Source organism: Pelophylax lessonae (assembly GCF_965119305.1).
Source record: "Pelophylax lessonae genome assembly, chromosome: 8".
Classification (NCBI taxonomy): Eukaryota; Metazoa; Chordata; class Amphibia; order Anura; family Ranidae; genus Pelophylax; species Pelophylax lessonae.
In genome coordinates, this window is record NC_138775.1 from 181938309 (window position 1) to 182082487 (window position 144179).

General features: G+C 41.5%; 1 protein-coding gene across 1 annotated transcript; it reads right to left on the reverse strand.

Annotated features, from left to right (window-relative positions):
• Positions 1-1358: 1358 nt before the first annotated feature.
• Positions 1359-118996, reverse strand: PALMD (palmdelphin). The gene is made up of 8 exons (XM_082265862.1): positions 118714-118996; positions 69779-69859; positions 55767-55897; positions 19652-19766; positions 14616-14640; positions 12689-12802; positions 8446-9441; positions 1359-1800 (listed from the first exon to the last, which is right to left on the reverse strand). Exons 1-8 carry the CDS (start codon positions 118756-118758, stop codon positions 1757-1759), a joined length of 1551 nt encoding a protein of 516 aa, XP_082121988.1. The 5' UTR covers positions 118759-118996; the 3' UTR covers positions 1359-1756.
• Between the last annotated feature and the right edge of the window lie 25183 nt (positions 118997-144179).

Below are 144179 nucleotides of genomic sequence, written 5' to 3' on the forward strand. Positions count from 1 at the left end.
TTAGGAGTGTGTCTATGGGAATGTTTGACCATTCTTCCCGAAGCGCATTTGTGAGGCCAGGCACTGATGTTTGACAAGAAGGCCTGCTTGCAGTTTCCTCTCGAATACATCCAAAAGGTGTTCTATTGGGTTGAGGTCAGGACTCTGTGTGCAGGCCAGTCAAGTTCCTCCACCTCAAACTGTGTGCACTAGTGTGCAGTCATGTTTGAACAGGAAGGGGCCATCCCCAAACTGTTCCCACAAAGTTGGAAGAATGAACGTGTCCAAAATGTCTTGGTATGCTGATGCCTTAGGAGTTCCCTTCACTGGAACTAAGGGGCCAAACCCAACCTCTGAAAAACCACCCCCGCCATAATGCCCCCTCCAACAAATGATTTAGACCAGTGCACAAAGCAAGGATCATAAAGACCTAGATGAGCGAGTATGGGGTGGAGGACCTTGACCTGCCTGCAGAGAGTCCTGACCTCAACCCGATAGAACATCTTTGGGATGAATTAGAGCGAAGACCCAACATCAGTGCCTGACCTCACAAATGCTCTTCTGGAAGAATGGTCAAACATTCCCATAGACACACTCCTAAACCTTGTGGACAGCCTTCCCAGATGAGTTAAAGCTGTTAAAAATAAAGTTGGCCCAAAGGGTGGGCCAACTCAGTATTGAACCCTACAGACTAATGCCTCGTACACATGCAACGATTATCGGCCGACTTTTGTCCAGTGTTGTTTGAAATGTGCTCTAGACTGACTAAAACAAATTCTACTTCAGAAGTGATGTCATGTGATGGTTTACTTTCTGTGTGTTTTTTCATCTCTGAGCATGCCCAGTCTTGCTCATCGGATTTTTGTCTGCCGAAATCTGTACTGACTGACGGAAAATCGGCCGTTGTGGTGATGGCCAACAAAAAATGTATAGCCTGCACACCAGATTTTTTTCGCCCGAAAAGTCGGAGTCGGTTGTCGGCAGCATCATACTAACAAGCCGAAAAACGGCCGATCAGACGTTGGCCGAAAATTCACGGCCGATAATCGTTGCGTGTGTACGAGGCATAAGACTGGGATGGCATTTAAGTTCATGTGCGTGTAAAGGCAGGCATCCCAATACTTTTGACAATATAGTGTACATGTATGGATAAAACCTTTAAGAGCCCTTCCAACCTTTACATGGGTCAAGTGGCTGGAACATCAGATGCCTAAGCACCTTTTATGTCTCAATATATAATCTGATGCAATACAACAGACAGCATTCAGGAGTCAGCATTGTTCATGAACCCATCACCACTGGCAGTGCAGTACTCGTCTGCTTCACCAACACCAAAAATAATAATTCACCAGCAATTATGTAACACTCAATTAGTGTGATTATGATGCAACTTTGATATTTAATTTGCCAGCATTCTTTCATGATGTAAGATCAAGCTTGTAAATAGGTGGAAAATCAAGACAAATCTTGCCTGGATCTGCTTCTGTTTACATGACTAAGTAAATGCAATAACAAATGACACTGACGGCATGTATCTTCCTAGTTACATAAATTGCCTTCCATTAACAAAACAAAATAATATATTCCTATATAAAAACACATGAACTTGCATAGCCATAGACAGAAAGCTGAAGTATAGGAGATGAACACCAGTGACTCTCCAGCCATCGTTGAACCACTGGAGCACCAGGAACAAGAAGAAAGTCCATGTAAAACTAGTATACACAAAAATTCTGGGGATCTTCTTCATCCAGATCTCTTTATGAAGTTATGAGTCTTATATCACTTTTTTCCCCAGCTTGGCCATTCTAATCCTCAATGCTGTAGATAAAAAGAACAGAATCAGAGCCATATTTTTTTCTTTATGTCATTTATAGAAAAAAGTAAAAAGCTGGCTTGCCAACCGTTGAGATTTTTTTTTAAAATGGAAAGTTAAAAGCACTTCCAAAGTGTGATCACATAAGGTTACAAATTGTTCCTGCAAACTTTTGTTTTTTTTTTCTTGAAAGGAAATCTGTCAGGGTAATTGTTAGCAAGGGGTTTCCTATCTTAAACAGGACAATGGCATTGACTGTATGCCAGAAATGGTGTTCGGTTCACAGCAGATGGCTAGTATTTTATTTCCCCCCCAATAGACGTCAATGCCTTCCCTCTTTTCACGCCTTAACCACTTAAGCCCCGGAAGATTTTACCCCCTTCCTGACCAGGGCCTATTTTGCGATTCGGCACTGCGTGACTTTAACGGACAATTGCGCAGTCGTGCCAGGCTGTACCTAAACGAATTTGACGTCCTTTTTTTTCCCACAAACGGAGCTTTTCTTTTGTGCGTTTTTTTTGATCATGCGCTATAAACAAAAAAAGAGCGACAATTTTGCAAAAATAACAATATTTTTCACATTTTTTTATATGAAATTCCCCAAAAAAAAAAATGTAAAAATCTAAATTTTTTAACATTTTAGGCCAATTTGTTTTATGCTACATATTTTTGGTAAAAAAAATTAGCAAAAAGCGTATTTTGATTGGTTTGCACAAAAGTTATTGCGTTTACTAACTAAGGGAAAGATTTTTGTAATTTTTGTTTTTTTTTTTAACGCGTAATGGCGGCGATCTGCGATTTTTTTTTGCGGGACTGCGACATTGCGGCGGACAGATCGGACCCTTGACTGACATTTTTGGGGTTACCAGTGACATTACTACAGTAATCAGTGCTATACATATGCACTGTTAATGTAAAAATGACACTGGCAGTGAAGGGGTTAACTTTTTTTGAGAGGGAGGGGTTAAGTGTGTCCCTAGGGGCGTGCTTCTAATTGGGATTGGTTGTGGCTTGAGGTGTAAGAACAGTGATCAATGGTCCTACATAGTAGAACCGTATGATCACTATTCTTACACAAGGGAGAATGACAGGCGGCTTTGTTTACATTAGCCGCCTGCCTTTCTCCCGGTGTAACGGACGATCGCAAGTGCCGGGCACACGTGCGGGGGGGGGGGGGGGTTCGTGACGGAGCGGGAGCACGCATCCGGTGGCGCGCGCTCGCTCCCCAGAGCCTCACAGGCTAGTGACGTACCGGTACGTCACTTTGCCTGTGAGGGGCTGACTGCCGCCGTATATAGTCGGGCGGCGGTCGGCAAGTGGTTAATTGTGGATTATCGGATATCTACAGACAATACCGATACCTCTCTGCCAATACCTCTATACGGGCAGACAGTTACTGAGCTGCAGAAAGTGTCAATGGACTATAAGAGGGCGCTGATCGGCACCCTCTTAGTTCATTGAAAACTATAAGTCCATCTGCCACAGGGGCAGAAATTGCTTGTAGTTTAACCTCTTGCCGACCGCCCACCTTAGTATTACTGCGGCATGGCAGCTCAGCTGCGCAAAATCATGTAGTACTACGTGATTTCATGCACAAGATTTCGGGGGCGTGCGCGCGCCGCCAGAGCCACGCTCCCACTGTGTTTAGACACAGCGCGAGGCGGGCCGCAGGAGGAGCGGCGGCGATTGCTGCTGCCCTCCTGCGATCGTCAGGGAAACTGACCGAAGACCCGCCTGCTTTGTTTCTGTCAGACAGGCAGGGAGAGATCAGCTAAGCTAAGCTGAAACCCCAATCTCTCTGTGCCTGTCACAGAACCATCCCCCCACACAGTGAGTAAGCACTTTAGGCATACATTAAACCCCTTTGATCACCCAAGTATTAACCCCTTCCCTGCCAGTGTCGTTTATACAGTAACAGTGCATAATATTTAGCACTGATTACTGTATTAATGTCACTGGTCCTCAAAAAGTGTCAGAAATGTCAGTTTGGGGGACCGATATGTCAGCCACAATGTCTCAGTCCCGCTAAAACACGCTGATTGCCGCCATTACTAATAAAAAAATAAATAAATAAATAAATAAAGTCCAAAAATCTATCCTGTAGTTTGTAAACCTTATAAATTTTGCGCAAACCAATTAAAAGATGCTTTTTTGGATTTTTTTTTTTTACCAAAAATATGTAGCAGAATACAAATTGGCCTAAACTGATAAAAAAAAATGTAATTTTTTAAATTTTCTTATTGTGAATGTTTTATAGCAGAAATTAAAAAATATGGCGTTTTTTTTCAAAATTGTCGCTCATTTTTTGTTTATAGCGCAAAATCTAAAAACCACAGAGGTTATCAAATACCACCAAAAGGTATTTTGTGGGAAAAAAGGACATCAATTTTATTTGGGTACAGCGTCACACGACCGCGTAATTTTCCGTTAAAGTAACGCAGTGCTGAATAGCAAAAAGTGGCCTGGTCATTAAGGGGGTAAAACCTTCTGGGGCTGAAGTGGTTAATCATTCACAGTCACACCAATTTTAAATGTGACAGCGGCTGTGGAGAGAAGAGCCCCCCCCCCCTCTTCTGTTAAAGAGGAAGGGGCTCTAGGGGTGAGGTGGCTGGTGACATGGTATACCCTGAATATGGGTGTAACATGCTGGTAAAGGTGAATCTATCCTATAAAATTGAACTATACCCTCCTATCCTTTACAGACAAGGAAGCTGCCATCATAGCCTCTGTTTGATCTGCAGTTCAGTTGCCATGGTGCTGCACATGTAATTTATTATGACACTAGAGACATTTGATTACTTGACAGTTTGGTTGAATGCATAAGCAAATGTGAGAGTTGCCATTCGCAGCATAATCTTGAATTAAACTGTTTTGGGAAACAGTTAAATCAAAGGGTTTAGTTCCGGTTTGAGTGTCAGTGGCTGTGTGCTGCCTGCTGATCTGGGCTAAGGCTTTGCAGAAATCTGGCTCGGCTTGCTCGTGATCACTCTGTCAAAGCTGACACAATGAACCACATAATCGAAAAACATTTGCCACTGGTCAGTGACAGCGTGGGGCTATCTGCTGCCAGCCACACAAAGCTTTTAGGAGGAATGGGGTTACAAACGTTATCCCAGTATGAAGAAAGCTAATATACAAACTGTTGGTGGAAAGGGGTTACTGGCTAAAGCAGGTGTGCAGACTGCAGACCTAAAAAAAATAAAACACTGCAGTTTACCGTTCAGGCTAGTGTGAACCTATCCTTAAAGATGGCGATCTTCTCATCTGAGTAGAATAGCAAACCCAAAGGTGTTTCTTTTTAAGTTTGCCAAAAACTGAATACCATACTTGGGTAGACGTTATTCATTCTGTTGTAACAGGTTTGGTATCCCTAAATTGAAGATACCTAAGAACAATTGTCTATATAAATTAAATTACAATAATTGTAATAATTGTATATTGTGAATTTAAACTACAAAAAATTATAATATTGTCATGAAAGAAGGCTGTTTCACAGTGATTTGAATAGTCATTCTTATGATTGGTAATATTTATGATTGTTAAGATTTAAACATAAGGCTAATCAAATGATTGTGCTAATGTAATTTATCCTACAAAAAAATCAGGACATGTGTTGAATGTGTAAATATTCATATATATATATATATATATATATACAGTACCTGCCAATGGAAACAAGTATAAGCAATCATTACCATCACTTGTTGTCATACATTTCAATGGCATATTGATTATCACAGTACTAATGGTCACAGAATTTGTAGTCCTACAAATGTAGTTTCTGTGTCACTTATAAATATGTCTTGCAATAAAAAGAGCACGTTAAAAAAAAAAAAAAAAAAAAAAAAATATATATATATATATATATATATATATATATATATATATATACACACACACACACAAACCGTATCTCAAAGTGAGTACACCCCTCACATTTTTGTAAATATTTTATTCTATCTTTTCATGTGACAACACTGAATAAATGACACTTTGCTACAATGTAAAGTAGTGAGTGTACCGCTTGAATAACAGTGTAAACTTGCTGTCCCCTCAAAATAACTCAACACACAGCCAGTAATGTCTAAGCCGCTGGCAACAAAAGTGAGTACACCCCTAGGTGAATATGTCCAAATTGGGCCCAATTAGCCATTTTTCCTCTCCGGTGTTATGTGACTGGTTAGTGTTACAAGGTCTCAGGTGTGAATGGGGAGCAGGTGTGTTAAATTTGGTGTTATCGTTCTCACTCTCTCATTCTCGTTACTGGAAGTTCAATGAGGATGGCACCTCATGGCAAAGAACTCTCTGAGGATCTGGAAAAAAGAACTGTTGCTCTACATAAAGATGGCCTAGGCTATAAGAAGATTGCCAAGACCCTGAAACTGAGCTGCAGCACGGTGGCCAAGACCATACAGCAGTTTAACAGAACAGGTACCACTCAAAACAGGCCTCACCATGGTCAACCAAAGAGTGCACATGCTCATATCCAGAGGTTGTCTTTGGGAAGTAGACATATGAGTGCTGCCAGTATTGCTGCAGAGGTTGGAGGGGTGAAGGGTCAGCCTGTCAGTGCTCAGACCATACACCGCACACTGCATCAAATTGGTCTGCATGGCTGTTGTCCCAGAAGGAAGCCTCTTTTAAAGATGATGCGCAGGAAAGCCCGCAAATAGTTTGCTGAAGACAAGCAGACTAAGGACATGGATTACTGGAACCATGTTGTGTGGTCTGATGAGACCAAGATAAACCTATTTGGTTCAGATGGTGTCAAGCGTGTGTGGTGGGAACCAGGTGATGAGTACAAAGACAAGTGTGTCTTGCCTACAGTCAAGCATGGTGGTGGGAGTGTCATGGTCTGGGGCTGCATGAATGCTGCCGGCACTGGGGAGCTACTGTTCATTGAGGGAACCATGAATGCTAACATGTCTCCAGACCTAAACCCTATTGAGCATCTGTGGGGCATCCTCAAACTGAAGGTGGAGGGGTGCAAAGTCTCTAACATCCACGAGCTCTGTGATGTCATGGAGGAGTGGAAGAGGACTCAAGTGGCAACCTGTGAAGCTCTGGTGAACTCCATGTCCAAGAGGGATAGGGCAGTGCTGGAAAATAATGGTGGCCACACAAAGTATTGAAACTTTTTGCCAAATTTGGACATTTTCACTTAGGGGTGTACTCACTTTTGTTGTGCGGTTTAGACATTAATGGCTGTGTGTTAAGTTATTTTGAGGGGACAGTAAATTTACACTGTTATACAAGCTGTACACTCACTACTTTACATTGTAGCAAAGTGTAATTTCGTCGGTGTTGTCACATGAAAAGATATACATATATATATATACACATACAGTATCTCACAAAGGTGAGTACACCCCTCACATTTTTCTAAATATTTTATTATAACAGTTCCCTGAGTGTGTTTGATATTTTAATATTTTGGACGTTAAAATGTGAAAAGTAGTGTGCCCACAAAGCCTACATCCATATGTGTGCTGTTTTCCTGCTGTGATCATGTCTGTACAGCAAAAGTCACTGTAAGCGACTTCAAAGTTGAACACATCTCCTCCACACTGATAATTGCTTTAATAAGAGAGCAGTCTGCTGACCAAGCCGTGTCATAAAGACATTGCTTTATCAAAAAGATTGCCTTCCCATGCCCCTTGACACAAGGGGCAAACAGAGAAAACAAGGACATTAATAATGAAATAAGTATGTAGACTGCACATGTTGATTTCCTTCTGAAAATGTTGCTTACCTGGTTGTCTCTCGATTCAATACTTTACGCCAGTGGCCTGGAGCAAGCAATTTAGACTAAGGACAGCTGGATCAGCTGACAGTAGCCAGCAAGCATTTTCAGAAGGAAACAATGGCAATGTTAGCCAACTATATTTTTTTCAGAACAAGCTTCCATAAAAGACTTTTGAAAAATACTATTCCATAAAGGCACATAACTAGCTTTTGGTACATAAGGAGTTCATGTAAACCAGGACGTGTATGCACAAGTTTCACGCTTATAAGCAAGTCAGGTACTTTTGAGATGTGTAGCCAAATGTTTGAGTTACTTTAATTTGTCCTCCAGTTGCTTAAGAAGTTGATCCTAAACTGCATGGACCAGTTTCTGAGTTGCCTTGAACTACGTTATGTTGCTTTTGCATTCATATTGAATTGTATGGGGAATAAAAGCAGCTCAGATGCAGTATTAAATAAAATATGTAGGCTGCTATCAGTGTGCTCAAAAGCCCTGTCTGGGTTGTTGCAATGAGTGCAAGTATGAACTGTTGTTCTGTCAATAGGAGCAAAATCAACAAGTCCTACATGTTTGGCCTTGTTTATCTCAGGATCTCATATAAGACTGCCCATACCAACCACTCAGATTGCAATTTTCACTTTCTAACTGTCAGTTCCCATAGCAGATTTTAATCTGATTGGTGGTTTTGACTCCCTGATAAACCAGTCCTGTTTCTACAATATTTTAAATTGCATTTCTAAATTTAGCAACACCTGAGTTACTAAAGCATGCAACTCTATCTATAATGACTCAAAATGAAGCCACATTAAACTGGCATGATAGTTCTGCTAGTACAAATTAGTAAGAACAAAGCAGGAATGTTACATTATAGAACAGCAGTTGCATTTCTTCACTTGTTTCTCACCTGTTAATGATGGATCCTCAGTTCCATCATCTGTGATCTGTTTGGAAACAGGAACATAGTTATGAGGACCCAGGCTAGATTCTTGTTCTTGTAAGGATATTGAGTTCTTGTAGGGTTGAGGACCATGCAGTGTGATATTGTGTTTGGGTAGTTTATGTGCAACACTATTTGGCAAAGGAGGATTAGAAATGGGTTCTGCTTTGGTTTCTGGTTCCTTAATCAGTCCTTCTGCAGTTGCTTCTTCTTCTTCTTTGTCATTGTCATCATCAATGATGACCAGTTCTGCTCGAATCACTCCCTCGTAATCTGTAAGTGATCTGCTTTCATTTTCATCAGCATGCTGGTAGCCCATGAAAATCATAGTAACTGGCTCAGAGCCATCTATGTAACATGGTGTGTCATGGGCAACACTGCGTTGCAAGTCATCTTCTATATTAGCAGCAGTAGAATGCTTGGTAGTATATCCTTCTGAGTTAACAAACACTGCCTGATGGTAATCTTCTTTCAGTTGCGGTTCTTCATAGGTTGATTGTCCATTTTGCATGATAACTTTTGGCTGTGAATAAACTGGGGCTTTTGGCACAGGTTGAATTTTTGGTAATATATCTTCCACTACTGTTGGACTGTGACCATTTTGCTGGTTCACAATGACAGGTGAGCTGTGACCATTTACATTTTGTTGAACCTGCCCTTTATGGAGGGTGGAATTGTTGTAAGGGTTGGAGAACACAGGTTCATGGTATTCTGTGGGAGACTGTGTGCTCTTCTCTGTAGCTTTCCTCAAGAGTTCCTCTACTTCCATAGGAGCAAGACTGTTTACGTCATTTTTAGTTGTCTTCCCTTCAGAGCTTACAGCAAACACAGACTTCCTGCCATCATCATAAACTTTAACTCCTGTATCTTTAAACTCACTGGAGGGGACCGGGATTGAAGATAACACTATGTTCTTTCCAGTCTTTGTATCTTTTTCAACTTTGATTTCCATGGCAAATAATGCTGGAACGAAATAAATGTCCAAAAATATATATTATTGTTGTTGAATATTCAGTTTTTGATTTTTTTTAAAATCACAATTTATGAATAAAGCTGGAAATCACTGTAATATTCATGGCTAATACAGTGATGGCATTGGCTTTTGGGTCTCATCCCAAGTTGTTGCCTGCTGCTAAGTGAACACAGGTCGTCACTTTCTCAGCACAGACGCCATTTAGAGAACCTTCTACATTTTCTCAAACAATCCAAAGTGTTTTCTGATTGAATGATGTGAAGATCATGGCATCAGCACCCTGCCTCTTCCCCTCTTCCAATCACAGAGCACTTTGTATAATGTGCTGTGTAATAACCTGGAATTCAGCTTTAGTTTCAACTAAAGATACTATATGCGTAGAATGTTTATATTCTCTAGGTGAGGCAGGAAAAAAAAATTGTATATAAGTATTGGGACGCCTGCCTTTACACGCACATGAAGTTTAATGGTATCCCAGTCTTAGTCCATAAGGTTCAATATTGAGTTGACCCACCCTTTGCAGCTATGGGTGTCCACAAGGTTTAGGAGTGTGTCTATGGGAATGTTTGACCATTCCTCCAGAAGCGCATTTGTGAGGTCAGGCACTGTAGTTGACAAGAAGTTCTGGCTCGCAGTCTCCGCTCTAATTCATCCAAAAGGTTTTCTGTCGGGTTGAAGTCAGGACTCTGTAAATGCCAGTCAAGTTCCTCCAACCAGTACTCGCTCATCTATGTCTTTATGAACCTTGCTTTGTGCACTGGTCCAAATCATTTGGTTTAACCCAACAGAACAACTTTGGGATGAATTAGAGCAGAGACTGTGAGCCGGTCAAAACATTCCCATAGACACAATCCTAAACCTTGTGGACAGCCTTCCCAGTAGAGTTGAAGCTGTTATAGCTGCAAAGGGTGGGCCCACTCAATATTGAACCCTACAGACTAAGATTGGGATGCCATTAAAGTTCATGTGTGTGTAAAGGCAGGCGTCCCAATACTTTTGGTAATATAGTATGTATGTGTATATTTATGGGGGTTTATGGGAGGTGTTGGTATGGGGCGCTACCACCTTGCACAGCGAATTACTTCGTTGTATATGATCCAAAAAAATGAAAGTGCACAGTGCTTGTTGGTGAAATATTAAATGTGCAATATAGTGCAGATTTAAAATTAAATTAAATTAAAATTATAAAATTATAAACGGTAGTAATCGTGTATCAATTGGATTGTACCGTGTATGTATCACTCATCGGATGTAAACAATCATATAGTGACCAGTGCAAAAAAAGTGCTAAGTGCAATATAAGTGATCAATAGATACTTTATTGTTCTCCTTTGAAAGAGGAAACTGACATCTGTGGTGAATATTACAGAACACTATGCAGTGTAAAGTGAGAGAGTAAAAACGCCTGTAGCGCGTGTTAGGAGTGAGAAGTGCTAATACCGTGGGTAAAGCACTTACCAAAAGTCCTCTCCCTTCTCACTCTAATATACTGTGTCTCCCTTCTCCTGATGCCTGTGAGAGCTGGTTGTTCCGTGCATACAGTTGAGCTTGCATCTAGGGAGTCAGTATACAAAAGACCAAGAGAGCTTCCATTGCGTAGTATAGTACATTATTGAGGGAAAAAATTAGCATCGACTCACTGTTAGGAAGTTCACCGTCAGCTTGTTTGGTGTGTCTCCAGTGTTCGGCCGCGCGGTACTTCCGCGTTCCACCGGCCGGAGCCACCTAACCGGAAGTGACGTTGACGCTGCTTTGCCGCTCTACGCGTTTCGTCACTGCGACGTCATCTCGACCGCCCCAGATGACGTCGCAGTGACGAAACGCGTAGAGCGGCAAAGCAGCGTCAACGTCACTTCCGGTACAATCCAATTGATACACGATTACTACCGTTTATAATTTTATAATTTTAATTTAATTTAATTTTAAATCTGCACTATATTGCACATTTAATATTTCACCAACAAGCACTGTGCACTTTCATTTTTTTGGATCATATACAACGAAGTAATTCGCTGTGCAAGGTGGTAGCGCCCCATACCAACACCTCCCATAAACCCCCACATTTCTTTACCCTTGTGGTAAGTTGGAGGCAGCATAACCATCTGATCCCCACACTCTGCATTTAAAACTGTTGATTCAGTGCTTGTGTTGCTATCCATAGCGCGGGTGCACCCCAAACCTCCTTTTTACTATGTGTATATTTATATTCAGTTCTATCTTAAAGCGCCTTATATATTGTATAGTAGATTTATTCTGAATAGAAGGTTTATATTCTCCAGGTCCAAAGTTTTGTCCAAAAGTTTTTGTATTTTTTCCCTTGTGGCTTTAACCGACTCCAATCTTCTGGGAAGACTTTCCACAAGATTTTGAAGCCTGTCAGTGGGAATTTGGGCCCTTGCAGCAAAAACAGCATCTGTGAGGTCAGATCCTGATGTTGGACAAGTAGACTTGGCTCGCAATTAGCGTTTCGGTTCATCCCAAAAGTGCTGAAATCCTAATTGAGCTATATTTGTACACTTTGGCACACACATATTGAAACTGAAAAGGGTCTTTATCCAACTGTTGCCTTTGAGGCTGGAATCGCACAGTTGTCTAAAATGTCTTGGTTTGCTGTAGTTTCAACAGTACCCTCCACTGAAATGCCTGAACTAAATAATTTGGAAGAGTGTACTTTTGTCCATTTATTGTAAGTAAGATGGCCAGGTGTCCACAAACCCATGGCCATACAGTGTGATTTAGTTTGTCACCAAGCCTACTTTAGTCATATTCACAGTGTACCTAACCACTTTCAACACACGTGCAAAAGGGTAGGCTTTACCACCCAGACATCGCACATATGTGTTGCTGGGCATACGTTGTTTATATGCTGAGACCATTCTCAGTGGGCACTGTTAGCTTTCATGGTCTGCAGAGCAGTAGCCAGAGGGACTAGCTTCCAAAGGTGTAACCACTCTGACAGTGCCAATCCTTCTCACCCTGGAACTATTCCAAATTATTTAAAGGGATATCAGGGCACGCGGGAAGGGGGTTAAGAGAGTCAAGTTATTCATACTAATAATTATTCACTAATAACATAATAATGTGCTTTAATACCATGAATAAACCCTGCATAAGCAGCTCTTTTCAAGCACCTTATGTGGAAAAGTCAGCAGATACTGTTAGTTTTTTAGTACCGTTTATGTCTGTTAACAGAGAAAAATGTAATTAACAGTAAAGTGATACAAAAAAAAAAGATACCCTTTCTTGGTTCTTCCCCATTCTCAACATGGGCACTTTCCATTTTTCTGCCAAATTTTGGCTTATAAGAAGGTGGTAGGTCAGGTATGCCAGCATATATATCCTTTATGGGTTCTGTGAAAGAAATCATTAATGAGAAAATAAAACATATATAACAATAAAAGTTCAGGCGTTATAGGCAGTAAAATCTAGGCATGCAATTTACAACTTGACAATATTTTTTGTTCTTGATAAAAGATTGAAATTCATAGTACATGGCAGCCTTCTATAAAGAACAACTGAGATTACCTACGTCTTTATTTGATTTGTCACAGTTAACCATACAACTTCCATATATAGAACTGTTACAAGTCCTTGGTGACAAAAACATGGGAAAATGAAAGCATGTCCCAAAAAGTCCATGACATCTAGCCCATTCCTAATTCCTAACCTGATCCCACTGACTTTCTTCCTTCTAAAACCATTAAATGGACCTGTGCCCAGATCATGCATGCTAAAGTATTTGCATATTTTGAACAAGAAGTAAAACCACTTTAAGGCTAGGTTCAAACTAGTGCGAATTGTATGCAGGTTTTTCCCACATTCGATTCGCATGTCAGGAGACTGTGACTGGCTCTCAATGAAGCCGGTTCACATGGCTCCGGGGCGGCTGTGGAGCGTTTGCAGAAGAGTCCTGTGCGTCTTCTGGTCCATTTCAGGTCCGAATCCAGCCAAAATATCAGGCCTGCTAAGCCCTCCTTGGATGCACCATGCTTGCACCCTTTTAGTGACTTCAGACCAAGCAATTTAAGTAATATCAAAATTATTTTACTGAAGTAGCTAAACATAACAAGTGAACAGTTCTCAGAGGCATTTTCCATATACATTCCTGTACAAAGTCCTCTAAATGCCCTTTTAGATGTGTCCCTGGTGCTCCCTCTTGCCCATTTAAGTGGTGATACTTTAAACAGGTGAAAAAGTCCATTTAGCAGCATATCTCTTGGAACACTGACTAGGCTCACAATGGGCAATTAGATTCCCAGCAGCACTCTCCATTTCTACCCATGCAGAGAGCAGCCAAAAATCCCTGACCTACTGTAGATACACTTTCCCTTTTTATATATTTTTCCAGCAGAGAGCGGTACTTCTCAGAAAAGCCCAGAAAAACCTGGCCAGCGGTGTTAACCCTTACCCCTCAGGCAGCCCCACTCCTGTTGGGCAACATTAACTAAACAGTGCAGTTGATTCAGCTGAAAATACACTTAAAGCGGAGTTCCACCCTAAAAATGAACTTTGGACCGTCCGCTAGCTTAAAAAAACCTGAAAAAGAATTGGATAATTAAAATTTTTTTTTGTTACACTTACCTTGTTTTTAATGTAAATAAACTTATCTTCCTTCCTCTTCCTCCCTCTGCTGCCGTGGCCCCCGACGTCACTTCCTCCTTGCATTGACTCCTGGGAGCTGAGCGTCATCAATCCCAGGAGTCAATGCGCTTGCACCGGTGTCACTCGTCACTTCCAGGGCAGGCGCGTCATTACCTGCTGAACAGCTTCTGGGCATGCGCAGAAACAGCTGCTGGATGACACGCCTGCCCCGGAAGTGACGAGCAGGGCATTCTGGGACTCCGACATCACCAAAGAGGACACGAAGAGGGACGCTCTGGCTTCAGCTGCTCACACCTGAGATGGCAGCGCTGGACAAGACATTTTCAAGGTAAGTATTTAAGTTAAACAGGGGACAGTTCAGCGGCTATCGTTGCTTAAATGCACTAGCCCTGACTGTCCTAGGGCTATTGTTAGCTAAAAAAAATGTTTTGCCCGGAACTCCGCTTTAACTCCAAAAGATAATTAACACAGGCAGCAACAGTACCTTATTAAGCACCTGTTTGCAAATGTCTTTCATACATTACAAATAATATTATTAAATGAATATCACCCATGTACATACCTTCTCGAGCTTCACTTTTCACAGCCTGCAATAAATAAGATAGCTAGATTAAAATATATATCTAACCACTGTCCACAAACAGTTTCACTCTCTTAAGCATACATTTATTTTACTAAAAAAGATGACCAAAAAAACTTGTATATGGGTTTATTTTTTAATAATAATAAAAACTGTATAATTGTATTAAATCATATTTTTTTGTGTACTTTTTTTTTTATATAAGTTTTCTAATGCAGTATTAAACCCAAAAGCAAAAAAGTAATATATTGCAGCTTACTTGTCCATAGACGTGGTGGCTGCATTTGTTTTCTTCTTTTAGGCCTTCTTTTTTGTCCTTTCTTTTCATCTGGTGATTCTGCCAGTAACACACTTCCTGTCTTATGCCTCGTACACACGATCAGATAATCATACAAAAAAAAAAAATCGATTTCGAATTGATCGCACAGTAATCTGATCGTTAGTACACAGCTTTCGACAGCCGATCATGACATTTCGTCCAACAAAATCCGAAGGGACGAACAAGAAAACTTTTGTCGTACGATAGCCTAGCGAACGACAATTATATAATCAGTACAGTATGCGTCCGCTAAAAATCGCTAGACAAAGACCGCGCATGATCAGAAACACGAAAATACCCTGAAAATGCCTGGCTGCCATTGTTTTTGTTTTGCACTATTCGATACGTAGCTACGCAACCAGGAAGCTTTTCCAGAATCAAACGGAAAAAAATCATACGTTTGGTACGCATTTTTGAATTCGATATTAGTATCATGCAACAAAATGCGAACTATAAGTCGTCCGATTATCTGATTGTGTGTACGAGGCATTAGGGTGTCTCCATTCTGAATGAAGGAGATATGGAAACACCCTTAGATAGCAGCATTGTCAATCTGGGGAAAGGGTAATGTTAGATGCACTGACCATTGTAAGCACCCCTGACAGCGGTAAATGGTTTGTCTCAAACCTACTTTTGCTGGACAGCTTGGTCTGCTAAAGGAAGTTGAAAAACAACAGTTTTACTGGCCGGATTAACGGGAGAAGAAAAAGGAAATTCTAAAAATGAAAACAAATGCAGCTGCCACATCTAATTATTGGTTAGCTGCAATATAACACATTTTGGTTTTTAATACTGCTTTAATATTTATTACAATAATAAAGAAAAATCTCTAACAGCAAACAAATTAAACTCTATCCTGAGGCTCCATGCACACTAGCATTTTTTAAGCTAAAAAAACACTGGATAAAAAACGCTGGTAATAGCTTTTTGTAGTGGCGTTAAAGTAGTAGTTTTGCAGTTTCTTTTAACCACTTCTGGACCGGAAGATTTTCCCCCTTAATGACCAGGCCATATTTTGCGATTCGGCACTGCGTTATTTTAACATTGCACGGTCGCGCGACGCTGTACCCCAAAAAAAAAGATGTCCTTTTTTTCCCACAAATAGAGCTTTCTTTTGGTGGTATTTGATCACCTCTGCAATTTTTATTTTTTGCGCTATAAACAAAAAAAAAGCTACAATTCTGAAAAAAAAAAAAAACAATATTTTTCACATTCTGCTATATAACATTCTCAAAAAAATTTTTAAAATCAAAATGTTTTAACATTTTAGGCCAATTTGTTTTCTTCTACATATTTTTGGTAAAAAAAATTGCAATAAGCGTATTTGCGCAAAAGTTATCGCGTCTACTAACTACGGGAAAGATTTATGTCATTTTTATTGTTTTTTTTTTTTTTTACTAGTAATGGCGGCAATCTGCGATTTTTAGAGGGACTGCGACATTGGGGCGGACAGATCGGACCCCTAACTGACATTTTTGACACTTTGGGGGGACCAGTGACATTACTACAGTAATCAGTGCTAAAATATGCACTGTTACTGTAATAATGACACTGGCAGGGAAGGGGTTAAAAGTATAGGTGATCAAGGGGTTAAATGTGACCCTAGGGGAGTGATTCTAACTGTGGGGGGGCGTGGCTTGTGAAATGATCATAGAGACATGTGATCCTATATAGAAGGATCACAGGCACCCTGTGATCTTTCTAGGGAGAAGAACGGTCAGCTGTGTTTACAACAGTTCTTTTCTCTCTCAGCGGGGAGCGATCGCGGGTGTCAGGCGGCAATCGGAGCACACTGCCCCATGCATTGGCTTCTCCGCTGACAAGTGGGGGCGGGAGCCGACATAGACCTATGTTGTTTCGTTCAGGAGAGCCTCACTGCCGCAGTAAAAAGGCAGCAGGCGGACGGCAACCGGTTAAAAAAAGGGGAAAAAAAAGCTCATAAAAAGCTATTAGTAGCGTTTAGGATCGTTTCTGCTGTAAAAACGCTCCAAGAAATGACAAAAACAATTTTTTTTTCTGCTCCTAGATGCTGAAGCTCAAAAAAATGCTAATAGCCTAAAATAGTGTGCATGGACACATATAATAACACTATTTAGCTTCTGGGTGCAGAAGTAAAAATGCTAATAACAGCTTCTAGGAGCTTAAAAAAAAAAAAAAACGCTAGTGTACATGGAGCCTAATAGTGCATTTCTAGAACAAGACAAAGAATGGCACACATTGGTTTGTTATTAGAAAGACAATTAGTTAAAAGCTAAGTTGACCTTTTTAGAAAAAAAAAAAAGGTTTTGACGGTAAAAAATGTGTATTTATTGCTTTTTTATTCTCAGGAGCCTGCAGAGCATTGCACCCGCAGCTTCACCAACTTTAAATTGTGACAACGGGTGTGGGTTAGAAGAACCCCCACTCGCTGTCACATTGGGGAATCGGGGTGAGGGGGGGGGGTTGCTGCATTGTAGCATGTTACATATTACACCCTAAATAGAGGTCTAACAGGTAACATGTTACTAAATGTGAACTTAGCCTTTAAAATGGTAAACATGGATTATTAAACAAAGTCAGCATTGTCAGCCAGGATTTTAGAACATAAACTCGATCCTTAAATATGATGGTTCAAGGAAATCAATGCAAATAAAAATAACCGCAATAAATTTACTATACGCTATGGGATCGAATAGCTAAAGGCAAATAGGCTGTTGACGGGAATTTTTTGTTACCTTAGTAAAGTATGTGGTGAAGCTCTGTGTTCTTATTTTCCTTGCTCAAGATTGGGTATTCTTTGCAAAGTACATTTTTACTACATTCAGCAAGCTGAGAAAAATTTCAAAGTGAACAGCCCATCTGACTTTATTATATCATCCCTTTTTTTTCATCTTTTTTTTTAATTTTTAACAACACTGAAACAAACGGCTTAAGCGGAAGGAAAAATAAAAAGTAAAAAATGTAAAAAGACTAAATAACTAACAGTGCAGTACATTACTGAAGCTTTGCAATATATAAACACATTCACATAGGTATATGAAAGAATACATTTTTCAAAGGGAAAATGGCTTGTTACTAAATTCTAAGAACAGGTGGAAACATACAATCCATCCAATGTGACCATACAGCATCAAACGTGCACATGGCATTATGCAAATATTAAGGGGATCTGTCAGTAAGTGTGTGCCGAACAAGCCGGATAGAGTGCCAACTACTGAAACCCAGTACCTCTTTAGTCTTGGGCAGCGCCATAAAAGGTGAATTAGGGTCCCATTTGGATGGCAACAGCTGGAGACAGCCCTTACTCAGATTCTTTGAAGGAATTAGGGGGTCATGTTTACTCTATGTAGGAGAAACACCTGGGTCAGTTTGGGGAGGAGGGGATACAGAGACCAGTTGCGTAGACTACACAATTTGATCCCAGACATCATCAGTATTAAGACTTAAATCTGATTCCCATCTGCCTCTGCACAGCTGGGGAAACTTCAATAGGAATCTGTTCAACAGGGTCAGGTACTGTATGACGATGAAATAAGACATTTGGTCATGGGCACTTGTACTAAACTGTCTATTAAAGGTTTTTGGGAAAAAAGAGATGAAGGCCTGCTCCATCTGCAGAAGGTATTGATAAAACCACTTTGGGTCTAGGGGGACTTCGGAGTATAACTATGAGAAGGATTTGGAGGGGTTCTAAAGTCAGAAGGTTTTTTCTTTTTATCGTAATGCATTCTATGCAATAAGATAAAAAAAAAAAAAAAAACCTTCTGTGTGCAGCAGCCCCCTCCCAGCCCCCCTAATACTTACCTGTGCCCCCTCAGCGATGTCCACGAATACCTCGGCCATCCGAGACACTCCCTCCTGATTTGCTGAGACACAGCAGCAGTGCCATTGGCTCCTGCTGCCTTCAATCAAACTCAATTAGCCAATCAGGAGAGAGGGGGCGGGACTGAACTGCAGCTCCGGTGTCTGAATGACTCGGGTGCACCCAGAGCAAGCTGCTTGCTGTGGGGGCACTCAACAGGAGGGAGGGGCCAGGAGCTCTAGCCAGGGACCCGAGAAGAGGACAATCTGGGCTGCTCTGTGCAAAACCACTGCACAGGGTAGGTAAGTATAACATGTTTGTTATTTTAATAGAAAAAAAAACAATATATATATATATATATATATATATATATATATATATATATAATATGTTGTTGGCTTTGATTATGGCACGCATTCGCTGTGGCATGGTTTCAATAAGCTTCTGCAATGTCACAAGATTTATCTCCATCCAGTGTTGCATTCATTTTTCCCCAAGATCTTGTATTGAGAATGGGAGAGTCGGACCACTGCGCAAGGCCTTCTCCAGCACATCCTAAAGATTCTCAATGTTCTGGACTCTGTGGTGGCCAATCCATGCGTGAAAATGATGTCTCATGCTCCCTGTACCACTCTTTCACAATTTGAGCCCGATGAATCCTGGCATTGGCATCTTTGAATATGCCCGTGCCATCAGGGAAGAAAATATCCACTGATGGAATAACCTGGTCATTCAGTATATTCAGGTAGTCAGCTTTGGGCACATTCTTTGGGCACATGCAGTAATTATGCAATAGGATAGTTACTGGATGCTTAATTTAGTTAGTTGCTTAGTTAATTCCAGGTGGCGACTTTTTTTTTTGGCCAGGCAGTGTAGCTTAGGTTGACCATACCACATTACTGGTAAGCCTTTACATACCTTTATGATATCCTCTGTAGTTCTCTCCACAGACTTCAGTCTCTGTAAGACCCGTACTTCCCTAGCAGACAGTTGTGTTTCTTGCATCTCAAGATCGTCAATCTCTTGCTCTAGTCTGTAAATAGATAGTAGTGAATCCCCTTGCAATGTGCTAGACAAATGTATTCAAAAATTCAAATTATGAAATGTAATGCTCTTGCATTCCTGCTATTCCTGGAGATTGGCTTACACAAACCTGCAGTGAACTTGACTCTCAGAGGAAGCTTGCATATCATTATCAATGAATATAGCTCGCTCCTAGCACACACTGTGTTTATCGGAGTCATAAATATGACATTTTGAAGTACATAAGATACATTTCTTCCCTCCATATTTAAAGATTTGTTAGGTACATTCCTGTGAGGTTTAAACATATTATGATGCTACAACTTTGGAAGATATAGAAGTACAAGCAGGGCCAGACCATACACAAAACAGGACCATAAGTACACCTACTGAGCTCCCTACTCTCCTAGAGCAGTGATAGTGACCCTTGGCACCTCAGATGTTTTGGAACTACATTTCCCATGATGCTCATGCATCCTGCAGTGCAGTTTAACATCATGGGAAATGTAGTTCCAAAACCTCTCCTCTGTGCTTGTATTTGTATATCCTTATATTGATATACTTATCTGCATTATTAACCTGTAATATCCATCTCCTGTATTGGTTTGGACAAGCTTTGTTTTGGAATATTGATGTATTTCTGAAAACTCAATTAAATTCTTATAGAAAATAAAAGTAGAGGACATTTGGTAAGTTTATTTTCACACCTTGTCACATGGCATGTGTAATATTCTACAAAAATACAGTACATTACAACACAAAAGTTAATAGCAATTTAAGATTTTCTGTTTCAATATATTTATTGAAAGTTTTTCCAAATTGTAGGCAAAGAATGACTTGAAGGATAAGGTCTACAACGCAGGTGGAACATATCAAAAACCACGAACAAATACAAAAAAGGATCCAAATAGTATACCACCAGTGATTCTCAACACAAAGGGTTGTTATATAAAGTGTAGGTTTAACATAAAGATAAAAGTTCTTATAAAGCATACAATAATCCTATTTAGAAACCCAGCAAGGGGAAAAATTAGCCCCTATACTTTGCCATCACCCATCGGCTAGCCGTCGTGGGTCATGAGCAGGGCCGCTGATAGGGTGGGACCACCGGTCTGCTTGTAGGGGGGCCCGAGCACACAGGAGGGCCCACAAAGGGAGAGGGGGGTTCATGATGAACGACATTTACAGAAATCTTCCTCCAGCAGCTGAAAGCAGATTTCGCCCCCTCTCCCTGCTGCCAGCTTTTATCTGCTGAGAAAGAGACAGTTGTCCTTCACTAATCCCCCTCCCTTCACTAATCCCCCTCCCTGTGTGGGCCCTCTCCCCTCCCAACATTGGCTCTTATGTTAGCTCTGCTTCTGAGTTTGTTATCTTTGTAACTTTGTTTCTCTCCCTGCAGTTCTTCCTATACTCCTTGTCCCAGCTTGTATATATTTTTTCATCTCTCTCCCCATTGCTCTGTATTCCTGACACAATCACAGCTGATCAGCTGCATTCTCATGGTGTGAAGAATTTACTGATACACTGGTTCCATAGCTGCCTGTTATCTTGTCCCAGTGAAGATTAGTGTGCTTTATGTAGCTGGGCTTCCCACTCTTCTCCCCCAGACTGCTTCCTGATCTATGCTTCTTCTCCTCTACACTCTCATGCATGTGCATGAGCCCCAACACCTCATTCACACACAGAGATTTATTTATCAACTCAGGTTTATCTTTTAGATTTAGCAGGAATTCTGTGAGTTATGTTGTATTTGTGTCTGCTAATAATGATTTTATTGTATTTTTATCGAAATATAGCTTCAATATTTTCTTGGGGGGGGGGGGGGGGTCCTGTCAGGTAGTGTGTACGGGGCCCCGCAATTTTTATCAGCAGCTCTGGTCATGAGTATGCAAAGTGCACTACAAAATGTGTGAGCAAAATAACTAAATGAAAACAAAGTGCAAAAAGAAGAAAGGTAAAGAAAGAAAAAAAAAAAAAAATAAAGAAGGAAGGGGAGAAAGGGGGAAAGAAGAGACAAGGAATGGAAAAGAAACATGAGAGTGGAAATGAAGAAACAAAAGAAGAAAGACCGTTCAAACACCCGCCTCCGCTGCCCACACTCCTCAGTCAGCTGGAAGTTGGAGATACCTAATTTAAGGATCCCAAACACGGTTAAACTTAGCAGTCCTATCCTTCAAGATACCGACCAGCTTTTCCTTGAGCATGATCCATGTCAGCTTACTTTTAATAAAAGCCAGATCTACCGTTTTTTCCAAGCGGTCGCTATAGTGATTTTTGCCGCAAGAAACATGAAGTGGATTAAAGTCTGGACATGTTTGGGAGCATTGGCAACAGGCTTGTTAAGAAGAGCCACTTTGGCGTTTTTAACTATATTCACCATTGTCACAGAATAGATTAGAGAATGAACCGGCACACCTCGGTACAGGTCCACCACGTGTGGAACATCGTACCAGGTTGACCACAACCCCGAAAGTACAGAGAGAAGGCCCCTTGGTACATTTTTGAGAGGTTGTCTGGTACCAGGTACCATCTAAAGAGTCCAAACAAACAATTTAGCCAAGCGCTCACTCCAAAGGGGAAGACTGGCGTGCTGCTCTCCTCAGGCAGGGAACTCCAACATGGGTACATAAAAGTAAAGAAAAAGGAGGCGCAAACACCTAGTGAATTACCCGTGGTCACTGTTTATAACATTTTTAATAAAATGCCAAATGCATACTCACAGACATGAAGATATTTAAAATCGTGTACAAGAATCCATCACACATGAACTGGAACATGTCCTTGAAGATAGGACCGCTAATGCGTTTCAGGAGTCAAGCTCCCTTCCGTTAGCGGTCCTATCTTCAAGGACATGTTCCAGTTCATGTGTGATGGATTCTTGTACACGATTTTAAATATCCTCATGTCTGTGAGTATGCATTTGGCATTTTATTAAAAATTTTATGAACAGTGACCACACGGGTAATGCACTAAGTGTTCGAGCCTCCACCATCTAAAGAGTACCTTACATCCTCCCTCCGCCAGGTCTGCATTCATGATACCCTTATACGTTCGAAGAGACTACTTGCACCAGTCATTTAAGTCGATCTCCTCCCCTAAGTCCCTCTCCCATGCCAGCATTTAAGGCAATTTCGCAGACAAGTAAACAAACAACCTGTACAGCATCGATATGCTCCCGCTCTGAGCCTCCCCACGGAAACATCTGGATTTAAAACAATTTCGGACTTTCAATGGCAACTAAATTAGTTGTCAGAAAGGTATTACAATGCCTCTCTGATCTAGCCATTATACTGTAGTTTCCTTATACCAAATTACTAAAAGCTTAAAATTAAATTGGTATGGTTTGGGATCAAAGCAATAGCGAGTGAACTGTTATGGTTTATTGCACGGAGCTCCACCCAAAAGGTACCTGCTCTCACTTTTGGCTCAGATCGTTGCAGCAATCTGTGCCAGAAGCATAGATGTGCACAGCCTTTTGCAATTTTATTTTTATATTATTTTTTTTTACAATATTTTTAGGGTTTAAATAGGGGGAATCTGCTCACCTGGCACACCCTTTGCGCATGCCTATGGCCAGAAGTTCAGTCCCCCTCCTTCCCCCTGCAGTCTTCAGAGACAGGTCACAGGTCCCAGAAGATTATATGACCATTCACAATGTGCAGCGTGGCTCGTGTATGCACAGTAGGAAACCAGCTGCAAAAGCCGCAAGGCTTTACTTCCTGTTTCCTTTACTTTAGAGATGCTGACGCCTGCACCTGAAGCCGATTAAAGAATCCGCTTGGGTGAGAACTTCGCTGGATCCCTGGACAGGTAAGTGTCCTTATATTCAAAGTCAGCAGCTTCAGTATTGGTAGCTGCTGACTTAAGGTTTTGGGGGGAACCTGGAGATCCTCTTTAAGAGCAGAATCCCAAAACCTTTCCTAGGAGAGGCATGGCTCCCAGGAGATGGTACAAAGTAACAGAAGGGAGTAGTCTATTCAAGTTCATACAGTTTGTGACTTCTCTGCAGGAGCTGGGGACAGTGACCAGGAAAGTCACAAAAAAACTATCATCTCAGCAGAATAATTTTATTTTCCCTGCACACACCCCAGTTTGTCTTGTTCATACATCAGCATGTGTACCTCCCCACCAAAGATCACACTTTTAAACAGGACAGCTTTAGAAGGCTACAAAGGTGTTCTTTTGTTCTGTTTGAGGAAACAAGGATCATAAGCTACTAACAAGACCAGACAAACCTTGTATGTTCATGAATATGTTTGTTCTCACAACAAACTAATCATTGCAAAAGAGTCTTTATAATTATATCCTAATGATATAAATAATAACACTGCTTGTTTAAGGTATCTCAGTTCTCAGAGCCTTGTACTGATGCCACAACTAATAAAGCCTTGAAAATATACGATAAAAAACTGTGCTCAACTAGTGTTCTCAAAATGCAACTCGGTGTGAAATCTGCATTATGAAAATACATACTGTAGGCCAATATTGCGAAAAAACTCTGAAAATTAACAAAAGTTTGAGAAATGCAACACAATTAAATGACAACTAGATGGTCTTATATTGAATTCCACATCTCTGGAATAAATACTCTGAGGCCTCTTTCACACGAACGATCCGATCAGATCTGCCTGTCAGTTTTTTAGGCGGATCTGATCGGATCCTCCATGCATCCCTATGGGGAAGTGGGTATCAGCAGTGACATGTCCACTGACACCCGCTGCCATCCGCATCTGATCCTGTCCGTGAAATCCGGACGGATGGAAACCCTATTTTCCATCTGTCCAGGGGATCGGATCGGATGAGAGCGGACAGGCTGTCCGCTCTCATCCGATTCCCCCATAGAGAGCAACGGGGCTCTGACACCTCCCATTCGGCACACAGAGCGGAGACACAGCTGTCACCTGCCTGCTCAGCAGGGATCAGTGTATTGATCCCCCCCTGAGCAGCAAGGAGTCCGCTGATGGAGGCGGACCGTGTGAAAGGAGCCTAAGGACTGAGCTTATTGAGTTTTGTGTATCCTTCATGTTACAGCAGTCCTAAACCCTAATGTAATACTCACCTGTTTTGTCAGATTTTTTAGTTCAAGTTAATAAATAATGCTTTATAATACTTACCTATGAGTAACCACAATACAGTATAAAAGCAATGGTCTGACAAACAAATATTTTTAACCTGTATGAACCCATGCTTAAAGAGGAAGTAAACCCGCTGAAAAATGATGTGAAAAAAAAACCTGTAAAGACAAAGGCATAATGAGCTAGTATGCATCGCATACTAGCTCATTATGAAGTACTTACCTAAAAACGAAGCCCCCGCAGTGCCGACAGGACGGCAGACATGTTCGGCCGTCCTGCTTCCAGGACGCGTCCTCCGGCCATAACTCCCGTGCATGTGCGCGGGAGCCGCTGCTCACGGCACTGGGCTCTAAAGGAAAGGCACGGGTGGCCGTTCCTTCAGAGCGCATGCGCCGATATCGTCATTGGCTGCATGCACTGTATATATTTCCTAAACGGTGCATGTTTAGGAGATATTTATAGCACCTGTAGGTAAGCCTTAATATAGGCTTACCTATAGCTAAAAGTATTTAAAGTGGGTTTACAAACACTTTAAAGATTTGTTTAGATAGATACGCTTTTTATTGATTTAGGATAGTGTGGTAGGGTGATTGTAGTTTTGCTATATGTTTTACTTTTCCCTCCCAAGTCCTTTTGTATCTTCTTTTTATACTTATGCATATTTTGATCAACTGCTGGAAATGGCACATACACTATATTACCAAAAGTATTGGGACACCTGCCTTTACACGTGCATGAACTTTAAAGGCATCCCAATCTTAGTCTGTTGGGTTCAATATTGAGTTGGCCCACCCTTTGCAACTACAACAGCTTCAACTCTTATGGGAAGGCTGTCCACAAGGTTTAGGAGTGTCTATGGGAATATTTGACCATTCTTCTAGAATGGTCGAGAAGGCTGGCTTCACACTGATCCACTTTTTTTTGGCTGCAGCGCAGTGTACTGGTGGTTTTAGTGCAAATTAGTTGCGCTTTGCCACAGACTTCTATTATGTCCTGTAGTTTTCTGAATTTTCTGAAAGCACACCAAAAGTCCTGCATATAGGGGGCAGTGTGGGATCTTGGTGAAACAATACCTGGATGTCTGACATTCATAATTTGATCTTCTATGTTTATTGTTTTGTACAATAAAAATTACTGTATTTACCTTTAATTTGGTGTGGTACAGTCCTAGTAGCTTTTTTTGGTAGGGAATTAACTATTTCTCAGTGTCTTGTAATGGAAGATGGTACCAGTAAAACCCTAGAACAAGTAGAGACTCATTTGTTGAGATCTCCTTCCTATTTCTTCAAGTTTTTCGTACTGTGCTACTTTAGCTGGCAATTGTGCGGTCATACACCACTGTACGGAAATTACATTTCTATAATTTTTTTTTCACACATATAGAGCCTTCTTTTGGTGGTATTTGATCACTACTGGGTTTTTTGTTAATTTTTGCTATATAAACATTAAAAAAAAATAATAATTTGATTTAAAAGAAAATGTATTTTCTACTTTCTGTTATAGAACATATCCAATAAAATCTAATTTATTCATTTTTAATTATTAATTCATTATTTATTTATTTAAAAATCCCAATAAGTGTATATTAATTGGTTTGTGTGAAAGTTATAACGTCTATAAACTATGGTATATATATTTAAAAATTGATTAATCCTGATGTACTGACGGCCTATGTCATTTCTTGAGGCCCTTAAAATTCCAGGATAGTATAAATACCCCCCCAAATTACCCCAATTTGGAAAGAAGTATCTAGTAAGAGGCATGGCAAGTGTTTTGAAGTTGTAAATTTTTATAAATTTTTTGGAAAATTAAGAAATTAAATAAAATTTGTTTCTTTCACATTTTTTTACATTTTTTTTTAAATTTGATTTTTTTACACTTTGATTGCTGTTACAGTGATGATCACTGTAACAGTAATGTTTTAGAACTGTCATGAATGGGTTACATTCATAACAGCTGTGATTATTATTGTGTGCTGTGATTGCCCACAGCTATCACATAGTACAGGGTGCTGTGATTGACCCAGGTATCATGTGATAGCTGTGGGTAATCACAGCATCACTATAGGAATCACAGCTGTTATAAATTCAATTCAATCATAACCGCTTTCTTGACATTGTGATCATGTGATTGCATAGTGACCGGCAACGGGAGCCATAATCTGCTGTGTCCAATGGACACAGCAGTCACAAGCACCCCTCGTCTGAATGGCGTACTAGTACTTGATCCAGCCTGGCCGTGCCGTCCTGCTGCAGTAAATGTACTGTGGCCAAGCAGCAATCAGTTAATTAACATCTTCAGTGTCACATTTTTATGGACCACTCTTGTGTTTTAAAACATTTCTTCCCCTGTTCTCTTACAAAGTAAGGTTTGGCCATTCTTTCTCTATTTTATAGAAGTATTATCTACATCTTCATCTTGCATCTTTTTTATCATTCTTGACTTCAGCATATTTGCAGTTTTTGCTCTAACAATTGTTTTATCTCTTTAGGCACATTTATTGCACAACATGGCTGATATAAATTTATATAACTGTGTTTTCCAATTTATACTCTATAATCTTGATATTACATTTTGTGTTTTTAGATTTTTTTTCTCCTATTATCTGCTTGGTTATTTACTTTATAATAGTTTTGATTATTGTAGATGCATTGGGAATTATTAGCTCAAGTCAGTCATCTATGCAGTATAAACTTTACTTGTTTGTACCACCTTTCCTCACACTGCGTGAGACCAAAATCTTTAAATATATTAAGGTTTTGAATAGCGCTCAAGAGGTAAGTATTTTCTGGTATAAAGTAAAAATCAACATGGAGATGCCCTTAGACTAGCAAGAGGAAAAACTAAGCCCAGAAAGTATTATTTTACTTAAAGATTAGATGATGTAGTCAGCCATCCACAGTAAGTGAATTTAAACATCCTTAGGACACACATCGATCTATTCTCTATATTTAAATAGTTTAATAAAAAACCTGAAAACATCCACAAAAACATTACACAAAGGAGAAGGGCAACCTTAGTGGACCATATCTTCTGCTATCACTCTTCTATGTTTTACATAAGCGAGAATTCTGGACCAGGCTCTTTCCCACAACAGGCAAAGAGCCCTACCCAAATGTGTTTTAAATATTTTAGGCAGTGCCCTGACCCATTTTTAGTAACAACTCTATTGGACTTTACACAGAAGGGGATTGGATGCACACAATCTGACTGCCTCAGGCACCTGTGTCATCTAGCACAGACATGTTAAACTGGTGTTTTTGGGACACATGTGACCTTCTTGCTTCTTCTGTGCTGCCCGTAGATAACACCTCTTCTCCTGTTGATGAAGTGTACCATACTTTACATCACTGTGTAGCTTAATACGTCAGAAAATGTTTTTGGCCCCTTTCTCTGAAATAACATCTAAGTTGCAATTGTTGCTATAAAGTTATGTGCCTGAAAGCAGGGGTGACCACAGAGAAATTTAAGGGATGTACCCTTAAGAGAAATTCAAGACATGACTATATGATACATAGTTATATTGGTCCAACTTGGACCAATGTAAAACTTTGTATATAGCATACCTGGCCAATCCCCCTGGAAATTGTAAATCACTGAAGTAGAATCTGCCACTTCAGTGATCTCCACTTTCTTCTGGGTCCCATACTGAGCAGCCATCTGAAGGACCTTTTCATAGTTTTTGAGCACAGAATAGTTAAAAGCTCTGCCAGGGTTCTTTGCGGTCTGCGGTCTGCGTTCTGTTTGAGAGATTTAAATTTACTTCCTGTCTGATAGACACAGCAGGAAGTGAGAGGAAAAGTCTCAAAAGTAAGGGAAATCCCCTGTTAGATAGTTGTCCCCAAACCAACTGTTCATATTGGAGAATTTTTCCTCTTTTCATTTTATAACTCAATATTTTGGATTTCCCTTCAAAACTGAATGGTCCATATTTGACTAAACAAAAAAAAAATGATATTCACTGTTTATTCTGAAATTTCTGCTAACCCAGTTTAAGTCTAAAAGGGCAGTGATTGAAAAACAATACCATGGCATTGCTGTTTCCACATATTTTAAAGTAGAAAACAACGGGTCTCTGATTAGAGATGGATGATCCTGGAAGGAAAACAAAATTTTGCAATTCTTAAACTTCTTCAGCCTAAGGTTTACTGTACTCATTCTTAATAGACCCTTGCTTCTTCAGGTCTAGAAGTGAAAAAGGATCTTCCCACAAACATAAAACATACAGTATGTATGAACCCCTGGCCATTTAATGCATAAGCCAAACTTCTGTACTGTATGAGTGGAATCATCAATGCAACCATGGAAGATGTAAAAAAAATATAATATGCCTACAACTGCTATTCTGTGGCCATTCATGATATGATTTCTGTTCATTTGATAATAGCAATAGCCAGTAGTGAAGACCAAATTAATATTTTGTTATTATTGTTAAGATGTTAGAATGCTAAATTCAACCATGATCTTTGCATGAGATCAGTAACTTTAGTGCTAGCCATTTCTCTTTTTAGTTTAGGATGTAGTGCTGGTATATGTATTGTTGCCTTTTGTTCTGTGTACCTGTGCATACACCCTAATCATTGTAGTAGCATGAGCCTATACACATTTAGATACTGAGAGATCTTTACACAAAAGAGGTAGTTCAATCAGCAATACACATTTATTGAAAGGGTTACATATATATATATATATATATATATATATATATAAATTACACACTAAACAGTATTTACAACCCATTGTTAGTACAGATCTCCTGGCTTTCAATGGTATTTACAAATTACCCACAATAGCCATATTTACAATACCATGTACTTATTGAGCATGGAGTTAAGTTACCTTTTCACTTCAGGCATGGTGCCTGCCGTGTGTATTCAAACACTAAAGAGAAAAAGCATGTATACATTCTAAGTGTAAGATATATAGTCTATATTTACCATCCCCAGTAGCTTCATCCTAGTCTGCTTGCAAGAGGAAGTTCCTCTCCCCTCACCTATACTAATATAGACCCATATCGCCTTGCTCAGAGCCATTCTGATTGGTGTAGCAATCTTACCCTTCTCCTCCCTTTGGGCGTATATTATTCAGGATTGGGCAAATTGCCCATCCCTGAACCGACGATCACCTTCATTGCATATCTAAAGACTGAGTCTTTGAATTAGAGGGTGAGATAAAGGAATGACCTGTCATGGACGATTGTCAATTATTTTCTAGCCCCGTAATGTCTGGCTAGCAGGAACTTAGGTACAAGATGGTACTATTCTGCATATCAGTTTGTTTTTTAGTGCAAATAGCAGAGCTGGCATTTCAAATGGACTTGTTAATCAAGTTACTATTGCCTGCAGACTGAAGTCACACAACTTCATATAATTGATAATCATTCATCAACTAAATGTAAAATCAAAACTCAATATCTCGTACATATATATATTCACACCCATCTATATACAGTCACTAATGGGGATTTATACATAACTCCTCATCGGCAACACAGTAATGGAGATTACACATAAACTCATAAGGCAACAGTATACTGGTGTGACTAGTGCTTTTGTAAGTTTTCCATATATTAAGATTGGACTTCAGAAAGGAGGGAAAAGGAAGTTCACCCCATGCATATGGGAACATCTCCAGAGTAATGGACACCAATAAAGACTGTATATAAAACCTGCCTTGCTCCTCCCACAACTGAAAAAGTATTCTATAAAGTTCCTTTTCACATGCTGACCAGTTACCCTCAGCTACGAAAGCACAGTTCTGGTTAAAGATTAAACAGCCAGGAGTATGAACAAATAATCCTCACATGAGTGCCGGGGACTGAAACAATCAGCCTGCTAAATCGCAGGATTATAGAAGCTTTGGCTTTATAGGATAAATCAGTGATACATGCGCCACCACTTATCTCACATTAGGGAATGCAGCCAATAGCTATCAAAATCTATGCCTACTAAAGGAAAAAAGTGACTAAAATATAACGACAAAAAATGAGCAAAGAAATGAGCCATGCAAAAATGAACATAAACAATACTTGTAATGTAATTAAAATAGAACTATGGGCAATATCAAAAATGTCTTTTAAGATGCAATCTGCTACTAGCATTAACACACTGGGGTTGATTTATTAAAAATAGAGAGGACAAATTCTGGTTCAACTGTGCACAAAAACCAATCAGCTTCCAGGTTTTAGCCTAGGTTCACACTGAGGGTGGTTTTTAAATCATGCGAGTTCAGCTGAATGTGCACGATTTCAAACCGCCTTTTCAGTCCGACTTGGGGGGCGATTTGACACACATCTGTGTGGGTTCATGCACAGATGTCTATTGAAATTGCCCCCCCCCCCGAAGTCGCCAAAAGTAGTGCAGAAACCGATTCGGACAGTGCCATTGAAGGCAATAGGCTTCGATTTGGCATGCAATTTGAATGTCAAATCGACCTAATGGGAACATAGGCTTATTGTCAAAGCATAATTGAACAAGCTGAAGTTGGAAGCTGATTGGCTATCATGCACAGCTGCACCAGATTTTGAACTTTACAGTTTTAGTAAATCAACCCAAGTGGTTTTTGTTGTTCTATGTCCCTTTATAAAATATTTGTATTACCTGTTGATCCTGCCATGTAGTTTTTTCATATCCTGTTACTGGGGTGAAAACACTGTTCCTTCTGTCGTGAAATCACACAGCAGTATTGTCACCTGGTGAACTTTTTTATTTTTTATTTTTTTCCTGAAAAAAGGGTTTAAACCAAATGAATAAAAGCTGACAGTTATTAGCACCCCAGCACTCTTATATTATTTATTTCAGGTACTTATATAGCGCTGTCAATTTACGCAGTGCTTTACATATACATTACACATTCACATCAGTCCCTGCCCTCAAGGAGCGTACAATCTAAGGTCCCCTAACTCACATTCATACATACATAGTAGGGCGAATTTTATACAGGATCCAATTAACCTACCAGCATGTCTTTGGAGCGTGGGAGGAAACCAGAGTACTCGGAGGAAACCCACGCAGGCACAGGGAGAACATGCAAACTCCAGGCAGGTAGTGTCATGGTTGGGATTCGAACCAGCGACCCTCTTGCTGCTAGGTGAAAGTGCTAACCACTACATCACTGTGCCGTGGTAGCTTTCACTTTTGCTGGACATTTGAGTCTGCATAAAAATGTGGACAAAAACAATAGAAAAACAAGTGGAATACAAAAAGGAACTTATATACTGAATATATTTGTTATGGGCAATAACCCCATACAGGTACCAGAATATGATATTTTTTTTCCAATGGGCCTTTAAGTGATATTCAAAAAAACAAGTGGAATACAAAACTGAATTAATTTACTGAATACTTTCATTGTAGGCAATAACCCCCATACAGGTACCAGAAAATAATATTTTTTGCTATGAGCCTTTAAAGGAAGTGTAAAGTCAGAAGTTCTATGCATTAGGATAAAAAAACCTTCTGTGTGCAGCAGCCCCCCTCGGCCCCCCTAACACTTAGCTGAGGTCCCTCTCTGTCCAGCGATGTCTAGGAGTGTCTCAGCTGTCTGAAATTCTCCCTCCAGATCCATTGGCTGCCGCTGCTGTCAATCAAAGTCAGCTAGTCAATCAGGAGAGAGATGGCGGGGCTGGGGCGGGGCTCCATGTCTGAATTGACACAGGGAATTGTTACTCAGCTTGGGTGCCCCCATAGCAAGCTGCTTGCTGTGGGGGCACTCAACAGGAGGGAGGGGCCAGGAGAGCAGAAGGGGGACCCGAGAAAAGGAGGATCCGGGCTGCTCTGTGCAAATCCACTGCAACAGAGGAGGAAAGCATACCATGTTTGTTATTTTTATAGGAAAAAAAATTACACTTTACAATCGCTTTGAGTGATATTTTCCTTAGCTGCCTTCATGTGTCAGCTTAATGTAGCAGGTAGTTGGAGAGATGTATTATTAAACACCCGTTCAGAGACTGCCAATGGGAGTTGAGAGTCACCGAGTCTCAACCTCTGGTTGCGAACTGCGGATATACAGTAAACACCCACTTTACTGGATGGAAGCATCTGCTCCAATTTGCACCTTGATTTATACCTTCTAGTTGATTTACAATAGAGGAACAACACAATTAGTTCTGACACCGAGCCACAATAGCACAAGATGACCTTTGCATAAGAGTAATGGATTGCAAGCTATTAAATGTTTGCTAATGCCACACAGTATGTAAATAAACTGATATTCTCAGTTGAAATCATCAAATGAGTATTTCTTAAATTAGGAATCATTCACCCAAGAGACTGTCCTCTCCATGTGATAACATGGAAGGGTTAACCATTTTCTAAAACCAAAACCCAAATGTCAGCTATGTCTACTGTTGATTTAGAAATCACAGTCTGTCCATTTAGTTTACATGATTCTGAATGCCACTTTTTCTGGCTGAATTCAGTCTGTAAAGCAAACACTTTAGGGAGCAAGGATCCATCCAAAATGGATCTTTTAGTGAAACCTAAAGCCCAGTACACACGTACCGATTGTCGGCCGTAAATATTCGGCCGACGACCGATCAGCCGATTGTAGGCTTGTTAGTATGATGCTTCCGACAGCCGACAGCGCATTTTCGGCCGAACAGTATCTTTCGTGCAGGCATTAAAATTTTTGTTGGCCAACACCAGAACGGCCGATTGTTCGCCAGTCAGTACAGAATTCGGTCGACAGACAGCAGATTTGCAAGACTGGGCATGCTCAGAAAAGAAAAAACACACGGAAAGTTAACCATCACATGACATCACTTCTGCAGTCAGCTGCTGTTGGCCGACAAAATTCGTGTGCAGTCTTTTGCACTTTTCAGCGGACACGACAGCCCTGGACAAAAGACGGCCGATCGTTCGGCCGACGATCGGTACATGTGTACGGGGCTTAAATCTTTGACTCAACTCAACTCAAGAGGGAGATTTTGGTTCCATCCCCAACCACCATTGCAAGTGAGTGATATAGCTTGGCCCATGCACCACTCTTGTACATTTTTCTATATACAATAAGTGCCTGCAGAATTACTTGGCTTGCACCTGAATGAAATAATATCAATACAAAAAACACAATCATAGTGGTCACTGTGGTTTTACACAAATATGCTACTTTTGACTGACCAACGTGTAGCATCATAAAGTTCTTGTGTTGGCCACTAAGCACACCACTCCTTCAATAAATATCTCAATTGTAGCCCATAATCAAAAACTAATAGTCAGAAAACAATTACATTGAATGGAAATATTACCTAATGACCAACAACGTTCAAGTACTCTGCAACAGCTGTATAAAGTGAAATAGTATTGGAAACATGCACTGTGCTTTACTGACATGTAATACATTTAGTAGTAGGATTCTCTCAGAACCACAAAATACTTGTTTTGGGTCAATGGCTCAGAAAATACAGAAGCCATTGCCATTGGATTAGATTAACAGTTGGGAAACTGCATTTTCCAGAGAGGTCAACAATGGCAGATAATATACCTCCTTCAGTATAGGTTTACTCAGGGCTTTTTTTCTCAGAGAATAGGTGCAGGAACTCCTCCCTTCTGAGTCACCCCTTGACTCTGCCCCCTACCCACCTCCGAGCACCGTTCCTTAGTTCTACCTCTTACCCACCTCCTAGCACCATCCCTTTTAGAGAATTAATGATAACAAAAAAGGCAATATAATAGATCTAGCAACAATGGACACCCCAGCGACAATAGATCCACCCCTGCAACAAAGGACTCCCAACAGCCATCATTAATAGACCCTCCAGCAGCCAGCAACATTAGACCCTTCCCTCAACAGTAGATCCCTCCCAGCAATGATTGACCCCCTGCAACATAAGACCCACCCCAGCAATAATAGATACCCCACCAGCAACAACGGACTTCCTCAGCAACAATAGTTCCTCTGCACAAATAGATCCCCTCCAGCAGCAAACAGATCCCCTCCAGCAACAATAGATTCCCCAATAGCCAGCATCCATAGACCCTCCAGCAGCCAGCAACAAATGACCCCTCCCTCAACAATAAGTCCCTCCCAGCAACAAAAGACCCACCCCAGCAACAATAAATCCCCCATGAGCAACAAAAGACCTCCCCAGCAACAATAGATCCCCGTCCTCTGCAAAAATAGATCCCCTTCAGCAACAATAGATTCCCTATTAGCCAGCATCAATAGACCCTCCAGCACACCCCAGCACCCCTTGCCATTACATACATTTAGTTCTGGAGGTGCCGGAACTGTGTTCCCCCGCGTTCCCGCTGAAACAAAGCCCTGGGTTTACTTTAATAGGTGCAAATTTACACACATTAGCACACTTGCTCTATTCATTGTAAATGGCAATCTAACACACCGTACAGAAGATCACAGCACACATCAGCACTGTAGTGCATTGTATTGCAGTGTGTGTTAATGTATCACATCAGAAAGCTACAGTGTGAATCCAACCGCAAAGGCAACTCTGCTTAGGAACTTGTTCTTTATGGAAATCCTCCCCCTATAATGGATTTTCCAGGTCCTGCTCCTGAGAACTTCATTATGGACTTTTCCAATGCTGAACACCTTTTTCCTTCAAAGCAGTCCTGGTTATTCCTTTAGGGTTATGTGTGACATGGTCCCAATTCATTTCTGTCAACGGCTCTGTATATATTCCACCTAAGCATAGATCCATGGGAAGGAACAAAAATTGTGGTGTGTAGATGTTTATAGTAAATGTGTCCATTATAGTGTGACTCAAACTCATCTTTTTTTTCATTTTGAATAGAATAGGCAAGAATAATAAGTTCTAGGGCAATCTCTCCAACAGAGACACAACGAAAAACCAGTCAGACAAAAGTTTTAACCCTTTTCCATTATTTACAAAGCAAAGAACAAAGGTTATAGATGGAGTCCAAAGTTAAGCTGCCTGTACAAATGGCCTTCTATTATCATTTAAAAAAAGTAGTAAGTCTACTGTGAGTTAGGCAGGCCATACACGGTTCGAATTTGAACTGTGTATGGGCAGGCTAAATGTACCAAGTAGATTGATTGATCAACTTTGGTACAACCAGCCTGCCGGGTTTTACCTGTGATTATAGCCCGCTAGCAATTATCACCATCTTCTCCCTGCGGAGACAGCTCCTGCTCTGTGTGAATTGTAAAAACAGATGTTCTTTAGGCTATTTTCTCTTCTGAACTAATGTTCCTTTATTATGGGAAGTAGTAAAATACTGCATTGTGGTCACTAGATGGAGCTAATGAGCATGGGGAAAGACATATGTCTTTGTAACAAGAGATATAATGTACCAATTCTAGAGAATGCTGGAGGGAATCAACATATCAAAAGTAACCACTGTTTCTCTCCTTGAGTTGTTACATTATATCTTTTCTTTCTAAGACATACATCAGCCATAAATGTATGATCACTGACAGGTTAAAAGAGAAGTTTAGGTTAAAAAAATTAAACATTCATACTCACCTAAGTGGATGCAGCTTCATTTCAATGCTGCATCTGTCCTCCATAGGCTCTAAGACTGAGAACTGGGCGATCAGACACTGCTGATCGCTCAGCTCACAGTCTTCAGGCTGTAGAAAGCTGGTGACTATCGGTCTCCGCTTCTCTGCTCTGTCAGCGCTCACTGGAGTGCTGGGCTGTGGAGGGGGTGGGAGCAGCTGGCTAGGGCTCTCGGCGGATCACTGGGAGGTTGAGCCAACTGCTGATCCAGGCATCCATATGGTTGGAATTTTTTTCAGAGCCTGGATTTTGTGACGTCAGCTGAAAATGGGTCACAGGAGTGTAGAATGAACTGATCTCCTGTGATCTCCAGGAGAAGTACAGCCAAAATAGCTTTGACCATACTTCTCCTTTAGGTGAATATCATTTCCTAAAGTGATTGTAAAGTCTAGTATTTAAAACTGGTGCCATCTCTTCCCTAGGTAAGTGATGCACACGCCCCTGACCATCTACATGATGTAAACATAATGGACGAAGGTAGCCAGTCTGATGAATTATGTTTTCTCTTACATCATGTAGATGGTCAGGGGCGTGTGCATCGCTTACCTAGGGAAGAGATGGCACCAGGATGCAGTATGGGAGGAAGGCAAGCTGGTGGAAGCAGTATAATGCTTTGAATACAAGAAAAGTGGCCACACACCAAACAATGGCTTCAGGGTGAAAGGCTTTATTGAAAAATAAGATGCAAGGTACAGCAAATGGATGGTAGATGCGTTTCACACGACCCACAGCGTGCTTGTTAGTGAACAAGCACACTGTGGGTCGTGTGAAACGCATCTAATATCCATTTCCTTTAACTTGCATCCTATTTTTCAATAAAGCCTTTCATCCTGAAGCCATCGTTTGGTGTGCGGGCACTTTTCTTGTATTCCTGTTTGTGGTAGCGATCCGATGTCCTGCACTCGTGGTTGGCTGTGGAATTCCAACTGCCTGAGTGGTGTGCATCTTTTCTTCTAGTATAATGATTCGGCAATGTTCTGCTGCAAAAAAACTTAGGTCCTGCCATTCATGTAACTTGACTTGTACCACCTACCTAAAAATTGTTGCTGACCAAGTACACCCCTTCATGGAAACGATATTCCCCAAAGGCAGTGGCATCTTTCAGCAGAATAATACACCCTGCCCAGGGCCGGTGCTAGACTATTTTGCACCCTAGGCAAGACCAGCTATTTGCGCCCCCCCACCCGTATTAACACAGCCTACAGGCCTCATATTTAAATTGGAAGTATTCCAGGGCTCGGGCTATGTACAGTAGTATGGCATCATAGTTGAACTGTGCAGCTATCTTTGCTCATATAGGGAACATATTGTCTAGGTATTATGGACCACAATAACACCTACAGATTGGACAAGGGTGGCATTGTATGGCAAAACTGGTGTAGTCTGTTTTGTGTGGGTGGGAACTGCTATGCTGGCCAATATAGGGGGCGGGTTGTCAAGATAAGATGGACTAGAATGACACCTATAGACAAGAAAAGGGTATCCAACTGGCATAGTCTAAATGGTTTAAGTGAATATTGTGTGCACCGCTGGCTCATATGTGGCACAGATTGCGGCCAGCCAGCCACAGGCAGAGCCAGCGGAGTCGGATCGGATGCGGTCCGGTCCGGATGATGATGATCCATTCATTCCAGATGGTGCAATGGGTCACTGAAGAGTAAGTGACACAATCTGAGTCAGTGGCAGTGCGCCCCTAGGCGGCAGCGCGCCCTAGGCCGCTGCCTAGTTCGCGTAGCAGGAGCGCTGGCCCTGACCCTGCCACACTGCAGAAATTGTTCATGAATGGTTTGAGGAACACAATGAGTTTGAGGCGTTGATTTGGCCTTTAAAATTCTCCAGATCTCAATCCAATCAAGCATCTGTAGGATGTGCTAGAAAAACAAGTCTGAACCATGGAGGCCCCACCTCATAACTTGAAGAACTTAAAGAATCTGTTACTGACTGCTTGGTGCCAGATGCCACAGCATACCTTCAGAGGTGTATTGACATCTATGCCTCAATGGGTCAGGGCTGTTTAAGTGGCAAAAGGGGCTGTTTTTGCAGCAGTTTTAGGTGGGTGGTCATAAAGGTATGGCTGATGGTTGTTTGTTTTTCCTATGCTCCTCAGCTCCATCTATTGGCCATAAGACAGTGTTTTAGTGTTGCTCATAATAAAAGAACTTTGGTTCAGAACAGAAGAAAAAATAGCCTAAAGAACATCTGTTGTTACAATTCACACAGAACAAATGTCAAATTCGGGTTCTTACCCTAGTTGCATTTTAAAAATATGTTTAATGATGTATTAACTATTACAGAACGGTATTATTTGTGTCTTTTATATCTGCCTAGAGTTCAGCTTTAACCATTTCTTACGCTAAAATGAAGTTTTGGCTTTAGATCTACTTTAATGAACCTGATATGAAATGTGGCCACAGGATATAACATGGACATCTCTTTGCTCAGCTCTGCCTGCTGCATATCTACATTGAGGAGTTAATCAGTGCTCAATGCTGAACAATGTGTACTCTGACTGCATGAAAACATGAAACAGAACAATAAAATGCTAACAAATAGGGTGGATGATGGAAAGGTCATTGCACTTTACAGTTGCTCAGCAATCAATGTTTCATTGGAAGGGTTTTATAACTCCAAATAAGGTAGTAATAATAGAAGTGCTGTGTCTGATACGTTGTAGGATGACAAAGCTCAACCAATAGTTTAATCTTTTTAATATAAACTTTTCCTTTAAAAAAAAAAAAAAGAAAAAAATGCTTTAACCACTTAATCACTGCCCCCACGTACATATACTGCGGCATGGCGGCCCTTAGGGGCAAAAATCACGAACCTGTACATCATTTTTTTCTATCCGCTCTAGAGTGCACTCACGCGCCACCGGAGCAGTGCTTAGGCTGTGATTGGACACAGCAGGAGCCAATTAGCGGGTCCGGCAGATGCAATGGCTGCCGGCGATCGTTCAGAGGAATGACAGAAAGGCAGTCTGCCTATGTAAACAAGATCATCCTTCTGTCAGACAGGAAGAGAGAGATCTTGTGTTCCTACTAATCAGGAACACAGATCTCTCTTTTTCTGCAGTCAATCCATTCTCCCACACAGTTAGAAAGCACTCCCTAGGACAGTGATGGTGAACCTTGGCACCCCAAATGTTTTGGAACTACATTTCCTGTGATGCTCATGTACTCTGCAGTGTAGTTGAGCATCATGGGAAATGTAGTTCCAAAACATTTGGGGTGCCATGGTTCGCCATCACTGCCCTAGAAGAACACTTAACCCTTTGATCAACCCTGATGTTAACCCTTTCCCAGCCAGTATCATTAGTACAGTAAGGGCTCATCCGTTTGCGGATGAAAAACTGACATAATGTATCTCTATGTAAATACAGATGTCATCGGATGATCATCCTCTGACATCCGTTTTTTGTCAGTTCAGTTCAGTTCAGTTTTTTTGAACGGAGGAGAACCCTATTTTTTCTTCCTTTCAAAAAACGGAACTGAAGCAAAAACGGATGTCAGTGGTGTCATCCGCAGACATCCGTTTTTACATAGACATGCATTATGTCAGTTTTTCATCCGCAAACGGATGGGATGAAAAATGGACATACGGACCGGATGACACAAGTGTCATCCGTGTCCGTTACAAAAAAAAAAAAAGGACCTGATCGGGCAAAACAAAAAGGAACGCCCGTGTGAAAGAGCCCTAACAGTGCATTTTTTAGAACTGATCACTGTATTAGTGTCACTGGTCTCCAAAAAGTGTCACTTAGTGTCAGATTTGTCCGCTGCAATATCGCAGTCCCCCTAAAAATCGCTGATTGCCTCCATTACTGACAAAATCAATAAAAAAAACAAAAAGTCCATAAATCTATCCCATAGTTTGTAGACGCTATAACTTTTGCGCAAACCAATCAATGTACGCTTTTTGGGATTTTTTTTTTTTACCAAAACTATTCTAGCAGAATACAAATTGGCCTAAATTGATAAAAAAAAAATAGTTTTTTCAATTTTTTTCATTGGATATGTTTTATAGCAGATAGTAGAAAATATTGTTTTTTTTTTTCTCAAAATTGTCGCTCTATTTATGTTTATAGCACCAAAAAATAAAAGCCGCAGAGGTGATCAAATACCACCAAAAGAAAGCTCTATTTGTGGGAAAAAGGAAATAAATGTTATTTGGGTACAGCATTGCATGACTGCGCAATTGTCAGTTAAAGCAACGCAGTGCCGTATCGCAAAAATTGGCCTGGTCAGGAAGGGGGTAAAACCTTGGAGCGGAAGTGGTTAAATGAACATGCACAGGTTATCTGATTGACCTAAATAATCTCACCTATGTGATATAGTATTTCAGTAACCTTGTAATTTCATTTGTATATGGGGATATCTATGATTATAGTGACATCATCCCACACATGCGCATAGGATTCAGTAATTTGGAGTGTGCTGAGAATGCCTGCTGAGCTGTGTGCATTCAGTAGAAGAAAGAGCAGGCAGGTATTATTATTATGTGTTATTGCCGATGAGACATAGCATGTTTCTTCTGCAATAAAGAGCTGTCTGCTCACAGTCCTCTACAAATAAGGTTTAGTTCTGCTTTAAGTGGAGCTTTAGTCAGAAAATGAAGTCCCGTTAGATCACTTCAGGATGGCCCCTTTTGCAGGTATAGCTATGTAAAACATTAAAAATAAGTGTCTATACTGTTTAACCACTTTACCACTAGAGGATTTTGCTGTCTTACGTCTGGACCACTTTTTGCGATTCGGCGCTGTGCGACTTTAACAGACAATTGCGCGGTCGTGCGACGCCGTACCCAAACAAAATTTACGTCCTTTTTTCCCACAAACAGAGCTTTCTTTTGGTGGTATTTGATCACCTGTGCGATTTTTACTTTCTGGGCTATAAACAAAAAAAGAGCGTTTATTTGAAAAAATAACAATATTTTTAACATTTTTTTATATGAAATTCCCCCCCCCCCAAAAAAATGTAAAAATCGAAATTTTTTAAAATTTTTGTCCAATTTGTTTTCTGCTACCTATGTTTGGTAAAAAAAATCACAATAAGTTTATTTTGATTGGTTTGCGCAAAAGTTATTGCGTTTACTAACTAAGGGAAAGATTTTTGTCATTTTTAATGTTTTTTTTTTTTAACGAGTAATGGCGGCGATCTGTGATTTTTTTTCCTGGACTGCGACATTGCGGCGGACAGATCGGACCCTTGACTGACATTTTTGACACTTTTGGGGGTACCAGTGACATTACTGCAGTAATCAGTGCTATATACATGCACTGTTACTGTAAAAATAACACTGGCAGGGAAGGGGTTAATTTTATTGGAGAGGGAGGAGTTAATGTATGCCTGGTGCTTACTGACGTGTGTGGGGGGAGGTGACTGAGTGAGTCAGGGACAGATCGGATGTTCAGCTATGCTGAATACTGCAATCTGTCACTCCCTGTCAATTAGGAGATCCGACCACTCTGTTTACACAGGCGGGCGGATCTCCAAACTAGATTCCCCGACGATCGGGGAAGAGCAGCGGCGATCGCCGACGCTCCTCCCCTGGCCCAACTCCCGCTGTGACTGAAAACAGCGGGAGCGCACCTACAGGGGGAGGAGTCTAGCGACATAGTACTACGTCGCTAGACGATAAAGATAACGAGCCACATTTCTGCAGTAGCAGCAATGTGAGCAGACGTTAAGTGGTTAATATCAGTATATGTGCATGCTCAGTTGCTCTCCATTTTTAGGCACTGCTGAGTTTATAGAGGCTGATCTGCTGACTGCCTTAAAGCGGAATTAAACCCTGCTATCCTTTACAGCCAATGAAGCTGCTTCTGTTTGATCTGCAACTGCCATGGTGCTGCACATGTAATCTGTGATGACACCAGCCGTTTGATGGTTTGACAGTTTTGCTTGAGGACACAAGCAAATGTGACAGTTAGCAATTCCAGGAATGTAACTGTTTTTTGAAACCGTTAAATCGATGGGCTTATGCTGACCATACAAACACAGAATTTCGGCCGTTTGCAGACTGGACGACTGTTTGTCATTCGAAAGCAAATTGTCCACTAACTGATATAACAAAAACTCGCTTATATGATCGTTTCTATGTTCGTAGTGATCATTCGATAACAATAAAACATATAAGACAGGATATTCTTTTCCGGTGCAACGCCGTAAGAGTCAAATCCTCCATTTTGTTGAGCTCCTCCAGTTTACGCATGCAGTCCTTAATAGTAGGTACCTGAGAGGTCTTCCAATATAGTGGGATACAGGATTTAGCTGTATTATATAACATATAACATACACGTTACACTGATTATAACATACACGTTAGTTGAAACAGTAAAAGTTTTCGCTTCAGATCCCTCAAAATTAGCCGGGCCCATGGCCGAAATCGTTGGTAAAGTTGGGTTTACTAACGGCACGAATATCGAAGGATCTTTCCAAAAACTACCAATTTCGGGCAAAATTCTGTGCATGTATGGCCAGCATTAGTTCCGCTTTATGATTTACTGCTGTTCAGGAGCTCTGAGCTTCAGCAAAATATCAGACTCCAGCAAGAAGAAACAGGAGCAATGCTGGAGGCCATTTACAGCACACGCTAATTTTGGTAGCATAATTATTAATGCAGAATGTACACTCATAGGACACTTTATTAGGTACACCTGTCCAATTGCTTGGCAACACAAGTTGCTAATCAGCCAATCACATGGCAGCAACTCACTGCATTTAGGCATCTTGAATTGGTGACAACGACTTGCTTAAAGCGGAGTTCCAGCCATTTCACTCACCTGTCCAACGGTCCAGCGATGCGGCCGCCCAAAGCCTCGATCCTCTCCCTCGGCGCCGGCATCACTGCTGTGGGCACCCGGCTGTGACAGTTTGAGGCTTCACAGCCGGGTACCCACTGCGCATGCGCGAGTCGCGCTGCGCGTCTTGATTGGCCGGAAATCTTCTGGGACCTCTGACATGTCCCAGAAGATTGCAGGGAGGGAGGGGGAGAGGAGAACCGTTCAGGGCGCCGCTGCGCTCCGAGCGGAAGTGGGAGCGGGTACCTGTCAAAACTAGGTACTCGCTCCCCCCCCAAAAAAATGACATGCCAAATGTGGCATGTCAGGGGGTTAGAATACCTAAAGCGGAAGTTCCATTTTTGGGTGGAACTCCGCTTTAAGTTCAAACCAAGCATCAGAATGGGAATAGGGATTTAAGTGATTTTGAACTTGGCATGGTTGTTGATGCCAGATGGGCTGGTCTGATTAGGTCTGAGTATTTAAAAAACTGCTGATTTACTAGGATTTTCACGCACACCCATCTCTAGGGTTTACAGAGAATGGCCCAAAAAAGATAAAATATCCAGTAAGTGGTAGTTGTGTGAATGAAAAGGCCTTGTTGATGTCAGAGGAGAATGGGCAGATTTGTTTGAGATGATAGAAAGGCAACAGTAACCCCAAAAAAAACACTCGTTACAACCAAGGAATGCAGAATACCATCTCTGAAAGTACAACACATCAACCCTTAAAGCAGATGGGCTACCGCAGCAGAAGACCACAACGGGTGCCACTCCTGTCAGCTAAGAATAGAAAATGGAGGCTAAAATTCACACAGGCTCATCAAAATTGGACAATAGAAGATTGGAAAAACTTTGCCTGGTCTGATGAGTCTCGATTTCAGCTGCAACATTTAGATGGTAGGGTCAGAATTTGGCATAAACAATATGAAAGCCTGGATCCCTCTTGCCTTGTTTCAACTGGTGGTGGTGTAATGGTGTGGGGCAGGGGCGTAACTACAGGGGTTGCAGGGGTTGCAATTGCAACCGGGCCCCATGCTGCAGGGGGCCCATGCGGCTCCCCTGTACACCTGGATAGGAGGGGCGGTGGGGGGCAGCATGTAGAGAAATCACTATCCTCCTTTTTCCTCCTGCTGCAGGGAATCTGTCACAAAAGAGAACAAGGAAGGGGTCGGAAAATATGTAATTTACCAGCTCCTTCCTTTTCTGAATGGACAGAGTCATAGTCAGTGATGTAAAAAAAAAAATAAATAAATAAAATGATGAAAAATAATACAATTAAAATACCAAAAAATAAAATCCACTGACACCAGTGGGTGAACTTCCAGGATCGCAAAGGTCACACTTGCAACCGGACCCTGGCATTCCACCACCGTGGGGAGGCCCCAAGATGGCAGGAAGGGGGCCCGCTGCAGAACTTGTGAAAGGGTCCCACTGCGGGACAGTAATAAAGGGGCCTCGCAATGAGAGTAAAGGGTGCCAGGATCAGTGGGAAGAGCCCCAGACTTGAAGGGAAGGGCCCCAACCAGGGGTCCAGGGGGCCCTTCATGGTTTCTTGCACCGGGTCCCTGAAGGTTCTAGTTACACCTCTGGTGTGGGGGATATTTTCTTGGCACCCTTTGGGCCCCTTAGTACCAATTGAGTATGGTTTAAATGCTGTGGCCTCCCTGAGTATTGTTGCTGACCATATTTGTCCCTTTATGACTTCAGTGTACCCATCTTCTAATGGCTCCTTCCAGCAGGATAATGCACCATGTCACAAAGTTCAGATCATCTCACCACTGGTTTCTTGAACATGATAATGAGGTCACTGTACTCAATGGCCTCCGCAGTCACCAGATCTCAATCCAATAGAGCACCTTTGGCATCATGGATGTGCAGCCGACAAATCTGCAGCAACTGTGTGATGATATCATGTCAATATAGACCAAAATCTCTGAGGAATGTTTCCAACACCTTGTTGTATCTATGCCACAAAGAATTAAAGTTGAGTTACATCCGCTTCTGTGTTTTTTAAAAGCCTGCAGCTACAAAAATTGTAGCTGCTGACTTTTAATAAGCACGCACTCACCTGTGCCATGGTCCAGCGATGTAGCTGCCCAAAGCCTCGGTTCTCTCCTACGGCTCTTCTTGGCGCTGGCATCACTAGTGTGGGCACCGGGCTGTGAAAGCTTGCGGCTTTACAAGTTGTAAGGGCAATCTTCTGGGACCTGTAAAGTGTCCCAGAACATTACAGGAAAGGAGGGGGAGAGGAGAATTTCCGCTCAAGCCACCTAGGTAGCCCAAGCTAAAGAGGGAGCGGGCACCTATCAAAACTAGGTATCCACTCCCTCCCCAAAAAAATGGCATGCCAAATGTGGCATGTCATGGGGTCAGGAGTCCTTAAAGTGGAACTTCCATTTTTAGGTGGAACTCCACTTTAAGGCAGTTCTCAAGGCAAAAGGCGGTCCAACCTAGTACTAGCAAGGTGTACCTAATTACGTGGGCGGTAAGTGCATGTTACTTGCTAAAGAGCATTATTAAGTTCCATGAGTTGATCTGCTGGAGACATTATAACATTCTCTGACTAGCCTGTTGGTTTCTATGGTAATGTTTCTTCGGCAAAGGCAAGCCTGCAGAATGGAAAAATGTTTATATGCCTTAACATTACTAAACCTTATTGCTTAATAAATTCTTTATACTAAGTGAGCGTTGTGACTCTAGGACAGTAAGTGTGGTACCAGCAGGATCACCAGGTGAAAATAAAGGGGAAAAAAGCCTGAAAAGTGGACAGTAATATAGCGACCAGATCTAAGAATAGATATATATCACATTTTTGTGTTTATGCAAATTGTAGAGCTGGTGAGCCCTTAAACTTTTGATCACGTCTCCTCATTTAAAATACCATAAATACTAAAGCTGAACGAAAATCAACAGTGTAAATTCTCAGAAATGTGAAAAAATACAGTAAAATAAAATTGACCAGAATCTTTGTAGTTTTCTTTTAATAAGGCCCAAACTGGACTTATCAATGCCTCTTAACGCTGCAGTTCAACCCTCTTACACTACATAATTGATATTTGAGGAAAAACCACAATGTAAAACCTTCAGAAAGACACTGTTGGATAAGGCGGGGTGCAGAAACCCCAATTAACCAATCAGACTTCAGTGTACACCAAAAGATAACTCCAGGTTGGCCCCATGTTATTGAACATACTACCGTATAACCATAACTATACACCTTCTCATGCTTCAGAAAATTTAGGATTTTGCTCATTAGACATCTATGAGGGTTCAACTGTGCAGAGGCCGTCAGGGAAAAGAAAACATTTGGCAGAAGGCTTCAAAAGTTTCCTAAAAGCAATAGCCGTCCCTTTCTGGTTGATATGCATCTTGGGTGTATAGCATATACTATCATATTCTTTGAATGGGAAAATTGGAATGGTGTTGTTACCCTGAAATCATCCTACATATTTTACTTGTACGGCTATCATTATAGAATATTTGAAATGACTGCTATTGTAAAAACATTGTATTCTGATGATATATGGCCAAACAGGCGCATCTCATAATATAAGAATATAATCAAAAAGTTCATTTATTTCAGTAATTCAATTCAAAAAGTGAAACTCATTTATTTTATATATAGATGTGTTACACATAGAGTGATACATTTCAAGCATTTCTTTATTTTAATTTTGATGACTATGGCTTACAGCTAGTGAAAACCCAAAATTCAGTATCTCAGAAAATTAGAATATTACATAAGACCAATATAAAAAAGGATTTTTAATACAGAAATGTTGGCTTACTGAAAAGTATGTTCAGCAGATGACATGGCTCCCTAAATCATCACTGACTATGGAAAATGTTGCATTAAATTTGGAAATCAAAGTCCCAGAGTCTGGAGAAACAGTGGAGAGGCACAGAATCCAAGTTGCATGAGGTCCAGTGTTAAGTTTCCACAGTCAGTGATGATTTGGGGAGACATGTAATCTGCTGGTGTTGGTCCACTGTGGTTTATCAAGTCCAAAGTCAGAGCAACCTTTTATCAGGAAATTCCAGAGCACTTCATGCTTCCCTCTGCTGACCAGTTTTATGGAGATGCTGATTTTATTTTCCAGCAGGATTTGGCACCTGTCCACACTGCCAAAAGTACCAATACCTTGTTTAATGATCATGGTATCACTGTGCATGATTGACCTGCAAACTCGCCGGACCTAAATTACATAGAGAATCTGTGGTATTGTCAAGCGGAAGATGAGAGACACCAGACCCAACAATGTAGACAAGCTGAAAGCCGCTATCAAAGCAACCTGGGCTTCGATAACACCTCATTAATGCAGTAATTCATGTAAAAGGAGCCCCGACCAAGTATTGAGTGCATACTATACTGTACCTGGACATACTTTTCAGTAAGCAAACATTTCTGTATTAAAAACCTTTTTTTTTATTGGTCTTATGTAATATTCACATTTTTTGAATTTGGGTTTTTTACTAGCTGTAAGCCATAATCATCAAAATTAAAAGAAATGCTTGAAATATGTTACTCTGTGTGTAACACATCTGTTACGGAACAGGGCACCCCTGAGCAGGTACCTCCATTGACAGATGCTCCTAGTGCTTCCCGAGGGCTCCAAGCACTCCACCAGACACCGTAAGCACTTCAGACTCCACGAACCGCCGCAGCTTGGTTAGGGTCTTGGCATCTCCTACCCACCCTGGACCAACGACAAGGCCCCAGGTTCCTGTGGGTGAACCTCTCTTCCCCCAGAGAGTGCAGCACGAACAAGCTCTTACACAAGCTCTTAAAAGAGCTTAGTGATTCTCTAAGGGAGTATGGAAGACCATAGCAATCCCTGCAGCAGATTCCCCCAATAATGAGACAAAGCTCCGAGATGAGGGTAAAACAGGAACAACATTTATTGGAAGAACAGAGCACACTTTTATACAGAAATTGGAACATCCTTCCCCCAACAACCGCTTTCCCATTGGTCAATTGTAAAGTACTTGCAGTTCTCACTAAGGTCCTCTCCAGCATATGCAAATGAGGGCTTGAAAATGAGTCAACAGGGATTGGTCAGATAGCTTTGACCAATGCAAGGAGACAGAAGCCCCAGGGGGCAATCAATGTACACAATAGTCAGACACAGAACAATGGTTCCCTAACGAGCCCTCAATACACATTACTCTGAGTGTCAATAGACCGCCCGTCTCCTCAGAACTTCCTGTAATGCCCATATTAGGAGTTGGCTTCCTGTTCCTTACAGTTTACAGGAATACGTTTTAGCTTCCAGGAGAGAGGCAAGGCTCCATTAGCCACATGTTTAAAGAAACACAAAAAGACACAAAAATGCATAACTCCCAGTCTACTGAACAGAACCCCTACATTCAACCCATCCCCAGATAGCCTGGATCTGAGCGCTCAACATATCCAAACAGCGCTCAGATGCCACAACCACAGTCAAATTGCCATGGGGTTTACGTTTAGCCTGGGCTGATGAAAGGGTCCATAGTCCCATTGCAGGAGGCGAGCAACCAGGCTTCTCCAACGCCCAGTGGTGAGATTGGTCTCGTCACAACATCTATATAAAATACAGTGCATTGCGAAAGTATTCGGCCCCCTTGAACTTTTTCGACCTTTTTGCCACATTTCAGGCTTCAAAAATAAAGATAGAAAACTGTAATTTTTTTTTGAAGAATCAACAAGTGGGACACAATCATGAAGTGGAACGCATTTTTTTTGATATTGCACCTGCACTGTGATAGTCTCAGAGGTCCGTTTAAAGCGCAGAGAGCATCATGAAGAACAAGGAACACACCAGGCAGGTCCGAGATACTGTTGTGGAGCAGTTTAAAGCCGGATTTGGATAATAAAAGATTTCCCAAGCTTTAAACATCCCAAGGAGCACTGTGCACACGATAATATTGAAATGGAAGGAGTATCAGACCACTGCAAATCTACGAAGACCTGGCCGTTCCTCTAAACTTTCAGCTCATACAAGGAAAAGACTGATCAGAGATGCAGCCAAGAGGCTTATGATCACTCTGGATTAACTGCAGAGATCTACAGCTGAGGTGGGAGACTCTGTCCATAGGACAACAATCAGTATCTGTATACTGCACAAATCCTGGCCTTTATGGAAGAATGGTAAGAAGAAAGCCATTTCTTAAAGATATCCATAAAAAGTGTCATTTAAAGTTTGCCACAAGCCACCTGGGAGACACACCAAACATGTGGAAGGAGGTGCTCTGGTCAGATGAAACCAAAATCGAACTTTTTGGCAACAATGCAAAACGTTATGTTTGGTGTAAAAGCAACACAGCTCATCACCCTGAACACACCATCCCCACTGTCAAACATGGTGGTGGCAGCATCATGGTTTGGGCCTGCTTTTCTTCAGCAGGGACAGGAAGATGGTTAAAATTGATGGGAAGATGGATGGAGCCAAATACAGGACCATTCTGGAAGAAATCCTGATGGAGTCTGCAAAAGACCTGAAACTGGGACGGAGATTTGTCTTCCAACAAGACAATGATCCAAAACATAAAGCAAAATCTACAATGGAAAGATTCACAAATAAACATATCTAGGTGTTAGAATGGCCAAGTCAAAGTTCAGACCTGAATCCAATCGAGAATCTGTGGAAAGAACTGAAAACTGCTGTTCACAAACGCTCTCCATCCAACCTCACTGAGCTCGAGCTGTTTTACAAGGAGGAATGGGCAAAAATTTCAGTCTCTCGATGTGCAAAACTGAAAGAGACATACCCCAAGCGACTTACAGCTGTAATCGCAGCAAAAGGTGACGCTACAAAGTATTAACTTAAGGGGGCTGAATAATTTTGCACGCCCAATTTTCAATTTTTTATTTGTTAAAAAAGTTTGAAATATCCAATAAATTTAGTTCCACTCCATGATTGTGCCCCACTTGTTGATTCTTCAAAAAAAAAAATTACAGTTTTATATCTTTATGTTGGAAGCCTGAAATGTGGCAAAAGGTCGAAAAGTTCAAGGGGGCCGAATACTTTCGCAATGCACTGTATATCAGTTTCACTTTTTGAATTGAATTACTGAAATAAATTAACTTTTTGACCATATTCTAATTTTATGAGATGCACCTGTACATGCACACATGACTGGCAAATATCCAGGGGTATTCCTTGTATCAGAGGGACAGGGAAAGTAGAAGAGAGGGAGGTCTATATATCAAGAATGATATATAGGTGGAAGAGAGGGATGACATCAGGGATGGGGCAAGGGGGAGGTGAAATCCGTGTGGGTGGAACTTAAAAGGCAAGAAGCAAGTGGTAAATTAATAGTGGGGTTATGTTACAGCCCCCCCCCCCCCAACCTAAAGGATTAGGAGGAATTGGATCTCTATTCACAGTCAAAAATAGTGTTGAGGCAGGGAAATGTCATCTTAATGAGGGACTTCAACTATCCCGATATTGACTGGGCAGCAGAGACAGCTCACTTATTAAAGGCCCATCATTTCCTAAATGTCCTACAGGACAACTTGATGTCCTAATTGGTGGATTCCCCGACTAGAAATGATGCATTACTACTAATTATTAAAAATGACTCAGATCTGATCACAGATGTGGAAATACGGGACAACATGGGATCTAGCGATCACAGGTTGATCACATTCAGCATAAAGCATCATAGGAAAAGGAGGCACGAGGGTAGTACAAGAACACTAAATTTCAGGCGAGTTAATTTTTCAAAACTGCACTCAATATTGCAAGATATTACATGGGACCAAATCTTAGATACATTAAACACAGAAGAAAAATGGGAGTGCTTTAGGAACATATTAATTAAAGGTATCGCTGAGTGCATTCCAATGGGCAATAAATATAGAAGAACAAAGGTTAACCTGGGGTGGCTAAACCATAACGTAAAAAGTCATATAAAGAGGAGAGCAATTCTCATTAATTTATTTATAAATGATATAGAGGATAGGATAGAATAGCTCAATCTCAGTGTTTGCCGATGACACAAAAGTGAGTAGGGCAATAACATCACAGCAGGATATAGACACCCTACAAGAGGACCTCAATAGATTTATGGAGTGGGCAACTAGATGGCAAATGAGGTTTAACATTGAAAAATGTAAAGTATTGCACTTGGGTTATAAATATATACGCAAGTTACTAACTAGGCGGAGAAGCTCTGGGGATTCCAGAATGGAGAAGGGCGTCCTTGAAGATGACAGATTAAGCAATAGCATGCATTGTCAAGCTGTGGCAAGCAAAGCCAGCAGAATATTAGCATGCATTAAAAAAGGGATTTACTCCAGAGATAAAATGATAATTCTGCCCTTTATAAAGCTCTGGTTCGGCCACATCTGGAGTATTCCGTCCAGTTCTCGTCACCAATCCTAAGAAAGGATGTGTTGGAACTGGAGAGAGTTCAGAGAAGGGCAACAATATTAATATGGGGCTGGGGGGACCTCAAATACAAGGAATGACTACAAGCGCTACATTTATTCTCCCCGGAGAAGAAACGGTTGAGAGGAGATATGATAGTAATATACAAATATTTCAATGGTAATCCCAGTGTAGGAAGGAAACTATTCAGTCTCAGGGAGTGTAAGAGGACACGGGGTCACACAATGAGATTAGAAGAGAAGTGGTTTAGCCTTAAACTGCTTAGGGGGATTTTCACTGTCAGGGCGGTAAGGGTGTGGAACTCTCTTCCACAATCAGTGGTATCAACAGGAAGCATTGATATTTTTAAAAGACTCTTGGACATGCATCTTACTGAACACAATATACAGGGATATGGAAAATGGTTATCTACATGAACACACCCACACATATTGAACTGGATGGACTATTGTCTTTATTCAACCTTCCCAACAATTTAACTATGTAACTATGTATGCATTTATAAGTATAACATATATGAATTATTTTTTTTTCCACTTGCCTAGATTTTTCCCCTTCTATAGATTTTATATATTAAAACAGTTGTTCAGTGGAAATGTGAGGGTGACCCTAGCAAAAGAAGAAAATCACTTTAACGTTGATCAAAGAATGTGCCATAACATGGTCAGGCTAACAAGAAGCTCTGACCTCTGTCAGCAGTCATACAGATAAGTTATGGCCTAGGTATTGAAACGTGCCTAACTAGAAGAAACACAGAACTCAGGTGAGAAACAAAGAAGGGGCATGACCTTAACTAGCATAAAGGAGTATTCTAATCAGATAAGTAAAACCATGCTAAGAAATCTGCTTAGCACATATTAGCAGTTAAGGCATTGTTCTAAGTAATTGCTTCTATTTAAAGCTCAACTGTGCTACTGTTTGCACAAGATCTGTGTCATTGTGTCAAAGGGTATCTACCTTATTGAAAGGAAAAAGTAGCCATAATGTTTTAAACATTTTAGTTTAGTCCCTATGCTCGTCTTAATTAAAAAAAAAAACTTTAATGAAGATTTTCGTTCTGACCTATGGTGGCCATACACGCTGCGTTAAATGATTAATTTATTTTCCGATTGATCTCCTCCAATAGAAATAGTTGATCTATAGTGGACAACTCATTTGATCAATATAACACACAGGGAAGTGGATATCACTTCATAGTTAAGATACGATCATAATCTATGATCATAAATTATTGATCGCTTCTCTGATTCTGCAATGTAATTTTTAGAATCTGATCGATCGCATTCATGAATAAAGTATTTCAGTGCTGCCGCACTCAATCAAAAATTTTCTACCCTGGTAGATCAACTCAGTTATAACAAATCCAATGTAAATTGAGTCTAAATCAATCGGGGGTATTTAATGAATTGTGGATTCAGTTGTTTTGACCAAATTGCACATGAATTGCATACAAAATAGGCATTCCCCAGGAATTAAAATAAATATGTTGTCAGTGCCTTATTTCATATGTCGGAAAAAATATGTGCTCCAAATTCATATATGACATCAATAAATACCAAAACATATAAGTAAATATAACACTCCAAACTCATAGCAATTTGTAAAAGAAAACTAATCCCACTTTACATATCATAAATAAAGCTTATTAAAGTATCCAGTGCATGAGAAAGTGTACAGTGCTTCAATAAAGTGCAAAATCTTCACTTGAAGAAATGCAACCTGGTTCAAAGTGCACCCCTGTGTATCCTCCACCTTCCACTCTAAAAACTCACCAGAGGCAATGACCAGATCTATCTTATCTCGCTCAAAACACAATACTCCACAGGTACAGCTCTCTTCCAAAACAAACCATATATTGTGATATTCCCAGTTCTCTTTAAAACTCAAGAGGATACTGGTGGAAAGCAACGAAGTCTCCATAAGTCTCCATAGTGTAAAACTCTTATTTATAAGAATTATTAAAAGCAATATATTGCACTTACATGGTTTAAGTGTCAATCCCGACACTAAGGATTAAAACGCCTATGTCTTTAAGCCATGCCGGCTTCAGCCACTCACTAAGGTTTCAAGCAGGCACCGCTGTGTGAGATGACGTCACTTCTAATAAGCCCCAGCCTACGTGTTTCATCAAGATGATGTCTTCAGGGATGGATTGTCATCTTGACAAAATGTGTGTAGCTGGCTTTTTGGACGAAAGCCGAATATTGGGCGGTATTGACCGGTTCAATATGACCTGCCGACATTTGGCCCATGTGTACAGCTGCCAGTCTGGATTCTGACAAAGGGTCATGACCGAAAAAGGTCTGCCGATAAGCATCCGATCAGCACTCTACGAGTGCTGACCAATGTGCTCTGGTGAGGGGGGAGGCTTGGTCTTCCTGTAAGAACACAATAGCTCAGCGGGGGGAGATTGCTTTACTAACATAGAATTGTTAGTCCAGGATCTCCTCCCGAGCTCTTCAGTTATTTTTCATTTAGCCCATTGGGTTGAACAGAAAAAAAAAACTGATAATGTGTACTAGGCTTAATGACATAGGTGTCGAGAGTGACACTTAAACCATTTACGTGCAATATATTGCTTTTAATGTTTTTATGAATAAAGATCAAAAACGCCTGAATATGGTAAAGAAAAAAAAGCTCATTTACTTTTTAGTGAGCGTAGGGCATAGAGCGTAGGGCGACTGTACATGTGTAACCGGGGACAATTGGAAAGAATGGGTGTAACAGAACCACGACCCACACTGTTCTTGTGGGCTTCCATCAGAATACCGCTTCCTTCAGTCTTGAACATAGGTATCAGATATTACAGCCGCTCCCATACAAAACTAGCTGGAACTTAGCTTGTATAGATCTGGAACAACAACTTTTATGGAACAGACTCACACACAATATATACCACACAGGAGGACATCCCCCTCCTGATCAGATTACCCCACTAGGTCAGGTGCCTGATTACATTATCATATGCAGATGAAATTGTGTACAGAAATAAAATTAACATATCTAAGGAACAACCAACACAAACATTATTCTACTTTCCCCTCAGCAGCTAACAGATGACAGTGATTTAATTAACTTGAATTAATTAACTAGCAGGCTTGCTGTCATCGAGCTCCTGTAGTACAATACACATTATTATAAGTGTAAACACATACCCACAGACAACAGATGAGCAAATCAGCACAATCAACAATGTGTGGAAGACAGGTGGTTGAGCTGATGATATTAGCATCTGACTGTGTGGAGCAGTCCCCTATTGGCAATTGGCAGCTAGGACTTTAACATGGATCCTAGGCCTAGAGTCCCAGAGTCTTCAAATATTCCTTCATGTATATTGTTGATAATTATTACTGTCCTATTTGAAGTAATCAAACCATATTCTCAGTGTCCATTAGGTAGCTGTCCATCATTTTCTCGGTCACCCTGTGCCCCTAATAGACAGTGGGTGACTTACACATAAAAGGGGCCTAGGGGGCTGAGAGAGAGATTTTCAACCTCTCGAAGGTAAGCTGAGTTCCACAGGCCCTCCAACCAGAGTGACTCCCGTCACAATAGGTTTCCACATGTTGCGTGTAGTCAGGCATAGGGAAACAAGCAGAAAAACGTGTGAATGAGGCTTACTGCAAGGGCTCATTCACACAATAATATGCATAATATGCATTATGAGGCACGTCATAATGTGCATTACAACATGCTTTACACGATGCAGAGTAATGTGCTATATACAGTATATGCCTTGCCATTAACTCTACTCCACTCTTCAGTGCACTGCAGCACACCTGTGTTGGAGCACACCTCTTCACACAGAAGAATATGCTTTTTGCATTGTGTTACACTAAAAAAAAAAAAAAAAAAAAAAACATGCAAGACCTATTTTGCCATGTGTTGAGATGTGTTAAAAGCCCATTTAAATCAACAGGGCTGCCTAACGCAATACTCTTCAATGCATGAAAATGTGTACATTGCAGCTCTCTGCTTTCTGGCATTAATGGACCCCAATTGTTTCCCAGCAATCCTGAAAGTAAGACTGTTGTAACGTACAAAAAAAAAAATGGAAGAACGGATAAACATCTGTCATATGTGAATGTCTATTTATGTCATTAGGCAATTATTTATTTATTTTTTGTTTAAATTGACGTGCAAATGTGAGAAAGCAGCCATAATACTATCTAAATGGGCAATGGTGTATTTTTGTTAGCAGCGTCCTATTACCCATCCCTGCCAAAAACAAAACATAAAATACTTGCATCAACAAGGAAACAGCTCTGATTAAAGTCAACAACTATTGCTACAATACAAACCTGCCAATATTATGTTCCAGGACTTTGATCTGATTCTGGTCTTCTTGGTTTTGTCTCAGCATGTCCTGCTGTTCCTCGGGGCTCATTGTATTTAATCCATCCAGCAGCCATTTTTCCCGCGTGTTTTTTTTCTAAAAATGTAATAAAGAAAAAAAACCTTTTTATATGCATTATAATACCAATATCTGCAGTAGATACTACAAAGAGTCGTTTCAAAGTTTCCACAATTCTAAAGCTTGCATTTATTATCTTTTTTTTGCCCATTAGGGTAGGCAAAGAGTTATGAATATATCAGGCATGTAGGCGGCCGCTCTGCTGACTCAGGCATTGCTGCATAGAAGCCCACTGTTGTTTGTGCCCACCACTGCACAGCAACTATGAATTCATTCAAACCTTACTAGTGACTTTAAGAGGAACCAGAGGAATCATTGTGTTGTCATGGAGAGCTTTGTTAGACTTGATTTAGCTTTTTAAAGATCATATTAAAGCTGAACTGGTAGAAATGTAAAACAATATTTTTACAGTTTTATAGTTTATATTCATCTTATGATAGTTTCATGTATTTTAAATGCAGCTAATGTAAGTACAGAATTTGCCTTTATATTACTTCCCTGTTTTCCCTTTGCACCCCTGAGACTGGAAGAAGGACGCTCAGCACCCGAAGACAGTCAGGTTCTGCTGCAGTTCATATTTGCTATCAGTGAGCATTCTGACAACAGGAAAGAGCAGAGAGATGATCTCATCAGTGTGCTTCTACCCTTTCATTGTTCAATGAGCAGACTGGGAATGTGTTCCTGACCAGGTGCTGCTGTGGAAGTCAATGATTTGTCTGTGTACTCTGGCCAGACTGCCTGGATCCTAACATCACAAATGCCAGCTAAAACACTTCAACATTTTATGTAGTTTAAGTTCAGATTTATTATATTATATATTTATCATATACTGAACAAAATGATAAAAGCAACGCTTGTTTTTACTCGCATTTTTCATGAGCTGAACTCAAAGATCTAATAAAACCAGGATTCATCCGGGAAGAGAACACATCTCCAAAGTGCCAGACGCCATCGAATGTGAGCATTTGCCCACTCAAGTCGGTTACGACGATGAACTGCAGTCAGGTCGAGACCCCAATGAGGACTATGAGCATGCAGATGAGCTTCCCTGAGATGGTTTCTGACAGTTTGTGCAGAAATTCTTTGGTTATGCAAACCGATTGTTGCAGCAGCTGTCCGGTTGGCTGGTCTCAGACGATCTTGGAGGTGAAGATGCTGGATGTGGAGGTCCTGGGCTGGTGTGGTTACACGTGGTCTGCGGTTGTGAGGGTGGTTGGATTAATGGCCACATTCTCTGAAACGCCTTTGGAGACGGCTTATGGTAGAGAAAAAAACATTGAATTCATGGGCACCAGCTCTTGTGGACATTCCTGCAGTCAGCATGCCAATTGCACGCTCCCTCAAAATGACATTGGGGCTCAATTGGGCTCTGTGATAAAACTGCACATTTTAGGCCCCTTTCACACATACGGTCCGTTCAGTTCATCAGTTCAGTCACGTCAAAATGTATCAGTCTTTCATCCATTTTTCATCCGTTTTTTTCATCTGTTTTTCATCCGTTTTTCCATCCATTTTTTTTACATCCACTACCAATGCAAAAACGGATAAAAAACTGACCGTTTGTCCGTTTACATCCGTTTTTCGTATGATCTGTTTTTTTTGACGGATGAAAAACAGGGCATTCATCCGTTCCAAGCGGATGAAAACAGATGTTAACGGATGATCATCCGTTGTCATCCATTTTTACATAGAGATGCATTAATGTCCGTTTTTCATCCGTCAACGGATGGATGAAAAAGGGACAAATGGACCGTATGTGTGAAAGGGGCCTAAGAGTGGCCTTTTATTGTGGCCACCTGTGCAATAATCATGCTTTCTAATCAGCATCTTGATATGCCACACCTGTGAGGTGAATGGATTAACTGTGAGGTGGATGGATTATCTCGGCAAAGGAGAAGTGCTCACTAACACAGATTTAGACAGATTTGTGAACAATATTTGAGAGAAATAGGCCTTTTGTGTACATAAAAAAAGTCTTAGATCTTTGAGTTCAGCTCATGAAAAATGGGGGAAAAAACAAGTGTTGCGTTTATAACTTTGTTCCGTGTATAAAGGCTAATGTTGCACATCAGATACCACATAGTGCCACAGTATACTTTTAGCTTGCCATCCTCCACCCTCAAAGTGCTGTTGGAGACCCTGAAGTTCTAATGCAAATACCATGCTTTATGAACAATTATTTTCCCTCACTCTAATGGATTGTACAGACGATCCGAAAATCTAACCACAGATCGTCCGTTCTTTTTTTCGCATGCTAGTCTCATATCAAAAATAAAGAGTTTACTACAGTGGCGAAAATTTTTGTACGTCAGAAAAAAAATTCGGAAGTGATGTAATGGGTAATAGTGTATTTGTATTGTATTTTTGAAAGACAACTGTATTGATTAAACAAAAATTGTACGATCTGGTATGGCACAAGAAAAATTTTCGCACTTGTCCCATCGGATAATATCGGATGAACTGTCGTGATCGGCTCTCGAAAAGCTGTGTACTAACCATCAGATTATTGTACCATCACTTCGAAAGCGGTGTTTTTCGTATGATTTTTGGATCGTGTGTACGGTGTTCCTTAGACTTAAATGTGAAAAAGTTCAACTTAATATAAATAAGCTATCAGTAAATGGTAATTTATTAAATTTAGAGTTTAGATTAAAAAAAATTGTTTTCTCTACAGGTTTTGTTACATTACCTACCTGTTATGTAGTATGTTCCTTGATGTGCAGACTGCCATATTCTGTAGAAATCTTCACCGCTAAGCTGCCCTGTCCTCTTCCTGCTGCTGAACTTCTACTACATGTGTATTCACAAGCTATCCACAGACACAAACATTTTAAAGGGGAAGTTTACCTAACATTTATTTCTAAAGCTTAAGAGTCGGTTCACATAGAGGCGACACGACTCCTTACTACTTCGGGGGCGACTTGTGCATTACATTGCACCACGACTTCGGAGAGACTTGCAGGGACTTCACATAATGGAAGTCTATGCAAGTCGCTCCGAGGTCGCCCCGAAATAGTACAGGACCCTTTTTCTAAGTCAGAGCGACTTGTGTCGCTCCTATTAGAATGGGTCCTGTATCGGTCAATGGACCGCGAGGGAGCGCGACTTGTCAGGCTGACAAGTCGCCTGACAAGTCGCGCTAGTGTGAATGGGCTCTTAGTTACATTAATTACCTGTTATGTAGTATGTCTCTTGATGTGCAGGCTGCTGGTATCTTCACTGCAGAGTGCCCTGTCCTCTTCCTGTTGCTGAATTTCTGGTGCTGTGGGGGTTAACAGCTTCGGGTCTCTGGGCTCAGCTCCACTAAAGATGATCTGATGGGGACACCCCCCACCCCCTTGTGCCTTCTTCTACATTTGGAAAACTTCTTTCACTGAATACACGGTGTGTAACATAGTCTGTGAATGGGGGAGTCTGATCAGTCACAGAGTTTTCTCTTGCAATCACATGACTGTGTTACAGGCAGTTTATTCAGTGAAATCCATTTTCCTTAATGGAGAAGAGGGAAGGAGGGGGTGTGTCCCTATCATCTTTAGTGGAGCTGAGCCCAGAGACCTGAAGTGGTTAACCACCACAGTGCAGGAAATTCAGCAGCAGGAAGAGGACAGGGCACTCTGCAGTGAAGATTCAAGTAGCCTGCACATCAAGAAACATACTACATAACAGGTCAGCTGTAACGAAAACTTTAGGAAAAAACTTTTTTTTTTTGGTAAACTTCACCTTAAAAATGTTATTTTTCTAAATTAGCAGGTCTGCATAGTGGCTGTGACTTGTCCCTCTTATCAGATTTCAAATCTACCACGAAGGGACTATCTAACGGAGAACAACAGACTTTCTGCGTTCCTAAATTACACGAGCCAATCTACATTGCTACTGGCAAGAGATCATGCAATCCAAGCTGCCTTAATTTTAGGTCAAATAAGGGAGATAAGGAATACCTAAAATGCTGTATTAGTAATGGGCCAACTTTGGTGCCATGGCTTTTGAAAAGCTATAAAAACAAAAAGCAGAGCGCCTCTAAGTGTTATCAGTTTAATGAAAAGGGAAAGGCAGGTACAGGAAAACTGCTCACATTTAAAACAGTATAAAGTAGCTCATCTGTTAGGTGGTCTGCAGGAACACAGGGGTCCACGGCTGGATGTTTGTGGCTCCAAGAGGTGGTGCAGGGTATGGTGAAGGAGGGAGATGTTTGGAGGGCCAAGAGACCAGATAGTAGGATGGCCAGCGGCTTCAGGAAGGTGTTCTGTTCCTCAGGGAGACACCTGGTGAGCCGAGAGACCGTTGGGTAGGATGGCTGGCGGCTTCAGAAGGACGCCCTGCTCCTCAGTACATCCGGCGCCGACAGATAGGGGAGCCCAGCGTGACAGATCCAGCAGCCAATCGCACAACGCGTTTCCGAGCGTGCGCAGTAGCCTTACAGGGTTGTGCGCGCTCCTTTCTCAAGTGCAGCGGCATGACACAGAAGAGCTGAACATGTTTATAAGAAGCCAGCACTTAAACTTGTTCAGCTCTAAAAAAATTATGTCGGTCGATCACTAGTAAAAATGCCCAACTCTTATGTCTATGGCCACTTTAATCAAAATTCATCTTGGCTGCTTAAAGGTCAAAGCTTTGTTTTCTATCTTGAAGTGCCGGGCTGATGTCACCCAAGCTTGGAATGAACATTGTTTAAAGGCGTTTCAACACATTCTGTTTACCAAATGCACATGTTTCAGAGCAAACATATTTATGTACAAAGGATGTCTTTCTGTGCCTGCGCTGTATTTATTTTTCTGCAGACCACATGGCATGCACTCCATTGTTCCCAGTTCTCTACTGAAAGAAGTAAATCAAATCTATCTCTGTGGTATGTGCAGTTATATAATTCTGTGCAGGCTTCACAATATTATCATCTGCAGTCATGAAGGAATTTAGGACTATGAGAACAGAATGTGTACATATGTAAAACTGAGATGTACATTCTAGCTAGTGCTGACATTCACCAGATAACTCAGATGGTGACAAAAATCCAGTACCAGGAAAACTGCTGAGAAGTTTAAATCCCAGGGATAGCAGAGATAATAGGTGTCAAGCATTGGTGTGCGCAGCCGCAGCCTATTGCATTAGGATGTGCACCCCAGAGCACAAACACATGTGTGTATATCAGCAGAGCAGTGGACGGTGTCAGTGGAGCAGAGATTGGTGTCAGTAGGGCAGTGGACAGTCTCAGTGGAGCAGAGATTGGTGTCAGTAATGCAGTGGATGGTGTCGATAGAGTAGTGGACGGTGTCAGTGGAGCAGAGATTGGTGTCAGTAGGGCAGTGGACAGTCTCAGTGGAGCAGAGATTGGTGTCAGTAGGGCAGTCGACAGTCTCAGAGGAGCAGAGATTGGTGTCAGTAGGGCAGTGGACAGTCTCAGTGAAGCAGAGATTGGTGTCAGTAGGGCAGTGGACAGTCTCAGTGAAGCAGAGATTGGTGTCAGTAGGGCAGTGGACAGTCTCAGTGAAGCAGAGATTGGTGTCAGTAGGGCAGTGGACAGTCTCAGTGAAGCAGAGATTGGTGTCAGTAGGGCAGTGGACAGTCCCAGTGGAGCAGAGATTGGTGTCAGTAGGGCAGTGGACAGTCTCAGTGGAGCAGAGATTGGTGTCAGTAGGGCAGTGGACAGTCTCAGTGGAGCAGAGATTGGTGTCAGTAGGGCAGTGGACAGTTTCAGTGGAGCAGAGATTGGTGTCAGTAGGGCAGTGGACAGTCTCAGTGGAGCAGAGATTGGTGTCAGTAATGCAGTGGATGGTGTCGATAGAGTAGTGGACGGTGTCAGTGGAGCAGAGATTGGTGTCAGTAGGGCAGTGGACAGTCTCAGTGGAGCAGAGATTGGTGTCAGTAGGGCAGTCGACAGTCTCAGAGGAGCAGAGATTGGTGTCAGTAGGGCAGTGGACAGTCTCAGTGAAGCAGAGATTGGTGTCAGTAGGGCAGTGGACAGTCTCAGTGAAGCAGAGATTGGTGTCAGTAGGGCAGTGGACAGTCTCAGTGAAGCAGAGATTGGTGTCTGTAGGGCAGTGGACAGTCTCAGTGAAGCAGAGATTGGTGTCAGTAGGGCAGTGGACAGTCCCAGTGGAGCAGAGATTGGTGTCAGTAGGGCAGTGGACAGTCTCAGTGGAGCAGAGATTGGTGTCAGTAGGGCAGTGGACAGTCTCAGTGGAGCAGAGATTGGTGTCAGCAGGGCAGTGGACAGTCTCAGTGAAGCAGAGATTGGTGTCAGTAGGGCAGTGGACAGTCTCAGTGAAGCAGAGATTGGTGTCAGTAGGGCAGTCGACAGTCTCAGAGGAGCAGAGATTGGTGTCAGTAGGGCAGTGGACAGTCTCAGTGAAGCAGAGATTGGTGTCAGTAGGGCAGTGGACAGTCTCAGTGAAGCAGAGATTGGTGTCAGTAGGGCAGTGGACAGTCTCAGTGAAGCAGAGATTGGTTTCAGTAGGGCAGTGGACAGTCCCAGTGGAGCAGAGATTGGTGTCAGTAGGGCAGTGGACAGTCTCAGTGGAGCAGAGATTGGTGTCAGTAGGGCAGTGGACAGTTTCAGTGGAGCAGAGATTGGTGTCAGTAGGGCAGTGGACAGTCTCAGTGGAGCAGAGATTGGTGTCAGTAGGGCAGTGGATGGTGTCAGTAGAGTAGTAGACGGTGTCAGTGGAGCAGAGATTGGTGTCAGTAGGGAACTGGACAGTGTCAGTATTTTTTTTTTATTATCATTTTATTGTTTTATTATTTTTTACAATATTATTTTTTTATTATTTGTTCTACATTATTTTTTTTTGGAGCCTCATTGGGGGGCTTTTGTAAAATATCAGGGGTCTAAACAGAGAGAAAGGGACTAAGGACAAAGCTTTCCTAGTCCCTTCCTTTGCAGCCTCAGCTGCACTGGACAGCGGAAGTGCTCTTTTCTGTGCGGTTTCCTGTTCATTCACAAACTGAAGCATAGTAACATAGTTTACTATGCTTCTTTTAAGAATGAACACAGGAGCGATTAGTACAGATCACTCTCAATGTGTTCATTAATTCATCCGACCTGAAACATCCCCTGCAGCAGCCAACGAAAGAGGAAAGAAGCTGACAGCACTGCAGGGGAGAGACAGGAAAGCAGGAGAAATCAGCACCGCCCAGGGTGATTAGGGTGTGCCCAGCTACACCTAGCATACCCTATGCGCATGCCTGTGATGCCAAGTACTTATATCACCATTAATAGTGACAAGCCGTTATGAAACAAAGAAGAGAAACAAAAAAACGTATAAAAAGAGAATTAAAAATGTAAGATCATTTGGCTAAATATTGAGATTAGTGCTGTGAGTTCAGAAGGCCATACTTGAGACCATCAGTTTGCAATTCCATGTCTTCTGAATAGTACATACCAACCCTCTATTTTAGATGATGCACCTCCCATTATGCATGCAGATGCGGAGGGGCCCTCCTCAAAAACCACTGGTCCACTAATAACCTTTCACCCTGTCGTTTGGAGGCTGGGCTAGAGACGACAATTGTGCGCCCCCAAGTGACTGGTCTGGGCCGTTCAAACTGTGTGCATGCCCAATTCGCTCTTTCCTTCTATAGCTGTAGCAGCTGAGCTTAGCACACATTCACACAGCACACGTGTAATTTGAAGGGCCCCGAGCAGCCATAATGAGCTAATTTAGAGAAAGAGCGCACTGTGCATGTTCACTGTTTGTACGGCCTAGAGTGGCTGCTAGGGGCACACAACTGTAGTGTCCAGCCCGTTCTGCAACATTGGCTTGGCAGAATTGATTATGGTAGGGCCAGGAAGCTAGCCGCCGCATCGTTAACAACTGATAAGTAATCAGCTGTCAGAGGGTTTCCCACTGAAAGAAAAAAAAATGCCGGTAAAAAAAATGGTGTGGAGCCCCCCCTCAGTCCATACCAGGCCCTTTGGGTCTGATATGGATTTTGAGTAGAAACCCCGTGCCAAAAAAATGAAAAAAAAAAAAATGTTGGGGGTTTCCCCCAAAGTTCATGCCAGACCCTTATCCTTAACATGGGGGTGGGTGCTTTGGGGCAGGGGGGACAAGGGCCTCTTCCCAACAACCCTGGCCAGTGGTTGTGGGGGTCTGCGGGCAGGGGGCTTATTGGAATTTGGAAGCCCCCATTAACAAGGGGGCCCCCAGATCCTGCCCCCCCATGTGAATGAGGTACCCATTCACCCCAAAAAAAAAAAAGTGTAGTGTTACAAAAAAGAGATGGTTTTTGACAACTCTTATATTACTATGGGGCGTGGCCACCCAGTGACATCCCCCAGGGACCCCACCCCCTTGTGATGTCACCGCCCCATCATGCCCCGGGCTGTGACGCCACAAGGGGCGGGGTCTCCAGGTGATGTCACGGGTGGCCACACTGCTTAGTTACATAAGAGCTGGCAGTCGGCTTAGCTGGCATAACAGCAGGAGCGATCGTCGGAGCAGGACCGGATTTTGTTCTTATTTTGAGTGGGTTGGCGACGGCGGCGGCAGAAGAAGAAGAAAAAGACGACGATGACATAGACGGAGAGAGAAGACATCACTTGAAGGAGAAGACAGCAGAGGGAGGAGACTGGAGGAAGAAGACATCAGAAAAAAGAAAGACTCGTTGGAGCTACGACGGGGGACATTCTTCAAGTAATAAAGGACTTGTCAAAAACAGTCTCTTTGTTTTTTGTAACAAACTACACTTATTTTTTTTTGGGTGAATGGGTAGGGGTACAATGTACCCCATGCTCATTTACATAGATGGGATGCCCAGGATATGGGGGCCCCTTGTTAAAGGGGGCTTCCAGATTCTGATAAGCCCCCTGCCTGCAGACCCACACAACCACCGGCCAGGAAGAGGCCCTTGTCCCCAACCATATAAGGGACAAGGTGCTTTGGGGTGGAGGGGTGCAGAGCCCCCCCGTCCCAAAGCACTCACCCCCTATGTTGCGGGCATGTGGCCTGGTATGGTCCAGGAGGGGGGGTGCTTGTCCCCCCCCTTTCCTGACCTGCTGGGCTACATTCTCAGATAAAGATCTGGTAGGGATTTTGGGGGGGGGGGGGGGCCATGCTGTTTTTTTTCCGATTTTGTGGCATGGGGATTTCCCCCCTAATCCATATAACGCCGTTTTTTTTTTTACATTTTGGCGTGGGGTTCCTCTCCCCTAGTCCATACCAGACCCAAAGAGCCTGGTCTTGGACTGGGGGGGGGGGGGAACGACGACCCTATGCCGTTTTTTTTATCAACATTTTTTTTTCTTTCAGCTATCTCATTGGTTGTTAAGGACATGGTGGCCAGCTTCTCGGCCTGCTCCTTAACAACCAGCTAAAATTATCATTCTGCTAATGCTCTGCAACCGCCCTGCAAATGCGGCACAACCGTATGCCAGTGCAGTTGCAATGCTTTGCTATAGACTTGAATGGGAGGCATTGAAAGGCTTCAAATGCCTCCTGACTCGACATGAGGCTTCAATTTTGAAGAGAAGCGACGCAACGCTAACGTTTCATGTTTTTATAAATTACAATTCATGTTTTTATATATTATATCTTGTGCATAGGCATTTGGGAGGCGTTTTTAACGCCCCTCAAATGCCTGCTTTTAAAGCCAGCGTGAAAAAAAGTGATTTTTCAAAGAAGTTGGAAGTCTCATCTAAGCTATCAATTCAAAGTATTTATCCAGTGTTGAATTCAAATTGAATACTTGGTGCATCAATAAAAATCAAAATGTGGATGATTTAATGACAGCCAGTGAAGAAGACAAATAAAGGACCAAAAGGTAGATTAAGCTAGAAAGAAAAAACATGGAAAAATCAAACGAATACAGTGAAACTAAGCATATTGCATTGGCTTGCAGCAAAAAAATAAAACAATTGTACACTCGACTGGCAGAAGTGATGCCATTAGCTACAGGGAATTCTATTTTGTAGGTGAGAGTAGAGAAAAATGCCATTTCTGAAGTGCAGAAATGACCAGATTGTCACATGAAATATGAATGGAGGACCCTCTGTGATATCCTAATGTTGAAGAGGGTATGAGTTCTTAAAATAACACAGAACCAAGGCACACACACACCAGATCTTTACCAAACCCTACACAAGGAGTGATGGACTCTACCAGTGGCCATACCAAGTTTCAGCCCTTAAACACAATGGTGCAGATGGCGCTGAAGAAGAAAATAATCAAAGCATGGTACACAGTCAACAGCCAATATCAGAAACAGGGATAGGAAAAAGATCAGGGTGGCTGGTGAACAAATGTAGCCACATACCAACTGAAGTTGGTAAATAGAGAAAAAGGAACGCAGGAAAATCCTCTAATCCTCTTATAACAGGTGTTGGTTTGAGCACAACTAAATAGTGAGCTTGATCGAGAGGCTGGGTGAGGACTTCCACTGTAGGAGCTTTTAAAATCAGCATGACATCTATCAATATCCGATGACACCTATTCCTACCAGTCCTGAAAGAAAGCATGCTGTAGCAAGAAAGGGGAGAACACATCGTAATAGAACCACAAGTAGCAGATCTGCTTTACTGCTAATCTATTAGACAGAATACGTCTTATAAAAAGGAGTGGAAGACCAACGTTCCTTGAAACAAGACAGAAACTTGAGCTCTGATACTGCTGAGAGCAAAACATTGGCCCAGGCTCAGCTATTTTCCCACCCTCCACCAATTTATATGTTTTTATGATTTTTGAACTAAATTAGATTAACATTTATAATTTTATTCATTTACATTTTTTTTTCCTTACAAAACCCTGGTGTGTTCAAGGAAACACAGAACGGCAAGGAGTAAGTGAAGGCAAGGCCTATGAGCAATATCTCCTGAATTAATGACAAGGCAGCCTTTTTTCTGCTTCCACAGATGTACACTATATTGCCAAAAGTATGCCTTTACACGCACTTGAACATTATTGGCATCCCAGTCTTAGTCTGTAGTGTTTAATATTGAGTTGGCCCACCCTTTGCAGCTATAACAGCTTCAACTCTTCTAGGAAGGCTGTCCACAAGGTTTAGGAATGTGTCAATGGGAATGTTTGACCATTCTTCCAGAAGCTCATTTGTGAGGTCAGGCAATAATGTTGGACAAAAAGGCCTGGCTCGCAGTCTCCGCTTGAATTCATCCCAATGGTGTTCTTTCGGGTTGAGGTCAGGACTCTGTGCAGGCCAGTAAAGTTCCTCCACCTCGAATTCGCTCATCCATGCCTGTATGGACCTTGCTTTGTGCACTGGTCCAAAACATTTGGTCGAGGGGGGGTTATGGTATGGGGTTGGCCTTGGCCCATTAGTTCCAGTGAAGTGAACTCCTAAGGTGTCAGCTTATAAAGAAATTTTGGGCAATTTCATGCTCCCAGCATTGTGAGAACAGTTTGGGGATGGCCCCTTACTGAACCATCATGACTGCACACCAGTGCACAAAGCAAGGTCCATAAAGACATGGATGACCGAGTTTGAGGTGGAGGAACTTGAATGGCCTGCACAGAGTCCTGACCTCAAACGGATAGAAGACTTTTAGGACAAATTAGAGCAGGGACTGCGAGCCAGACCTTCTTGTCCAACATCAGTGCCTGACCTCACAAATGCGCTTCTGGAAGAATGGTAAAACATTCCCATAGACACACTCCAAAACCTTGTGGACACCCTTCCCAGAAGAGTTGAAGCTGCTATAGCTGCTAAGGGTTGGGCCAACTCAATATTGAACCCTACGGACTAAGATTGGGATGCCGTTAAAGATTGAGTGCGTGCAAAGGCAGGTGTCCCAATACTTTTGGCAATATAGTGTATATACTGATAGGATGATCTTGCTATGGCTCATCATTGATAATAAATATATTCCTCTAAAAACCAACTCCAGATCCAAAATTTGAAGGTCTTCTGTCCAGCTTACTTTAATTGCAGGAAGGCCAGACAGATCAAAGTTATTTCATATTTCTGATTGCCAAAGAAGACAACACTTCCTTGCCTGACAAAGATGAAGTGTTTGATGAGAATGTACAAGTTGACTTTGCTAAAGCAATCCAATCCTTTTGGCAGAAACATTTTTTTCTTGTGGAAAACAGGAACAAAAACAATACATATTTATTCAGCTGCTTGTGTAAGGCCTAAGTGTATTTAGGCAACTACTGAATTACTTACTATTGTGTGAATGCGTTTTAAATAGATAATTTTATATCTTGGTCTGTTAAGTCACAATGACTGGTTTAATTTACTGATTAACCACTTAAGGACCGGAAGGTTTTACCCCCTTAATGACCAGGCCATTTTTTGCGATACTGCACTGCGTTACTTTAACTGACAATTGGGCGGTCCTGTGACGCCAAATAAAATTTGTCCTTCTTTTTCCCCACAAATAGAGCTTTCTTTTGGTGGTATTTAATCACCTCAGAGATTTTTTATTTTTTTTTATGCGCTATAAACAAAAAAAGAGCAACAATTCTGAAAAAAAAACAATATTTTTTACTTTCTGCTATAAAACATTTTCAATAATAAAAAAAAAATGTTTAAATCACATTTTTTTTTCATCATTTTAGGCCAATATGTATTCTGCTACATTTTTTGGTAAAAAAAAATCCCAAAAAAGTGTATATTGATTGGCTTGCACATAAGTTATTGCATCTACAAACTAGGGGAAAGATTATGTTTTTTTTTTTACTAGTAATGGCGGTGATCAGTGATTTTTAGCGGGACTGCAACATTGCAGCAGACAGATCGAACACTTAACTGACACTCTTGGGGGGACCAGTGACTTTACAGTAATCAGAGCTAAAAATATACACTCTTACTGTACTAATGACACTGGCAGGGAAAGGGTTAACACCAGGAGCGATCAAAGGGCTAGGTGTGTCCCTAGGGGGGGCTTTCTAACTGTATGGGGGATGGACTTGCTGGATGAACACAGAGACCCGTGTTCCTAAAAAGGAGGAACACAGGATCCCTGTGTTCATCACTGACAGAACAGCGGCCTGCCGTGTTTACATTGTGCGTGCCCCCACTAGCTGTTTTACCAAGCCACGTACAGGTACGCCGTTTCGCGGGACAGAGCCAACCTGCCGCAGTAAAGGTACGGTGGCTGGTTGGCAAGTGGTTAATAATGACACTAAAAGTTTCTACATTTTAAAAAATTAAGATACTGTGGAGGATACAGAAGTGTTAAAATGGCCATCAGCAGTTTTAATCCGGGATAATAGATCTAACTTCTCTAACTTTTTTTTTTGGCCTCTGGACACAAACCCCCTAGAAGTCTTTTGGGCTGTAATGAAAGTGCAGCCAGGAGAGCAAGACCTGTAAACAATCACAAGAAGCCAAGGTAAGCATGCATCTGTGGTCGAGGAGGGTGGTTTAGTTTACATTAAATTTCACAGTACATACATAAATAAAACACAAAATAACAAAACACAAAAAATACATACATAAAACACATAAAAATAGAGCGGATAAACACAAATAACAACATTTAAAAATTAAAGAATATAAACCCACATAACTTAATATTTATCAATGAAAGCAGATAAGCTCACATAACATAATATTAAGTGTCGGTTCACACTATGGCGATCCGACTTCGGGGGCGACCTGTGAAGTCGCATACACCGCGACTTCGACGCGACTTGCATGGACTTCACATAATGGAAGTCAATGCAAGTCGCTCTGATGTCACCCCGAAGTAGTACAGGAACTACTTTCTAAGTCGGAGCAACTTGAGTCGCTCCTATTAGAACGGTTCCCATAGCACAGAATGGACCGCGACTTGTCAGGCTGACCCGTCGCCTGACAAGTCGCGGTAGTGTGAACCGGGACTAAAGGCAATCAAGTCAAATAAAATATTTTTTATCCATTAAAGAAGAAATGGGTGCAAATAAGTAATTTCTGGAAATACAAAGAAACTATTTTTAAATTCTGATATACTGCAATATGCTGTACCTTTAAATGATGTAGTTTTAATTTTCCTTCTTCAATTTTAAGGCGTCTTTGTGCAATTTCTTCTTGCAACTTCCTCTTATCCTGAAACAAAAAATATATATAAATCAATGGATGATTAATTTATGGAAAATTCTAAGTTAGGTATGGTCATAAAAGTCTCAACCCTACTTTCAGTATATAATGGCCCAATGTTGCCCAGTTAAGGACAGGCTACTTAAGGATATTCTTTTGCTATTTAAGGAGCAAAAACGAGAACATCACCTGCTGAAAATGTAAATTTTTGCAGTTAAGATTTCCTGACTAGTTGGAAAATCTGAATGCAACAAAGCTAAACCTTCTCATTGTCAATGGGTGAATGGCATGGGAAATGACAAGTCATAATCCTACAGAGGTCAGACAGATGGCTCCCCACCTGTCATTCTCTAGGAGTTACCTCCCTGCCTATGGCCATCCTTATCCTGTACTTCACAGGGTCTATTGGTTGCCCAACTTTGTTAAAGATAAACCCCTAATTCCTTTAAATAGGTGTTCAAAGTAACAAAGCACATGCCCTAAATGAATGATATTGTGCCCCCCACCCTAATTGCTTTAAATGTAAAAATGTAAAAATCTTCCAATGTTGTTGTATAATCACATTATGACAATGAATACATTCATCAGATAGTGTCTATTCAAATAAATCACCAAGACACACATTTATATCTAAAGGTGAACCACACTCATTAGGGCCCACAGCCACCCAGTAGAGTACATATCACACTTAGTAATAGATAGGTGCACATGCATAGCAAGGAAAGAACCCAGCAGGGACGTTTTGCTGAAAATGCTGCGTCACATGCAGGGTCCATCTGAGCCAAACAGTCAAGATTACTAGAATGGGGAAATAGTATTTGACTTGGTCGTCTACGCTCAGGGGGGTAAATAAGGGACAATTGTGCCACGGGTCAACACTGCCAGATCACAGTATTTTGCGTAAAAAAAGACTTTCTTGTATGGCAAAAATAAAAATCTGCATTTCCCAAATTCCAACCAAGGCCATATGGCGTTTACTACAGAAAATGTATTTTTTTATGCAAAAAATTAGATAAAAGGAATCCGCCTGCTCAGCAGGGGATCGGCGGACTCCGTGTGTGAAAGAGCCCTAAGAGTTAAGCCTCAGGTGTTTATAATTTATTAAATTGTGCTAAGTTTGATGGTTAATGTGAGAATTGGGGTTATGTGTTAGGGTCTCAATAGTACTAGGTAAGAGGACAATTTGTGACAGTTATTTTTTTATTCTTTTCATTTCCATAAACCTAACACCAAGAACTAATTTAATTGTGTTAAGGCACACAGGAAGCAGTAAAAACAAATATACTGCTATTTTGGATGGAAATGGGTAACATACATAAAAAATATTAGTGGAGCTTTCCCAAAACACTCACATGAAACACTTACCTTGCGGATTTCACACTTGCAGAAATGCAGAAACCTTTACAAAACACATACTAGATATTTATGTTTTATTGTGTATGTAATTTAGCACCATCCAACAACTAACACCTCATTTTGAGAATCTGCACTATAATTCTGTCAGGGGAAAACTTTTTCTAAAACAGCAAAAAGTCAGCAAAAACCAAAAGTAAATAGTAAGGTTTAAGCTGGGAAATCTGAAAATTATAATTTTTACAGTGGGACATATTTTTGCATACAAAAAGAGATAATACCATATAATGTGTATATATATATATATATATATATATATATATATATATACATATTCCACAATTCTAAGGTGGAAAAGAGGGACATCCTATAGGATTGAATATTTAGGCAATATACAGGTCCCTGTGACATAGACCAAGAAAAGTTTGAAATTAAAAAAAGAACAAACAATTATACTCACCTAGGTGGATGCAGCATTGATCTGATGCTGCATCTGTCCCCCGTCAGCTCTACCGTGAGAATTGAACAATAAAATTCTGTGGATCGCTCAGTTCTCCCCCTCCGCTCTGAGTAGAGAGCCAGGACTGTCAGTCAGTGGATCTCTGCTCTCCCCTCCAGCGTTCACTGGAGCACTGAGCTGTGGAGGAGGCAGAAGAGGCTAGCTCAGTCTCTCAGGGCACCGCTAAGAGGCCGAGTCAGGTGCCGATCCAGGCATATGGGTGGATCCCGACTATGTGGTACAGATCTTTCACGAGCCTGGACCAGCTGAGTGACCTCAGCGGACAGCAGGCTTTAATCCACTGTCGCCTGAAAATGGGTCACTGGAGTGCAGAACAAACTGCATTCCCGTGATTCATAGGAAAAGTATGACCAAAAAAAGCTTTCTCCTTTAAAACACATGAATAGTCAGTTAAATATACTAGGGCTTCTTTACTACTACTTTTCCTTTATTTCTTACTTTTAAAACTAGCCATTACAATGCTTAGTAAGATGGATGAAAAAAAATAATGTAGCACTTAGTTAGGTTTTAAACCATGCTGTGATTTCCGAGCTAGTGTGGTCAACAGTGTAATCCCTCTCCCCACTGCAGTATAAAATTGAGTTCCACCCAAGAGTGGAAGCTCCGCTTATCTGCTTCCTCCCCCCTTTCATTGCCACATTTGGCACCTTTTAGGAGGGAGGGGGGAACGGGTACCTGTTTTTGGTACCTGTCCCCACTTCTGTGAGAGCCCGCCGCAGCAAGGTCCCTCGAAAATCCGGCCCCCCTCCTCTTTCCCCCCGTTGCCGAGCCAGTTAGCATGCTCAGTAGGGAACCGGCTGTGAAGCCAAAAGGCTTTACTGCCGAATTCCCTTAGCACAAATTGCAGGGGCAGCACCCGAGAGCCGATCAGAAAATCAGCTGGGGTGTTGACATCGTGGGATCCCTGGACAGGTAAGTGTTCTATTATTAAAAGTCAGCAGCTACAGAATTTGTAGCTGCTGACTTTAAATTTTTTTAGTGGGGGGGCGGAACCACACTGCTCAGAAAAAAAGGTATATCTAATGAGGTATGTTTGGCAATGCTCATATCTGGCAGCAGGTGCACAGCGGAGACCAACATCCTCAATCACCACAGCAGGGGGAGGGGTCAGTTCGGATAATAACATAAGCACTCTCGATAGTAAGGGATCATTCAAAGTTGGTGGGGCTGTGTAATCTATCTGCTGCCTGCTAGTAAGCATCCACTGCACTCACAACAGTAAAGTATAAGTCAGTGCTGTTGGGGCTGTGAAATTAATCTGTGGGCTGCTAGTAAACATCCACTGCACAGAGCAGTGGAAGTTTACTAGCAGCCCGCAGATCAATCAGTCAGGATCCTTCACTTCTGTCATTGCAGTCTTTATTCTGCATATAGCCATGCACATTTGGACATCTCACCCTTGCTGCAATGTGCTTTCCTTCCTAGGATTTAACTTCAGATAACAGCAATACACCCAAGTATGATCATCAAGAGCACAGTCAATGCAGGCTGCCAGTTTTCTCAGATAATGCAATCTATAGCCAAGCTGGTTCACAGAGATAATTGCTGGAAATTGGCTGTGCATGTTTGCTCTGAGGCACCACCTGCCTCTACATGTTACCTTCATGCAGCTTCCTGTAAATCCAGCTGCCAGTGCTGCATTAGGAGAAGCGTCTGTGGAGTCACCTGGAAGTGTATAGTACATCTCCTCTGTTCCTCAGTAGACTCCCTGTCAGGGAGATGTACAGTATGCATGAACACCACCTTCACCAACACTGGGCATTCACACAGAGTAGTAACCTGTTCTCAGTAATAACATAGAGAGGTTGGTGTTTCCCTGTTTGTCTTCCCCCTCCAGCTGGCTCTCTAGGGAGTTGCAGGATTCAGCAATATGAACAGATCCTGTAGGGTGGGGGTTGAATTGCAGCTTCTACTGGTTCTCATAATAATAATGGCTCAGTCAGCAGTGGCAGGGCTGTGTAAGTGATCTGTCGTCTGCTGGTACATTCACTGCATTTATAACAGCTCAGTGAAGGCAGGGCTAGCAAGAGCTAAACCGGGGCAGACAGCATGTGCGTGTGTTCCTCCACAGTGAGTAATCTAATTCTCCATTTTAGTGTTATATTTTTCTATATGAGAAGATAAGAGAGGGGGTGGTGGCTACAGTGCTGTGCTGTAACTCCATACCATAGGAATGCCCATAAATTGGACTTCAGCCTGGGGTGGAGCTGACAGCTAGCACACATAGACATAAAAATGTGGTTTTTATTGAATCTGAACAGGAGCAGGGTATTCAACAAGAATATTTAAGTTGTGGTAAAACATTTCTAAACGGTACATTTATTTAAAAAGATTGCTAATTCACAGGTAAAAAAGGGACATTTATAGAAGGAACAAGGGACAGAGGGCTTTGGTTTCAACAAAGTGACACCCCCTCTAACAAGGGACAGTTGGGAGCAATGTATTTTATACTGTATATATATATATATATATATATATACACACTGTATATATATTACAGTATTTATAGCATACCAGTTGTCGCAACACAATAATTCAAAAAAATTTGATGAATGTTCTCAGATGTATCAGGCCAACAGTAACAACAGAATGTACTGTAACATTACTTGGCATCATACAAGAAACTTCCTTCCTGTAGCAAGAAAATCCTTTGTTAAACTGTACTATAAATGTCGATAATCCCACTACTTTAGAAAGAATGCAGCAATACCTGAAACAAGACATGTTCTATTTTATGAGGCAGTGCAAATAACCATATGGTGCATTTGTGGTAAATGGCTGCCCACTTATTTGGTGAGATGTGTTACAAATCAAACATCAACTTGTTAGACTGCTGTCAGAGGTGCTGAAGAGTTAGCAAAGTCCACTAACTCTACAGCAGTGCTGACAGAGCTCCATTTGCCCCACAATGCTTTATTCACTGTATTATATTTGAACCCAATAACTAATCTTGGATTTCACATTTTTCGCAAATATCTGGGAAACAAATTGCCTGTGCTTTCAACGTTTTTTATTTTTTTCACCCATGCCACTGACTTCAACTTCCTGTTTGCTAAGTGTAAGGGTCTGTCTGTTTACATAATCAGCCCCAGTAGCAAAAACCGACGAAGAAAGCAATGAGTTAAACAGACAAGGAGGCCATTCCTGCACACAGGGTAAAAATACCCCCCAATGCCATGGTGGCCATGATTACAAGACAGCAACATTTTGAATTCTATATCAGCTTTTAGAAAATCTTATAACTACTGATTCAAACAGTAGTAACTTTTAAAGCATACAAAAACACAAAGAAACTAAAACAATATATACTCATATAATTACAAAAATAAAAAAAATATTTTTGTGAAGTGAAAAAAATGGAGAACCAATATAAATGAATCAAAAGTCTCATAAATAATTCAATGTGCCCAAAAAACATCCACACTAAACTGAGGGATGCTGTGTATATATTTAAAAAGTGAATTGTTTTTACAACATAAATAATCCATAAATCATTCAGAAGATCACTTCTTGGACAATCCACCCAGTGACTCTTCAATCCGAAGATAAATGCATTCCACTGTGCTCCCTTCACCAAAGTTTGGAAACGCACTCACTAGAAACTTTTGCCAATCTTGCAACAGAAAGGCAAATACAGCATGGCTCTATTCCTTTTCAATTTATCTCTTTTTATTCAGGGATTCACATGGTTATACATAACATTTTCAACATATACATCTTTTTCATAATATATATCATAATATATAACATCTCTATCTGCTATTTTCCTAAAACATTTTTCTTTCCTCCCCCCCCCCTTCCCTTCCCTCCCCTCCCTCCCACCCAACACGACAGAGAAGAAAAAAAAAAAAAAAAAAAAAAAAAAAAAAAAAAAAAAAAAAAAAAAAAAACCAAAAGAACTTATTGTAATAAACAGAGATGGGGGGATACTCTCTTTTGCTATCTCACTTTCCTTCTCATTTTATTTTGTGAAGTATCGTTTCCCTTCTTCAGAGCATATCCAGTGGTTCCACAGTTCCCAAATTTTTCTATGTTTCTCCTGTCTATTTTGTGCCGCTGCAATCAATTCTTCCAATCTCCTGTTATCTTCTATCCTTCGTATCCACTCGGACACTAAGGGAGGTTGTGTTTTTTTCCAGGCCCCTGGAATGCATGCCTTTGCTGCATTTATCAAATGAGGAATTATGGATCTTTCATATTTTTTTGCTGGAATATCCGATAGGTTTAATAGAAGAAAAGACGGATTCTCCTCTAATTCGTGTTCTACAAATTTCTGAACTATATCCTTCACCCCTGTCCAGTAAGTTTTTATTTTAGAGCAGGACCAGAAGATATGGTACAAGGTTCCCACTTCCGTCCCGCATCTCCAACATAGATTAGATTCATTTGGGAACCATCTATGTAATTTCTCAGGCGTGACATACCATCTTGTTACCAACTTATAGTTCGTCTCTTGTATTCTGGTACATCTAGATGACCCTAGTGCAAACCTTAATATCCTCTGGATCTGCTCCCCTGTAAACCTACAGTTCAAGTCCTCCTCCCACCTCCTTACCCATGGCAAATCCGGTTGTTCCTCCGGGTTTGTCAATAGGCCATATGCAATTGACAGAGTACGTGAGAGATTTCCTGGCTTTACACAAGCTTGCTCGAATCTCGTTAGTGGTCTATCAAAATCCTCTGGTCCCGGTATAGAGACCAGAAAATGATGTAGTTGGACAGCTTGCCAAAAAGGCACCTTATATAGTCCCTCCCCTTCAGTCAATCTGGTCATCGAAGGCCATTTTTTTTGTGTTAAGAAAGACGATGCCTGTTCCTGCTCCCTTTCCCTTAGCATTACAAATTGTCTTTGATCTAGTCCCGGAGGGAATCGGGGATTACCTAATATTGGAAGCAAGGGGGATCTATCTGTCGTTAGTTTATTAAATACATTTGGTCTCGTGCAGATCCGTAAAGTATTTCCAATTATTAAGTGATGTTTTAATCTTTTCGGGAGGTCCTGGTAGCACCATATCGCTCTTTTCAGGTTTACTTCTGTTTGTGCTTGTTCCAGGATCACCCAAAGTTTAGTCTCTGAGTGATGCCACCAGTCCAAGATCCTACTTATTTGAGCTGCCTGGTAATATGCTCGTACGTCCGGCAGGGCTAGACCCCCCTTTTTTTTAGGCAAAGTTAAAATTTCCCGTGCTATTCTTGGTTTTTTGTTTGACCAGATATATTTCACAAGCAATGAGTGTATTACCTTGAAAAATCTACCTGGTATCTTCACCGGTAGTGCTCGGAAAAGATATACAAATTTTGGCAATATTATCATCTTCAATAAATTACATTTACCAAACCACGATTGCATCCCCCCGTGCCATTTTTCTAATAATCTCTTAGTCGTTGCTATCATAGGCAGGAAATTGAGGTCATACACCTGTTCTAATTTTGCCGGTATGTATGTTCCCAAGTATCTCACGGCCGTCTCATTCCACTTAAAACCAAAGCTATTTTTCAATAATTGCACCTGAGTCGTGGGCATCTCTACCCCCATTGCCTCTGATTTCCCAAAGTTGATTTTTAGATTTGATAAGGCCCCATATACTTTAAGTTCTTGTATCAGGTTCGGCAATGAGATACTTGGATTAGTTAGCGAAAATAACATGTCGTCCGCGTAAGCAGCTATTTTGTATTGTTTCCCCTTTACGCTTACTCCTTCTATGTCTAAGTTCCCTCTGACTTTACAGAGGAAAGGCTCTAGTGTAAGGGCGAACAAGAGGGGTGATAACGGGCACCCTTGCCTTGTGCCATTTTTTATCGGAAATGTTTTTGATAATAACCCATTAGCTTTCACCCTAGCAGTTGGATTTGTGTAGACTCTAGTTATTCTATCTATCATTAAGTTACCCAACCCGATATATTTGAGCACGGCAAACAGGAAAGGCCAGCCCACCCGGTCAAAGGCCTTCTCTGCGTCCGCGCTCAACACTACACACGGGGTCTTCTCTTCCTTTACTATTTGTATCAAGTTGAGTATTCTTGTTGTATTATCTTTCGCTTCTCTTGATGTCATAAAGCCTACTTGATCTAGATGTATTAATTTTGGTAATATTCTTGCCATCCTGTCTGCCAGTATCTTTGTGAATATCTTCAAGTCCACGTTTAATAGGGATATTGGCCTATAACTGCTACAAGCCGCTGGGTCCTTACCCTCTTTTAAAATTAATGAGATATGTGCCGTCAGTGTGTCTCTGGTTAACGTCCCATCTGACTCTGTTGCATTGAATAACTTTACCAGGTATGGGCCTAAAATGTGGAACAGTGACTGATAGTATTGTGCCGTTAGGCCATCTGGCCCTGGCGCTTTTCCTGGTTTCATTAGATTCGTTGCCTGCTGTATCTCCTCTATGGTTATTTCTGCTTCTAGTGAGTCTCTTTCTTCCTCTGATAGCTTAGGTAATTGTGACTCGTTTAAATATTTTTCAATTTCCCTTTGTTTAGGTGGCTCTCCTTTTAAATTATACAGTGTGGCATAGAATTTCTCAAATACTTCCGTTATTTGTGTTGGTAATGTCTTTTTATTCCCCTCAGCTGTTACTATATGCGGTATGTATGACCTCAATCTCTGTTCCTTGACAGTCCTAGCCAACAATTTTCCACATTTATTTCCTGCCTCATAATTTAGTTTGCGGCATCTTTGTATATCTGCTTTGGCCTTATATTGTAACAGGTCCGTAATCTGTTTCCTAATCGCTGTTAACTCTGACAATATTCTATCTGACGCTGACTGCTTATGTTTTGTCTCTAGTTCTCTAAGTTTTTCTAACAACTGTGCCATTTGTTCATTTCTCTCTTTTTTGATACGCGCCCCGTTCTTGATAAAAATCCCTCTTATTACTGCCTTATGTGCTTCCCATAGGGTGCCCATCCGGCATTCCTCTTGATCATTAATCTCGAAAAAGTTTTTTAGTTCTTGAGCCACCTCTTTTAACACTTCTTCCCTTTGCAGCAAGCTCTCGTTCAGCCTCCAGCATTGCTTATTCCTTAAAGGATTTAATGTGAGGCCATACACCATTGTTATAGATGCATGGTCTGACCATGTGATATTATCAATATCTGTTTTTTTCACTGCCTGTAGCTGAGCGTGGGGTATTGCAAAGTAATCAATTCTAGAATAATTCTTATGCGGCGTCGAAAAGAACGTATATTCTTTCTCGGAGGGGTGTTGAAGGCGCCATACGTCTATCAACTGAGATTTATGCAGTATTTTCAATATGCGTCTATTCCTTCCGGGGGATACTGCCATAGTCCCGGCTGAGGTGTCTACTGCGGGTATCAGGGGAGCATTAAAATCTCCTCCCAGGATTAGTTGACCCTCTGTGAAGCTCTCCAAATTAGCCAGGGTTTTTGATATAAACCTATCCTGTCCATTGTTAGGCGCATATAGTGTTGCTAGTGTTACCCTTAATTCTCCTATTAATCCTTTCACAAATAGGAACCTTCCCTCTGGATCTTGTTTACTGTCTTGCAGGGTCCACGGGACGCTCTTTGCTATCAATATAGATACCCCTCTCGATTTTGCCTCCATATTCGTGGAGTGATATGTGTATGGAAAAAAACTATTTTTAAGATATGGTATTTTATCTGTCCTGAAGTGCGTCTCTTGTATAAATGCAACGCTAATTCTTCGTTTTTTTAGGTCATTTAATAATATGCGTCTCTTTTCTGGAATGTTTAGCCCCCTAACATTATGCGACATGATTTTTAAATCCTCCATCTCTGTTTAGTTTACATACAACAAAACAATCCCAAAAAAAAAAAAAAAAAAAAAAAAAAAAAAAATCAAACCAAACCCCTCCCTAATTGGCGAAGAGAAGATTCCGGTTCCCCGCGGTTCCGGCTCTTCTCTTCTCCAATTTGGATAGTAAACCTATCCTTATCTCACACTGCACTATTAAGTGTACTTCTGTGTGGATTTTTTAAATAGGGGACTACCCCGGCATGACTCTCCGCCGATCCCCCACACCTCCCTTCTATACTTCTTCAATTAATTCTAGTCTCCCACTACCCCCCGGGTCCTTTCTAGTAGGTATTGCATCGGCAAGAGAAAAATAGTTACATTCCTTCATAACTCTCTCCTTCCCCCTTATATGAGTGCTATTTAGTCTTACACTTCCTTGTACTATTGCCTTGTTCCCCCTTAAATAGTGGCAAAAAGTAAAAAATAAGTAGAGGTCCAAAAAAAAAAAAAAAAAAAAAAAAAAAAAAATATATACTTTTGTGCTTCGTGCTCCAAATTTAGAGGAGGAAGAAATCCCAAACACACCTTCCTCCCAAAAAATGTGGGGGAAAAAAAAAAAAAAAAAAAAAAAAAAAAAAGGTATTTACTTTTGTGCTTCGTGCTCCAAGTTTAGAGGGGGAAGAAATCCCAAACACACCTTCCTCCCAGAAAATGTGAGAAAAAAGAAAAGAAAAAAAAAAAAAAAAAAAAAAAAGAAATTATTTACTTTTGTGCTTCGTGCTCAAAATTTAGAGGGGGAAGAAATCCCAAACACACCTTCCTCCCAGAAAATGTGAGAAAAAAGAAAAGAAAAAAAAAAAAAAAAAAAAAAAAAAAAAAAAAAAAAAAAAAAGTATTTACTTTTGTGCTTCGTGCTCAAAATTTAGAGGGGGAAAAAATCCCAACCACACCTTCTCGTGTGCAAAGTTTAACAAGTGAAAAACCCAATCCTCCCATTTCATGTATAAAATCCAAAGGAGGAAAAATCCCAGCCATGCCTTCCTCCCTTAAAGTGTAATATGCTAAAAAAAAAAAAAAAGGGGAAAAGGAGAATCTCCATTCCCTACTAGTGTATCAGTAAGACATAATCAGCATTACGAGAGTTCCATTCCTATCATAGATCTTCTATGTTGTTCTTCTTTCTCCTATCTCTTCCACCCGATCGTCTCTCTCTTTCTCCTGTAATCGGGGATACCCAATGGGTCCCTCTCTGGGTATATGGCACAGCCAGTTCTCCACCTGTATAGGTTCTGCCTCTATAAAGCGAAAAAATGCCATTCTATCTTGGTACGATTGGAGCTTGAAGTATCTTCCGTCTCTGCGAAACGTCACGGAAAAGGGGAACCCCCATCTATAAGTACATCCCGCCCTCTTGGCCAATTCTAACAAAGGTCTCAGGATCGCCCTTCTCCGTAACGTTCCCCCAGAAATGTCTGCAAAAATCTTTACTGGTTTTCCTTCCATTATTATCTCCTGGGTCTCCCATGCTGATCTCAGAATCGTTTCTTTGTGTGTGTAATGGTGTATTCTGCAGATCACATCTCTGGGCCTCCTTTCTTCTTTGCTTCGGGGGCCAAGGGATCTGTGGACTCTCTCAATTTCTAGGTTTCCTGGGTATTTATCTTTTAAAACTTGTTTAAATATTTCTTTTGTCACCTCCACTAATCTTTCATTGCCGAAAGTTTCAGCTATTCCGCGTATCCGCAGGTTACTGCGGCGACTTCTGTTCTCTATGTCCTCTAGCTGTAGTTGTAATACCGCCTGCGTGTCTTCCTGGTTATCTCTTTTTGCTTCTATAGCTGCCAATCTTTCTTTTAATGCGCTAATTGAAGCCTCCTCTTCTCCTAACCGGGTTGCAATCTCCTGTATGTCTTTTTTAACTTCTTGTATTTCTTGCTGATGTTTCTCCTCTATTCTATTGATCATCTGTTCTATGTCTGCTCTTGTCGGGAGTGCCTGTAGCATAGCTTTAAGCTCTGAATTTTGTGTGGCAGCTTGCGTGAGTATACAGGTTATTGGTGTTTCATCTTGGCTATTCCTTAAGTCATTAGCCACTCTTACTGTAGTGGGTGAAGTGTCCGCTAATTTTGATGTATGGCTAGCTTCTGAGCTTGCTGCTGCCATTTCTACAGTTTTTGCGGATTTCTGGCTATTAGAGAAGAAACGGTCAATCTCTCCTTCTGTTTTGTTTGACTGACCTTTTCCTGTACTCCTTCTTCCCTTTCTTCTCTTAGTGAGTGTCATCCTTTTTCTTTATCCTACATAGCTTCCTGTCCTTTTCTCCCTCTTCATTAGTGTATTTTTTCTCCTGTTATTGTTGGTTTAGCAGATTATTCCACTCTTTCCAGCAAGTATACATCACACAGTTCTATTGCACCAATACATACTTATTGCCACTTAATATGTCTTACAGTACTCACGGCTCCAGTTTAGCTTTGTCTTCCTTCACCTCTCCACAGAGTGTGTCTCTTGTACTACGAAAGTTTTTAGTTATAGTGTAATATCCTTCCCTTTTCTCTGCCGTTGCTATAATCCGTCCTCTCGGGGGGAAGAGGGGTAAGGCCAGGCTTCTATGCTTGTCTTGTTATATGTGACCGTCCATTGCCTCTCCTCTCCCCTCGGGTGGTCATCCTCAGTTAGCTCTACAATGGGCGGTACATCTCAGTCTTTCCCCCATCAGCTCCGTAACTCTCTGGATGGCTCCGGGTGGCTCACTCCTCCATCCGGGAACTCCACCAGTCCAAGTCCAAGTTCCTCCCCGACCGTGCGGGGTGCCGTCTGTGGGGTAAGACTCTGCAGCACCTGCAGCCTCAGCCGCTACGATGTCCCGTCTGGCGTTCAGCCCTCTCTCCCAGAGCGTGTGGTCTGCTGGTATGCAAAGCTACAGCCCCCGCACCTGCCTGCTAACCCAGCCGGACCCGACCCGCCAAAACCGCTGCTCGCGGCCAGCTGGAGGCTCTCTCCTGTCTGCCCGGCTCCTTGGTGTCCCCGCCTCACTCTCTTCCGGATCCCCGGCGGGCGTGGGTGTTCAGCGTGTGGAGGTGTGGAGCTCAGCGGAGGTCAGTCTCAGCGTGTCATCGCATGACCGCTTCCGGGCACGCCCCCCAGCATGGCTCTATTCCAATTAGATGCACACACCACCTGGACCACCACTTGGCTCTGAGTGGCAGGTGGCCTATAATGTCTCAGTCAGCGGTTAGGATTTGCAAGCTGCATACCTTCTCTGCTGGTGTAGTTACATGACTAAATTCAAAAATGCCCCATACACATCAATCAATAAAAAAATTCTGTTTTCTCTGTGTGAATGAGAGATGAAAAATCCTTAAATGTAATGATTAATTTCAATGCACAAACGTCTAACAAAAAAACCTAATGTGAAACAATAAGTCCATAAACTAGGCAGTGTTAGCCAATCTCCATGTCCATAAAAGGAAGAGGAAGTGTATAGGTGACTCTTTTGTTTTTCCAAACCCCAAAAAGTTGTGCTCCACCACGTGCCAACCACCACTGCAATCACCAGAGCAAGACCAGCAGCCAATGTGCTCCTTTTGCAGTCCACATCTGGAATGTCCAAAAGCCACCCTCTGGTCTTCTTCTACGGTTTTTCAACCACACTCATGGCCAAAATAGTCATACTTAAAGGGGCTGCTATATATATATATATATATATATATATATATATATATATATATATATGCAGGTCCCTCTCAAAAAATTTGCATATTGTGATAAAGTTCATTATTTTCTGTAATGTACTGATAAACATTAGACTTTCATATATTTTAGATTCATTACACACAACTGAAGTAGTGCAAGCCTTTTATTGTTTTAATATTGATGATTTTGGCATACAGCTCATGAAAAACCAAAATTCCTATCTCAAAAAATTAGCATATCATGAAAAGGTTCTCTAAAAGAGCTATTAACCTAATCATCTGAATCAACTAATTAACTCTAAACACCTGCAAAAGATTCCTGAGGCTTTTAAAAACTCCCAGCCTGGTTCATTACTCAAAACCGCAATCATGGGTAAGACTGCCGACATGACTGCTGTCCAGAAGGCCATCATTGACACCCTCAAGCAAGAGGGTAAGACACAGAAAGACATTTCTGAACGAATAGGTTGTTCACAGAGTGCTGTATCAAGGCACCTCAGTGGGAAGTCTGTGGGAAGGAAAAAGTGTGGCAGAAAACGCTGCACAACGAGAAGAGGTGACCGAACCCTGAGGAAGATTGTGGAGAAGGACCGATTCCAGACCTTGGGGGACCTGCGGAAGCAGTGGACTGAGTCTGGAGTAGAAACATCTAGAGCCACCGTGTACAGGCGTGTGCAGGAAATGGGCTACAGGTGCCGCATTCCCCAGGTCAAGACACTTTTGAACCAGAAACAGCGGCAGAAGCGCCAGACCTGGGTTACAGAGAAGCAGCACTGGACTGTTGCTCAGTGGTCCAAAGTACTTTTTTCGGATGAAAGCAAATTTTGCATGTCATTTGGAAATCAAGGTGCCAGAGTCTGGAGGAAGACTGGGGAGAGGGAAATGCCAAAATGCCTGAAGTCCAGTGTCAAGTACCCACAGTCAGTGATGGTCTGGGGTGCCATGTCAGCTGCTGGTGTTGGTCCACTGTGTTTTATCAAGGGCAGGGTCAATGCAGCTAGCTATCAGGAGATTTTGCAGCACTTCATGCTTCCATCTGCTGAAAAGCTTTATGGAGATGAAGATTTCGACCTGGCACCTGCTCACAGTGCCAAACCACTGGTAAATGGTTTACTGACCATGGTATTACTGTGCTCAATTGGCCTGCCAACTCTCCTGACCTGAACCCAATAGAGAATCTGTGGGATGTTGTGAAGAGAAAGTTGAGAGACGCAAGACCCAATACTCTGGATGAGCTCAAGGCCGCTATCGAAGCATCCTGGGCCTCCATAACACCTCAGCAGTGCCACAGGCTGATTGCCTCCATGCCACGCCGCATTGAAGCAGTCATTTCTGCAAAAGGATTCCCGACCAAGTATTGAGTGCATAACTGAACATAATTATTTGAAGGTTGACTTTTTTTTGTATTAAAAACACTTTTTTTTTTATTGGTTGGATAAAATATGCTAATTTTTTGAGATAAGAATTTTGGTTTTTCATGAGCTGTATGCCAAAATCATCAATATTAAAACAATAAAAGGCTTGCACTACTTCAGTTGTGTGTAATGAATCTAAAATATATGAAAGTCTAATGTTTATCAGTACATTACAGAAAATAATGAACTTTATCACAATATGCTAATTTTTTGAGAGGGACCTGTATATATATATACACACACACACACAAGAATTTATTAGTTGGTGCCATTCTTTTTCTCTCTTGATGTAGTTACATGTCTTCATTCAGGGGAGGACTGGGCCAGGGGGCAGGGGGGCAATTGCCCCCTGGGCCGCTCTGATGTCCCATAAAAAGGCTGCACAGCTTCTGCCACAGACATGCCTAAAGGATTCCTGGAGAAGAGAAGTAAAAATCTCTGCCACTGACTTACTGAGTGCAGGATGAAGATAAGGACAGAGTGCAGGCCTCCCCTCCCAGCATGGATGGTGTAAACTGTGTCTGAGCAGAGGCCGGTTCCATGCCCCACTGGAGACTCTTCTCCCCACACCATCTCTGACCAAGCTGTCTCAGCTCCCCCCAACCTCCCCCTGCTGGCCAAGTTGGGAACCCAGATTCAGCCGGTAAGTAGAGAGTATCTGGAGCAGGGCTTCAGCTTGGAATGGGGGTCAGGTGGAGGACGGGAAGAGGGAGAGTGGGAGGGGGGCCGAGTCGCTGCACCATGGGCCTCTGGTTTGTACTTGCCCCCTGGGCCGAAAGTTGCCAGTCTGCCCCTGTCTTCATTCTTATGTCAATCTGTGAGTAGATTTTGTTGTTTTAATAAAGCCATTTATGATTACGGTTTTACATTATATAAAGTCCTCTTTTTTGGAGCATTTATCTGTCTATCCAACCTGAGACCTTTAAGCTCTGAACAGCGCTGGGAATAGAGGATGGCTCCCTGTGAAACCGTCCAGGTGATGTGTGCAATGAACAATTCATTTTTTACATATCGTATCTACACAGCATGACTCAGTTTTGGGTGGATGTTTTTTTGGGCACATTGAATTATTTATGAGACTTTTGATTAATTTATATTGGTTTTCCATTTTTTTCACTTCACAATAATAATCTTTGGATGGTTTCTTATTTATATGAGTGTATATTCTTTGGGCACTAGCGTTGTACTTTGATAGAATCTCTTAGTTTTTTCACAAGTACAGCGACCAAATTAGTGTTTGCATACTTGTTTTTTTTTTTTGGTGATATTGATTCATGGGTACTTTTCTGTAGAGCAAAAGGGGTATAAGTATTATAACCTGTAAAGCAGTAATAAACCCTAAGTATAAAAACATTGCAAATCCATGAAAAAATATTCAGGTAAATATGAAAATAAAACATTACCTAGGCTTTTTAAACTTATCTCTTGAGTCCACTGCATCTACCCTTGCATAAAAATATGTTTGTGCTGTGCTGCGGCAAGACTTAGTGATGCTGTGATGCGCGATGCTAAAACTGTCCAATGATGTGTCATGCTCAATGCTGGATTGTCCTCTAGTAATTTACTTTGTGAACTTGCATAGAAAGGTGACAATAGTGAGGTTTCTTAAGCCCTATACACATGATTAGAATATTGTACAAAAAAATAAGTCTTTCGAAGCGATCGTACGATAATCTGATCATTAGTACACAGCTATTGTCCGAAATTTTCTCGAAGGGACAAACACACACATTTTTCTCGTACTTTACCAGATCATATGATTTTTGTTTAATCAGTACAGTTTTCATCCGAAAATACAATACAAATACATAATATCACTTCCGAATTTTTATTGTCATATGGGAATTTTTGTACTTTAGTAACTTATTCGTTTTGATATGGAGACTAGCATCCAAAAAAATAAAAAATAAATGGACGATCATTCGTCCGATAATCTCATCGTGTGTACTAGGCTTTACAGGGCGTGTAGAGGCAGCATGGTCTCCCATTTATTGTGTGGGGGCTAAAATTGTAACCACAGGTTTCTCAACGATCACAGCAGAGCAAAAAAGCAGAGTGGTAAAAGTGGTTATTATTAAGAAAAAGTCATTTATATATTTTTTTCAGACTGAAGCTTTAGGTACAATTTTATATCTTTAAATTACAAAATTGCTTATGTAGCCATTAAATATATTTTCTATCAATTCAAAAGTGAATTTTTCCTTTTACTCATTCACGCCACATAGAGGGTTAACTATAGATGAAGGAGACATCTCACTGGTGACTGTGAATCTAGGATCTAGCAACTGGTAATTCAAGTTTATGCTGGTAACACAGCTGTTCCCGAGAGTGCCAAAGCCAACAGGCCAATTTTCCAGTGTCTCACCCACAAAGACGACTGATGCAATTGGAGATTAACAGACATGGGTGTAGGTAGTTACAAAAATCCATCTGACAATTCCATGGTAACTCCAGTTTGTGTATATGTATGTGTGTGTGAGCAGGATATTACTGAGGCATGAAGACTTCAACGTTACAATAACATTTCAATCAGACTTTCCCAGTTTCATCTCAGCACAGGTTGCATTGTCAGCAGCTTAGTCACTTTCATATGTTCGGCTCTGATAATGACATTGTACAGCTGTGTTTAGTTTAAGTAGCAGAGAGATTATAATTCATTTTTAAAGAATAGCATATTGCTCCCAGCTAAAATGATAAGCACCAACGTAAGAGTAGGTAGAGTCAATGAACAATAGCCATGACCTCCAAAAATAGTTTTATGAAAAGTGAAGCCATAGTGAGTATGAGTTGTCATGAGTAAGGACGCTAGTTTGAAACATGTAATTGTGTTGTAATTCTTTTAAAAGAATGAATAAAAAAAAGTTGACATTTTAATATCTTAAAGCGGAATTCCGGGCACAAAAACATTTTTTCAATGAACATACCCCCGGGACAGTCAGGGCTAGTACATTCCACAATGGATAGCCTCTGATCTGTCCCGGTTCGCACTTACCTGCAAGAAGAAATACTCACTTATAAAATTTCTTCTCCAGCGTTGCCATCTCTGTTGTGGGCAACTGAAGCCAGCGCAATCCTCTTCTGCGTCCTCTTCCGTGTCTTCTTCTCCCAGAACCGGCCCCTCTCGTCACTTCCGGTGCGGCGCCGCATTCCTACACAGCTTCTGGGCATGCCCAGAAGCTGTTTAGCAGGGAATGCGGCATCACACCGGAAGTGACGAGCGGGGCCGGTGCCGTCGCATTGATTCCTGGAAGCGATGACGTTCAGCTCCCAGGAATCATTGCAAACCGGAAGTGACGGCGCGGGCCGCAGCCACAGAGGGAGGAAGTGGAAAATAGGTGAGTATTTCTTTCTACAAGTACAAGGTAAGTAAAAAAAAATTATCCAATTCCTTTTCAGGTGAAGAAGAGCAAGCGGATGGCCACAAAATCGATTATGTCGATTTTGTGCCCGGAACTCCGCTTTAAGCACTACTGGCTATTCTACGTTGGTTTTACACAAACACAGGAACTGTGACTCAAGTAGACTATGACTCTCCTGGAGGGAAGGGAATATTGCAGGGTAAATAAGGTGTCCATCCATAATTTGTTTCACTTGTATATTGGAGAGTACAGTAGTCAGTACTCAAATTCTCAGGTGTAGTTGCCCCCTATGCACCCACAGTAGTTATCTCCAAGGTTATAGTGTTTTTTTGGGCTAAGTCCAGTTCAGCTCCTGTATTCACATAACTGTCTGTTTGAGGTACAATTTAAAGTGGTTGTAAACCGGCTCAGACATGAAATATGAACAAAGCATACCAATTTATAATTTGTACTTGCCTCAATTAAGTGCACTAAGTGTCTTTCCTATCTGCTGCTTCGTTCCTCTACTATCAGCAGGATTCATTTCTGGCAAGTTTTCCTGTCACCAAGAGAAAAATGGTTACAGGGAGGGAGCTCCAGCTGATTGACAGCCTCAGCTTTATTCCTGTGAGCTTTGTGAAGGGTTGTGTGTCTCTTCAGTCCAATCAGCTCTCAGAACTCCCCTCAATTAGCTCTGCTCAATTAGGGGAGTGTAATTTCAACTCTCCACCCCCTTTTTCCTGAACTCTCAGAGAAGTTTAATAAACTCAGTACTTTGAATGGCTGTAGAGAGGAAAATACTGCCGATAAACAGATGCAACTTATGTAGAAGGATAGGTTTTATCTCTGTGTATCACCCAAGGACAGTCATTTTAATGGGTATATGTGAGGGTTTACAACCACTTTAAGTTTTTATCTCTGATGTTTTCTTGAGCAATTGATGAGTAGAGAATAGGATTGGGTAACATTTAGGATAAAAAAACAACAAGTCCAGACGTTCCAGCATGATGTAAGATTGCATGCTGCTCATCCCTGTGTTAAACTGGCTTTAACAGTGGCATTCTGTTTTATTATCTTGGATTTCATATTATTTAGTGTAGAAATACACAGCCCAAGTATGTTCAACAGTATATTTTCAAGGTTCATTGCTTGCCATTTGACGCACAGTCCATTAGTAGCTACACTATACAGCCAAACGTTTGTTGACACGTGATCATCACACTTACCACTATATGGCCAAAAGTATTTGGATCCCCTCCCAAATAATTAAGGTTAAGTGTCTCAAGTAAAATGTACTGTTGGCATACAAAGACATTTGAGACAATTGTGCACTTCCAACCTTGTGGCCACATGACTGTACGCCTGTGCACAAAGTCAAGTTCGGTGTGGAGGAACTTGAGTGACCTGTAAAGAGCTCTGACCTCAACTCTAATGAGCACCTCTGTGATGCATTGGAACTAGGCAATTTAGGTCTTCTTGTCCATAATCATTAGCTAACTTCACAAATCCTGGTTTGGCTAAATAGGCACAAATTCCTACAGACACACTCCAAAATCCTGTGGAAAGCCTTCCCAGAGGAATGTAGGCTGCTATAGCAACATTAGGATGGGGGTGGAAAATCACATATTCATGTCCATGATTTCGGAATGGGATGTCCAACAAGCTAATTTATGTGTGATGTTTACATGTCCACAAACATCTGGATATACAGTATAGTGTATGTCATTTTGGATCCCAGGAAATTTAAACAGCAGGTCAATATTTGCATCCTTATGCAAGATGTCTTAAAGTGGTTGTAAAGTCTGAAGGTTTTTTTATTTTTTTAATCCTAATGCATTCTATGCATTAAGATAAAAAAAAACTTCTGTGTGAAGCAGCACCCCTAATACTTACCTGAGCCCATCTTGATCCAGTGATGTTGAAGGTTTGTCTCGGCTGCCTGGGACTCTCCCTCCTGAGATGGCAGTGTGGCGCCATTGGCTCCCACTGCTGTCACTCAAAGTCAGTGAGCCAATAATGAGAGGGGGCAGGGCCGGTATCCAGCTCCATGCTTGCTGTGGGGCACTCAACAGGAGGAAGGGGCCAAGAGCCTCGAAGAAGAGGTACTGGGCTGCTCTGTGCAAAGCCATTATACAGAGCAGGTAAGTATAACATATTTGTTATTTAAAAAAAAAAACAGACTTTAGCATCCCTTTAAGAGTAATCGTTATCTGACCTCAATGCACTGTTTCATTGGGCAACTATGTGGCAAATGAGGTTTAATGTTGATAAATATAAAGTTATGCACTTGGGGGCTAAGAATATGCATGCAACATATATACTAGGGGGAGTAGAACTGGGGGAATCCATAGCGGAGAAGGATATGGGTGTTCTGGTAGATCATAAGCTTAATAATAGCATGCAATGCCAAGCTGCTGTTTCCAAAGCAAGCAAAGTCCTTTCTTGTATTAACAGAGGCATGGACTCCAGAGAGAGATATATAATTTTGCCCCTGTACAAATCATTAGTAAAATCTCATCTGAAATATGCAGTTCAGTTTTGGGCACCAGTTCTTAAAAAGGATATTGGGGAACTGGAGAAAGTGCAGAGAAGGGCAACCAAACTGATAAGAGGCATGGAGGAGCTCAGCTATGAGAAAAGATTAGAGGAACTTAATTTTTTTCTCTCTTGAGAAGAGGAGATTAAGGGGGGATATAATCAACATGTATAAATACATAAGGGGTCCATATAGTGAACTTGGGTTTGAGTTGTTCACTTTAAGGTCAACACAGAGGACAAGGGGGCACTCTTTACGTCTAGAGGAAAACAGATTTTGTCTCCAAATACGGAAAGGTTTCTTCTCCATGAGAGCTGTGAAAATGTAGAATAGACTCCCTCCAGAGGTGGTACTGGCTAGCTCACTAGATTGCTTTTAAAAAGGCCTGGATTCTTTCCTAGGTGTACATAATATAAATGGGTACTAAAAATTTTTTTAGGTAAAGTTAATCCAGGGAATTTTCGATTGCCTCTCGGGGGATCAGGAAGGATTTTTTTTCCCCTGCTGTAGCAAATTGGATCATGCTTTGCTGGGGTTTATTTTCGCCTTCCTTTGGATCAACAGCAGGTATATGTGATTGTATGGTAGGGTTTTCAATAATGTTTTTTTTTTTTTTTTAATGGTTGAACCGGATGGACTTGTGTCTTTTTTCAACCTGACTAACTATATATGTATACAGTGGCTATTAGCCATCCAATAGGAATCCTGCTACCTGCACTCTGGAATGGCTTGACATATAAATTCTTATTGCCCATCTATGATCAATCACTACCAAAAATAACAGTTCTAGTTCTAGTTCCCCTTATTGACCATTGTTTTGTTTTTGTTTTTTTTACACCAAGCCTGTTACTGCAACATGATCCGAACTAAAGAATTATAACCTGACACTGCTGCAACCTCACAGGAATCCTGATGGCATTCTTATTTAGATGTATACAGCTGCTACAAGGTGAAAACCCCCACACTCAAGTACATGGCTCCTGACTTAGAATGATGACTGATAAATAATGAAGCCAGCATCATATGTTTACAGAAACTGATCTCTGGAGCATGCTACTGTTACCCTAACTGTGCTTTGGTATGAAGACACAAAAGAAAGCTTTTGTGTCATTGTACCAAAGCAAAGTTGACAATGGCTCCTGATTTAGTATAAAGGTGATGATTTTCATAGGTTGTGACAATTTCCCTTTGACGTCCATGCATCTTGTGTCTTTGACGTCTTGACAAAGTCATTGTGTTTACTAAAGAGAGCTACCCTTCCTATGGTCTGCATGCAATTCACAGTGCCTTTAATAAAAACTAAGCATAATACATTTATTATGGCCATGTCCTACAGGTACTCTATTTTGGAACTATGATATGAGGCAGCCGAAATCCTATTTATCACATAGCTATGAGTTTATTAAATGCCAAAATGTTTTCTTCAGTTTTATTTACAGTAGGGAATTGTAACAACCTCTGTTGGGCATTTATTATACGTTCTGTATCGTATTGGGGGGGGGGGGGTCCTTTCACTTTTTTTCTTTTTGAAGTACAACAGGAAGTTAGAGAAATTCTCCAGAAATCCAGTTTCAGACAGTTGTTCCTATTAAAAGATTTTCACACCCTCTGCTCAAGTGACAACTGTACAACTTTCGATTTCCCTTCACAGTCTATCTCAATAGAGAATAAATTGATACATACACTATATAAGAGATTGCCAATCACTTCAAAGATAAGGTTGATGCAAAACGTGAGGAGGACACATACCTTGTCTAACAGTACAGTCAACACTCTCCTTCTTTTGAACTGGCTACTACTGAAGAGGTTAAAAACATTTTCTCAGATGCCCGCCTAACCACCTGTTCCCTGGATCCTGTTCCCTCACAACTACTACAGACACCCTCTTATTCTATCCTATGCTCCCTTACTCACATCTTTAATCTCTCCCTCTCTAGTGGCACCTTCCCCTCCCCTCTAAAACATGCGCAGATAACTCCCATACTTAAAAAGCCCTCACTGGACCCCACCAACCTGAACAACTTAAGACCCATCTCACTGCTCCTATTAACGTCTAAACTTCTGGAACGCTTAGTCTACAACCGTCTCAGCTCCTACCTCAGTGAAAATTACCTTCTTGATCCCTTACAGTCTGGCTTTCGCTCACAGCTCTCCACAGAAACTGCCTTACTAAAACTCACCAATGATCTACTAACTGCCCAAACCAATGGCCACTACTCCATACTCTTACTACTTGACCTCTCTGCGGCCTTTGATACTGTTGACCACCCTCTCCTTCTTAATAAACTCTGTTCCCTTAGCCTCCAAGATTCTGCTCTATCTTGGTTCTCCTCCTACCTATCGCAACGCTCCTTCAGTGTTACCCACAACTCTAACTCCTCCTCCCCATTGGCCCTTTCTGTGGGGGTTCCCCAAGGCTCTGTTCTTGGACCCCTCCTCTTCTCTATCTACACCGCCTTCCTCGGTCACTTGATAACCGCCCACGGTTTTCAATACCACCTCTACGCCGATGACACTCAAATCTATCAGTCTACTCCTCACCTTACTCCTTCAGTCTCCTCTCGCATTGCTAACTTACTTACTGACATATCAACATGGATGTCGCACCACTTCCTCAAACTAAATTTCTCTAAAACTGAGCTGGTAATTTTGAGAAAGTGGAGCGAGTTTGTGGTGGAGGAACTCGATTGGCCTGACCTCAACCTGATAGAACACCTTTGGGATGAATTAGAGCGGAGACTGCGAGCCAGACCTTCTTGTCCAACATCAATGCCCGACCTCACAAATGTGCTTCTGAAAGAATGGTAAAACATTCCCATAGACACACTCCTAAACCTTGTGAACAGCCTTCAAAGAGTTGAAGCTGTTATAGCTGCAAACGGTCGGGCCAACTGAATATTAAACCCTACGGACTAAGACAATACTTTTGGTAATATAGTGTATATGAAAGTTACTGCTGAAAATAGCTAAATGGTTGTTTTACATTTATATCAGTTATACGATAACTTTCTTTTTTTCCCCTAATGTGGGTCATTTATTGGCTGAGATTGACTTTGCAGCAGCCAACTTTATACAGCAAGCCAAAACAGGCACATGCAAAAAAAAAAAAATGGCACTGGCACGTTGTGTTCGTTATGGGTAATTGTTTTGGGTGTTGCTTCTTTTATTATAGCTGTTGAATAAGTATGTTTCTTCTGAACTATGCAGAGCCAGAAATGAATGAAGTGTAGCTGGCGGGCAGACTGACTGCTGGTTATTGTTGTACGTTTCTAATAGACATACCATGCTGAGATAAAAGGATAAAACATTGTACAGACTCCGCTTGGCTAATTTAATAAGCACAAACTTGGAAAACCCAATCACCTTTTACTGAGTGCTCTGAACTGATTTAGGGTGAAATCTGATTGGTTGTTATGGTTACGGCACTTTCCGCTTTATCATTACTCTTTGCATCTGTAAATCAGATAATAGGGGAAAAAAAAGATTTCTTTGATTTCTATAATTCATGCACCAAATAAAATACATTATGTATCTCTTCCAACTTTACACCACAATATTAGTCAGCATAGGAAATGGTTTCATAGCAACAGATTCACTTAGCAGAGACCTGGCAGGCTAACCTCAAAGTTCTGGACATTTTTTTATTTTACTCCTAGGGTGTAATGACTAAGACATAGCAGAGAGCAGTGGTGATGTTCTAAAAGTTCTGTACCCCCTATCAACCAATCAGAAATGATCTATCTAATTTGACTAATGGTTGTCAATAATGCATCTATGAGGTGCCTTCTGGTAAGAGAAATTGGGGTGGTAGCTATTGACTTTTGCTCTCTGATTATCATCATTCTTCTTCCCACTCACATACAAGATAAACCATTGTGAGCCCTTAAGCTATCACAATGCACAATATGAAGACAACCTGAGTTCAGCAAGAATGTTTTAGCTGCCCTGATGCTAAAATATAATTAGTTAGTACTGATTGCTGTATTTTGAATATCATCTGTGCTTTTTGCAGTGTATTGTTTAACCTCCCTGGCAGTATGATTATGTCAGGAATTATGTACCAAAAGCGGTACAATTTTTTGCATGGAAATTTGGCGTTATGTATTATAGGCCTAGAATTCTTAGTAATTACTGACTTAAACCTCACCAAAACAAGACTCTAGTAGACATCCCAGATGTGATAAATTTGAAACACAAACGCATGAATTATAATCAAATCAATAATATAATTTTATTATATAATATATATATATATTATATTATATAATAAAATTATATTATTGATTAGATTATAATTCATGCATTATATATTATATATATATATATATATATATGTATACACACACATATATATATATATATATAATATGAATGTTATGTGTTTGTGTTTTGTGCAACGTTTGAATTTCCCTCCCAGTTCCGCTCCGATGCAGCACTGCTGCTGCAGGGAACGGAACCAGGAAGTCATCAGACCGGCGGAGGAGAAGCGGGGATCTCGGCTGGCGATCACAGCAATGGGAGATCATCGCTGGATCGCCAGGAGAAGGTAAGGGACAGCGCTGCAGGCTCTGCACATCCACCCCGAGCATGACTCGGGGATACCGATCCTAGCCTAAAAAATCCACCCCGAGTCATGCTCGGGGATACCGCTAAGGTGGTTAATAAACCTGGGAAAGTACTATTTAACCTCCCTGGCGGTCTGATTATGTCAGAATTTTCGTGCTAAAAGATATAGATTGTTGTGCATGGAAATATGTTTTATATTTTAGGCCTGTAATTCTTAGGAATAACTCACTTAAATCTGTCCAAACAAGAGTCTAGTAGACATCCCGGGTATGATAAAGTTTGAAACACGAAATCATACATTATAATATAATAATAATACATTTCATCAAATTCTTCATTGTTTTGGAAGTGGAGATTTTTCATGATCAGGGAAAATCTGTACTCTGACATGAACGTGCCAAAGAATGGAGTGGCAAGTAATGTATTGGTTGTCCAATACCACTTCTGCAGGGGTTTCCCCACCACTCCCTGAAGAATTATTAGGCCCAGAAATTTCCAAATGTCATCTTTGTTGCTCTTTGTACCGGTTTGTCTCGGTAACTATTTTTTAATAACCTCATCGGTCAGAAATAATTGTAGGTATGCCAAGGGGTTGTCATGGTCAACGTCAACGTTCATACTAGATGCTCCAGTAAATGGAAATCTTGGGGGCGCTGCCTGATCCGTACCGCAGTCAATAGAGCATCATATTCGCACATCGCAGAATCGTCGCTGTTGTCACTTTTAGTAACTGATGACAAATTTTCCCACAAATCACTATCGCTCAGTTCTTCAAATAATTCAGATTCACCGTCGCTGTTTTCCAGTTCGTCCAAAAGCGCTTTTGAGCTATAAGAACACTTTTTGGACGCCATGGACGTTTTCAATTTTCTAGGGACAAAGAACCACAAAAATACAGGCAGGGTACTGGAAAGCCACCAGGTGAAAACCTGTGGTGAAATGGCATGATACAAAGTTGTAATCCTAACAGATTACACTGTATCATGTCATTTGTTTTATTTATTTTTTATCTCCCGCCAGTTCCAGCCCCTGTGACGCGGCTCTCACAGGGAAGGGAACCGGAAGAAAGTGCTGGCATCGGCCGAGCACACAGCGGGAGAACAGCGGGAGAATGGCTGGAGGATGGCGGGGGATTGCAGTGGAAGGTAAGTTTGATTGTAGGGTAATCCTGAGTGTGGCTCAGGGATGCCGCTTTTGGCACTGTATATTAACCCCGAGCCACACTCGGGAATACCACCAGGGAGGTTAAAAAGCAACTGACATGAAATTAACCTTTTCTGATATAGACAAGAGTTAGATGGCTGTTAATCCACTATATATCTTCAAAAGTATTGGGACGCCTGCCTTTACACCCACATGAACTTTAATGGCATCCCAGTCTTAGTTTGTAGGGTTCAGTATTGAATTGGCCCACCCTTTGCAGCTATAACAACTTCAACTCTTCTGGAAAGGCTGTCCACAAGGTTTAGGAGTGTGTCTATGGGAATGTTTTATCATTCTTTCAGAAGCGCATTTGTGAGGTCCACAAATGGACCACAAACCTTGTCCACAAGGTTTAGGAGTGTGTATATGGAAACGCTTTAACATTCTTCCAGAAGTGCATTTGCGAGGTCAGGCATTAATGTTGGACAAAAAGGCCTGGCTCGCAGTCTCCACTTGAATTCATCCCAATGGTGTTCTTTCAGGTTGAGGTCAGGACTCTGTGCAGTCCAGTCAAGTTCCTCCTCCCCAAACTCGCTCATCCATGTCTTTATGGACCTTGTTTGTGCACTGGTGCGCAGTCATGTTGGAACAGGAAGGGGCCATCCCCAAACTGTTCCCACAAAGTTAGGAGCATAAAATTGTCCAAAATGTCTTGGTATGCTGACACCTTAAGAGTTCACTTCACTGGAACTAAGGGGCCAAGCTCAACTCCTGAAAAACAAACCCAATGAATAATCCCCCCTCCACCATATGACTTGGACCAGTGCACAAACAAGTTCAATAAAGACATGGATGACCGAGTTTGGAGTGGAGGAACTTGACTGACCTCAACCAGATAGAACACCTTTGGGATGAATTAGAGCAGAGACTGCGCGCCAGGCCTTCTCGTCAACATCAGTGCCTGACTTCACAAATGCACTTCTGGAAGAATGGTCAAACATTCCCATAGGCACAATCATAAACCTTGTGGACAGCCTTCCCAGATGAGTTGAAGATGTTATAGTTGCAAAGGGTGGGCCAACTAAATACTGAACCCTATGGACTAAGACTGGGATGCCATTAAAATTCATGTACACATAAAAGCAGGAGTCCCAATACTTGACAATATAGTATACCTAAAACTGAATCTAGCTTATATTTTTGTGTTTCTGTTGAGTTTGTAACATTTATTGAGTCTCAGCTAAAACATACTATTTTATGAGTGTCTCACTACGGGTAGTTTTACATCTAAATATTCTTCCAGGATAGTTTTCCTAGCATACAGAATTGTGCCTAACATACCCTTCACTTGTATGACCAACATCTGAAGGTTATTAAGAGTGTAACAAGGGTAGAATGGCTTAGGTGTAGTCCTTAGTAGAAGTAATATTTACGTCTTATTAGTTCTTAAAATACCATTTGTTACATCAAAGGTTAATTGATGTCACGGTTTTCTTTGTAACGAGAGAACAAAACAAGCCTCAGGCGTCTAGATTAGTTATTTATGTAGTTGTTTTCAGACAAACAAAAATTGTATGCAGTCTTGTGCTGTTATATGATATACGTTTTATTTATTTTCTTATAGGTGTATGAATGCAAAACTATTTTCTACTAATGTTTAGAATTGAAAGAGTCATCATTCATAGATTGGATTTCCTTAAAATGTATGGATGTATGAATGATTTTCTACTGAGAACTTACTGCTCTCTTTTCAAAATACTTTGTACATTGTAACTAGGGTTTCTGTGGGTGCAACAAAGGCCACTGTAAGATAGTAAAGTCTAATAACCCAAACTGTGCGGAGAGTATGGGGAAGTCAGATTAAACACAGCGCTACCCAAATTTCTCTAAAATTTGCAAGTCAATGACAAAAACAGTCAGATTCAAATCTCATGTCTGTGGTTGGCAGACAGGGTAGGTGACAAAACACAGCCAGCTTATAACATAATTTACTGAAAAGGTTAAATGGATGCAGATATGTCATAAAACCTCCTTTATCAAAATTAGCAAAGACTCTTAATGGGCCCTGTCATAAATGGCTACTGTAACTCTCAAGAAAACAGTCAACTAAAACAATTTACTTCTATAATTTCCTTTAGATTTACCTTCAACTATGTAGTGCAAGGAGTCACATGAGCGCCGGGAGATGCTCTAATATAAGACCCTGTACTATTTAATCTGAAGATGCGTGATGTTTGACGCTCGGCCCACCTTAGGAAGACGTCTCAGATGACGAAACGCGTCCCAATTGGCCTATTCTGATGACATCATGCATGCGCAGCCGGAATCTATGGCTTTTCCGGTATTTGAGTCAGTCTGCTGGGAAAAAAGCTGTGAATAAAGCAATGAACAAGCATAGTGAAGCCCGTATAGATTTAAATCCTATTTATTGTATAGTATAAAAAACACCTTTCGAAAACTTGGCAACATGCATTTGCTTGTTGCCAAGTGTTTGAAAGGTGTTTTTTAAACTATACAATAAAAAGGATTTAAATCTATACAGGCTTCACTATGCTTGTTCATTGCTTTTTTCCCTAATCAATTTGAAGCTGCCGCGGTGCAGCCTTCGCCTGTAACATATGCTGGGTACCAAAATGCCCATATGACCAATATAATTTGTGGTCCAAACCATCTTGTACTCTTACCAGATGGCGTGGACCACAAACTATATTGGTCATATGGGCATTTTGGAACCCAGCATCTGTGACAGGCAATGGCTGCAACGCGGCAGCTCCAAATTGATTAGGGAAAAAAGCATGCACTTCTGCGCATGATTACTGTAGGTGTCTGGTGGTAGAGTTCATCAGTCAACTTTACTTATACCTTTTGCACTTTTTGGACACTTTTTTAACTGTTTGAAATAACTTTTTATGTTCACAATGCACAGTTATTTTATGGAATATCTTTATTATTAACATATTTTGTTGATGGTTTACAATTTTTTATATTTTTTTCATTGCACTATTAAATACCTATCATTTAGATATACAATATCCATGGTTGCATGGTCTATGTTAGTTTTTTAGCACAAAAAAAAACCCAGAGGTGATCAAATACCACTAAAAGAAAGCTCTATTTGTGGACAAAAGGACATAAATTTATTGTGGGCTCAGCGTCGCACGACCGTGCAATTGTCAATTAAAGTAACGCAGTGCCGTACCGGCAAAAATGGCCTGGTCATGAAGGGGGGTAAACCTTCCTGGAGCTGAAGTGGTTAAGCTCCAACCACTTTTTAGGCAGATTTTTGCCTGAATAAAGACATGATTTTGTCAGAGGTAGGCTGTTTTTTGGTTCCTTGGGCGATGTTCAATGTAACTGCAAAAATCCATGCAAGTAAATCTGTTAAATCCAATGGATTATATGTTTGGGTGGTATCGTCCACTTGTCAATATCTATATGCTAAATGATTTGTTGCTGAGTGTGGTAATACATCTCAGTCACGTTATATACAAATAGTTTTTTTTCCATACCTTATATGTTATAAATGTAAAATGTTGCCTAATTTGTAATTTTCATTTATGCAATACATTTTTAATGTGATAAAAAAACAAAAAAAAAAAAAAACAATTAGTGCTTAGTGGATTTCCTTTTAAGAATTTCAGTACTCATCAAACCATAGGATCCCTTTTGAGCCTTGGCAAGAAACACAGTTATAAGTGTTAGATGACGTTTTATGGAATATTAAGCCAAACAGGTAGTTTTAGGAGCCAATTTCCAAGCAGGAAAGTTTTTGTGAATGGAAAAAGGGTTTTATTTTAGAAAAAATAGTTTTACTTGGAACACCTCCAGCAAAAATAAATAGTAGGACTTTGTGTTATTCATAGGTATTAAATTGTCATTGCTCTGGTATCATTGCTCCAGTGAAATCAGGAAATGAAAGGAGATATCATGTTTATCGCTATGATGAGGATGACAACAAGTGGAAACACATGCAAGGAACTTCATGTTAACAAGTGCAAAGCATGTATAACAACCAGTGTAACATCACACATCTCCAGCAGAGTGATATCATTGGACGTGTATAAGTTATCATTACTCAGTCAGCAGTAAGTGATTTTTAAACATTATTGGGACAAACATAGCTCTATACTTAGAAAAATAAAAAAATAAAAATGTAAAAAAATAAATAAATAAATAAATAAATAGGCAGACTTGATGAACCACTTAAGCCTTTTTCTGCTGTCACTTTTCAAGTTACTGTATTTCTATTAGAAGCAATCTAAGAAATACGGATCTATATATTTCTGAAGTACATATCAATTAAATGTATATGCTAGCATGCCAAGATAGGAATACAAGTTGTTGAAGCTTTAACTACTTCTGGACTGGAAAATTTTCACCCTTAATGACCAGGCCATTTTTTCTACACTGCGTTGGACAATTGCACGTTTGTGCGATGCTGCACCCAAATAAAATTGATGTCTTTTTTTTTTCTCCACAAATAGAGCTTTCTTTTGGTGGTATTTGATCACCTCTGCAATTTTTATTTTTTGTGCTATAAACAAAAAAAAATAGCGACAATTCTGAAAAAAAAAAACAATATTTTTCGCTTTCTGCTATATAACCTTCCCAAAAAAAAAAATTAAAATCAATTTTTTTCATCCTTTTAGGCCAATTTGTATTCTGCTACATATTTTTGGTAAAAAAAATCCCAATAAGCGTATTTTTATTGGTTTGCGCAAAAGTTATAGCGTCTACAGGCTAGGGGAAAGTTTTTTGTCATTTTTATGTATTTATTTTTTTACTGGTAATAGCGTTGATCTGCGATTTTGTGCGGGACTGCGACATTGCGGCAGACAGATCGAACCCCTAACTGACATTTTTGACACTTTTGGGGGACTAGTGACATTACTACAGAAATCAGTGCAAAAAATATGCACTGTTACTGTAATAATGACACTGGCAGGGAAGGTGTTAACCCAGGGGTGATCAAAGGATTAAGTGTATGCCTAGGGGAGTGTTTTCTAACTGTATGGGGGAGGGATTTGTGAAATGAACACAGGAACCTGTGATCCTAAATAGGAGGATAATTTCAGAGAGAACAACGGTCTGCTGTGTTTACAACAACAGACCATCGTTCTCTCTAAGAGGGGAGCGATCGCGGGTGCTCAGCAGCAATCGCGTCCGCCGGCCCTGCGGATCGGCATCCCCGCTGTCAGTATATCTGCGGCGGGCGGTCGGCAAGTGGATAAACATGCTTAGGACTAACATAGCTCTGTACTTAGACAAATTTAAAAAAATGTAATAAAAAAAGAAATAAATGGGCAGACTTGATGAACCACTTAGCCCTTTTCTGCTGTCACTTTTCAAGTTTCTGTATTTCTATAAGGATCAATCTAAGAAATACATATCTAAATATTTCTGAAGTACATATCAATTAAATGTACTGTATATGCTAGCATGCCTAGATAGGAATACAAGTTGTTGAAATATATGTCAACCAAATCACAAAAGTTTCCTATAAGTTTTAAAGGGTAACTCCACTTTCATGGGAAAAAATAAATAGCAAAATAAAAAAAATTATATTGCATACACAATTGCGATACAAATCATATTATAATGGAATGTTATTAAAAATTGCCTTTCCATTTCAATCTGTGGCTTTGCAATTTTCTGCAAAATGCAAAGCAATATGGCTACCTGGAGGTGTTCTGTACACAGATGGTGTACAGAATGCCCACCAGAAATGTAATTTCCTGCTTGTGTGATTGACTTACTGATTTTCCCAGAAGTCTGCACTAAGATACAAATCAGATTTTTGGCACCCCTGCAACAAAAATGTCATTTTTGGTGAGATACTCCCAAAGGGAAATGGTCCAGAAGCTTTCCTTCTTAGAGCCTTGCAGGTACAGCAGCTGATTGATAATTATTAAAATCACTCCCGCACAGATTCACTAAGCACATGGATACAGTCAAACAAACAGCTATTCTTTCAGAAAAAAAACAACAAAAGGTAGGAATTTGCAACAAAATGTGTTAAAATCCTTGCAATGTACATAGATCACCCACAGGGGAATGTTTTTTTCTCAACAAAGTGGAGTTACTCTTTATCAAATATGATTCCAAAAGTTGTTTTCAATCTTTTTAAATCTAAAGTTTTTATTATTAAAAGAATATCCACTGATCCTGCTAAAAATTACTTTGTTCAGGCAACTCATATAAGATGGCAACAATTGTCTCCCTATTGTTCTTCTTTGTTGTCATCCTATTACAAACTTCGCTGGTGGTAAGTACAACTGGCCTCGTTGACGTATTGGTCCACTGTTGTCATTATCAGGCAGCCAGTCTGGAGCGATGGGGTGTGACCCATGCTGGAGTAAGTGCTTGTAGACAAGAAGTGACTGAAAGAGGCTGAGGATATTTGCAACATTGAGATGGTAAAAAGTATAAAAATCATAAAAACAGAATTTTATGAAAAAAATTCAGTTATTTATGATACACAACAAGCAGAGCAAACTAAATGACAATGGTGTTCCTCCTTTACAATTAAGTATTGACTTTGCAGTTGTGTTCGCTATAGGAAACAACCTGCAAGGCCTCTGATAAGATATCTTTTTTTTCCTGAAAAAAAGATACATTTTTTTGAGAAAATAAGTTCAGTAAAACAATGGCATTAATCCAGCACAATTGTCACGCATTTCAAGACACAAAGTAATCATCAGTCCCATGGTAATAAGAAAAGGACATTTCAAAAAATGAAGAGAATTTAAGACTCATAACCTCACAATAATATTCTATTCATAATAGGGTCAGTGGAGCTAAGGCCTGGGTTGTGCAACCACAAGCCCCAGATCTTTTCAAATATCCCTGGGCAGCCCCTGTGTTGGTATATGAAGCATTTCAATCTGAGCATACTACCTATAGATTTAACCCATTCGCCATGTGTAGTGGGATCCCGAGATTTCCAAAGAATAGGAATCAGTCTACGGGCCTGAAATAAAGCTCTAGTAGTGCCTTTCCTAATAAAGTTATCAACCTGTAAATCACCTAGGACAGTGATGGTGAACCTTGGCTCCCCAAATGTTTTGGAACTACATTTCACATAATGCTCATGCAGTATAGTTGAGCATCATGGGAAATGTAGTTCCAAAACATCTGGGGTGCCAAGCTTCGCCATCACTGACCTAGGATAATGAAAAACAAAAAATACTGCGCTTATGTCAACATCTATCAGCAGACCACAGAAAGCTGCAAACACATCTGTGAGATATTTATCACGATAGAAAATGGGCAAATAGAGTGTTGTGCTATCAAGTGTGAATACAATTATAAAATTAAAAAAAGTGCTCAATCATGAATAAAGTCAACAATTCAATCAATCCAATATAGATGTTGAAAAGAGATAGTAGATCCGGTAGCCCAGGATCAGAGATGAAATGAATCACACTCCCTCCACCGCAGGGGTCGACCACCACCAAATAGATAAGATATGCTTTTACCAGAAGGCCAGGGCCCCCCTTTGGCAGGAAGGACAAACACGATTTGGGGACTCCTCTTGTTAGAGATACTCCAGCAAAGATCGTAGATATTATAGAGGTACCATTTCAGGATATTATTCACAATAGAAGCCACAAACTCCCAAATGCGTGATGTAAATAAATACTATGTAGTGTCAAACCTTAAAAACTAGTATTTATTAAAAAAAAATAACACTCACATAATTATATTATAAATGTGCATATATCAATAAAACATCCAGGCAGAAAAATGGCGTTCGCCTTTACTTCCGGGTGCTCCGGAAGAAGTCCTATGTTGACGAAACCCGTAGGGCAGAGCTACTTGTCTGAGAAATGTGCATACAGTAAATCGATAAAACATCCAGGCAGGAAAATGGTGTCCGCCTTTATTTCCGGGTAGTGTGATGACATAGACAAGTAGCTCTGCCCTACGTGTTTCGTCACCATAGGACTTCTTCTGGGGCACCCAGAAGTAAAGGTGGATGCCATTTTCCCGCCTGGATGTTTTATCGATATATATGTGCACTTCTCATATAATTATGTGAGTGTTATTCTTTTAACAAATACTAGTTTTTAAGGTTTTACACTATATAGTGTTTATTTATTTACATCACGCATTTAGGAGTTCGTGGATTCTATTGTGGCTTATATCCTGAAATGGTACCTCCCTGTTTTCTACAATCTTTCCTGGAGTATCTCTAACAAGGGGAGTCCCCAAATCGTGTTTGTCCTTTCAAAATCTTATTTCTTTGGTGGTGATCGAACCCTGCGGTTGAGGGAGTGTGATTCATTTCATCTCTGATCATGGGCTACGAGATCTACTACCTCTTTTCACCACCTATATTGGATTAATTGAATTGCGGACTTTTTTCACGATTGAGCGCTTTTTATAAATGTTAGATATTGTATTCACCATTGATAGCGCAACACTTTAAATCACTTAGGCTACCCAACACACAGCACTTGGGATCGACAGACAGAGTGGTTTGAAACCACTAAGGGTGGTCACTATGTCTGTCCAGTACCTATGCAACTTGGGGCAGCGCCAGCGTAAATAGATTAGATCCCCATGATACTGTCTACAATTATTAGAAGTAGGATCTGGTAAAGCTCCCATCTTAAAAAGTTTTTCCTGGATGTCTGATGAGATTTCTTGGTCTCCTGTGTTACTGTTTAACATTCTGATTGTATTACTATGGAGTTACTATGTGCAAGGCAAGCAATCTCCTTCCAGAAGTCTTTTATATATAAGGCCCTGTGTTTAGGGTCTTTTGAATATATTGCTGAAAAGAAGAGAGAAACGTATACCGGCATTAAAAGGTTTTATCTTTAAATCCCAGCTGGCTCCTCCTTATAACATTATACAGAATCTTGAGAGGGATTAGGGCAATTAGATGTAAGATTTTCATGGTCCCATTAGAGCAGGCACAAACTTGAATAAATAGCTCCACTTTGCTTTTTCAGCATTCAACAGGCTCAGGTAGTGCTTGAAGAAAGCTTGCTTGATGGCTATAACTGTTTAATTATTCATTAACTCATTAGAAGGATTCATGTAGACTTCTGATAATAGACTCAATATTATATTATTTCCCATTTATGCTTCAGCTGCAAACCTCAATGTATCATAGAGAAATAGATAATGGAAACAACATAGATTTTTCCAGCATGTTTGTTCTGTTGAAAAATCTCAGGTGAGGATACAGAGTAGGTACTTAACCACTTTAAGACCGGAGGGATTTGCCCCCTTAATGACCAGGCCACTTTTTTAAACTTGGCGCTGCGTGACTTTAACTGACACTTGTGCGGTCATGCAATGCTGTACCCAAACAAAATTTACATCCTTTTTTTCCCAAATAGAGCTTTCTTTTGGTGGTGTTTAATCACCTGTGCAATTTTTATTTTTTGCGCTATACACAAAAAAAGAGCGACAATTCTGAAGAAAAAAAAACAATATTTTCACATTCTGCTATACTGTATAACATTCTCAAAAAAAAAAAAATTAAAAATCAAATTTTTTTAACATTTTAGGGCAATTTGTTTTCTGCTACACATATTTGGTAAAAAACAAAAATCACAATAAGCGTATTTTGATTGCTTTGCGCAAAAGTTATTGCATCTACTAACTACGGGAAAGATTTATGTCATTTTTATTGTTTTTTTTTTTTTTTTTTTTTACTAGTAATGGCGGCGATCTGCGATCTTTTGCGGGACTGCGACATTGCGGCGGACAGATCGGACCTCTGACTGACATTTTTGACACTTTTGGGGGGACCAGTGACATTACTACAGTAATCAGTGCTAAAAATATGCACTGTTACTGTAATAATGACACTGGCAGGGAAGGGATTAACATTGTGGGTGAGCAAGGGGTTAAATGTGAGCCTAGGGGAGTGATTATAACTGTGGGGGGCGTGGCTTGTGAAATGACCATAGAGACCTGTGTTCCTAAATAGAAGGATCACAGGGGCTCTATGATCATTCCAGGGAGAAGAACGGTCAGCTGTGTTTACAACAGCTGACCATTCTTCTCTCTCAGCGGGGAACAATCGCGGGTGTCAGGCGGCAATCAGAGCCGCCTGCCCGCTGCATCGGCTTCCCCACTCGCCCCTAGCATCCTGCTCGTGAGCGCCGTACAGTTACGGCGATTCGCCTGGGAGCGGCTACCTGCCGCAGTACATCTGTGGCGGGCGGTCGTAAAGCAGTTAATTACATACTGTAGAGGGCATTGTGATAAAGGGTGACTATATTACTTAAGGTTTTACCACACCCAGGACCCTGCATTCACTAAATCTGGTCTCCCACAGAACACAGAACATGGAATTTCAATTATTTTAGTAAATATAAACTGCTAAATACCTTTTGTCATCAGCAGTATGCAGCAGTCTTGTGACTATCAGTGTCTGGTTAAAGCTTTTAGGAGGAGTTTTCATTCTCCTCTGACTGTCCTATGAGGCTGCAGGACCCCTGACCCTGTGTCTGGAAAGTGCCGGTTGGCCCTGTGCTGATCACATGCACTCTCCCAAGAAAAAAAAAAAAACTCTCTAGCAATACACACCAAACTGTGCATGTGCAGAGTGACTACAAAGGCTCTGTCGTATCAAGATATGGATTGGGGACAGTGGAAGAATGGGAGGATCAGAGAAGACAGGATTAAACCGCCTTTTTACACAATGCTCAGGATTAACCCCTTAGGTTCCACAGTGAGTATAACAAGCATGCTTTACTGCATATACAGAGTTATTTTACTGTTGTGGGTTTAGTAACACTTTAGAGCAGTAGGCCTTATATATTAAATGTGGCTTTGCTACAAATAAAAACCATCAAGGTACTATAATATAAAATGAAGGTGGTGCGATAATCATTAACTAATAAATACCTTCAAACCATAATTAGCCTCAATATTAAAAATAATCATGTGCCCATTTTCAAAATGTCAGCACTTCATAAGTATGATCACAAGGTGAGCCAAAATGAAATAAACCAGGTATGTGAACCGAAACAGTATTGTGAATAATGTGATATCAAAGTGAACTGAAATCTCCTGTGAACACACAAAGGTATGTTTGTCACATTAGATACCATTGCAGCGCACCTTTCAAATTCCTATTCATCAAAATACTAGCTGCCATTTTTCACTGTGGGTTGAAGAAAAAAAAAAAACCTTGATTTTTGTCCTCTGTAGTAACACGGTTAGTACATAGTACTTCGCCAGCACTATTCCCAGAAGCTGGGAATAAAGCAGCATCATTATACATCCTTGTTGACAGCTTTATAAATGACAAAATACATTTGATACTCAAAATTTCGCAACGTGTCGGAGCAACAAATGCAAATGTAGCAATTTAAAATCCAGGTTTTTATTATATAAATCATTACAGTAATTACATTAACCCGAAACCCTATACAAAAAAATTAATAATCAGTCAACATTTCTTAGTCCTTTCTACTCCACCCACATAAAGCTTATTAATTCCTGAAATTTAGACTGACGTGTTGATATGAACTGTTGTGTAAGTTAAAGTGTTTCTAAACCCACAACAGTAAAATCTGTCTATCGATGCAGAATAGCATGCTTGTTATATTCACTGTGTAACTTAAGTGATTAATCCTCTGTATTGTGTGATCCTGTATGCACACATCCTCCCCCTCCTGCAAGTTCACTCTGCACAAGTCCAGATAAGACACAGTAAGTGTGGTTCAGCTGCACATGCTCAGTTTGGTCTCTATTGCTCAGAGAACATTTCCTGGTTTTAGCTGAGCTATTCAGGTCACATGGTATTAAAATCACACATTTGGGCGTGTATACAGATCCTAAATGACAGCCCAGTCCCTCCCTCCTCCTCCTCCATGCCCAGTGGGTGGGATGTCACATGTTGATTGATGGATCTTTTTTTTTTTTCTTGGGAGTGTACATGTGATCAGCACAGGGCCAATCAGCACTGTCCAGACAGGTTCAGACAGAGAATCAAGGGTCTTGTGAACAATCCTGGGAGAAATGAAAACTCCTCCTACAAACTATCAGCACTCATACAAGTCACAAGATTGCTATATACGGCTGATGAGAAAAGGTATTTATCAGTTTATATTTACTAAAGTAATTGCATTTCCATGTTCTGTGTACTGTGGGAGACCAGATATAGTGAAGGCAGGGTCTGGGTTTACAGCAAACTGTGCCACAAGGGTCAGAAGGGGAAAGGAGACGGGACTTTAAGTGATGCAACAAGAGATAAACAATAGTTGTACAAAAGGATTTTATAAAAAAATGAAAATGTATTGACATAATATATTAAAACATCCCCACACAGTAGGGATAGATAGCAACAATTAAACCCATGTAACACATGACAGTATAGACTTTACAGCATTGGCTCACATCCGAGTGTAAGCCCAATGATGCTCGTCCAAGTCCCGGCGCGTTTTGACTTTAATCGGTCTTCCTCAGAGGGATACTGAACATTGGAGTCACACTGATTTCTCTGTATGTGAGAGCCAATGTTTTAGCGGAAAAAAAAAAATTTTTTAGAGCACATATGGTGCATTTAGTGTCTCTGTGGAAGTGAGGAGACAAAAAAAATCCCAGGCTTGTCCAAAGGGGAGACGCACCTTAAACAATATTGCTGGTCATACAGGTATGAACCTAAATGCACCATATGTGCTCTAAAAAAGTTTTTTTCTGCTAAAGCACTGGCTCTCACATACAGAAAAATCAGTGTGACTCCAATGTTCAGTATCCCCCTGAGGAAGACTGATTAAAGTCAAAACGCATCGGGGCCGTGGACGAGCATCATTGGGCTTACACTCGGATGTGTACCAAAGCTGTAAAGTCCATACTGTCATGTGTTACCCACATGGGTCATGGGTTTAATTGTTGCAATCTATCCCTACTATGTGGGGATGTTTTAATCTATTATGTCAATCAATTTTCATATGTTTATAAAATTCTTTTGTTCAACTAATGTTTGACTCTTATGGCATCGCTCAAAGTCCCATCTCCTTTACCCTTCTGGCCCTTGTGGCACAGTCTACTCTAGTAAATTGGGACGGATACTGTTAACAATATTTTAATCCATTATCGGGAGAACCACTAGTTGGATGGCTGTTAGCTGGATCTGGGTTTAGTTACCCTTTAAGCACTATCTTTCCAGACTTATTTATCAGGCCCCTTTCACATATATGGACTGTTCTTCTGTTTTTCATCCATCCGTTGACGGATGAAAAACGGACATCAATGCATTCCTCTGGAAAAACGGATGTAAATGGATGATCATTTATTTGCATCTGTTTTCATCCGCTTCCCTCAACATCCGTTTTTTTTTTTTTGAACGGATGAAACCCCAATTTTTTCCATCCATTCCATAAAAAAACAGATTGGGTGAAAAACTGATGAAAACGAATGAAAAAGGGATGACAATGGATGACAACGGATGAAAAACTGATGACAACAGATAAAAAACGGATGTGAAACTGATGTTGACTGAAAAAACAGGACTGAACTGATGAAATGAACGGTTCTTATGTGTGAAAGGAGCCTTAGAGAAAACATATAGTTTTCTTTAGGTTTTTAGATACACATGTGACAGTGATCTTTGTAGTATAGTCATATCAGATTTATGTTAGTGTCTGCAATAGCTTCCTTTCTGGTTACTCCATGAAACAAAAATGTTTGACTGATCTTTGTACTTCATGTATGATTCATTAAAGAGCTCTCTTACCTTGAACATCACCATTACAGAGTCACTAGCCAGACAGTATTTTTAACAATACATGCGTGTTGGCCACAGGGCAAGGCAAAGCAGCCGCACACCAGTGATGTACAAATGAACAATCGTAGTCCCCGCCTAGAGACCCCTCACTCTAACATGTTTTGCTGCATCGTGTCGTAGACTAAGTCCAATGTGGTGAAACACATTAAAGCCTAACATGTTTCAAGACAACGGACTTACTGTAGAGATAGAGGAAGCCTGATAAAGTAAAATGCGTTAGGGTAACTATGACCGTGGTTATTGTACATCACTGGCAGACCACTGCTTTGCCTTTTTTTGGTGTGCTTGGAGTGAATATGTTTCCCTTTAAGACTAGCACCAAAGTTGATCAGTGCTAATATATGGACTGTTACTGTATAAATTACACTGGCAGGGAAGGGGTTAATACTGGGGTTGATCAAGGGCTTAAGTGTGCTCCTAAATTTTACTTACTAATTGTGTGGGGGGGGGGGGGCTCTGTGAAAGGCACACAGAGATCGGTGTTTCAGCTTAGCTGGGACACACAATCTCATTGTGCCTGTCTGACAGGAGAGCCGCCTGCTTTGTTTACATAGGCAGACGGCTCTCCTGTCAGTTTCCCTGAAGATCGTGGGAGGCCGGCGGCAACCACTCCTCCTGTGGCCTGGCTTCTGCTGTGTCTAATCATTAGATGGCTGGAGTTTTTGCCTTTGAGAAAAGGATATCTGCACGCTCTCCTAACATGTGTGCTGGCGTTATCACCTGAAGACTCCATAGCTTTGGTCTCCTGCTGTGATGAACAACTGTAGTCTGCTCTCTTCAGTAAGAAATGAATGCTGGGTATCCTACGTTACTGAATCTTTCCGGCCATATGCAACACTAACTAAAGCAATAATTATTAACATACAACAGAATGGATGATAGGGTTTGCTAACTAATGCAGCACAATGAGTATTGGTGACACACAAAGCAAAATAACCATAGCAACCATCTAATGACTATTTACTTTAAAGCCCAAATGAACTTTCAGTTTATATAAAAAATCTAAGTTGTATTGTTCTTCTTTAGAAAAAAAAACAACCACATCCTGATTTGAAAAACCTGTTCCCAGCCAGGGAAGGAGCCTGTGTTGCTCTCCAAAATACCCAGTGCCTTTTTTTCTCAGAAAATAGGTGCAATAACTCAACCACAACCACGCAACCACTCCAAACAGCATCAAATAGTGGATGTGGTCACATTTCACAGTGGGAACAGTGGGAGGAGCTTGCAAGGGCATTAACTACCAGGAGTGCACTACATGCAAAGTACAGAGTTCTGGGGGAAGGGGGGGGGGGTTACACATAGAGCTTAGAGTTCAGGGGTGCACTATGTACATAGTGTAGAGTTGATGGGTAGGCTACACACAGAGCTTCAGAGTTCAAATGTGAGCTACACACAGAGTGCAGAGTTCAGGGGTGAGCTACACACAGAGTGCAGAGTTCAGGGGTGAGCTATGCACAGAGTGCAGAGTTCAGGGGTGAGCTATGCACAGAGTGCAGAGTTCAGGGGTGAGCTACACACAGAGTGCAGGGTTCAGGGGTGAGCTACACACAGAGTGCAGAGTTCAGGGGTGAGCTATGCACAGAGTGCAGAGTTCAGGGGTGAGCTACACACAGAGTGCAGAGTTCAGGGGTGAGCTATGCACAGAGTGCAGAGTTAAGGGGTGAGCTACACACAGAGTGCAGAGTTCAGGGGTGAGCTACACACAGAGTGCAGGGTTCAGGGGTGAGCTACACACAGAGTGCAGAGTTCAGGGGTGAGCTACACACAGAGCGTAGAGTTCAGGGGTGAGCTACACACAGAGTGCAGGCTTCTGGGGGGGGGTTACACACAGAGTGCAGTGGCTCTCAGGTTCTGCTGCCGCCATAGCCTGTAAGGGAAACGGCCAGTGAAGCTTTGTGGCTTCAAAGCCAATTCCCTAGCGCGCAGCTGCTCTTTCTGAATGGCCCGGCGGCAGGGAAGGCAGAGGGGGGCCAAACCTCTGACTGACCTCGCTGCGGCAAGGTTCGACCAAAGTGGGGATGGGTACCTATCAAAAACAGGTAGCCACTCCCCCCCGAAAGGTGCCAAATGTGGCACCAGAGGGGGGGGGAGGAGACAGATAAGCGGAGCTTCTACTTTTGGATGGATCTCTGCTTTAAGCTGAAGAACCCAGCTGGCTCTAGTACCTTCATGAACACTGTAGGTGGTTCTGCCTCTCTCACTTGCAGGGAGATCATCCAGTGGGAGTGTTGGCATCCGCACTGCTCCTTCAGCACCTGCATCTCCCTTTTCCCCATCCTGTACTCAGTTGAAGCTGCTCGGGAGATTAGAACTGTGGGAGCTATTGGGAGACAAGCTGTCACTTGTAAACACAAAAGCCGGACGTCTGTGTTTATAAGTGACAGTGGTGAGCAGGGAGCAGGGGGCAGAGGGTCCGAGCCGGAGGGGATGGAACTGAGTTTCACCAAGTTCCAGCTGAAAAAAACCCTAAACATACCCCCTGCAAAGTCAGACCTGTTACTCTATAATTAACAACGTCTAGCTCCCTGCTAATTGGAGACTTTTGTCTCTGTCTCAGCAGAAGGCATGTTGAATGACTGCAGGGAGACCACTGCTTCCACACAGAGAGCAAGGGTCTAAGCATGTGCTTTTCTACTCAAGCTATGGGTACTTTTTAAAGAAACCCAATTGTAAAGCTTTGCACTCCTTTTGTTTTAATGCAGCTAGAATGTATTTAGATGATTTAGACTGAAAGTTCAGTTGGCCATTAAACATATCTTTTAAATGGTTGCTAGGAGTTACTGCATTTTGCACCTCTTTATTGTTCATTGTTTTGAACAAATCAATTAATACATCTGATATTTGTTTCATGTTGGTTGGAAGAGGATGACGCAAAATCTAGTGCAACTCTGTATAGAAACCAATCAGCTTCCAGGTTTGATTGTCAAAGCTTAAAGTGTTTGAAATTTTGAAACCCCTTGAAATTTTCCACATTCTGTCATGTTAAAACAAAATATGTTGGGATTTTATGTGATAGACCAACACAAAATTGTGAAGTAGAAGGAAACGGATGGCATAAATGACGATACTGACGCGTTTCCTCTAAACAGACATAATCATAGGAAGCTGCCATCATGGGAAACGCGTCAGGAACGTCATTTATGCCATCAGTTTCTGTATTACATGCCTATGTCCACTGGATGCTTGTAAGTGTTACTTTGGCTTTTTAAAAATAAAAACGTTTTTAGCAGTTGTACACTATGTCGGTTTTGTCTGGCTTGTTCCTCCATGTATGACTGTGAGAGATCCACAGCTTCCATTTTAGACACTGGCTACCTTCCTGATTATCTGGTGTTCCAGCCTTTTCTTGGAAGTATACACCAATACCAGCTTGTATGGCCCATATACTATAGGGTATTTTGGGTCTATACCCTCCGGTGAGCGCATTTATTGACCTTTGGTGTGGGGATCCCTGTCACGATTCACCGTCACCTATGAATTTGGATGCACATTTTTTTCTGTTTTCACTTGGGACTTATTTTATGAACGTTTTATCCTTTGCATTTATATGTGGCAACACATTTGATCACTATTAGTCACGCTTGTTACAGATGATATACATCTGATCACTTTATGAATGTTTACTTATTTGCATATGTTAACATATTTATCCACCTGGTTTAGTCTCCATTCACACTACCGCGACTTGTCAGGCGACTTGTCAGCCTGACAAGTCGCGGTCAGTCGCGGTCCATGCAGTGCTACAGGACTCGTTCTAATAGGAGCGACACAAGTCGCTCCGACTTAGAAAAAGGGTCCTGTACTACTTCGGGGCGACCTGGGAGCGACTTGCATAGACATTCATTATATGAAGTCCGCGCAAGTCGCGGCGAAGTCGCGGTGCACGCGACTTCACAGGTCGCCCCTGAAGTCGTGCCGCTTCAGTGTGAATGCGGACTTAGTGCTGCCTTTTTTTATCCAATCTATTTACAACTCATGTCAGTTGATGTGCTAGCAGCTTTTTTTCTTTTCTTTTAATTTTGGTTAGCGCAGTTTGATATACTATATATTTTGTTCTGTAAGAAATAGTTGTAAAATAGGAATTTGGGTGACAGTGGTCTGAAAACATCCATCAATGTAAATCATTAGCATGCAAAACAAATACCTGTGACCTTCTAACAATCTAGTGAGCTGCAGTATATTGTCCAATGTGCCACGAGTGGATACAGGTTTGTCTACACCAGAGGTGGGGAACCTACGGCCCGCGGGCCGGATGCGGCCCCCCAAGCCATCTGATCCGGCCCTGCCATTGGGCTGCCTCCAGAGGGGAAGGTTACACACAGAGCGGGTTCCTCTGCTTACCTGGCACGGCTGCTGTCATACAAAGCCACGCCTCCTACCTATGATAGACAGCACAGTGACGTCTATCACAGGAGTCAGTCCAGGAGGCGTGAGAGCGCCCGCGCCAGGTAAGTAGAAGAACCCTGCTCTGTGTGTAATCAGGAGGCGCTCTAATCCCCATGCACTCTGCATTGATTGGGGGCACTAATCACTCTGCATTGATGGGGGCACTCATCCCTCTGCATTGATGGGGGCACTCATCCCTCTGCAATAACGGGGGCACTAATCACTCTGCATTGATGGGGGGCACTAATCACTCTGCATTAAGAGGGGGAAACCTGGAAAACCAGTTGCCAGTAGCAACATCATCAATACCAGCTAACATCACGCCCCTCACCAAAGAGAAGCAGTTGCAGCCATCACATTAGGGTGAGTTAATTAAATGTTTGACCAAATATAAAAGGCACATTTTTAAGTTGATAATTTTGTACGGCCCCCGAATTATTTTAAAAATACCCAAATGGCCCTCGGCAGAAAAAAGGTTCCCCACCCCTGGTCTACACCATAATATGCATTTACTGTTTTGGGTTTAGTAACACTTTAAGGTGCAGTGACAGCTCATTAACACCCAGAGGGGTTGATTCACTAAGACAATGAAAACCGATTACAATGGAAAGTAAATACTCGTTTTAGAAAGTTTATATTATATTCATCTTTATGTTGTTGTTCAAGCAATGTCGATAAACCTTGTATTCTTTAGTTTACTAATCTAAATAAACGTGTTTGGAACAAAATAGAGAGTGTATATTCTCTTTGCAAAGTAAATGTTAGCGAAAAAAAAAGAACTTGTGTTCACTTTGAATATCTAGTCCTGTGTAAGGGAAATTTCAAAAACAGGATTTATGCTACAACATCATTGGCTGATTGCAGTGAAAAGCTTCAAGCGGTAAAATCCCAAAAACAATACTGTATATTGCAGCTTACCCATCACCCATAAAGTGTGAGCCAAACTCCGGCTCACACTTTATACTCAGTTACAGCAAACAGTTTTTTTCCTTTTGGAATGAAGGTTTTACATGAATAAATAAAAGCTGGTCACTGTAAGCCTCCCCACCAGTATTGAATGGTTTGTATCGTCCCTGCAAACCGATACATCTGGAAGAGAACTTGTTCTTTTGAAAAACAACGGATTACTGGCTGGATCATCAGGTGAAAATAGAAGAAAGAAAACCCAAAAAAGAAAACCAACACAGCCATCAGATTTAAGAAGTGGAAAGGTGCAATATAATAAATAATTGCTTTTGAGTTTGTTGCTGTTTTCACCTTATTTACTAACCTCGGTTAACATTTTACTTTGCTATAAGTGCACAGCCTATACTCCTTTAGCAAACCAACCTCTATATCTAATGTCATTCATCATTTTCCAAGTGTTAAGTATTAGCAGGAACGCTCCTGGCACCCTCCCCCACCAGACAGCGGGGATGCCGATCTACGGGGCCAGCGGCCGCGATTGCCGCCGCGCACCCACGATCGCTCCCCACTGAGAGAGAATGACGGTCTGCTGTTGTAAACACAGCAGACCATTGTTCTCTCTGAAATTATCACAGAGCGTCTGTGATCCTCCTATATAGGATCACAGGTCTCTGTGTTCATTTCACAAGTCCCTCCCCCATACAGATAGAAGACACCTCCCTAGGCTCACACTTAACCCTTTGATCGCCCCTGGGTTAACCCCTTCCCTGCCAGTGTCATTATTACAGTAACAGTGCATATTTTTATCACTGATTACTGTAGTAATGTCATTGGTCACCCCAAAAGTGTCAAAAATGTCAGTTAGGGGTCCGATCTGTCTGCCGCAATGTCGCAGTCCTGCTAAAAACACGCAGATCGCCGCCATTACTAGTAAAAAATAAATAAATAAATAAAAATTACATAAATCTTTCCCCTAGTTTTTTCATCTTTTTTCATCTTTCCCCTAGTTTGTAGACACAATAACTTTTGCGCAAACTAATCAAAATACGATTATAGGGATTTTATTTTACAAAAAATATGATTTTTGAATTAAATTTTTTCTTTTTTTTGAGGAACATTATATAGCAGAAAGTGAAAAATATTTTTTTTTTCAGAATTGTCGCTTTTTTTTGTTTATAGCACAATAAATAAAAATCACACAGGTGATCAAATACCACCAAAAGAAAGCTCTATTTGTGGGGAAAAAAAGGACATCAATCTTATTTAGGTACAGCGTCGCACGACTGCGCAATTTTCTGTTAAATAACAAAGTGCTGTAGCCCAAAAAATGGCCTGGTCATTAAGGTGGAAAATACTTCCGGTCCAGAAGTGGTTAGAGAGCTCTGGGCCAGTAGACTAGCTTTGGCACCAGTTTCTTTCAATGGCTTCTTCAAGTGGTCCCCCACACTCAGGGACTAATGACTTCGAGGTTGGCTCAGGAGATTGTATGAATGACGGACGCACTTGTCCTAAATCTGGATACTGACAAACCCAGTAAAATATGCTATATAATTAGCACCTTCCCAAAATTTGTGGTAGTTGCTATTTATTTGTAGACGTGGCACCCTGGCCAGCACTAGTTATTTTTTTAAGATAATATAATAATCTATAGAATATAGATCTATATATAATAGCTATATAATTAGCAAATTACAGAATGTCCAAGCACACTTGTAACAGACTTTTTTTTTCTTTTACCCACTTGAGGACCGACCCCACAAATATACTGCAGGCAGGGCGGCCCTCCTGCGCAAACTGACGTACCTGTACGTTGGCTCGTGCTCTGGGTCTTGGGCGCGCACATGCCACCGGCAACCAGCTCCAGCTGTGATGGGACACAGTGGGAGCCAATGAGCGGGTCCAGGTGGACACGTTGTCCGCCGGGACCTGCCGATCGTTCATAGGAGAGGCAGAACTGTTTACATAGGCAGGCCGCCGTTCTGTCACAGAGGAAAATGGAGATCTTGTGTTTCTGCTAAGCAGAAACACGGATCACTGTCTTCCTCCAGATAGCCCACCCCCACACAGTTAGAAAGCACTCCCAAGGAGCACACTTAACCCTTTGATCGCCCCTGATGTTAACCCCTTCCCTGCCAGTGTCATTTATACAGTGACAGTGCATTTTGTAAAAGAGTTTGTAAACCCTTTTTTTTTTTTTTTCTTTTTCACCCTGAAAGATAAACACATAATGAGCTAGTAGCTCATTATGAAATACTTACCTAATACTTACCTTAGAACGAGCCGTGCCGCCCGCTTAGCTGTATGACGGGCGACATGTCCATTCGCCCGTCTTCCGGGATCGCCATCTGATTGGCCGGAGCCGCGGAAACGTCACTCCCACGCACGCGCGCGGGAGCCGACGGTCACGGCACGGAGTTCTGAAGGAACGGCACCAGCGGCCGTTCCTTCAGAGCGCATGCGCCAGTGATGTCACTGGATGCATCTAAGGTAAATATCTCCTAAACGGTACATGTTTAGGAGATATTTACAGTACCTATAGGTAACCCTTATCATAGGCTTACCTATAGGTACAAGTGTCAGAGGAAGGTTTACTTTCTCTTTAAGCACTGATCACTGTATTGGTGCCACTGGGCCCCACATAGAATCACTTGATGTCGGAATTGTCCGCCGCAATGTCGCAGTTCTGCTAAAAAACACTGATCGGCGATATTACTAGTAAAAAAAAAAAAAAAAAATGTAAATTTAAATTCAATAAATCTATCCCATAGTTTGTAGACACTACAACTTTAGCGCAAACCAATCAATATACACTTATTGGGATTTTTTTTCACCAAAAATATGTAGCAGAATACATATTGGCCTAAACTGATGAATAAATTAGATTTTTAACATTTTTTTTTTATTGGGTATGTTTTATAGAATAAAAAAATAAAAAATATATATTTTTTTAAAAAAAAACTGTTGCTCTTTTTTTGTTTATAGCGCAAAAAATAAAAACCGCAGACGTAATCAAATACCACCAAAAGAAAGGTCTATTGGGGGGGGGGGGGGGGGAAAGGGCATACATTTTATTTGGGTACAGTGTCGCACGTCGGCGCAATTGTCAGTTAAAGTAACGCAGTGCCGTATTGCAAAAATGTCCTGGTCATTTAGAGGGTAAAACCTTCCGGGACTGAAGTGTTTAAATCACTCGAAAGTCCAAATCTTTACCAGCTCATGAACATATTAAAAAAACAGTTTTCCTTTTTTTTTTTTTCCATGCCATGTATTCTTTCAATGTAAGTGTCACCCAATGCCGGGTCAGCCTATGACCCCGTGCCCTTGAATGGAGTACAAAGCGGCCAGGGTGTCACTCTTTAGCTGTGTCACACTAATGGTTATATCTCTGCAAACACTGTGACAAATGCTCACATATGAGACAGCTGCTATAGAAAGTTGATATAACAACTCATTATACAAACATGAATCCAACTTTCAATTAAATGTTATATTAAAATAAAAAAAAAAATAAAAAAGAACTTACGGTGATGGCCAGGAGCCTTTCTTTCAGCAATTCTGCTTCTTCCATGCTGTAAAGTTAGACAGAAAACATTCAGGATCTGACAAGCTGGAGAGTAAGTGCAGCACAACCGAAGGAAAGGAAGAGAGCAGCTGCAGGTTCCAAGAGAGATCTATTAATGTGGAGAGAAGTGGAGAGTTTCTTAATGGGTTGAAGCAAGTGTGAATGGATCAGCCCAGGCAGGCTCATGTGAGAAGGGTGTGCTCTACAGGCAGGCAGCCTCTCACGTAACCAACAGGCAGCAATGACACACAGCACAAGTTCCTATCTGAACAAGCTGTCAGCTCTTTGACTTAAGTACAAAGATCTTGTATTTCCCCCATGCACTTTACTGTTACATCACAGTGATTCCAGTAGGTTGTGTTTTACAGTATGTGTTTGTATAGCCCATTACATCAATAAGGGATGAAGGATAAATTGCAGAGCGCTGATTTAATAATAGATACAAATGTGTATGTATAACGCTAGGCTTTGTTCCAAAAGGTCTATAATAACAGGAGCATTCCGAACAAAAGATAAATCAGACTCGTTCAGCTGGCTTTTTTGTCTTTTTTCAAACACACACATTTTTCTGTTTTTGTATTTTCGCTTTTTCCAATGTACTGGTAGTAAGATTGTAGCATTAAAGAATTACTAAACCCACAACAGTAAAATCAGTCTGTATATGCAGTAAAGCACATGTGTCAAACACAAGACCCGCGGGCTGAATCCGGCTCTCCAGGCCATTTCATGTGGCCCTCACACCTCTCCAGCCCCCCTCTGGTCCTCCTCTAGATCCTGTACTTTCTGCTTTCCAGCATTGCCTCCAGCTTCTTCCCAGCAGCAGCATAAGGCAATGGGGGTGCACTGTAATGTAAGGGAGGGTGGCGGACTCATTTTTGAATGGAAGACAGTGCCACAGGCAAGCGGCTAAACAGAGGAGAAGAGGACAGGACACTCATGTGAGAAGGGAGCAGAAGAGGATGACAGTGCTATGGGCGCTAAAGTCAGGGGGCAGAAAAGGACCACCTCCTGTATGATGTCCGCATCCTCTGACCACCTCCCGTACCATGTCCGCAGCCTCTAACCACCTCCTGTACCATGTCTGCAGCCTCTGACCACCTCCTGTACCATGTCTGCAGCCTCTGACCACTCCTGTACTATGTCCGCAGCCTCTGAGTACCTCCCGTATCATGTCCACAGCCTCTGACCACCTCCCGTATCATGTCTGCACCCTCTGACCACTCCTGTACTATGTCCGCAGCCTCTGAGTACCTCCCGTATCATGTCCACAGCCTCTGACCACCTCCCGTATCATGTCCGCAGCCTCTGACCACCTCCTGTATCATGTCCGCAGCCTCTGACCACCTTCCGTACCATGTCCACATCCTCTGACCACCTCCTGTGCCATATCCGCATCTTCTGACCACCACCTGTACCATGTCCGCAGCCTCTGACCACCTCCTGTATGATGTCTGCAGCCTCTGACCACCTCCCGTATCGTGTCCGCATTCTCTGACCACTTCCTGTGCCATATCCACATCGTCTGACCACCACCTGTACCATGTCTGCAGCCTCTGACCACCTCCTGCATGATGTCTTCAGCCTCTGACCACCTCCTGTACCATGTCCGCAGCCTCTGACCATCTTCTGTACCATGTCCACATTCTCTGACCACCTCCTGTATGATGTCTGCAGCCTCTGACCACCTCCTGTATCATGTCTGCAGCCTCTGACCACCTCATGTATGATGTCTGCATCCTCTAACCACCTCCCTTATCATATCCTCAGCCTCTAACCATCTCTTGTATCATATCCGCAGCCTCTAACCATCTCTTGTATCGTATCTGCAGCCTCTAACCATCTCTTGTATTATATCTGCAGCCTCTAATCATATCTTGTATCATGTCAGCAGCCTCTGACTATCACTTATCTTTTATCATGTCTGCAGTCTCTGAGGGGGTCTGGAGAGGAGTCAAGAGTGGGGGGTGCCACTGGGATGGGGGTCACGGGAGGAGTCAGATGTGTGTGGACTGTAGAGAGAAGACTATGGGAAAAAACCAGAGCCGCCAAGCTGGAGCCATCTGACTGAGCCCTGCACGGTGCACCTGAGAGGAGGTCAGTGACAGCGCCGCCAGGCCAGCCTGAGGGTGGTTAATAATGTAAGGGGGCACTGATAAAAAGGTTTCCCCCTTATAGCAGGGAATCCCCCCTTACTTTAGTGTAATTACTCTGTGAAAGGTGGTCTTTGGTCACCAGAGTCCCCCCTCCCCCCCACAGAGTTCCTGACATTCCCCTCTACATCAAAGTCTACAGGATTCCCCCTTACAGTGCAAAGGGGATCTCTGTCAGGGCCGGACTGGCCTACCGTGAAAATTTCCCGGTAGGCCGGCGATTCCGCCTGTCTTGGGGCCGCTTTAAGGGCAGCGGCGCCCGTAAAGAAGGTGTCTCCCGGCCCGGCTGACTCGGCAACTGCGCATGCGCCGTTCCGAAGATTGCCAGTGTTCCGTGAAAAAACCCTACCCGTGAAAATTCCCTACCCTCGTCACATCCGGTGCACCTACGTCATTGAACAACTGAGCAGCTTAGCAGTGCACATGCTCGAAGCTGCAGAGGGTAGGGAATTTTCACGGTAGTGTGTTTTAACGTTACACCGCATCAGCTGTTGTCGCGGTTACATTAAAACATCTCGGCTGCAACATGAAATCATCTCCGCTCCTACCCCTGTGACTTCCCTGATCTCGGCTACATGGAGTGTACTGCGGCAAAGTGGCTCGTTATCGTCCAGCGACGTAGACCTACGTCACTGGACTCCTCCCCTTGTGGGCGGCACGCGCGCGCCGCCAGAGGCTCGCTCCTGCTGTATTCAGACACAGCGGGAGTCGGGCCAGGGGAGGAGAGGCGGTGATGACCGCCGCTCATAGGCCGGATCTCCTATGTGACAGGCAGGGACAGATTACAGGATTTAGCATTGCTGAACCTGCGATCTGTGCCTGTGTCACACAGTCCCCTCCCCCAAAACACGTCAGTAAGCACCAGGCATATATTTAACCCCTTGATCACCAATAAAGTTAACCCCTTCCCTGCCAGTGTCATTATTACAGTAACAGTGCATATTTATAGCACTGATTACTGTAGTAATGTCACTGGTACCCCCCAAAAGTGTTAAAACTGTCAGTTAGGGGTCCGATCTGTCCGCTGCAATGTCGCAGTCCCGCAAAAAAAATTGCAGATCACCGCCAGATCGCCGCCATTACTAGTTAAAAAAAAACAATAAAAATGATTTCCTGCAAAAAAAATTGCAGATCGCCGCCAGATCACCGCCATTACTAGTTTAAAAAAAAACAATAAAAATGATTAAATTTCCCGTAGTTAGTAGCTGCGATAACTTTTGCGCAAACCAATCAAAATACGCTTATTGCGATTTTTTTTACCAAACATATGTAGCAGAAAACACATTGGCCTAAAATGTTAAAAAATTTTGATTTTTACATTTTTTTGGGGGGGAATTTCATATAAAAAATGTGAAAAATATTGTTATTTTTTCAAAATTGTCCCTCTTTTTTTGTTTATAGCGCAAAAAGTAAAAATCGCACAGGTGATAAATACCACCAAAAGAAAGCTCTATTTGTGGGGAAAAAAAGGACATAAATTTAATTTAATTCAATTTGGGTACAGCGTCGCACGACCGCGCAATTGTCCGTTAAAGTAACGCAGTGCCGAATCGCAAAATATGGCCTGGTCAGGAATGGGGTAAAATCTTCCGGTCTTAAAGCGGTTAAAAAATGTTTTGTCAAAGACATGTAGCTAAATACATTTTGGCCTAAATATATGACAAAAATTTAATATATTGGATATTTTTTAACAGTCAAAGTAGAAAAATATTGTTATTTTTTCAAAATTGTCGCTCTTTTTTTATTAATATCGCAAAAAATGAAAAGCGCAGAGGTGATCAAATACCACTAAAAGAAAGCTCTGTTTGTGGGAAAAAAAAGGACGTAAATTTTGTTTGGGTACGGCGTTGCATGACCGCGCAATTGTCAGTTAAATTTGCACAGTGCCAAGTTGCAAAAAGTGGCCTGGACATAAAGCAGGAAAATCCTCCGGTCCTAAAGTGGTTAACTAAAAACACATTGCTAATAGCACTAACTACATGTTTATAGTTTAATTATTAATATTTCCACTGCTTAGCACTGAAAACAGCCATTTTAGGTATTTTTTTGCAGTGTCAGTAAAACATGTGGCGTCCTGTCAATAAATCTCACTTCAGGGGGTTGGCAACACTAGACAGGAGGACTGAGGACAGACAGTGGGTGTTTGGTGGACCGGGCTGGTGGTGAGTTATGGATGAAGATAATAGTATTGATAATATTTTCTAAACTTTACATTTATATAAAATAATGTGGGGGCCTTTTAGTGGGGGTGTTTTTTTGGGTGGGGGGCAGCATTTTATTCTTGGACCCAGGCAGCACAATGTCTTGGGCCAGCCCTGTTTGTTATACTCACTGTGGAAACAAAGGCGTTAATTCTCTGCATTGTGTAAAAAGGTTGTTTGATCCTGTCTTCTCTGAGCCTTCCCTTCTTCTACTGTCCCTAATCCATCTCCAGATAAGACAGAGCCTTTGGAGTAACTCTGCACATGCTCAGTTTGGTGTGTTTAGCTAGAGAGTTTTTTTTCTTCTTGGGAGGGTGCATGTGATCGGCACAGGGGTAATCAGCACTGTCCAGACAGAGGGGCAGGGGTCCTGCAGCCTCATAGGACAATCAGGGGAGAAGGAAAATTCCTCCTACAAGCTTTAACCAGACAATGATAAAAGTCACGAGACTGCTATACACTGCTGATGAGAAAAGGTATTTATCAGTTTATATTTACTAAAATAATTGCGTTTCCATGTTCTGTGTACTCTGGGAGACCAGATATAGTGAATGCAGGGTCCTGGGTTTAGTAACACTTTAATCAGGAACTTGTATGAGTATATATTCATACAATCCTCAGAAACTAGAAGGTGAAGATCCAACACAATCCCCACCCCCCAAAATCAACAAAGGAACTCCTAGCTTGCAAATACAAATGCTTGTCAATCTCTGGACTGCTAAAGTCACCCAAACCCACCCTTTACCCACTCCAAATATTCACTGAGTAAAAAGAACAAAAATCATCTAGAAGCCCCTTTAAATTACCCAAATCCAAAGTCACAAAACACGCAGGGTCTGCCGTCTTATTTGTTTTTACTACAGAGGAGGAGGGTCCTTTTTTAGGTACCCACATATCTGCCTGGGTGAGATGAGCTCTTCCCATTAGCTTTCTCTTACTGAGGTCTTTCTAGGTCCAGAAGACTGCAATTGGTTAAAAAAAATGGGCCTGGACTCCAGGACTATATCACTGGTTGTCCCTCTCGGATGGGGCAAAGGCGTAATTTTACTTATAATTGAAAAGCTTCTAGAGGTTTTTTACAATGGAAAATGGAAGGGTGCATGATAATGTAGCCCCAATATTTTACCCAATAAATGACTACTGTTTGAGAGCCATGAAGCTGTAGTTGTCAAAATTCTTCTCTACGAGTACTTGGTGGTCACCAAAGCCTTGCATACAATGCAATAATTGCATACACAAATCTAGACATTCACCTAGAAATGCTGGGAGTCGATATAATCATAGGTTGATCAATGGGTGGCTTTTGAATAGACATCATTTTGCCCTGAGTGGAGAAGTGACATAATCTCTTTCATTACCTTCAAAAGATGCAACTAGGCTAAGTATTATTTTAGGTTTGGTAGCTAAACATTATTTTGATTGAAAGTATTACTCCACCCAAATGTAGACAAATAAACCTTCTCCATGGCAAATGTCCAGAACCCACTATTCAGAGGATGCCTTTATTTAAAGTAGAAATTTTGCCATATTTTTTTTTGTTTGTTTTCTTAGAATAGAGTGTGAGAAAGTTAGAACTTTGTCAGGGTTTAATTGCTCCCTTGTGGCATTCATAATATTAGCTTAACCTACCCTCCTGAAACTGTTTCAAGCAGTAAATCACAAGGTAGATCTATTTGAAGTCTGGTTACCTGAGTCCATTTAAGCACGGTCAAAATTCGTAAGCCTTGATCAAGAAAGAGTGTGTTTGGCCCCCAAAATGTGTTGAGTTTTCATGTTATGGGTGAATTTGATCATTAAAAACCTTGGACTTTTTTGTCACTTTCATTGGCTTGTATGTTGTTTTAAATTGCTCTCTGTGTTTCCACTGGGGAGATTTCTCTTTACTTCCTGCCCCAGCTACAGAACAGAAAATTTGGGGAAATTCCAATGACAGTTGTTATTAGGGTTAGGGATGCACCTAAATTTCGGCCACCGAAATTTTCGGCCGAAAGGAAGGAGGAGGGCGCAGCGCTGGTTTGAAAAGTCCCGCCTCTGGCCGCCCGCCCGCCTCCCTGTGATGTCCCTTCTACTACGATGTGTATGAATGAACTGAACTGACCTGACACCGGGCGGGAGGGCGGGCGAGCGGCCGCTAATAGCTATAACTACGTGAGCGCTTCACTTCCCTGTCATGCGGGTATCTCCTCTGACAGGGAGGTGAAGGCTCACATAGTTATAGCTATTAGCGGCCGCTCGCCCGCCCTCCCGCCCGGTGTGTCAGTTCATTCATGCACAGATCATAGTAGTAGTAGTAGTAGTGACATCACCGGGAGGCGGGCCGCTGGCCAGAGGCGGGACTTTTGAATGAAGGACACCGGAGGAGCAGAGTGTCTGACAGTAAGGACGCTGAGGCGGGGAGGGGGGAGCTGAGGCAGGGGGGGGGAAGTTGAGAAGAGGTTATCAATGGTATTAGTATTATGCAGCATGAGGGGGTTAATGTATTGCCACTGCTGGTCACTGATGCATTAATGACCGACCAGTGGCAGTTAATTAACCTCTTTGTGCTGCATTAGTGCAACCAGTATCAGTGCAACCAGTGTTATTTAACACTGATATTGGTTGCACTAATGCAGCACAAAGGGGTTAATTAACTGCCACTGGTCGGTCATTAATGCATCAGTGACCAGCAGTGGCAATACATTAACCCCCTCATGCTGCATAATACAAATACCATTGGTAATTAAATTAACCTCTTGCCACCCCGTCACAGTACATATACTGTGACAGGGTGGCAGCGACAGGTGTACGTCGCTGCCTGTTTTTTGTGTATGCCCCTCTTCTATCTATTTTAAAATTATTTGGGGGAAAAAGTCATTTTCGGTTTCGGTTTTCGGCCAAGGGCATCCTGCATTTTCGGTTTCAGTTTCGGCCCAGAATTATCTTTTCGGTGCATCCCTAATTAGGATAGGTGTAACCATTAAGAGGTTTCCCCTCTACACCTGCCTCATAGAAAGCAAGGGGAAATCTCCCAACTAGTACAGATTGAAAAAACTGACAAGATTTGGATCATTACCCACCCTACCTTAAATTAAAAATATGTTTTGGCTGAAGTTCCAATTCAATGCAGATTAATATGTATAACCACTTTTAGGGAGATCTCTAAGAAAATTTCGGAATAACCAAACTAAGAGAACAGACACAGTTCAGAGGTGAGATATTCCCAGTACAGCTGCAGTGGACTACCGGGATGTCAAATGCTCGCAGTTTAGGTAAAAAAATCAATGAATTGGGTCAATAATGGCATCTGAGAATGTAGATTTAGTGGCTGTTACAGAGACATGGTTTAATGAAAGAAATGACTGGGACATAACCATACCAGGGTACTCTTTATACAGAAGAGACATAGAAGGCAAGAAAGGAGGAGGAGTGGTCCTGTATGTGAAAGATAGCATTAAATCTAACCTAATACAAGTTGGTGAGGCCAACATAGAGTCAATTTGGGTTACGTTGCAGTTTGCTAATCATGCAGCAACTCGTGTAGGTGTGATATATAGACCACCGGGTCAAGTTAAAGAACTAGATGATCTACTAGTTGAAGAAATAGCTAAAATGACAATGAAAGGAGAAGTTATCATTATGGGAGATTTCAATCTTCCAGATATAAACTGGAAAACCAAAATAGCAAGTTCTACCAGGAGTACAGATATTCTAAATTCCCTACTGGGGTTGTCTCTGCAACAAGTGGTTGAGGAGCCAACCCAGAGGGAGGCCATTTTGGATTTGGTATTCACAAATGGGGATTCGGTATATGATGTCATTGTAGGCGAAACCTTGGGATCTAGTGATCACCATTCAGTGTGGTTTAATATAAGAACTGTGAAAGAGTCACACCACACAAAAACAAAAGTTTTAGATTTTAGAAAAACAGACTTTTCAAAAATGAAATTAGTCATAAATGAGTCCTTATCAGACTGGAACGGATTACATGGAGTCCAGGAGAAATGGGACTACTTAAAAGGTGCATTATTGAAGGCAACAGAAAATTGCATTAGACTTGTCAGTAAAAGCAAAAAAAGGAAGAGACCACTGTGGTACTCCGCAGAAGTGGCCCAAATCATTAAAAATAAAAAGCTAGCATTTTGTAATTATAAAAAAACCCAGAGCAATGAAGATAAGGAAATCTACAAGATTAGGCAGAAAGAGGCCAAGCAAGTTATAAGAACTTCTAAAGCGTTCTAAGATTGCTGTCTAAAGTGAAGACAAATAAGTCACAGGGTCCTGATGAGATACACCCAAAATTATTAAAAGAGCTTAGTGGTGAGCTGGCAAAACCATTAACAGATTTATTTAACCAATCATTAGTAACAGGATTCGTCCCGGAAGATTGGAAATTGGCAAATGTCGTGCCCATTCACAAGAAAGGTAGTAGGGAGGAATCGAGCAACTATAGACCAGTGAGTCTGACATCAATAGTAGGCAAATTAATGGAAACCCTATTAAAGGATAGGATTGTGGAACATCTTAAATCCCATGGATTGCAAGATGAAAAACAACATGGGTTTACTTCAGGGAGATCATGTCAAACAAATCTTATAGATTTTTTTGACTGGGTGACTAAAATAATAGAAGGTGGAGGTGCAGTAGACATTGCATATCTAGATTTTAGTAAGGCTTTTGACACTGTCCCACATAGAAGACTTATCAATAAACTGCAGTCATTGAGCATGGACTCCCATATTGTTGAGTGGATTAGGCAGTGGCTGAGTGACAGACAACAGAGGGTTGTAGTCAATGGAGAACATTCAGAACAAGGTCATGTTACCAGTGGGGTACCTCAGGGATCTGTACTGGGACCAATTTTGTTTAATATCTTCATAAGTGATATTGCAAAAGGCCTCGATGGTAAGGTTTGTCTTTTTGCTGATGACACAAAGATATGTAACAGGGTTGATGTTCCTAAAGGGAAACGCCAAATGGAAAAGGATTTAGGAAAACTAGAAGAATGGTCAGAACTCTGGCAACTGAAATTTAATGTGGATAAGTGCAAGATAATGCACCTGGGGCGTAAAAACCCAAGGGCAGAATATAGAATATTTGACACAGTCCTGACCTCAGTATCTGAGGAAAGGGATTTAGGAGTAATTATTTCAGAAGACTTAAAGGTGGGAAGACAATGTAATAGAGCAGCACGAAATGCCAGCAGAATGCTTGGATGTATAGGGAGAGGTATAAGCAGTAGAAAGAGAGAAGTGCTTATGCCGCTGTACAGAACACTGGTGAGACCTCACTTGGAGTATTGTGCGCAGTACTGGAGGCCATATCTCCAGAAGGATATAGATACTCTAGAGAGAGTTCAGAGAAGAGCTACTAAACTAGTACATGGATTGCAGGAAAAAACTTACCAGGAAAGGTTAAAGGACCTTAACATGTATAGCTTGGAAGAAAGAAGAGACAGAGGGGATATGATAGAAACTTTTAAATACATAAAGGGAATCAACTCTGTAAAGGAGGAGAGCATATTTAAAAGAAGAAAAACTACCACAAGAGGACACAGTTTTAAATTAGAGGGGCAAAGGTTTAAAAGTAATATGAGGAAGTATTACTTTACTGAGAGAGTAGTGGATGCATGGAATAACCTTCCTGCAGAAGTGGTAGCTGCAAATACAGTGAAGGAGTTTAAGCATGCATGGGATAGGCATAAGGCTATCCTTCATATAAGATAGGGCCAGGGACTATTCATAGGATTTAGATATATTGGGCAGACTAGATGGGCCAAATGGTTCTTATCTGCCGACACATTCTATGTTTCTATGTTTCTATATGATTGGCAGAGTGCTCACTGGACTGACATAATACAGTTATTCTTCAAATCGGTGGTCAAGTAGAAAATTATAGAGGGTCCCAAGTGTGGCCCCCGACACTTCCAGAGGGTCACACAATAGCAGCAGATTTTCTTAACTCAAAACCCAAAAATGTAGGTCCTGCTGCTTTTTTTGCAATGTACAGTATCACAATACACACTGAAGAAGCTGAAGCACAATAAACACCCAGCATTGGTTTCAGTGGGTGCAATAATAACTCCCAACTAGAGTTGGGCAAACAGTTTGAGCCGAGCAAACATTTGGACCGAACATCGCCTGTCCCAGCTTTGCCCAATCAGGGCACAGTGAATAGCTGGTTGTTAAGAAGCGGGCAAGGAAGCCGGCCACATCATCTTTACCAACGAATGAGTCATTAGCTGTCAATGGACTTCCCTGCTGACAGCTAAATTTAAAAAAAAATATTGCCTGCAATAGAAAAATGTTTAAAAAAACGGCATGGGGGTTCCCCCAATCCATTCCAGGCCCTTTGGGTCTCGTATAGATTTTAAGGGAAAACCCCATGCCATAATAAAAAAATGTGGTGAGGCCCCCAAAATCCATACCAGACCCTTATCTGAGAATGCAGCCTGGCAGGCCAAGAAAAGGGGGGGCAAGCGATCAGCCTCTTGCAACATAGAAGCCCACACGCCCTCAACATGGGGGGTTCTTTGGAGCACCACCCCAAAGCACCTTGTCCCCATGTTGATGGGGAGAAAGGCATGTTCCCCACAACCCTGGGCTGTGGTTGTGGGGGCGTGCAGGCAGTGGGCTTATCTGAATCTGGAGGCCCCTTTTAACAAAAGGGGGCCAGATCCCACCCCACCCCCTCACATGTATGGGGTACACTACATTGTACACCTACCCATTCAGCAAAAAACAAAAAAACAAAAGAAAAACAATGTCCCCTCATGTAGATCCATTATCAATTACGATGCCCCCTGCCACCGCTGGACCCGAAAAAATAAAAAAAAACCTCCGCCCGCGAGGAAGGCTAACTGCCAACGTCAGAGTCCACTGAAAGTCAGTGGCAGTGAAACATAATCCCCGCACCCCCCTCACATCGGTTATGGCAGTGAAAGTTAACCCCCCTATTCTCCTACTGCATTGGGCGTCATGGCAACTAAAACCTTAGACCCCCACCCGTGTATTGGTGGTCATGACAGTAAAAGTTAATCCCCCCCCAAGCCAGCCCTACCATGGGTCCCGCTGGGTCCATTGGACCCAGGCGGGACTGTAAAAGGGGTGGCAAATTGATGCCCACAATTGTTTTCCAGCAGTTTTGTGTGTCATCCAGGGGTGGCCACTCTACTGCCCTGCAAAAAGGCCGCCCTGCTGCCCTCAAAAGGCATACTCATAGTTGCCGGGTGTGAGGGTGCACACAGTCTAACACCTTCTGTTAAACACCCGAGAACACATGAAGAACTCAGGTGTGTATGCTGCCAGGGCAGGTTACCCACAGGAGTCAGAGAGCAAAAAAAGATCCCTTCCCCACCGGCTCTGCCAGCAACCGATGTTCGGGCGCAGCTTGCGAGGCTTACAATTCTATTGGGTGACCCTGGAGGAGGTGGTGAGGCTGGCCTCGCATCCAGCTCGCCTTCTTCTGCTCTGGTGCATGCGGGGGGGCTAGGCACTGAAGTTTTTGGGATCACTGGGAGAGAGCAACAGAGATGTAATATAGGTTGGTTATGTGTGACAGGACATAAAGGGTGTTCATAATTTTTTCTAGTAGTGGCTGCTGATCTGCTGGATGGACAAATGTTGCATAACCTGTCACGCTCACAAATCACTATACAGCCCTAGCTTGCCATTATACTACCCCAGCCTGCCCCTATACTACCCTAGCCCACCCCTATACTGCCCCAGCCTGTCCATATACTACCCTAGCCTGTCCATACACTATCCTACCCTGTCCCTACACTACCCTAGCCTGTCCATATACAACCCTAGCCTGACCTATACACTACCCTAGCCTGTCCATTTACTACCCTAGCCTGTCCATATACTACCCTAGCCTGTCTATATACAACCCTAGCCTGCCTCTATACTACCCTAGCCTGTCTATATACTACTCTATTCTGCCCCTATACAGCCCTATCCCAAATTTACATATCATCCATGGGTGCAACATGTTCATTGCACACGGGCTCTGAAGGATGGGGGGCCCACTGTGCTGACACACACTGCACCCATAGATGCCCTAGGGAGCCAAGATGGGGGAGCAGTAACATGGTGGTATGTCATATAATTTTGCATATAGACAAGGTTCTATTGCATGTAAATCTGACTTCCTGATAAATAAAATTTTAGTTTTAAATATCATGATATAAAATAATGGATGTGGGGGCATATGGGTGGGTGTGTTTTTTTTTTTGGGGGGGGGGTAGCATTTCATTCTTGGACCCAGTCAGCACAATGTCTTGGGCCAGCCCTGCCTCCCCCTCTGCAGTAGTGGTCACGGCAGCGAAAGTGTTACCCCCCCCCCACATTGGTTGTCATGGAAGTGGATGTGTTAACCCCCATCTCCTCCTGTATTGTTGGTCATCGTAGTAATAATTAACCCCCCCACCCCCCTGCATTGGTGATCATGGCAGTGAAAGTTAACCCTCCTATATTGGTGGTCATGTCAGTGAGAGTGTAATACCCCCCCATCCCACCCTGTATTGATGGTCATAGCAGTGAAAGTGCTAGCCCTCCACCCTCCTCTTCTGTATTGGTGGTCATGGCAGTGGAAGTGTTAACCCCCGCCCCACTATTGATCAATTACCTATCGCATGTTCCTGTGACGCTCTTTCTCACCAGTCTAGTATTTGACTTGTACTGTGGGGAGTTAACACCGCCCACAGTACAGCCTCTGTAAAAGCGCACAGACTTACAGAGAGCGCACTTATTGTAGAGCACTCAGCACCGCACTGGCACTCTACAATCTCACTGGTGCCACACAGAAGGGCAAGCAGACCACGTGTTGGGCACAGGGGCTTTAAATGGACTCATTGGGCATTATGTTCCAAGGGTAAGCACTATAGCTGTGCCTTTTTTACGAACGAGACAGAAGTTCCAACCCTTACACATACTATCCCAAACAAAAAAGCTTGAGCTTTAGATACACCCAAGTAGATTTTCAAACAAACATAAAAAAAATTCATATGAAAATGTGTATTAAAATTCTCAGTACATTCGATGACTTGATGACTGTCATTCAAAAGTACTTCATTTTTGTGTGCTGTCAACATTCAATTTTGGAACAAACTTTCCCAAATCAAAATGACATACACAATCAAAAAAGAACGTCAATTTGACCCCACTAATGATTAGAAAATTAGACAAACAACCTTAAAACAAAAAACTTCAAACAAAATTCTATCAGCCAGCTTAGGCTTCATGTACACTGGGCTATATTTACAGCAGCTGTGGGAAAAATGCAAAACATGGCAAAATCATACCATATTTTGCCGCATTTTGCGTTTTCCCACAGCCGGTGGTTAAAACATTCCTATCCCAAACGTGACAGCTCCTAAACACTGCTAAAAGCCTATGTATACACATTGGAGTTGATTTACCAAAACTGGAGAGTGCAAAATTTGGTGCAGCTGTGCATGGTAGCCAATCAGCTTCTAACTTCAGCTTGCTCAATTAAGCTTTGGCAAAAAAAAACTGAAAGCTGATTGGTTTCTGTGCAGAACTGCACCAGATTTTGCACGCTCCAGTTTTAGTAAATAAACCTCATAGACTTTTATAAGGTTGAATTTAGAAGCTATGGCAAAAAACGCCAAAAGCTCCTAAACTCGAGTTTAAAAAGTATTATGTGTGGGGGTAGAGTGTGAATCAATATGCACACTAAGGAAATACCATCCCTTGAGAGACAATAATAAAAATCCAAACAAGGTTTGGGACTTTTCATGTACTTCCTTAAGCCAACACATTATATAAAATTATTTTTACATAACTTTATTCAGACAATTAAGATACAATTTTTAAAAGAAAGGGGTTTGTTCCATAAAAACAGGTTAACAAACTGCTTTTCCAGGGTTATCTTATCCTGTATCCAAGATCCTGTTTTGTGTATCTTTAACCAACGCGTTTCGCAAGCTGCCCCGCTTTGTCAGGACCTCAGATCCTGTCAAATACCATAACAACATGTACAAGATATGACAATCAATGTTTCATGTAGCAAAATCACAAACTAATTTCTCTACACACAGTATCCTCTTTTGTTATCAGAAAAAATATACATATATTTTCTACATTTATTTTGACATTCCACATAGCAGGCCGAATTATATTTCTTGGTATAAATCATTATATTCTAAAAGATATATATCACCTTTTCTGATAACAAAAGATGATGCTGTGTGTAGAGAAATGAATTTGTGATTTTGTTACATGAAACATTGGATGCCATACCTTGTACATGTTGTTACAGTATTTGACGGGTTCTGAGGCCCTGACGAAGCGGGTCAATCCCCGAAACACGTTGGCTTTAAGATAAACAAAACAAGATCTTGAATCCAGGATAACAGCACCCTGGACAAGCAGTGTGTTAACCTGTTTTTATGGAACAAACCCCTTTCTTTTAAAAATTGTATAATGTTCTAAATAAAGTTATGTACAAATGATTTTGTATAACGTGTTGGCTCAGTGGTTTTTAACCCAAGGAAGTACATGAAAAGTCCCAAACCTTACTTAGATTTCTATAATAAACTCAAGTTTAGTTGCTGTCAGTGTAGGCTAGTGTACATGAAGCAGTTTGCAGTTCCTTCTTTGAGTCATCTATTTCTTGTTATGGTCTAAGATGATTACAGTAGTAGAAAAAAAAATATATAAAATCACTTTGTTAAAAAAAAAAAACAGATTTAGATATGCAAGTGATGTCATAGTTAACATATTACACTATGACAGAAAGTTTGCTAAAGACGTTGGCGATATACGGTAATAAAGGATAATTTACCTTGTTAAAGTATATATGTTTAGATAGATGAAATGCTGTATTAAAAATGAGAATAAATATATATCTGGTGAAATGGAGCATTTAAAGTGAGTCATGTTGACTGCGTGCAGTTATTTTCAAATGCTGAATGTTGTCGCTATGGAAACAGTACAGAGTTTTTATTTCTGTTAGTACATTGTGTATAACATATTGTCTTGTGTGTGGAATAAAGTGTAGGGGCAGCCACTAATCTACAGAAGAATGTATCAAAAAAGGAATATTGTTTATTCTTAGGAAAAAATAACATCATGCTCAATTATGTCATATATACAGTATATATAATGGGAGAATATTCTCTCTACAACCATAAGCAATGGTTCTGTTTTTTTCTTTCCTCTACATCACATGTGTCAAACACAAGGCCCGCGAGCTGAATCCGGCCCTCCAGGCCATTTCATGTAGCCCTTGCACCTCTTTTGCATCTGCAGCACCCATCTCATCTCCATTCCACCTTGTCTTAGCAATCGGCAGCAGAGAGGAGGAAAGAACTCCTCCGCCAGATCCTGTGCTTCTCCGTGCAGTCGATGAGAGGCTTGTTTCTTCCCCCCTCATCTCAGCAGTTGCATCAGAGATCCCACACAACCTGTGACTCTCTTTGCAGCCACAGCACCTCCTCCTCTCCAGCAGCTGATTTCAGCCCTCTTCTGGTCCTCCTCCAGGCCCTGCACTTTCTGCTTCCCAGCCCTGTCCCCAGCTTCCTCCCAGCAGCAGCACAAGATAAGGGGGGTGCACTGTGATGTAAGGGAGGCTAGGGGGTTCTTGGCATCTGATCTGGACATCTAGTCTTACAGATACAACCGGCCTTTAGACGTGTAACCACCATGCATATTTATTTATTTATAAGAAAATATACTAAAAAATGTGTATATCCCTCGCGCCTATGGGTGTTTACAACAAATGGGACGTATTAATTTAAAGAAATAAATAGATATTTGAAAAGGGCAGCTGCTATAGAAAATGGGATGTATTAAGAGTAAGGCCCCAATAAATTGGGGCCAGCTGTAGCGCTTGCTTTAAATAAACCAGTGCTGAACAATAGCTTGTCAGTATCAAGGGTTTAAAATTAGTAGGCTTCAAAAGACAAATTTAACCTCTCTAAGAGTCGGTTCACATTAGCGCGACTTGTCAGGCGACTTGTCAGCCTGACAAGTCGCGCTCCCTCGCGGTCCATTGACCGCTACAGGACCCGTTCTAATAGGAGCGACACAAGTCGCTCCGACTTAGAAAAAGGGTCCTGTACTATTTCGGGGCGATCTCGGAGCAACTTGCATAGACTTCCATTATGTGAAGTCCCTGCAAGTCGCTCCGAAGTCGTGGTGCACGGGACTGACATGTCGCAATTGCGCGGTCGTGCGACGCCGTACCCAAACGAAATTTACGTCCTTTTTTTCCCATAAACAGAGCTTTCTTTTGGTGGTATTTGATCACCTGTGCGATTTTTACTTTTTGCGCTATAAACAAAAAAAGAGCGTAAATTTTGAAAAAATAACAATATTTTTCACATTTTTTAATATGAAATTCCCCCCCAAAAAATTTAAAAATCAAATTTTTTTTACATTTTTGGCCAATTTGTTTTCTGCTACCTATGTTTGGTAATAAAAATCACAATAAGCGTATTTTGATTGGTTTGCGCAAAAGTTATTGTGTTTACTAACTAAGGGAAAGATTTCTGTCATTTTTGGTGTTTTTTTTTTAACGAGTAATGGCGGCGATCTGCGATTTTTTTTGCGGGACTGCGACTTTGCTGCGGACAGATCGGACCCTTGACTGACATTTTTGACACTTTTGGGGGTACCAGTGACATTACTGCAGTAATCAGTGCTATACATATGCACTGTTACTGTAAAAACGACACTGGCAGGGAAGGGGTTAATTTTATTGGAGAGGGAGGGGTTAATGTATGCCTGGTGCTTACTAACGTGTGTGGGGGGAGGGGACTGAGTGACACAAGGACAGATTGCAAGTTCAGCTATGCTGAACCCTGCAATCTGACCCTGCCTGTCACTTAGGAGATCCGCCCGCTTTGTTTATATAAGCGAGCGGATCTCCCGACTAGATTCCCCGACGATCGGGGAAGAGCGGCGGTGATCACCGCCGCTCCTCCCCTGGCCCAGCTCCCGCTGTGACTGAAAACAGCGGGAGCGAGCCTCCGGCGGCACGCGCGTGCCGCCCACAAGGGGAGGAGTCCAGCGACGTAGGTCTCCGTCACTGGACGGGAACGAGCCACTTTGCCGCAGTACAGTCAACGTGACTGGTCGGCAAGTGGTTAATTAAGTAGTGTGTTAGGATAAATCAATATACGTAAAACACAATAAGTGATAAATAGCAAATAATCTTAAAAATACTGGAGGTAGATATTATAATAACATTGTATGGAATAAATATTATAATATTGGCTAAGATATATGCAGTATTAATGGTGAGGAAGGTGCTGAATAAAAGTGATTTAATCGATCAGGTAAAAAAATGTTAGTATTAAGGCAAATAAATATATATAAATTCAATAAAATTCATAAACGAATAAGTGACTCAGGTGCAAATGTGCAAATAAAAAAAGTCCATAAATAAAAGTTCATAAGTGACTAAGTGAAAATGCAGGTAAATCTTGAGTGCCAGTAAAAGGAAAAAGTGCAGGTGCTCTGTGTTGAATCCTCCAATGATCCAGTGCTGGTACTTTTGGTGTCACCGTGAGGGATAATAGGAGAAAACACTCACCAGATGATGTGGGTCTTATATACCTTATGGTATTAAGACCTGTAATCGCTTTATGGCCTCCAGGGCCAGAGTAGACACTGCTGGGCTTTGTAGTACCTATGTTTGTACACAATACTCAGGATTCCATCTCCTGGATAGCCTCGATCCTCAGGGTGCGGTCAGGGTATGCAGGGTAAAAAAAGCTCCAGATAGTGTATCATCATAAAAACAATTTTAATAGGATTGGTAGGTGTACAATACATAAAAAACGAAAAAAAAAAAAAAAACCACCAGCCAAAATGGTGCCCGTGAGTGGAGAGCGGTGAATAGTTTTCACTAAGGCACCAACGCCCCCTGAAGACGTCACCTACTGACGAAACCGGTAGGGGATTCGGCACCACACGCATCTCGTGCATCTTCCCGATGCATTGGCTTGACTTGGAGTTTCGGCTATCCACTTCCACACAATTTCAAGGGAACAAGTCTGCAGGACACAAACAATGCACATTTTGCTCTTGTCAAATGTGAGTGTAATATTTTATTTTTTATATATTAAACGTATTGCTGCATACTTCACCATGAGGAGTTTCTTTCTGTTTACCTTTGCCATACCCGAGAAATACCTGCTTTGGTGAAAACTATTTTTGAGGGTGTACTTTTATAGGTCTGGCTTTTATCCCTGGCTATATACGATTCTGGGACCAGGATCCAATGCCCATTCTGCTGACAATTGTGCCTGAGACAACCATTATTGGAGCTGGTGTGGATCTCTGTAAGGGGGATCTACACAATCCGGTAAGCGGCCACACTAACTGGTGATTGGTGGAGGTTCTGTCGTCATAATTAGCACACGGTGAACGGGATTGTTCCTGAGGAATCTGTATCTAATTTTATGGACTTTATTTGATTTATTTCTTTGAATCATTACATATTTTAATGGTGTTAAAGAGGAAGTAAACCCTCCTCTGACACTTTTACCTATAGGTAAGCCTATGATAAGGCTTACCTATAGGTACTGTAAATATCTCCTAAACATGTACCGTTTAGGAGATATTTACCTTACATGCAGCCAGTGACGTCACTGGCGCATGCGCTCTGAAGGAACGGCCGCTGGTGCCGTTTCTTCAGAGACCCGTGCCGTGACTGTCGGCTCCCGCGCGGGAGTGACGTCACCGCGGCTCCGGCCAATCAGATGGCCGGATGCCGCGATCCCGGAAGACGGGCGACTGGACATGTCGCCCGTCATACAGGTAAGCGGGCTGCACGGCGGGGGCTCGTTCTAAGGTAAGTATTACATAATGAGCTAGTATGCGATGCATACTAGCTCATTATGTATTTCTCTTACAGGTTGCCAAAAAAAAAAAAGCTGTACGGGTTTACAACCTCTTTAATCATTTTTTGTGTCCATTTTTTGTGGATCTCATTGTCCCGTTTTTTGCTAGAATAAGCGTTTCATACCTTGTTTTTATCTTTGCTTTAGTTGGGGTTCAACAACTATATGTGCTGGCTGCTATTATACATCTATCTAGCTTTTATTATTGATCAAGCGCAGTGATTTATTATTTTTTCAATAAAAGAGGCACATCTAAGTATGCAGGCATCAGGGGTAAAGCTGTCCACATAGACCGTCCTCCTCACCGCCGGCTCCCACCGCTGTCACTCTGCAGTCATGACCGGGAAGACTACTTTGCAGTAGAGCGATCTAAAAGGGAGGCTTGAAGCACTTGTAGAGTGCAGTATGGAAGGGATGACGTTGATGGTGCGGAGGATGGTCTATGTGGACAGCTTTACCCTTGATGCTTGCATACTTAGCCTACTGTGCCTGTTTTATTCATCAACCATGTGAGTTGCTAAATGTTGAACCTTCATTAAATATACCCATATTGCTACACTTAGAGGCGCCTCTCTTCTCTTTTATACTCAGTTGTGACGTGACGCTACTTGTATATCAAAACATCGCTTGTTTATCAAGTCAAAACTTAAAAAAAAAAAAATTGCTTGTCTTGCAAAACACTATCAGACCAAGTTACTCTCAATCCAAGGTTTTACTGTACATTAATTTATGCATGTTTTAGTATTATTTGTTGCTACATTTTCCCCGATTAGAGAATTAGAGTATAGAATTGTAATCCATTGTTTTCTCAATTTCTATGGTAAAAACCAACTTTCTTTTATGAAGTTGCTTTTTATTTAGTCGGGAAAATAAGAAAACTTCTATGTATATATTACATTTAGCACTTGCAGATAGCAGGTGGCATGATGAAGTCAGCATTTGTGTGGAGTTATTTACTGCTATGCAGTAAATGTCCGGTGTTTTGACAACATCTAGCAAGAGATCAAATTCCACATCTAGCTGATCGAATCTAAAGAGGGACATACTTAGTTTCCCATCGAATTCAGGCAGATATGGGCCAGTATGGATTTCAGTTAGATAGAAAGTCAAACTCAAGTGTGACCCAAACAGCATTTTCCCCATTTCCATGTCTTATCGGCCCTCCACTGACTACACCTGAGCAAAATATATGTAAAATTAATGGTTAGTGATAGTGGGTATTATTTTCTGATATACAGCTGATGTTGGATCCAAGAAGAAGAATTGTGGCTGTCTGTTTTCACCTCCTTTATGCTTGCTAAAGCAGGTCAAAAGGCTGCTTAAAAATGTAATAGAAAAAAGTAAATATTAAAAATGTATGGAAAACCCTAACAATGGACTTTTATTTGTTCTCCCTTTTGATTTAGTTTTAGTCTTAGTATTTTGACTAAAATTACATTTTAGTTTTAGTCCCATTTTAGTCATCTGCAAATGTTTTAGTTTTAGTCCTATTTAGTCTACTAAAATCTCCTGTACATTTTAGTCGACCAAAACTCATTTTAGTCATCTAAAATCTCATGGGTTAATTAAAAAAAAAAAACCCATTATATACTTCCGGAGTAAAAAAAATGTAATATTATGTTATTATGTATGGTATTAAGGTTTGAACAAACTCACAGCTGCAGATTTAGCTACTCTGGATGGTCTGAGGAGGCCTGCACAGTGCTCTGGATTGATGGTGGCTGTAATGCTAACAGTGCTCTGGATGGCCAGTGGCTGTAATGCTGCACGGTGCTCTGGATGTGTAACGCTCCTGCATTTCATGTATGGTGTGGATTTTCAGCTGCAGAAATATTCCACTTCAGTAGTCATGTAAGAGAGATGCTGAGATACCATTCCCAACCTCAATGACTCATCATGTGTGGAAGGTCTTAATTCAGCTAGTAAATACACACACTCAACAAGCTGGTTCCTAGAGTGACTTTATGTATGTAGTAACACAGTGATGAAGATTTAAGAGACAGGTTGAGTGGAGGTGGTAGGTGAAAGACACTTGAAGGTAAGACAGTAGCAGATGGATGCAGGTAGGTTTAGCAATCATGTATGGTAGCAGATGACAGAGTAGCAGGTGGACATACAAGAGTGATCAACCCAGTGCAGGAATAAGTAGCAGTAGTCTTAAGAGCTAGCAATCTAGATATGCAGATGTGATAAATAGTCTTTACTATGCAGAGCTAGATAGTGTAAGCTTAGTATAAGTTTATAGAGGGTTCCCCTGCGGGGTACTTAGCACTAATAGCAATACAGCCGAAGGTTGGTTCAGGAGGAGCGGATGATCCGGAAGCGGGATGCAGGGATCAGCGCAGCGAGGTTCCGTCAGCGAGGTATGCTTGCAAGCACGAAAGCTTCAAGCCAAGTTAGCATCCAGGTAAGGGTGTTTGAACGAACACATGTGAGTGAGAACCGGCGATTTAAATAGCCATCTAGTCCGGCGCTGAGTGATGACAGCTTCAGTCTTAAAGGTGTATGCGCACCTTTCCAAAAGAGAATGGTGGGGCGCATACACTTGTGAAAAGAGTAATTTAGGGTACCAAAGGTACCGGAACATTACAATACCCCCCCCTTAAGGCCGGCTCCTGAAGGCCTCTGGAGCTGGTTTGTCTGGGTATCTCGCATGAAAATTGCGGATTAATCTAGGGGCATGTATTTCAGAGGTGTTTAGCCAGGTGTCGTCTTGGGGCCCATAGTTCTTCCATCTAACCAAGTACTGAAGTCTTCTACTGTAGATACGAGAATCCAGAATCTCTTTTATCTCGTATTCTTCTCCACCTTCAACTTGTACAGGAGGCGGAGGTGGAATATTAGGCCTTATTCCTTGGTCCGGAACATGGGGCTTCAGTAGCGACACATGGAAAATGGGATGGATTTTTAGGTCTATTGGCAATGTAAGCTGTACTGCAGCTTTTCCAATAAGTTTTTGATTGGGAAAGGTCCCAAGAACAGAGGTCCAAGCTTTTTGCTAGGGATCTTCAGTCTTAAATTTTTTGTTGAGAGCCAAACGAGGTCCCCGATAGTGTACTGTGGAGAAGGTCTTCTGCGAAGATCATAGTACTTCTTTTGTTGACTGTGAGCGTGTGCAATGGTAGTATTTAATAAACCCAGAGAATCCTTTATTTGGGTAAGATAGTCTGAGGCTACTGGGTTGTTTGAAGGAAGGATGCGTGGTGGAAGAATAGAGGGATGAAACCCATAGTTCAAGTAGAACGGACTCTGCTTGGTTGTACTGTGGGTTGCATTGTTGTAGGCAAATTCTGCCAGAGGGAGAAGATCCACCCAATCATCCTGTTGGTAAGAAGTGTAACAACGTAAATACTGCTCGATGCATTGGTTGACTCTTTCAGTCTGTCCGTTGGTCTGCGGATGGTAAGGAGAAGTGAGCTTCCGCTCGATCCGTAGTATGTGACATAGTTCTTGCCAGAACTTAGAAATAAATTGGGATCCACGGTCAGACAGAAGAGTTTTTGGGATACCATGTAATCTGAAGACATGTTTCATCAGGAGTTCTGCCGTTTGTTTGGACGAAGGTAGTCTGCGAATAGCAATGAAATGTGCCATCTTTGTCAGATGGTCCACTGACACCAAGATGGTATTAAATCCTTTGGAAAGAGGCAATTCTACGATGAAGTCCAAGGACAAAACTTCCCATGGAGTTTGGGGTATTGGTAGACTGCATAGTAGACCGGATGGTCTCGTAGTGTCAATTTTGGACCTGGCACAGACATTGCATGAAGAGACGAATTTTTGTATAGATGTTTTCATGTCAGGCCACCAGAATTGCCGGGAAATCAAATTAAGAGTCTTTGTCATACCCATATGTCCTGCCATAGGCACATCATGAGATAATTCCAAGATCTTGGTGCGTAGGGTAGGTGGTATGTAAAGTTTGTCGTTGTAGTAGAGGAAGCCTTCTGCATCAGTATTTAGTTGTGGTGGGGGTGAATCCAAACTTATACCATGCAAAACCTCTTCCTTCAAGGAACGGACAACTCCAATAATGCGTTTGTGAGGTATTATAGGAACGGAAGGGATTTCAAAGTAGTTTTCTTCAGTTAGTCGTGATAGTGCATCCGCCTTTTTGTTCTTATCTGCAGGTGTGTAAGTCACTAGGAAGTTAAACCTTAGAAAGAATAGTGACCATCGTACCTGTCGGTGCGAGAGAGTTTTGCTAGTCTGAAGATATTGGAGGTTTTTATGGTCCGTGTATATTATTATTGGTAATTGGGTGCCTTCGAGTAAATGTCGCCAATTCTCCAGAGCCAATTTTATAGCAAGCAGTTCCTTTTCACCCACGGGGTAATTTATCTCGGGACTGCTTAGGGATTTAGAAAAAAAGGCGACTGGATGAAGTGGTGAAGTGTGGGTTGGTCGTTGGGAGAGTATTGCTCCTACTGCCATGTTTGACGCATCTACCTCCAAAATGTATTGGAGGGATGGGTCTGGATGGCGTAATATGGGAGCGGAAGTAAACCTTGTCTTTAACAAGGGAAAAGCTTTATTGGCTTCTTCTGACCATTTGAATGGTTTTTTTATGCTAGTGAGCTGTGTGAGGGGTCTCACAATAGCAGAAAAGTTTTTAATGAACTTCCTGTAGAAATTTGAAAATCCCAGGAATCGCTGTAGCGCCTTGCGTGTGGTTGGTGTAGGCCAATCCTGAATGCAGGATATTTTACTCATGTCCATCTCGATTCCTGTTTTGGATATGATGTAGCCTAGAAAGAGTACCTCGTCTTTATGAAACAAGCATTTCTTCAGTTTCACATAAAGGTTATGTGCAAGCAATCTCGATAGTACAAGTCTTACATGTCTTATGTGTTCAGACAGGGATCGTGAATATATAAGTATATCGTCCAGATATACCACAACACAGATATCTAGTAAGTCTTTAAAAATATCGTTTATAAATCGTTGGAAAACTGCAGGGGCGTTGCATAGCCCGAATGGCATCACAAGATATTCGAACAATCCGTATCTGGTTCTGAATGCAGTCTTCCACTCGTCTCCATCACGGATTCGAATGAGATTGTATGCTCCTTTCAGGTCCAATTTTGAAAAATAGGTAGCTCCACGCACCTGCTCAATGAGCTCAGGGATAAGCGGTAGAGGATAGCGATCTTTTATTGTGATAGCATTCAATTTCCTGTAGTCGATGATAGGTCTGAGACTTGAGTCCTTATTGCGAACAAAAAAGAGTCCTGCTGCTGTGGAAGAAGTGGAAGGTCTAATAAAACCTTTTTCCAAATTCTCATCCAAATAGGTTTTGAGATGGGAAAGTTCATCCTGTGAAAGAGGATAAACATGACCGAACGGCAATTTGCTATTTGGGAGTAGATCAATGCTACAATCATAGTCTCGATGAGGAGGTAATGCTTGAGCATTTTTCTCAAGAAAAACCTCAGAAAGATCCTGATAACATAGTGGTGCAATCTCATCTGTCACCATAGACAGAATCTTCCCGGAAGACGGGAGGTTACACGTATCCTCGCAATAGCAAGAGAGGAAGGCCAAGGACCGTTCCTTCCAATCTATGGTTGGTTGGTGTGTGTGTAACCAGGGAAGTCCCAACACAATGGGAAAGTGGGGTGAAGGTATTAAATCGAAGGTAGTAGTCTCCCTATGAGACTCGTTAATAGTGACTAGAAGTGCTTGTGTCTGATCGGTGATTGGACCAGAGGATAACGGAACACCGGTAATAAGACTTACTGAGACAGGTTTAAGTTTAGAAATAATAGGAATTTTATTTGAAGCAGCAAAACATATATCAATATAATTTCCACAAGATCCTGTGTCAATCATGGCCTTAGTAGTAATCCTGTTCTGGTCCCACTGTAATGTCAAACAAACAAAAATGTAAGGGTTAGTGAATGAAGTTGTCAATCCCCCTAGGAGGACATGTGAACACTCACCCTTCTTTTTGTTGACTAGGGGACAGACATTTATCTTGTGATCCGGGGATGCACAGTACAAGCAGAGATTTTCATATCGTCTTTTGGCTTTTTCCATAGTTGATAGCGGTGGGCGTATGGTTCCTACCTCCATAGGAACGGGGTTAACGGCCGGAATCCGAGAGGAAACGGATAATGGCATTCCCATTTTCTCAGCCTTTCTTTCTCGTAGTCTTCTATCTATGGTAATACTGAGTTGTATTAATGCATCCAGGGTTTTTGGTAGATCCGCTCGGGCGAGTTC

Bases quoted from the DNA above. Each gene is read 5' to 3' on its own strand.
- PALMD (XM_082265862.1), bottom strand. From the start codon at position 118,758: ATGGAAGAAGCAGAATTGCTGAAAGAAAGGCTCCTGGCCATCACC. The intron at 12,803-14,615 runs GTATGTACATGG...TTTCTTTCACAG, and splicing joins GAAAAGTGAAGCTCGAGAAG to AACCCATAAAGGATATATAT. The intron at 1,801-8,445 runs GTGAGAAACAAG...TTTTATCTACAG, and splicing joins TGAGGATCCATCATTAACAG to CATTGAGGATTAGAATGGCC.